At 43.3% G+C, this 142,003-nt stretch overlaps 39 non-coding genes across 39 annotated transcripts; all 39 read right to left on the bottom strand.

The window, feature by feature from the left end:
* Window positions 1-35,431: 35,431 nt before the first annotated feature.
* Window positions 35,432-35,502, bottom strand: TRNAG-CCC (transfer RNA glycine (anticodon CCC)). The gene has a single exon. It is a non-coding gene; the product is annotated as a tRNA-Gly (tRNA).
* A 13,570-nt stretch (window positions 35,503-49,072) lies between these two features.
* Window positions 49,073-49,143, bottom strand: TRNAG-CCC (transfer RNA glycine (anticodon CCC)). Its single transcript has one exon. It is a non-coding gene; the product is annotated as a tRNA-Gly (tRNA).
* A 1,220-nt stretch (window positions 49,144-50,363) lies between these two features.
* Window positions 50,364-50,434, bottom strand: TRNAG-CCC (transfer RNA glycine (anticodon CCC)). Its single transcript has one exon. It is a non-coding gene; the product is annotated as a tRNA-Gly (tRNA).
* Window positions 50,435-51,610: 1,176 nt separating this feature from the next.
* On the bottom strand, window positions 51,611-51,681 carry TRNAG-CCC (transfer RNA glycine (anticodon CCC)). Its single transcript has one exon. It is a non-coding gene; the product is annotated as a tRNA-Gly (tRNA).
* Window positions 51,682-52,860: 1,179 nt separating this feature from the next.
* On the bottom strand, window positions 52,861-52,931 carry TRNAG-CCC (transfer RNA glycine (anticodon CCC)). Its single transcript has one exon. It is a non-coding gene; the product is annotated as a tRNA-Gly (tRNA).
* A 1,088-nt stretch (window positions 52,932-54,019) lies between these two features.
* On the bottom strand, window positions 54,020-54,090 carry TRNAG-CCC (transfer RNA glycine (anticodon CCC)). The gene has a single exon. It is a non-coding gene; the product is annotated as a tRNA-Gly (tRNA).
* A 1,220-nt stretch (window positions 54,091-55,310) lies between these two features.
* Window positions 55,311-55,381, bottom strand: TRNAG-CCC (transfer RNA glycine (anticodon CCC)). The gene has a single exon. It is a non-coding gene; the product is annotated as a tRNA-Gly (tRNA).
* A 1,221-nt stretch (window positions 55,382-56,602) lies between these two features.
* TRNAG-CCC (transfer RNA glycine (anticodon CCC)) lies at window positions 56,603-56,673 on the bottom strand. The gene has a single exon. It is a non-coding gene; the product is annotated as a tRNA-Gly (tRNA).
* Window positions 56,674-57,893: 1,220 nt separating this feature from the next.
* Window positions 57,894-57,964, bottom strand: TRNAG-CCC (transfer RNA glycine (anticodon CCC)). Its single transcript has one exon. It is a non-coding gene; the product is annotated as a tRNA-Gly (tRNA).
* Window positions 57,965-59,143: 1,179 nt separating this feature from the next.
* On the bottom strand, window positions 59,144-59,214 carry TRNAG-CCC (transfer RNA glycine (anticodon CCC)). The gene has a single exon. It is a non-coding gene; the product is annotated as a tRNA-Gly (tRNA).
* A 1,548-nt stretch (window positions 59,215-60,762) lies between these two features.
* Window positions 60,763-60,833, bottom strand: TRNAG-CCC (transfer RNA glycine (anticodon CCC)). The gene has a single exon. It is a non-coding gene; the product is annotated as a tRNA-Gly (tRNA).
* A 1,179-nt stretch (window positions 60,834-62,012) lies between these two features.
* Window positions 62,013-62,083, bottom strand: TRNAG-CCC (transfer RNA glycine (anticodon CCC)). The gene has a single exon. It is a non-coding gene; the product is annotated as a tRNA-Gly (tRNA).
* Window positions 62,084-63,883: 1,800 nt separating this feature from the next.
* Window positions 63,884-63,954, bottom strand: TRNAG-CCC (transfer RNA glycine (anticodon CCC)). The gene has a single exon. It is a non-coding gene; the product is annotated as a tRNA-Gly (tRNA).
* Window positions 63,955-65,175: 1,221 nt separating this feature from the next.
* TRNAG-CCC (transfer RNA glycine (anticodon CCC)) lies at window positions 65,176-65,246 on the bottom strand. Its single transcript has one exon. It is a non-coding gene; the product is annotated as a tRNA-Gly (tRNA).
* Window positions 65,247-66,466: 1,220 nt separating this feature from the next.
* On the bottom strand, window positions 66,467-66,537 carry TRNAG-CCC (transfer RNA glycine (anticodon CCC)). Its single transcript has one exon. It is a non-coding gene; the product is annotated as a tRNA-Gly (tRNA).
* A 1,179-nt stretch (window positions 66,538-67,716) lies between these two features.
* TRNAG-CCC (transfer RNA glycine (anticodon CCC)) lies at window positions 67,717-67,787 on the bottom strand. The gene has a single exon. It is a non-coding gene; the product is annotated as a tRNA-Gly (tRNA).
* Window positions 67,788-69,335: 1,548 nt separating this feature from the next.
* Window positions 69,336-69,406, bottom strand: TRNAG-CCC (transfer RNA glycine (anticodon CCC)). The gene has a single exon. It is a non-coding gene; the product is annotated as a tRNA-Gly (tRNA).
* Window positions 69,407-70,585: 1,179 nt separating this feature from the next.
* On the bottom strand, window positions 70,586-70,656 carry TRNAG-CCC (transfer RNA glycine (anticodon CCC)). Its single transcript has one exon. It is a non-coding gene; the product is annotated as a tRNA-Gly (tRNA).
* Window positions 70,657-72,457: 1,801 nt separating this feature from the next.
* TRNAG-CCC (transfer RNA glycine (anticodon CCC)) lies at window positions 72,458-72,528 on the bottom strand. The gene has a single exon. It is a non-coding gene; the product is annotated as a tRNA-Gly (tRNA).
* A 1,220-nt stretch (window positions 72,529-73,748) lies between these two features.
* Window positions 73,749-73,819, bottom strand: TRNAG-CCC (transfer RNA glycine (anticodon CCC)). Its single transcript has one exon. It is a non-coding gene; the product is annotated as a tRNA-Gly (tRNA).
* A 1,179-nt stretch (window positions 73,820-74,998) lies between these two features.
* On the bottom strand, window positions 74,999-75,069 carry TRNAG-CCC (transfer RNA glycine (anticodon CCC)). The gene has a single exon. It is a non-coding gene; the product is annotated as a tRNA-Gly (tRNA).
* Window positions 75,070-76,617: 1,548 nt separating this feature from the next.
* On the bottom strand, window positions 76,618-76,688 carry TRNAG-CCC (transfer RNA glycine (anticodon CCC)). Its single transcript has one exon. It is a non-coding gene; the product is annotated as a tRNA-Gly (tRNA).
* Window positions 76,689-77,909: 1,221 nt separating this feature from the next.
* TRNAG-CCC (transfer RNA glycine (anticodon CCC)) lies at window positions 77,910-77,980 on the bottom strand. Its single transcript has one exon. It is a non-coding gene; the product is annotated as a tRNA-Gly (tRNA).
* A 1,220-nt stretch (window positions 77,981-79,200) lies between these two features.
* On the bottom strand, window positions 79,201-79,271 carry TRNAG-CCC (transfer RNA glycine (anticodon CCC)). Its single transcript has one exon. It is a non-coding gene; the product is annotated as a tRNA-Gly (tRNA).
* Window positions 79,272-80,492: 1,221 nt separating this feature from the next.
* On the bottom strand, window positions 80,493-80,563 carry TRNAG-CCC (transfer RNA glycine (anticodon CCC)). The gene has a single exon. It is a non-coding gene; the product is annotated as a tRNA-Gly (tRNA).
* A 1,220-nt stretch (window positions 80,564-81,783) lies between these two features.
* Window positions 81,784-81,854, bottom strand: TRNAG-CCC (transfer RNA glycine (anticodon CCC)). The gene has a single exon. It is a non-coding gene; the product is annotated as a tRNA-Gly (tRNA).
* Window positions 81,855-83,033: 1,179 nt separating this feature from the next.
* On the bottom strand, window positions 83,034-83,104 carry TRNAG-CCC (transfer RNA glycine (anticodon CCC)). Its single transcript has one exon. It is a non-coding gene; the product is annotated as a tRNA-Gly (tRNA).
* Window positions 83,105-84,652: 1,548 nt separating this feature from the next.
* Window positions 84,653-84,723, bottom strand: TRNAG-CCC (transfer RNA glycine (anticodon CCC)). The gene has a single exon. It is a non-coding gene; the product is annotated as a tRNA-Gly (tRNA).
* A 1,179-nt stretch (window positions 84,724-85,902) lies between these two features.
* TRNAG-CCC (transfer RNA glycine (anticodon CCC)) lies at window positions 85,903-85,973 on the bottom strand. Its single transcript has one exon. It is a non-coding gene; the product is annotated as a tRNA-Gly (tRNA).
* A 1,800-nt stretch (window positions 85,974-87,773) lies between these two features.
* On the bottom strand, window positions 87,774-87,844 carry TRNAG-CCC (transfer RNA glycine (anticodon CCC)). The gene has a single exon. It is a non-coding gene; the product is annotated as a tRNA-Gly (tRNA).
* An 870-nt stretch (window positions 87,845-88,714) lies between these two features.
* Window positions 88,715-88,785, bottom strand: TRNAG-CCC (transfer RNA glycine (anticodon CCC)). Its single transcript has one exon. It is a non-coding gene; the product is annotated as a tRNA-Gly (tRNA).
* Window positions 88,786-90,758: 1,973 nt separating this feature from the next.
* Window positions 90,759-90,829, bottom strand: TRNAG-CCC (transfer RNA glycine (anticodon CCC)). Its single transcript has one exon. It is a non-coding gene; the product is annotated as a tRNA-Gly (tRNA).
* A 3,684-nt stretch (window positions 90,830-94,513) lies between these two features.
* TRNAG-CCC (transfer RNA glycine (anticodon CCC)) lies at window positions 94,514-94,584 on the bottom strand. The gene has a single exon. It is a non-coding gene; the product is annotated as a tRNA-Gly (tRNA).
* Window positions 94,585-95,804: 1,220 nt separating this feature from the next.
* TRNAG-CCC (transfer RNA glycine (anticodon CCC)) lies at window positions 95,805-95,875 on the bottom strand. Its single transcript has one exon. It is a non-coding gene; the product is annotated as a tRNA-Gly (tRNA).
* Window positions 95,876-98,951: 3,076 nt separating this feature from the next.
* On the bottom strand, window positions 98,952-99,022 carry TRNAG-CCC (transfer RNA glycine (anticodon CCC)). The gene has a single exon. It is a non-coding gene; the product is annotated as a tRNA-Gly (tRNA).
* Window positions 99,023-102,641: 3,619 nt separating this feature from the next.
* On the bottom strand, window positions 102,642-102,712 carry TRNAG-CCC (transfer RNA glycine (anticodon CCC)). Its single transcript has one exon. It is a non-coding gene; the product is annotated as a tRNA-Gly (tRNA).
* Window positions 102,713-116,695: 13,983 nt separating this feature from the next.
* Window positions 116,696-116,766, bottom strand: TRNAG-CCC (transfer RNA glycine (anticodon CCC)). Its single transcript has one exon. It is a non-coding gene; the product is annotated as a tRNA-Gly (tRNA).
* Window positions 116,767-118,428: 1,662 nt separating this feature from the next.
* On the bottom strand, window positions 118,429-118,499 carry TRNAG-CCC (transfer RNA glycine (anticodon CCC)). Its single transcript has one exon. It is a non-coding gene; the product is annotated as a tRNA-Gly (tRNA).
* A 1,220-nt stretch (window positions 118,500-119,719) lies between these two features.
* TRNAG-CCC (transfer RNA glycine (anticodon CCC)) lies at window positions 119,720-119,790 on the bottom strand. Its single transcript has one exon. It is a non-coding gene; the product is annotated as a tRNA-Gly (tRNA).
* Window positions 119,791-142,003: the final 22,213 nt, after the last annotated feature.

The following is a 142,003-nucleotide window of genomic DNA, read 5'->3' on the forward strand; positions in this document are numbered from 1 at the left end:
TGGCAGGAATCAGAGAGTCCTAAAGCTCAAGATTGGCTTTTTTATTTTAATGAAATCTATAATATAGAGAGTTTGGACTGCACAGGATTAGACCCAGATGAGGAGGTTAAACGAACAGATAAATGGGCAGGGTGGCGGAGGTTCAAAAATACGTGGAGATATGTCGAGGAGATTATTGGTTAAAGCATTAAGGGTTTAAATATAGGGAACTATTTGAAGAAATCAGGTTTTCTGTATGCACAATAGATTAACTGCAGGATGGAGGTGGGTGGGGGGTGGGATCTTAGTTTAAGAGGGATGCTAGAGAAGTACTCTGTCAAGCTGCATGTCAATGTATGGTTTTAGTCTTCTATTTGTAAAACATAAATAAAGAATTGGAAAAAATAAAAAGAATAAAAGGCCACTTGTGCAGCCGGGACTTAAAACCAAATGACTGGAATGGCACTCTTGCATGACACCTCTAAAGTACTAGTTCCCCTTTGCTGTCTCCACACAAGTGCATTGTCAATAGATTATTATCTCCTGGGAACAATTACACTTTGCAGTTTCCCACGTTTATATCTGGGTAACATTTCAGCCGGAAGATTTTCAGACTTAGAAATCATATACTCGGTCTTTGCAGTGACTCAAGCCGTATCCCCGGAAATGAGATTGTACATTCCTGCAAACACGTTGTCAGGCCTGATGTTAAGTTTAAATAATGAACACCTTTTAAGGACGCAATTGACGTAAGTGTATTTTTTTAAAGCATATGGTTATACTTTTTCCCTTTGTTAAAGTTGTTTACAAATGCAATTGCTTCGTGAACCGATTATTTTTTGGGATAGAGGTAATCCAGAGCTAAGGTTTAGGAACTGGAAATCATAACCAAACACAAGCAAGGCTTTTTAGCTTGCTGTTGAAAGGTTCTTCAAGTTTTGTAATTCGAGCAAGCTATGTTTAAAATAGCATGTATGTGCCAGCCGGGACTCTTGCATGATACCCCTACACTACTGGTGCCCTATGCATTTTGAGGATAAGCTCAAGTCCTGATGCCTCAATATCCAGACCTTTCTCTGCAGTGTTGATTCCCTTAAATGTAAAGTTTTATTGAAATACATATTGTGGTGAAGACATAGGAAATCTCAAGTCATGATGGGTCAATATCCAGACGTTTCTCTATATGGTTGCATTCCCTGAATGCAACTTGTGATGAAAACATTTAATTGAATGCAATTTGTGATGAAAACATAGGAAAGTGTCCCTTTTCAATGCTGTAAACCATGACCAGAAACATGGGCTTTTGCAAACCAGCTAGCGCGTTCCTGGACAGAATTTCAAGGTTTCACAAATGAACACTTTCTAGAGAGAATATTTGTAAATTGGATATCTTGCAGTTTATCTACTCAGCTGTTCTCTGGGTATCATTTACTTTTGCTCTAATGCATGCACTTTGGTCAGTTTTAGATCCTTTAGCTGAGATATTAAACTTAGTGACCTGCCACTAATTCCTGAGTTTAAGAGGCTTGTTTTTTTAGCTAGGCTGAATGCCATCCTATAGAGAAATATCTGGAAACTGGCTTTGGAGATTAAGATGGTTAGGGCGTCTTTGATCTGCCTTTGAAACAACACTCTTCAAAAACTGAAAACAAAAAGTGGGATGTTAAGAATAAAAGGCCACTTGAGAGTGATGCTGATGTGACGTGCCAGAGTGGGGGGAGGGGCCTGATGGCGGCGCTGGTGTGAGGGAGCGGAGGCGGGCTGGACAGATCGAACGGCTCAGATGCATAGCGGGGTGAGAGCCCACTGTTTTACCGACAAAGGAAGCCCGTGGACAACCCACCACTACAGCGGCTGGAGGTAGCTGGTTCTCATCTGGTTTGGGCGGGAACAGCCGGGAGAGGAGCACGGAAGTGAAGACGCTGTTACGCTTAGTGCTACCTGAGGAGCTGCGAAGCTTTGAAGCCTCCCATCGGGTCAGATGAGGCTCGCTGCTGTACAGCTTGATGTGTGGCTTCTCTCCTACATGACCCCCCCCCCATAGCCTTTCTCACCTCTTAACAAGTGACCCGAAGCTGACCCCTGTTTGAAAGGAGATAAGACGAGTGGATGCTGCATACACCGACAGCTAGTGCAACCGGCGGACCAGGAGGTCTCTGGCGCTGTGTAACTACTGGCTGTGCAACTGGTATCCCACAGTATGCAGAAGCATCTGGCAGAGGTATGGAGATACGAGAAGGATTCCCATTCAGGTATGAGATTTAACTATCACTTACCCTGAAGAACTGCAGTGTGAAGCGCTACTAAAGTAGCCTTAAAAACATTTAAAGAGACTTGTTTAACCACTTCAGCCCCGGAAGGATTTACCCCCTTCCTGACCAGAGCACTTTTTACAATTTGGCACTGCGTCATTTTAACTGCTAATTGCGCGGTCATGCAATGCTGTACCCAAACGAAATTTGCGTCCTTTTCTTCCCACAAATAGAGCTTTCTTTTGATGGTATTTGATCACCTCTACCGTTTTTATTTTTTGCGCTATAAACGGAAAAAGACCGAAAATTTTGAAAAAAAATGATATTTTCTACTTTTTGTTATTAAAAAAATCCAATAAACTCAATTTTAGTCATACATTTAGGCCAAAATGTATTTGGCCACATGTCTTTGGTAAAAAAATGTCAATAAGCGTATATTTATTGGTTTGCGCAAAAGTTATAGCGTCTACAAATTAGGGTAAATTTTCTGGAATTTACACAGCTTTTAGTTTATGACTGCCTATTTCATTTCTTGTGGAATTTACACAGCTTTTAGTTTATGACTGCCTATGTCATTTCTTGAGGTACTAAAATGGCAGGGCAGTACAACCCCCCCCCCAAATAACCCCATTTTGGAAAGTAGACACCCCAAGGAAATTGCTGAGAGGCATGTTGAGCCCATTGAATATTTATTTTTTTTGTCCCAAGTGATTGAATAATGACAAAAAAAAAAAATTTACAAAAAGTTGTCACTAAATGATATATTGCTCACACAGGCCATAGGCATATGTGGAATTGCACCCCAAAATACATTCAGCTGCTTCTCCTGAGTACGGGGATACCACATGTGTGGGACTTTTTGGGAGCCTAGCCGCGTACGGGGCCCCGAAAACCAATCACTCCTTTAGGATTTGTAAGGGCGTAAATTTTTGATTTCACTCCTCACTACCTATCACAGTTTTTTAAAGGCCATAAAATGCCCAGATGGCACAACCCCCCCCCCCCCCCAAATGACCCCATTTTGGAAAGTAGACACCCCAAGCTATTTGCTGAGAGGCATGTTGAGTCCATGGAATATTTTATATTTTGACACAAGTTGCGGGAAAGTGACAATTTTTTTTTTTTGCACAAAGTTGTCACTAAATGATATATTGCTCACACAGGCCATGGGCATATGTGGAATTGCACCCCAAAATACATTTAGCTGCTTCTCCTGAGTATGGGGATACCACATGTGTGGGACTTTTTGGGAGCCTAGCCGCGTACGGGGCCCCGAAAACCAAGCACCGCCTTCAGGATTTCTAAGAGCGTAAATTTTTTATTTCACTCCTCACTACCTATCACAGTTTGAAGGCCATACAATGCCCAGATGGCACAACCCCCCCCCCCCCCAAATGACCCCATTTTGGAAAGTAGACACCCCAAGCTATTTGCTGAGAGGCATGTTGAGTCCATGGAATATTTTATATTTTGCCGCAAGTTGCAGGAAAATGACAAACTTTTTTTTTTTTGCACAAAGTTGTCACTAAATGATATATTGCTCACACAGGCCATGGGCATATGTGGAATTACACCCCAAAATACATTCTGCTGCTTCTCCTGAGTACGGGGATACCACATGTGTGGGACTTTTTGGGAGCTTAGCCGCGTACGGGGCCCCGAAACCAAGCACCGCCTTCAGGATTTCTAAGGGCGTAAATTTTTGATTTCACTCCTCACTACCTATTAAAGTTTTGAAGGCAATAAAATGCCAAGATAGCACAACCCCCCCCCCAAAATGACCCCATTTTGGAAAGTAGACACCCCAAGCTATTTGCTGAGAGGTATGGTGAGTATTTGTTTTTGAAAATGAAGAAAGACAAGAAAAAAAAAATTTTTTTCTTTTTTCAATTTTCTACACTTTGTGACAAAAAGTGAGGTCTGCAAAATACTCACTATACCTCTCAGCAAATAGCTTGGGGTGTCTACTTTCCAAAATAGGGTCATTTGGGGGGGTTTGTGCCACCTGGGCATTCCATGGCCTCCAAACTGTGATAGGCAGTGAAGAGTGAAATCAAAAATTTACGCCCTTAGAAAGCCTGAAGGCGGTGCTTGGTTTTCGGGGTCCCGTACGCGGCTAGGCAACAGAATGTATTTTGGGGTGTAATTTTACATATTCCCATGGCATGTTTGAGCAATATATCATTTAGTGACAACTTTGTTAAAAAAAAAAAATGTGTCTTTTTCCCGCAACTTGTGTCACAATATAAAATATTCCATGGACTCGACATGCCTCTCAGCAAATAGCTTGGGGTGTCTACTTTCCAAAATGGGGTCATTTGGGGGGGTTTTGAACTGTCCTGGCATTTTATGCACAACATTTAGAAGCTTATGTCACACATCACCCACTCTTCTAACCACTTGAAGACAAAGCCTTTTCTGACACTTTTTGTTTACATGAAAAATTACTTTGAACCCCCAAACATTATATATTTTTTTAAAGCAAATGCCCTACAGATTAAAATGGTGGGTGTTTCATTTTTTTTTCACACAGTATTTGCGCAGTGATTTTTCAAACGCATTTTTGGGGAAAAAACACACTTTTTTAATTTTTAATGCACTAAAACACACTATATTGCCCAAATGTTTGATGAAATAAAAAAGATAATCTTAGGCCGAGTACATGGATACCAAACATGACATGCTTTAAAATTGCGCACAAATGTGCAGTGGCGACAAACTAAATACATTTTTAAAAGCCTTTACAGGTTACCACTTTAGATTTACAGAGGATGTCTACTGCTAAAATTACTGCCCTTGATCTGACTTTCGCGGTGATACCTCACATGCATGGTGCAATTGCTGTTTACATTTGACGCCAGACAGACACTTTTTTTTTTTTCTTAATTTTTTTTTGCTTTTTTATCTTATTTTTAAACTGTTCCTTTCATTTTTTATTTTTTTTTAATCATTTTTATTGTTATCTCAGGGAATGTAAATATCCCCTATGATAGCAATAAGTAGTGACAGGTACTCTTTTTTGAAAAAACTGGGGTCTATTAGACCCTAGATCTCTCCTCTGCCCTCAAAGCATCTGACCACACCAAGATCGGTGTGATAAAATGCTTTCCCAATTTCCCAATGGCGCTGTTTACATCCGGCGAAATCTAAGTCATGAAATGCTCGTAGCTTCCGGTTTCTTAGGCCATAGAGATGTTTGGAGCCACTCTGGTCTCTGATCAGCTCTATGGTCAGCTGGCTGAATCACCGGCTGCATTCTCAGGTTCCCTGTTGGGACAGGAGAGCCAGAGAAAAACATGGAAGACGGTGTAGGGGATTCCCCCCACTGCTTGTAAAAGCAGTCTAGAGGCTAATTAGCCGCTAGGATTGCTTTTACATGAAAGCCGACCGCTGGCTGAAAAAAATGATACCAAGATGATACCTAAACCTGCAGGCATCATTCTGGTATAACCACTCAAAGTCCAGTAACACACCAGTACGTTGCTGGTCCTTGTTGGGCATATATTGTAAACTTTTTTTCATGCAGCCTGTGGGCTGAACGAAAAAAAGAGATTGATCGGTGGGTATGCCCACCTTTAGAATACCTCCCTTCATCCACCCACTTCTAATGATGGGCATACATGCACCGTATATATATATGCCGCAGCATGGGGGCATCCTCCCGCAAAAGTTAGGAGCAAATCGCTCCTCCGCCCTCTGCTGCCCCCACGCTTCGGCATATATGCTGAAGTATGTAACTGTGGTGGTGAAATCACCTCCGACAGCGCTGGAGTCACGGCTTTATATATTGTGGGAGCAAACGCTGTTGCTGTCAAGATAAATAAATCCGCGTTGCAACTGAATGGCGTACCTGCTAAGCAAATGATGGTTAACAATAAAACAAAGTAACATTACAGTATAACAGTAATGCCCCATACACACGGTCGGATTTTCCGATGGAAAATGTCCGATCGGAGCGTGTTGTCGGAAATTCCGACCGTGTGCGGGCGCCATCGGACATTTTCCATCGGATTTTCCGACACACAAAGTTGGACAGCAGGAGATAAAATTTTCCGACAACAAAATCCGATCGCGTCAATTCCGACCGTGTGTGGCCTGTTCCGACGCACAAAGTGCCACGCATGCTCAGAAGAAATTCCGACACGGGACAGCTCGTTCTGGTAAACTTAGCGTTCGTAATGGATAAAGCACTTTCGTCACGCTGCAATGTAAAAAATGGTTTAATACAGCGCACTCTCTTCTTCTTTATAATGTGACAAGAATTAAGTCGTTTTGATGCTCATATTCACACACACTTCTCACAAACTTTTTTCGTTACTATTTATCGGGATTCCCTCAATATATTTTGATTTCTCACATCTGACAACATATTTTTTTTTTTTTTTTTTTACTTTAATGTAGAATCTTTTTTTGTGTTTCTCTTTTTATTTTTTTTTGGTGATTTTGATTAGTACTCCCGAAAATGTTTGTGTGTTTTTTGTGACAAGTTCCCACAACACCATTGATATGTTGTTCTATTTAATCTGTAGGAGGAGATTGTTTGGTGTTGTTGTCCCTTGTTAATTTCACATTGTACTTTAGAAATGTACCTGAATCGTCACCAACAAACTGTCCTTTTTGGATGAAAACACACATAGGAGAGTAGAATTTCCCTAAAAATATTTTATTAAGGGCTCACAACTATAAACAAAGAGGGATGCAACGCTGGAGAAACTGCAGAAGTGGGTGAAGCCTTGGACCCCCAGGACAGACATCAATTATTTAAAAGCAAAATTGGTGGCCTGAGGAGTCCTTATCTAAGGGAGGGCAGTCTGGTCCAGAAGTCCCAGAGATCCGGAAAGCAGCAGATGACATCTGTGTCCCCAGGCTGTGGTCATACGAGAGACTGCAGCTTTTGTCAGACCAGACTGAACCCAGGTCATCACTCTCAGGTCTTCTTTCCACGCTTCCTTACAGGCTTTGGCTGTGGTGGTGGAGTTGTGGCAGCAGGAGGAGGAGGAGGAGGATGATGGTCCCTCTCCATGACATCCGTCTTGTGTGTCAGTTCCCCACTCTCCCCCTTCCGAAGGACTTTATAAATCAGGTCCTCAGAAATCTTGCGTTGGCCCTCCTGCATGCCCAGCAATTTGGTGGCAGCCATGCAGGCAAAGGCCTCTTCAGGACTGGGGAAGGCTCTGAGGGACGCCGAAGCCTCCTGGATCAGCCTGTACACTGAATCCTGCACAGGACTGGGAGTGGCCTTCCTGGCCCTTTTATATGGCAGGCGGAGGGGAGGAACCTGAGACTCAGTCAGGCTGCGACTTGTCCCAGGCTTCTCTTGGCTGACACTTAGCCCTGCCTCCTCCTGGCTGCCACTAATCCCCGCCTCCTCCTGGCTGCCACTAATCCCCGCCTCCTCCTGGCTGCCACTAATCCCCGCCTCCTCCTGACTGCCACATTCCACAGCCTCCTCCTGGCTGAGGTCTTCCTGTGTATGAAAAAGGGACATAGTTTTAGTATTGTTTTCATCAATCACACACAATTTTCACCTCCTGACTGCTGCAAATTGAATGTTAACAAATATAACAGACTATCCTTCTGAGCCCAGCAGTTTTCATTCTTGTCCCAATTTTGGGTGCCCACTACTGTCTATTGATATGTAAAACACTTTATGAAATCAGCAATTAGTGATCAATAATAACATCTAGTAAACATCATTTATTTATTGCTCAGAAATCAGTAGAACAATGCTATACCTGACTCCAGCTGGGCTCCTCCACTTCTTCCTGGCTGGAAGGCCCAGGCTGGACATCAGAAGCCTCAGCTGCTGTGGAAGAAAGAGTGGAAGGAAGAGTGGAGAGGGATTCCCTGACTTCAGTGTGGTCTGACAGAAATCGCAGTCTCTCATAGTACCACAGCCTGGGGACATAAACGTCATCTGCTGCAGCTCCGGACCTCTGGGAATCTGTGACCTTCTTGCGCTCCCTAAGATAAGTGCTCCTCAGGCCACCAATTTTTGCTTTTAAATAAGGGATGGTTGCTGTGGGGACCACCGGCTTCACCAACTCCAGCAGTTTCTCCAGCGCTGCCTGCCTCTTCTGTTTGTGATTATAGTGGGGGTGTCTCACTTGCCACAGACAGGGCAGCTCCCTGTACTTGTCTATGAACAGGGGCAGGAAATTGTGGTCGTTGAACCCATCCATTTTCTCTGCAAGACACAACACAAGACAAACCCTAATGTCAGGCCAAACTCCCCTAATCTTGTTACAATATAGGCTTCAATTTCGAAGCAGTATAGGCCCAAGTTTAGATCCTACCTTCGTTAGCACGATCGGCGTCTCCGATGCTCCTTCCTCCGCTCACAGATCGTACGTAAGACGCGCGCGTTACGATTTATACACACTGCGCATGCGTATAACTCCGTCCGCCCCTGACGTTCTTTCTATTCTATTCCCCGCCCCTTTTCGTTCGGCGCAGTGGAGGAAGAGCACATGGCGGAGAGACAGCAGGATAGTGCTAAGTACAGCAACGAGGAGGAGGGGGAGGAAAGGCCGGAGCCTGAAACGTCCCGATCCAGAAGGAGATTAAAGGACTCAAATATGTCCTTTGGGGAGATGTTGGAGATGGTGGACATCCTGAAGAAGGCCGACTATGATGGAAAGTATGGGCCTTACCCCAACCACAATGTCCGAAAGGCCAAGATCATGGCGAAAGTGGTCAGGAGTCTGCACCGGAAATTCAGGGTACGACGATCGAAAGATCAGCTCCGGAAGCGGTGGTCGGACCTGAAATTACGAGAACATGAGCAGTACAGAAAGATCCGGAGAGTGCTGCAAAAAAGTAAGTAGTTGTGCTGTGTTCCTATTGTTCTTGTGTTTATTACGTTCGTGCTGCTCCATGTGCTTTTAGGAACTGTTGTACAGTTTAAAATGGCAACTTTCATGTTCATGGGCACATTATTCGTTCGGATCACACATTTTTATTTCGGACGATAAAATACCATTGTTTAGGCCATATGCATTTGGCCACCATTTTGATGCCCTATACTTGTCTTCAAAGAATTGGGTTGTGTAGATGGGTTTGTTACTAGAATGAAATGCAAACTAGATTGTGTGTAAGGAGAGGACACTGAGCAGCTGTTTTCACATCTGGACACTGGAGCACTAGTGTGGGACCCCAGAACACCCTTTTTATTAGGGGGGGCACACAGGTGCTCCAGTGTATACTATAGGGGGGGCTACATCTGTGAAGCTTGTACCAAACAGGTAAAGTATTGCAGCTTGACAAAGGACACTAAAAAAGCTACATCTTGGAACTCGGCTAAAACAGACAATTGTACCCCACTTCCAAGCAATGTTTCCTATTTCTATAGTTCTGCCATCAAATATCTGTGTGCTAAGTATACCATTTTTGTTTTACATAGGGGAGAAAAGACTCGGAGGACACCCCTCATCCGAGGAGACCAGAGCCCCCCCCCCCCCCGGAAGAAGGGGAAATCCCCCCAACACAAGCTGAGCAGGAGGAAGAAGACGTGGTGGAAGTAGTCACCACAACAGGTGAGTGTCTGCAACCACAGGCTCAGATAAGAGATGGATGGCGGCATTTTTTGGCAAACCTAATTTATTTTGGGTTTCCTTTCTTTTTAGGTGATCGTGATGTTGTGGATGAAGATCCTTTCACATCAGAAAGTGCCCAGATTGTGATCGGGGAGATCATGGGGTGTAATTTACAATTGGAAAACATCAAGCAAAACATCAATGATGTTATTCCAAAATATAAAAACATCATTGATGTTTTGGGGCGAGTTTAAAGCCCCTCCAAATCACTTTCTTCTTTTGTCTGCTACAATGTGCGAAATGTTTTTGTGATTTTTCCCAAAGCCAAATTTGGAGGATGCACACAGTGTGTCAACATGTGCTATCTGCCATCACGGGAGATCAATGGACGCGTTTTGGGGGTGCAACCCCTTCCTCAATAATAAAGTAGCGGTGAGGAAGGGCTTTTTTCCCCCAAAACACGTCCCTTGATCCCCCGTGATGGCAGGTCGCACATGTTGACATTGTGAAATTTGTGTGCATCTTCCAAATTTGGCTTTTCCAGGGGTGATTTCCCCCCATCTGAACGCAATATCAAACACAGTTCCTAAATACTCATGTCTGATATTGCCTTCCAGTTCTACCAAATGTGAACTTTGTAAGATCAAGATTTGTGTCTTTCTTGTGGGTTTTACACAGGCCTGTTTTCTATAAAATGCACATTTTGATTTTGGATAATGACACCACAAAAATTGTTATACAACAAACATGTCGGTTTGTCAGAAAAACCTTTGGTAAATGCACATGTGATTGTGCAGGTATTAAAAAGATTGTTCATCAAGAATGTGTGGATTATTGTCTCAACACTACAACACTTTTCGGGTGATGTAATTGTTGTTTGATGAGAAAATGGGGGTAATTTCCTAAGGGGAAATCCACTTTGCACTACAAGTGCAGTTTCAGTGCAGTTGCAAGTGCACTTGTAGTGAAAAGTGTCTTTGCATTTAGTAAATAACAGCCAACAGTGCTTTGCATAAGGTTACACAATCACGACATTTTCTGGACTCCACACATTTCTGTCAGGGTCAGCTAAAACAAACACAAGCAGTAAATGTCCACAAAGAAAAGCCTGGGGGGAGATGCCTGTCGAGAACTTGAGGTCCTGCAGACTTCTCCCTGTGGCCAAATACCGCAAGGTAGCGACCAACCTCTGCTCCGGAGTGATGGCTTGCCTCATGCAGGTATCCTGCCTGCTGATATAGGGGGTCAGCGAAGCCAACAAACGGTGAAACACGGGGTCCGTCATCCTGAGAAAGTTCCTGAAATCATCAGGATTATTCTCACGGATCTCACGGAGCAAAGGCATATGAGAGAACTGGTCACGCTGAAGCAACCAATTCTTGGTCCATGAACTCCTCCCCACCCTGTTCATGGACTGGACTTGTGTCAAGGTCAGGACCCCAACACCAAGCCCCCACACAGCACGAACTCTACGAGGAGTACGCATACGAAACATGGCTAGAAAACGGTCGGCTGCTCAGAACGAAGTAACAGAACGCACTGAAGAACAGCAAGGCCAGTGAAGAGCGACCTGAAAAACAGCAACGAGCGGACAAGATCGCACAGAAAACTCCGATACGAACTGACTGCACGCACTGAAGAGCAGATACAAACCCACAAGCACAAACTGAACGTCAGAAAACAATCTGAAAGCCACGAGTCTGAAAAAGCGCGAATCGTCTCTCACCAAACTTTTACTAACACGAGATTAGCAAAAGGAGCCCAAAGGGTGCCGCGCTTGGTTCTGAACCGGCCTTTTCTAGTCTCGTCGTACGTGCTTGACGTCACCGCGTTCTTGGCGATCGGAAATTCCGACAACTTTGTGCGACCGTGTGTAGGCAAAACAAGTTTGAGCCAACATCCGTAGGAAAAAATCCCAGGATTTTGTTGTCGGAATGTCCGATCAATGTCCGACCGTGTGTACGGGGCATAACACTTACCATACCTGCAAAGCAAATACAAAAAAAAATAGTAAAAAATAAAACATTTAACGTAACCTGTGCCTAAAATATATATATGCCGAAGCATGGGGGCATCCTCCCGCAAAAGGCAGGAGCAAATCGCTCCTCCACCCACTGCTGCCCCCACACTTCGGCATATATGCTGAAGTATGTAACTGTGGTGGTGAAATCACCTCCGACAGCACTGGAGTCACGGCTTTATATATCGTGGGAGCAAACGCTGTTGCTGTCAAGATAAATAAATCCGCACTGCAGCTGAATTGCGTACCTGAAAACAAAAAAAATGGTTAACAATAAAACACAGTAAACAGTAAAGTATAAAAAAATTGCATATCTGAAAAGCAAACATAATAACAATAAAACATTGCAGAATAGAATACAGTAAAAAAGAGCAGAACAATAGAGAGAGAGAGAACAATAAAACAACAACTATTTTTGTTTTTTTTATTTTATTTTTTTTTTTGTGTTTTTATTTATTTATTTATTTATTTATTTTTTACACTTTTTTTAGTAACTTTAACTTTTGTAACTGGTACCAGGTTTGGGTCTCTCAAAATGCGATGGCATCTTGGGATACCCTGTGAAAGTGTGTCCTAGTCTGTGCAGTGCTGTACCCTACGCTAATACTCAACTAGTGTATGGTAGCGTTCAAAACATTCACCAATGCATAGACCAGGATTGTCAGGACAGGAGGGACAATAATACCGTGTGTCACGCCTATATCCGCGCTTGCTGCAGACACAACATCTTTTTTGGGGGGCTCGTTGGGTAGGGGTACTCGGGAGGACATAAGGAAAATGCCTCTCATGCAGCCGGCTTACTGCATTTGGTTGGGGAAGGTGAGGTGGAGTACCGTCTGGAAACAGAAGGGCTCTGATGATCTCTTCCTGGAATTTAAGGAAGGATCCAGTCCGTCCTGAAACTCTGCATAGCACATAAGCATTCAGCAAAGCCAATTGAAATAAATAAACAGACGTCTGGCCTTACAGGCAACTAGGTACGGCGCCAACAACTGGTCGTTGAAGTCCACCCCTCCCATATTTTGGTTATATTCGTGGACACAGAGGGGTTTATCCACAACACCAGTCGCCGTAGTAATTTGGACCGTCATGTCTGCATGAAGGGAGGCAAGAACGAAAACATTCTTATTATCCCTCCACTTCATAGTGAGCAAGTTATTACACTGCAAGCAGGCTCTCTCCCCCAGCCTAAGACGGGAATCTACAAGCCGCTGGGGAAAGCCCCGGCGATTAGATCGCACGGTGCCACATGCTCCAATCTGTTGATCAAAAAGGTGACTAAAAAGTGGCACGCTCGTGTAATAATTGTCCACGTACAAGTGGTACCCCTTTCCGAATAAGGGTGACACCAAGTCCCACACTATCTTGCCAGCGCTTCCTATGTAGTCAGGGCAGTTTGTCGGCTCTACGTGACTATCTTTGCCCTTGTAAACCATAAAACTACATGTATAGCCTGTGGCCCTGTCACAGAGCTTATACATCTTGACCCCGTATCTGGCACGCTTGCTGGGAAGGTACTGTTTAAATGACAAGCGCCCAGAAAATTTAATCAGGGACTCATCAACGCAGACAACTTGATGGGGAGTAAACAAGTCTGCAAAACGCTGGTTGAAGTGGTTTACGAGGGGCCGAATTTTGTAGAGCCGATTGTATTCAGGGTCTCCACGAGGACGACAGAGTTCATTGTTGTTGAAGTGCATGAACCGCAAAATCTGCTCGTATCATGCCCTGGTCATGGAGGCAGAGAACACGGGCATATGGTAAATTTGGTCAGTGGACCAATATGACCGCAACTCACTCTTTTTATTTATGCCCATGTTGAGGGAAAGGCCCAGAAAGATCTTAAATTCGGAGACCGTAATTGGTCTCCAATCTCTGGCAAGGGAGGACTGGGGAATAATGGCGATGTGTTGACCAGCGTATAAATTGCTTTGGTCCACAATAGATCTATAGAGATCTTCGGTGAAAAACAGCGAATAAAAATCCAGTGGCGTAAAATCAACTGTTTCCACCTAAACTCCGGGTTGGCCAGTGAATGGGGAAGTACGGGTGCTGCAGAAGTGGTGGGTTCCCAATTCGGATTGGCGAATGCAGCAGGAAGGGCACTATGGGCACGACGGGCCTGTGTTCGTCTTCTTGGTGGAAGCAGGACACTACTAGTGCTTGCCACCTCGCCAGCTTGAACTGCACTTATGGGACTCGCCACGTCACCACGTGATACTGCAGTGCTGGATGTACGACCAGGGTGTACTAGGCCGCTGGTGCTTGCCAGTTCACCAGAAGGAATAGCGGCGCTAGTACTTCCCTGCTCCATACGAGGGACCTGCGGTTCTTGCACATCAAGGACAGAAGAAGTAATTTGGGGTCTGGTACGCCTGACCTTGGCAGGTACCACAACTCCGTCGTCAGAGCTATCTGTCATGGAGCCGCTGTCCTCTACAGGATCGTATTATGAGCTTGAATCTGACAGATGAGTGACTTCCTCTTCACTATCTGTCATGCTCAGAAATGTGTAGGCCTTTTCACTAGTGTACCTTCGATTTGCCATTTTGGGCTCTAAATTTAGGGGTACACTAGTGAGACTCGCAGGCAAAAAAGCTCCTGACTGTTAGCGACTGATTCAAAACGCTACCAAAAAACTGTTAGCGATCGCAGGGATCATGCCTGACTCTGCGAACGCTGCAGTTTTGTGTGCTTAGTGTTTTGTAAGTGTCAGTGATCGATCGATCCGGCACTTGGGTGGGCTGGGCAGGGCTGGGCCGAGGGGAAAAACGCAGATGCTAGCAGGTATCTGGGCTGATCCCGCTAACATTGTGTTTATGGGAACCCTAAACTGCTGGGGACGCTAGTATAGATCTGATCGGATCAGATATTGATCCGTTCAGATACTATAGCACTAAGGGAGGTGTATGCTGCATACGTGGGTGTTAGCGGTACTGGCGCTAACCTGACGCTGCCTGGGGAGACGCAGACCTTATCTGACCCTAAAAACGTAACTTATATCACCGCCGGGCAATTAGGGGGTTAAACCTTTATTAGGAAATAAACGGCGGGTGCCCTGAAACTATAATAAACTATAAAAAACAAACTAACTAACCAGTGTCACCCGTAACAGTTATACGGTGATCACTGGTGAAAGGGTTAACTAGGGGACAATCAGGGGGTTAAAACCTTTAGTAGGTAGTATATGGGGATCCCTGTCGCTATAAAACACTGATGGCGAACCTATATACTTACCTCCCTAACTAGCGTCACCTGTGTCACTAATACAGTGATCAGAAAAACGATCGCTTAGTGACACTGGTGATGGAGCGGTGATCAAGGGGTTAACCTTTATTAGGGGGGGTTAGGGGGGTACCCTGGACCTAAAGGGGGTTACCCTAGACCTAAAGGGGGCTAACCCTAACTGCCCTAACACTTATAACTGTCACAAACTGACACAAATGCAAAAAAATAACTGCTATTGATGTCACTGTGACAGGGGGTACAGGGGGGTGATCGGGGGGTGATGGGGGGTGAAAAGTTTGCCTAGTGTGTTCTACTGAAAGTGTAGTGTTTGGTGCACTTACTTGATGTCTTCTCTCCTCTGCGCCGCAGCGAAAAGACCGGCTCGAGGAGAGATGACATTTCATTCGCCGGGAGCGATCGCGAGGGGGTGGCCACGAATGGATGGCCTCCCCCTCACCTCTGATTGCCCGGGAACAAATGCCCGCCGCCTCGGGCACCGGGGGGGTCAATAGGACCCCCCGCCCGCGGGAGGCAGATCACGTACAGGTACGTGATTCTGCCTGCCCGTGCCATTCTGCTGACGTATATCAGCGTGAGGCGGTCGGCAAGTGGTTAATAACTTTGCCTATTGACTCTATGGTATATTACAAGCTTTTTTGCTCATCTGTCTCGCTATCTTCTCGAGCCAGCAATCTATACCTAATGCTTAGCGGGATGGATAATTATGCGGTATATTGATAAACATGCTACCATTTTGAGACCATAGTACTGAGTTCACAGGCTCTTGAAGAAAGATCATATTTTTAGTTGTTGCCTAGTCTCTTTCAGACACATCTCGCAAGATCCGTTGGACAGTTTACTTTCCTGTTTCTTCCCTTATCAAGCGAAAAGTACAGCGCACTTTATAGCGGACTCTGACAAAATATAAACTGATAATATTTCCATCAAGATCGAGTGATATTAGGGGACAAATATTAAATCTTTTTTTGCTGCATTCTGCGGGCACCGGGGACTCTTTGAGCGGTGCCAGGGCTGGGGGTGAGTGGGAGGGACCCTTCATTGCAGGTCAGCGGAGGGGGAAGAAGAAAGTTTGGAGTGGTTCTCTTTTCCTTTTCATTTAAAAGAGGGGGAGGGGAGGGGCCTTGCCAGAAGAAAAGGGAAGGAAGGAAAGAGGAAGAAAATAAAAGGGGAAAGAATAGAGCCTAAAGAAAAATAAAAAAGAAGGGGAGAAATAAAGGAGGTAATATGAGAGGCTGATCACAAAGAGCAACAGAACCTAAGACCCCAAGAGAGAGTCTAAATTCCAGTACAATTCAGAAATATCTCAAGGACGTGAGTTTATAAAGTCTTGGACCGGAAAAGAAACAAACAGGAAAAATAGAAAAAAGAAAGACCTGGTGAAACAAAAGGGGGAACAAGGTGAGAGGCCCAGGGAGGAGTTGGAACAGGAAAGAGAGCCTGTTCTCAGTGAAATGGATGAGCAAAGAAATATCGCACTAATTCCAACTAAATCGGCAATGCTGGAAATGTTCTCCAAGTTAGAAAACTCTATAAAGTCAAAGATATTGAACGTATGGACTGACATGGGTCATTTGCTGTGGAGAGTAGAGGTGGCAGAGGAAGTATCAGGAAATCAGGCTAAAGAAATACTAGAATTCAAAACAGAAAAGAGAAAAATGCAGAGCGACTACTGAAATTTGTCATATAAATTGGAAGAGCAAGAAAACCAAAGTCGCCGTCAAAATTTGCGGATTAGATCCCTACCAGAACAACAGAGTGAAGACCTGGTGATTAAAATGAAAAAAATCTTTAATCCTATCCTGGGCAGACGGGAAGATGAGGCCCTAAAGATAGACAGGGTACACAGGATCAGAAAACCTCCAAATCTGAGACAGGATACACCCAGAGATGTAATTATTAAATTCCATTCATATGAAGATAAAGATAAGATTTGGAATAGACTTCGGGGAGCCCCTCCAGTTCGTTTTGAGAGCATGGAATTACAAATATTCTCTGACCTATCAGCAGGAACCCTGGTGCGGAGACGGCAGCTAAGACCATTGCTTGAACAACTGAGAAAGGCCAACATAAAGTACAGTTGGAGGTTTCCTACATCCTTAATAGTACTGAAAGAGGGAAGATCGTTTAGGCTGAGGTTCTTGAAAGACCTCCAAGACTTTTGTGAAAATTTGTGTATTCCCGTACCGGACATTCCTAGATAAGAATTACAAGTTCATTATATCCTAGAGAGGATTTTTTTTTTTCTTTCTTTCTTTCATTGCTTACTTTTAAAGGGTTTATTTGGATCTAAATTATAAACATCTTGAATTTGGGTGGAAAGGGGGGTGGGTGGGGGGGCGGGGGGAATGCTAAATAAATATAGATAAAATGCGATGTTGTGAAGGGGGGTCTCAGGGAAAGGTGCGGCTTGGTTTGGTCCACCCGCTTTCGCCCCTCCCCCCTCCGCAATAAGCGGAGGCACCGATGGCTGTGATCGGAGTCTCACTCTGGGTGAAGAAGTGCGTAGGATGGGATCAGTTTCGGTTTGCATCTGCAGGCTTAGGGCCGGATTGCGGCCGGGGACGGAGGGAGGGGGGCTGGGGCAAGGTGGGTGGGAGGGTGGGGATGTAGCTCTATCCTGCAGGGATGGGTACAAACTTCCCTTAGAAGACTGATTATGTTAGCTATACGAAATCCCTTATTAGACCAAAATAAATGACAGATTTAAATTTTTTATCATATAATGTTAAGGGCCTGAACTCTCCGGTTAAGAGACATAAAGTAGTAAAAGAACTTCAACATTACCGAGCAGATGTGGTATTCCTTCAGGAGACTCATCTAGCTCTGTAAACAAATATTAAATTGTATTCTCCTGCATTGCCGACTTGGTTCTATAGCGACACACCCATAAGGAGAGCTAAGGGGGTAGCAATATGGTTTTCTAGAACGTCTAAGTTCTCTTTGACCAATAGATTGACGGACCCTGAGGGTCGCTATCTCTTTCTGAAGGGTAAGCTGAGGAATAGAATTATCACTCTAGCAAATGTCTACTGTCCAAATAAAAACCCGATCGAATTCCTAAAGCAGGTATTGGATAAGTTGATGGAATTCAAGACAGGGGAAGTTGTCTTGGCGGGGGACTTTCATTTTTGTCTTAATCCTTCCTTGGATAGTACGTCCTGGGCACAGGGGACAAGTAAGGCTCAATTAAAATTGATCGGGTGTAAGCTGCACCAATGCCATATTATGGACGTGTGGAGAGTGCAGCACGCCAAAGCAAATGACTATACCTTCTTCTCTCCTGTGCATGGGACGTACTCAAAACTTGACTATATCATGATTGACCATAGCCTACTGGACCTTGTGGAGGAAACTAGAATAGAAATAACCACGCTATCTGATCACTCTCTGATCTCAATGAGGATTAGGATACCGGGGACCCAAAGACTACCATTCTCATGGAAGCGAAATGAAAATCTATTAAAAGACGATAAAGTTGCAGAAACAATGCAGATGGAAATTTAATTCTTTCTCAAGGTTAATGATACAGGCGAAACACCCATTTCCACACTTTGGGAAGCACACAAAGCCTACATTAGGGGAGTCCTCATATCCATCAGGGCCGGGGGAAAAAAAAGAGAGAATAAAAAGAAGGGAAAAGATCATTGAGGAAATACATTTATTAGAACAAGAACACATAAAATACAAGGGACATCATCAGGAATGCTTTCACCAACTGACTATTAAAAGGGAGGAGCTAAGGGACAGCATGGAGCAGGACTCTAGGAGGTCCCTAAATAAAATAATAAGAGATAGACATCTTTGGGGAAAAAAGTCAAGCAAACATCTAGCGAGGTTACTGAAAAAGAAAAGAGACTTGAATTTTATTGAGAAAATTCAAAATAAAAATGGCGAGGCAGTTTTCACAACTAAAGAGACAGCAGAAGAGTTTAGGAAGTACTTCAAAGCTCTATACACTGTAGGACAAAAGGGCCATCTGGAACAAAGAGAGGACAGGAAGGTGGAAGAATTCTTGAATGGAGCAGGTTTGGTAGGTCTGACTGAGGGAGACAGAACTGACTTGGATAGACCCATAACAGAAGAGGAAATCTATACTGCATTAACCACTTACCAACCGGCCCATAGCCGAATGACGGCTGCAGGGCGGTTGGATAACTCTGGGTGGACGTACTATGACGTCCTCCCAGAATTCCCCTCTCGCGCGCCCCCTGGGGCGCGCACCTGAACACATCCGTGACCGCCGGGTCCAGAGGACCCGGCGCATCACGGATCCCGGTAAATGGCCGCTGATCGCGGCCGTTTACCATGTGATCGCGCCGTCAAATGACGGCGCGATCACATGTAAACAGACCGGCGTCATCTGATGACGCCGGTTCCTCTCCTCCCCTCCTGTGTACCGATCGGTACACAGTGAGCGGGGAGGGGGATGGATGGATGTCTGCAGCGCTGTGGGCTGTATGTGTAGTGCCCACAGCGCTGCACAGAGACATCCATCCATCCATCCATCCATGCTCAGCCATCCCTCACTACTATGCAATGCTGTGCAATACTCTGCAATACCCCCACAATACTCTGCAATGCTGTGCAATACTCTGCAATGCCCCCACAATACTCTGCAATGCTGTGCAATACTCTGCAATACCCCCACAATACTCTGCAATACCCCCACAATACTCTGCAATACCCCCACAATACTCTGCAATGCCCCCACAATACTCTGCAATGCTGTGCAATACTCTGCAATACCCCCATAATACTCTGCAATGCTCTGCAATACTCTGCAATACCCCCACAATACTCTGCAATGCTGTGCAATACTCTGCAATGCCCCCACAATACTCTGCAATGCCCCCACAATACTCTGCAATGCTGTGCAATACTTTGCAATGACCCCACAATACTCTGCAATGCCCCCACAATACTCTGCAATGCCCCCGCCATACTCTGAAATGCCCCCGCCATACTCTGCAATGCCCCCGCCATACTCTGCCATGCCCCCGCCATACTCTGCCATGCCCCCGCCATACTCTGCCATACCCTGCCATACTCTGCCATACCCCGCCATACTCTGTCATACCCCGCCATACTCCGCAATACCCCGCCATACTCCGCCATACCCCGCCATACCCCGCAATACCCCGCCATACTCCGCAATACCCCGCCCCCGCCATACTCCGCAATACCCCGCCATACTCCGCAATACCCCGCCATACTCCGCAATACCCTGCCATACCCTGCCATGCTGAGCCATGCTCAGCTGTACTCGCCCTCTGTATGTGGCCAGGCTGTGGAAGTCTCACACATGTGGTATCGCCGTACTCAGGAGGAGCAGGAGAATCTATTTTGGGGTGTCATTTTTGGTATGTACATGTTATGTGGTAGAAATATTGTATAAATGGACAGCTTTGTGTTAAAAAAAAAAAAGCATTTTAACCAATTCCCGCCCGCCGGCCATCATACAACATCCTTGACTTTGTGCGGGGATATCTGAATGATGGTTGCAGCTACAGGCATCATTCAGATATCAGCTTTTTCAGCCAGCGATTCCCTACACCATAAGAACGATCATAGCAGCTGTTCCACTGCTTGATCGTTCTTACGGGAGGCGAGAGGGGATGTCCCCTCCTCCCGCACTTCTACCGACTCACCGCTACGATCGAAGCCAGGATCGTTTTTTTTTTTTTTTTTTTTTTAATTTCAGGCTTCCCAGCCTAGAGGTGAGATGTGGGGTCTTATTGACCCCATATCTCACTGTAAAGAGGACCTGTCATGCCATATTCCTATTACAAGGATGTTTATATTCCTTGTAATAGGAATAAAAGTGGTCAAAAATTTTTTTTTTTGGAAAAAAGCATCAAACTAAAATAAATAAAGTAAAATGAACAATAAAAAAAAAAAAAAAATTTTTAAAGCGCCCCTGTCCCTGTGTGCTCGCATGCAGAAGCGAACGTATACGTAAGTCCCGCCCACATATGAAAATGGTGTTCAAACCACACATGTGAGGTATCGCTGCGATCGGTAGAGCGAGAGCAATAATTTTGGCCCTAGACCCCCTCTGTAACTCAAAACATGTAACCAGTAAAAAATTTTAAAGCGTCGCCTATGGGGATTTTTGAGTAGCAAAGTTTGGCGCCATTCCACAAGCGCGTACAATTTTGAAAGGTGACATGTTGGGTATCTATTTACTCGGCGTAACTTCATCTTTCACATTATGCAAAAACATTAGGCTAACTTTACTGTTTTGGTTTTTGTAAAGCACAAAACAGTTTTTTTTCCAAAAAAAACGCGTTAAAAAAATTGCTGCACAAATACCGTGCGAGATAAAAAGTTGCAACGACCGCCATTGTATTCTCTAGGGTCTTTGCTAAAAAAAAATATATAATGTTTTGGGGTTCTATGTAATTTTCTAGCTAATAAATGATGATTTTTACATGTAGGAGACAAATGTCAGAATTGGCCTGGGTGCTCCAGAACGCCTGAAGGTGCTCCCCTGCATGTTGGGCCTCTGTATGTGGCCACGCTGTGTAAAAGTCTCACACATGTGGTATCGCCATACTCGGGAGTAATAGCAGAATGTGTTTTGGGGTGTAATCTGTGGTATGCATATGCAGTGTGTGAGAAATAACCTGCTAATATGACAATTTTGTGGGAAAAAAAAAAAAGTAAAAAAAAAACCTTGATTTTGCAAAGAATTGTGCGAAAAAATGCCAACTTCAAAAAACTCACCATGCATCTTTCTAAATACCTTGGAATGTCTTCTTTCCAAAAAGGGGTCATTTGGGGGGTATTTGTACTTTTCTGGCATGTTAGGATCTCAAGAAATTAGATAGGCCGTCAGTACTTCAGGTGTGATCAATTTTCAGATATTCGCACCATAGCTTTTGGACTCTATAACTTTCACAAAGACCAAATAATATCCACCGATTTGGGTTAATTTTACCAAAGATATGTAGCGGTATAAATTTTGGCCAAAATATATGAAGAAAAATTACTAATTTGCAAAATATTATAACAGAAATGAAGAAAAACGTATTTTTTTACAGATTTTTCGGTCTTTTTTCTTTTACGGCGCAAAAAATAAAGAACCCAGCGGTGATTAAATACCACCAAAAGAAAGCTCCATTTGTGTGAAAAAAAGGACAAAAATTTCATATAGATACAGTGTTGCATGACTGAGTAATTGTCATTCAAAATGTGAGAGCACCAAAAGCTGAAAATTGGTCTGGTTAGGAAGGGGGTTTAAGTGCCCAGTTGTCAAGTGGTTAAAGGACTCCCCCTTGGGAAAAAGCCTGGGCCCAGATGGGTTTGCTACTTATTATTTTAAAAAAAATTTTAAAATCTTGGTTCCGAAGCTCTACCATTACTGGAATGAACTGGGTACCAACTGTGAAATGGGGGGAAATGCTTTGTCTGCTACTATTACCCTGATATTAAAAGAGGGCAAAAATAACACGTTGTGCTCTAGTTATAGACCCATTGCCCTACTAAATGCTGACACCAAACTATATGCCAAGGTCCTAGCGGGCAGGTTGAAGGATAAAATGACTACCCTGGTGCACCCAGACCAGGTAGGTTTTATACCTGGAAGAGAGGGCAGGGACAATGGAGTGCGATCATTGCTTCTTCTCGAGTCCATTAAATCTGGTGGGTCCCCAGCTCTATTCCTGTCGATGGATGCTGAAAAAGCTTTAGACAGGGTAGACTGGGGCCTCACGATAAAAACATTGGAACATATGGGAGTCAGACCAAGATCCATTACATGGTTAAGAATATTATACATTCACCCTTTGGCGTCCATTAAAGTGAATGGGGTTCTCTCGAGACCTTTTAAGATGGAGAACAGAACCAGACAGGGGTGCCCATTGTCTCCCCTTTTATTTGTATAACCCTGGAACCTCTGCTGTCTTTTATCTGAAACAATCCAGACTGCAGCGGGGTAAAGATAGGGACAGAGGAACATAAACTCGCGGCATTCGCCGATGATGTCCTTTTTTATATTACTAATCCTAGGATTACGATTCCAAATTTGCTGCAGATTTTAAAAAGATATGGAGATATCTCAAACTTTAAGATAAATCTCAGCAAATCTGAAGTCTTAAACATAAATATAGACTAGCAGGAAGAAGAAAAACGTTCAAGGGAATTTCACTTTCCCTGGAGAAAGGACATAAAATATTTAGGTGTTGAACTATCTAATTCTTTGAACAAAATGGAAACAAACGTCGCCCACGGGACTTTAAATGAGGTGTAAATGGTGATCAAAGGGTAAACAACTATAAAAGTATAAATATTTTATTGAGAACAACATAATCCATAGTAGGACATAAGCATGGTTGAACAGGTTCATAAAACAGCAACATTGCATTGTAATCCTAAAACATAGCCATAATATAATAGTAATACATATGATACAGGTATGCATGGTACATCTCTAACCCGACGCGTTTCGCGACCTTTGAAGAAAATATATCTAATAAACTATATACCCTTATTGGACGAGATTAAGAAAGAAACAAAAAATATGTCATTGCGCCCCCTCTCTTGGATCGGACGCATCAACACAGTAAAAATGGTGCTGACTCCGAAAATCCTTTATAAATTCCAGATGCTTACAATAACCTTTCCCACAGCCATTCATGAGAGCTCTGCGAGGTCTAATTGCGAGGTTTGTCTGTTGTAACAAAAAGCCACGAATTGCATACACGGTACTGAGTAGGGGGAAAAAACAAGGAGGATTAGCTCTACCGGATGTTAATAAGTACTATATTGCAGTAACACTTTCACGGGTTATGGAATGATCAAGGGTAGTTTCAGATAAGAGATGGGTCAATATCGAATATAGTATGAGTAGCACACATCTAGGTCACATAATATGGAACCCTCCAAAATACAGAGCACTTAGCACAAAGACACCGGATTTAACACTTAATACACTAAAATTATGGGATCAGATCCACACACAAAACAAATGGTATTATAACTCTCCTTTGATTTATCTGAAGGACAATACATTTTTTGAACCGGGGATGAGGGAGGTGGAAGGGAAATGGATAAAGAATAGAAACACACAATTAAAAGAAATAATTAAAGAAGGGAAAATTCGCACATATCACGATTTAAGTACTGAGACAGATTTAATGGTGATTGATCCATGGAGGTACATCCAGTTGACGCAGTTTGTCGAGAAACTTCCAAAGTCTATTAGAGGTAAAGAAGACTGTAGGCCGCTTGAGCAGCTTTGTAAGAGAGAAAAATCAAGAAGTAATATTTCCCGACTCTATAAAATTCTAATGTCTAAAGAGGAACTGGATGTGCCTCCCTATATCAAGAAATGGGAAAAGGAATTAGGGATACAATGTAGTAAACATAGTCTAGAAAAAATTTTGAAGATGATACACGGTTCTTCAGTGGGTACCAATATGACTGAAACAAATTTTAAGGGCTTAGCAGGGTGGTATGCGACACCAGACAAGGTTAGCAAATTCCAACTGGAAAAATCTGTGGAATGTTGGAGAGGGTGTAAAAATATTGCAACAATGGCTCATATATGGTGGGAGTGTCCCATCATTAAAGCATATCAGAAGAAAATTATGAAGCTAATAAAGGAAATTACTAATAAAGCTATATCGGAAGACCCATGGACATGCTTTTTCCATGGGACAGACGAGTCAATTAACCACTTCAGCCCCGGAAGGTTTTACCCCCTTCCTGACCAGAGCACTTTTTACAATTCGTCACTGCGTCGCTTTAACTGCTAATTGCGCGGTCATGCAATGCTGTACCCAAACGAAATTTGCGTCCTTTTCTTCCCACAAATAGAGCTTTCTTTTGATGGTATTTGATCACCTCTGCCGTTTTTATTTTTTGCACTATACACGGAAAAAGACCGAAAATTTTGAAAAATGATATTTTCTACTTTTTGTTCTAAAAAAAATCCAATAAACTCAATTTTAGTCATACATTTAGGCCAAAATGTATTCGGCCACATGTCTTTGGTAGAAAAAATGTCAATAAGTGTATATTTATTGGTTTGCGCAAAAGTTATAGCACCTACAAACTAGGGTACATTTTCTGGAATTTACACAGCCTTTAATTTATGACTGCCTATGTCGTTTCTTGAGGTGCTAAAATGGCAGGGCAGTACAAAACCCCCACAAATGACCCCATTTTGGAAAGTAGACACCCCAAGGAATTTGCTGAGAGGCATGTTGAGCCCATTGAATATTCATTTTTTTTTGTCCCAAGTGATTGAATAATGACAAAAAAAAAAAAAAAATTACAAAAAGTTGTCACTAAATGATATATTGCTCACACAGGCCATGGGCATATGTGGAATTGCACCCCAAAATACATTTAGCTGCTTCTCCTGAGTATGGGGATACCACATGTGTGGGGCCCCGAAAACCAATCACTGCCTTCAGGATTTCTAAGGGCGTACATTTTTGATTTTACTCCTCACTACCTATCACAGTTTTGAAGGCCATAAAATGCCCAGATGGCATAAAACCCCCCCAAATGACCCCATTTTGGAAAGTAGACACCCCAAGCTATTTGCTTTGAGGCATGTTGAGTCCATGGAATGTTTTATATTTTGACACAAGTTGCGGGAAAGTGACAAATTTTTTTTTTTTGCACAAAGTTGTCACTAAATGATATATTGCTCACACAGGCCATGGGCATATGTGGAATTGCACCCCAAAATACATTTAGCTGCTTCTCCTGAGTACGGGGATACCACATGTGTGGGACTTTTTGGGAGCCTAGCCGCGTACGGGGCCCCAAAAACCAATCACTGCCTTCAGGATTTCTAAGGGCGTACATTTTTGATTTTACTCCTCACTACCTATCACAGTTTCGGAGGCCATGGAATGCCCAGGTGGCACAAACCCCCCCCAAATGACCCCATTTTGGAAAGTAGACACCCCAAGCTATTTGCTGAGAGGCATGGTGAGTATTTTGCAGCTCTCATTTGTTTTTGAAAATAAAGAAAGACGAGAAAAAAAAATTTTTTTTTTCTTTTTTCAATTTTCAAAACTTTGTGACAAAAAGTGAGGTCTGCAAAATACTCACTATACCTCTCATCAAATAGCTTGGGGTGTCTACTTTCCAAAATGGGGTCATTTGGGGGGGGTTTTTGCCACCTGGGCATTCCATGGCCTCCGAGACTGTGATAGGCAGTGAAGAGTGAAATCAAAAATTTACGGCCTTAGAAAGCCTGAAGGCGGTGCTTGGTTTTCGGGGTCCCGTACGCGGCTAGGCTCCCAAAAAGTCTCATACATGTGGTATCCCCGTACTCAGGAGAAGCAACAGAATGTATTTTGGGGTGTAATTTCACATATTCCCATGGCATGTTTGAGCAATATATCATTTAGTGACAACTTTGCGCAAAAAAAAAAAAAAAAAAAAAAAAATTGTCTCTTTCCCGCAACTTGTGTCACAATATAAAATATTCCATGGACTCGACATGCCTCTCAGCAAATAGCTTGGGGTGTCTACTTTCCAAAATGGGGTCATTTGGGGGGGTTTTGAACTGTCCTGGCATTTTATGCACAACATCTAGAAGCTTATGTCACACATCACCCACTCTTCTAACCACTTGAAGACAAAGCCCTTTCTGACACTTTTTGATTACATAAAAAAATAATTTTTTTTTGCAAGAAAATTACTTTGAACCCCCAAACATTATATATTTTTTTAAAGCAAATGCCCTACAGATTAAAATGGTGGGTGTTTCATTTTTTTTTTTCACACAGTATTTGCGCAGCGATTTTTCAAACGCATTTTTTGGGGAAAAAACACACTTTTTAAAATTTTAATGCACTAAAACACACTATATTGCCCAAATGTTTGATGAAATAAAAAAGATGATCTTAGGCCGAGTACATGGATACCAAACATGACATGCTTTAAAATTGCGCACAAACGTGCAGTGGCGACAAACTAAATACATTTTTAAAAGCCTTTAAAAGCCTTTACAGGTTACCACTTTAGATTTACAGAGGAGGTCTACTGCTAAAATTACTGCCCTCGATCTGACGTTCGCGGTGATACCTCACATGCATGGTGCAATTGCTGTTTACATTTGACGCCAGACTGACGCTTGCGTTCGCCTTAGTGCGAGAGCAGGGGGGACAGGGGTGCTTTTTTTTTTTTTTTTTTTTTTTTTTCTTTATTATTATTATTTTTTTATCTTATTTTTAAACTGTTCCTTTCATTTTTTTTTTTAAATCATTTTTATTGTTATCTCAGGGAATGTAAATATCCCCTATCATAGCAATAGGTAGTGACAGGTACTCTTTTTTGCAAAAATTGGGGTCTATTAGACCCTAGATTTCTCCTCTGCCCTCAAAGCATCTGACCACACCAAGATCGGTGTGATAAAATGCTTTCCCAATTTCCCAATGGCGCTGTTTACATCCGGCAAAATCTAAGTCATAAAATGCTCGTAGCTTCCGGTTTCTTAGGCCATAGAGATGTTTGGAGCCACTCTGGTCTCTGATCAGCTCTATGGTCAGCTGGCTGAATCACCGGCTGCATTCTCAGGTTCCCTGTTGAGACAGGAGAGCCAGAGAAAAACACGGAAGACGTTGGGGGGGGGCATTCCCTCCCACTGCTTGTAAAAGCAGTCTAGAGGCTAATTAGCTGCTAGGATTGCTTTTACATGAAAGCCAATCGCTGGCTGAAAAGAATGATACCAAGATGATACCTAAACCTGCAGGCATCATTCTGGTATAACCACTCAAAGTCGTGAATGGCGTACCTGAAGACAAAAAAATGGTTAACAATAAAGCACAGTAAACGGTAAGGTATAAAAAATTGCATATCTGAAAAGCAAGCATGATAAAACATAACAACAATAAAACATTGCAGAATAGAATACAGTAAAAAAGAGCAGAACAATAGAGAGAGAATAGAGAGAGAGAGAACAATAAAACGACAACTATTTTTTTTTTATTTTATATTTTTGTTTGTGTTTTTTTTTTTTTTTACACTCTTTTTTGTAACTAACTTTTATAACTGTAACCGGTTCCAGGTTCGGGTCTCTCAAAATGCGATGGCATCTTGGGAGACCCTGTGAAAGTGTGCCTAGTCTGTGCAATGCTGTACCCTACGCTAATACTCAACTAGTGAATGGTAGCGTTCAAAACATTCACCAATGCAAAGACCAGGATTTTCAGGACAGGAGGGACAATAATAGCGGGTGTCACGCCTATATCCGCGCTTGCTGCAGACACAACATCTTTTTTGGGGGGGTTCGTTGGGTAGGGGTACTCGGGAGGACATAAAGAAAATGCCTCTCATGCAGCCGACTGCATTTGGTTGGGGATGTGAATGGGGGAAGTACGGGCGCTGCAGAAGCGGTGGGTTCCCAATTAGGATTGGCGAATGCAGCAGGAAGGGCACTATGGACACGACGGGCCTGTGTTTGTCTTCTTGGTGGCAGCGGGACACTACTTGTGCTTGCCACCTGACCAGCTTGAACTGCACTTATGGGACTCGCCACGTCACCAAGTGTTACTGCAGTGCTGGTTTGACTACGACCGGGGTGTACTAGGCTGCTGGTGCTTGCCAGTTCACCAAAACGCTACCAAAAAAACTGTTAGCGATCGCAGGGATCAGGCCTGACTCTGCGAATGCTGCAGTTATGCATTTAGTGTTTTGTAAGTGTCAGTGATCGATCGATACTGCACTTGGGTGGGCTGGGCTGGGCCGGGCGGAGGGGCAAAACGCAGGTGCTAGCAGGTATCTGGGCTGATCCCGCTAACACTGCGTTTGTGGGAACCCTAAACTGCTGGGGACGCTAGTATAGATCTGATCAGATCAGATATTGATCCGATCAGATACTATACCACTAAGGGAGGTGTATGGTGCTAACCTGACGCTGCCTGGGGCTGGTGCTTGCCAGTTCACCAAAACGCTACCAAAAAAACTGTTAGCGATCGCAGGGATCAGGCCTGACTCTGCGAACGCTGCAGTTATGCGTTTAGTGTTTTGTAAGTGTCAGTGATCGATCGATACTGCACTTGGGTGGGCTGGGCTGGGCCGGGCGGAGGGGCAAAACGCAGGTGCTAGCAGGTATCTGGGCTGATCCCGCTAACACTGCGTTTGTGGGAACCCTAAACTGCTGGGGACGCTAGTATAGATCTGATCAGATCAGATATTGATCCGATCAGATACTATACCACTAAGGGAGGTGTATGGTGCGTGCGTGGGTGTTAGCGGTACTGGCGCTAACCTGACGCTGCCTGGGGCTGGTGCTTGCCAGTTCACCAAAACGCTACCAAGAAAACTGTTAGTGATCGCAGGGATCAGGCCTGACTCTGTGAACGCTGCAGTTATGCATTTAGTGTTTTGTAAGTGACAGTGATCGATCGATACTGCACTTGGGCTGGGCCGGGCGGAGGGGAAGAACGCAGGTGCTAGGGGGTATCTGGGCTGATCCCGCTAACACTGCGTTTTTGGGAACCCTAAACTGCTGGGGACACTAGTATAGATCTGATCGGATCAGATATTGATCCGTACAGATACTATACCACTAAGGGAGGCGTATGCTGCGTGCGTGGGTGTTAGCGGTACTGGCGCTAATCTGACGCTGCCTGGGGCGACGCATATCACCGCCGGGCGATCAGGGGCTAAACCTTTATTCGGTAATAAACGGCGGGTCCCCTGACACTATAAAAAATAAACGAACTAACCAGCGTCACCCGTAACGGTTATACGGTGATCAGTGGTGAAAGGGTTAACTAGGGGGCAATCAAGGGGTTAAAACATTTATTAGATAGTATATGGGGGTCCCTGTCACTATAAAACGCTGACGGCGAACCTAAATATTTAACGTTCCTAACTAGCGTCACCAGCGACACTAATACAGCGATCAGAAAAATGATCGCTTAGTGACACTGGTGACAGGGGGTGATCAAGGGGTTAAAACTTTATTAGGGGGGGTTAGGGGGGTATCCTAGACCTAAAGGGGGGTAATACTCACTGCCCTAACACTGTAATTGTCACAAACTGACACCATGCAGTAATCAGAAAAAAAAAAAAAATACTGCTTGCTGTCAGTTTGTGACAGGGGGGGGGGGTGATTGGGGGGGGATCGGGGGGCGATCTGGGGGGGGATCGGGGGTGTAAAGTATGCCTGGCATGTTCTACTGTGTGTGTGTGTGTGTGTTGTGCACTTACATGTCTTCTCTCCTCGGCGCTGGGACGGAAACTGCCAAGCCAAGGAGAGATGACATCACATCCTCTGCCTGTGTGAAACTACACACAGGCAGGGGAGGATTCCGATTGGCTGGGAGCGATCGCGAGGGGGGGGCCACGATCGGATGGTCTCCCCCTCGCCTCCCGACGCTCCCAGTCAAATGCCGACCGCTGCTGGCACCGGGGGGGGTCCGATCGGACCCCCCGCCCGCGGGAGGCAGATCACGTACAGGTACGTGATTCTGCCTGCCCGTGCCATTCTGCCGACGTATATATACGTTAGGCGGTCGGCAAGTGGTTAAACAATATCAAACATCCATTGTCCCTATATTGCTGAATGCTGCTAAGAGTCAGATACCGAAAAAATGTCAGGAATCAGAGAGTCTTAAAGCTCGAGATTGGCTTTTTTGTTTTAATGAAATCTATAATATAGAGAGTTTGGACTGCACAGGAATAGACACAGATGAGGAGGTTAAACGAACAGATAAATGGGCAGGGTGGCGGAGGTTCAAAAATACGTGGAGATATGTCGAGGAGATTATTGGTTAAAGCATTAAGGGTTTAAATATAGGGAACTATTTAATAAAATCAGGTTTTCTATATGCACAATAGATTAACTGCAGGATGGAGGTGGGTGGGGAGTGGGATCTTAGATTAAGAGGGATGTTAGAGAAGTACTCTTTCAAGCTGCATGTCAATGTATGGTTTTAGTCTTGTATTTGTAAAACATAAATAAAGAATTGAAAAAAAAAAAAAAAGAATAAAAGGCCACTTGAGCAGCCGGGACTTAAAACCAAATGACTGGAATGGCACTCTTGCATGACACCTCTAAAGTACTAGTTCCCCTTTGGTGTCTCCACACAAGTGCATTGTCAAAAAATTATTATCTCCTGGGAACAATAAACTTTGCAGTTTCCCACGTTTATCTTTGGGTAACATTTCAGCGGGAAGATTTTCGGACTTAGAAAACATATACTCTGTCTTTGCAGTGACTCAAGCCGTATCCCCGGAAATGAGATTGTACATTCCTGCAAACACGTTGTCAGGCCTGATGTTAAGTTTAAAGCTTTAAAGGACACAATTGAAATTGATGTAAGTGTATTTTTTTAAAGCATATGGATATACTTTTTCCATTTGTGAAATTTGTTTAAAAATGCAATTGCTTCGTGAACCAATAATTTTTTGGGATAGAGGTAATCCAGAGTTTGGTTTAAGAACTGGAAATGGACATCATAATCAAACACAAGCAAGGCTTTTTAGCGTTGCTTTTAAAAGGTTTTTCAAGTTTTGTAATTAGAGCAAGCTATGTTTAAAATAACGCATATGCACCACCCGGGACTCGAACCCGGGTCGCAAGAATGGGATTCTTGCATGATACCCCTACACTACTGGTACCCTGTGTCTTTCCTGGATAAGCTCAAGTCCTGATGCCTCAATATCCAGACCTTTCTCTACAGGGTTGCATTCCCTTAAATGTAAAGTTTTAATGAAATACATATTGTGGTGAAGACATAGGGAAGCTCAAGTCATGATGGGTCAATATCCAGACCTTTCTCTACAGGGTTGCATTCCCTAAATGCAATTCGTGATGAAAACATTTAATTGAATGCAATTTGTGATGAAAACATAGGAAAGTGTCTCTTTTCAATGCTGCAAACCATGACCAGAAACATGGGCTTTTGCAAACCAGCTAGAGCGTTCCTGGACAGAATTTCAAGGTATCACAAATGACCGCTTTCTAGAGAAAATATTTGTAAATTGGATATCTTGCAGTTTATCTATTCAGCTGTTCTCTGGGTATCATTTACTTTTGCTCTAATGCATGCAGCTTTGTTCTGTTTTAGATCCTTCAGCTGAGATATTAAGCTTAGCGACCTGTCACTAATTCCTGAGTTTAAGAGGCTTGGTTTTTGAGGTAGACTGAATGCAATCCTATAGAGAAATATCTGGAAACTGGCATTGGAGATTAAGATGGTTAGGGCGTCTTTGATCTGCCTTTGAAACAACACTCTTCAAAAACTGAAAACATAAAGTGGGATGTTAAGAATAAAAGGTCACTTGAGCAGCCGGGACATGAATCCAAATGACTGGTATGGCACTCTTGTATGACACCTCTAAAGTACTAGTTCCCCTTTGGTGTCTCCACACAAGTGCATTGTCAAAAGATTATTATCTCCTGGGAACAATCACACTTTGCAGTTTCCCACGTTTACCTTTGGGTAACATTTCAACTGAAAGATTTTCGTACTTAGAAATCATATAATCGGTCTTTGCAGTGACTCAAGCTGTATCCCCAGAAATGAGATTGTACATTCCTGCAAACACGTTGTCAGGCTGATGTTAGGTTTAAAGAAAGAACAGCTTTTAAGGACGCAATTGACATAAGTGTATTTTTTTTAAAGCATATGGTTATACTTTTTCTCTTTGTGAAAGTTGTTTACAAATGCAATTGCTTCGTGAAGCAATTATTTTTTGGGATAGAGGTAATCCAGAGCTTTGGTTTAGGAACTGGAAATGGACATCATAACCAAACACAAGTAAGGCTTTTTAGCCTTGCTTTTGTAAGGTTTTTCGAATTTTGTAATTAGAGCAAGCTATGTTTAAAATAACACATATGCACCAGCCGGGCCTCAAACCCGGGTCGCAAGAATGTGAATCTTGCATGATACCCCTACACTTCTTGTGCCCTATGCATTTCTTGGATAAGCTCAAGTCCTGGTGCCTCAATATCCAGACCTTTCTTTAAAGGGTTGCATTCCCTTAAATGTAAAGTTTTAATGAAATACATATTGTGGTGAAGACATAGGGAAGCTCAAGTCATGATGGGTCAATATCCAGACCGTTCTCTACAGGGTTGCATTCCCTAAATGCAACTTGTGATGAAAACATTTAATTGAATGCAATTTGTGATGAAAACATAGGAAAGTGTTTCTTTCCAATGCTGCAAACCATGACCAGAAACATGGGCTTTTGCAAACCAGCTAGAGCGTTCCTGGACAGAATTTCAAGGTATCACAAATGACCGCTTTCTAGAGAAAATATTTGTAAATTGGATATCTTGCAGTTTATCTATTCTGCTGTTCTCTGGGTATCATTTACTTTTGCTCTAATGCATGCGCTTTGTTCTGTTTTAGATCCTTCAGCTGAGATATTAAGCTTAGCGACCTGTCACTAATTCCTGAGTTTAAGAGGCTTGATTTTTTAGCTAGACTGAATGCAATCCTATAGAGAAATATCTGGAAACTGGCATTGGAGATTAAGATGGTTAGGGCGTCTTTGATCTGCCTTTGAAACAACACTCTTCAAAAACTGAAAACATAAAGTGGGATGTTAAGAATAAAAGGTCACTTGAGCAGCCGGGACATAAATCCAAATGACTGGTGTGGCACTCTTGTATGACACCTCTAAAGTACTAGTTCCCCTTTGGTGTCTCCACACAAGTGCATTGTCAAAAGATTATTATCTCCTGGGAACAATCACACTTTGCAGTTTCCCACGTTTACCTTTGGGTAACATTTCAACTGAAAGATTTTCGTACTTAGAAATCATATAATCGGTCTTTGCAGTGACTCAAGCTGTATCCCCAGAAATGAGATTGTACATTCCTGCAAACACGTTGTCAGGCCTGATGTTAGGTTTAAAGAAAGAACAGCTTTTAAGGACGCAATTGACGTAAGTGTATTTTTTTTAAAGCATATGGTTATATTTTTTCTCTTTGTGAAAGTTGTTTACAAATGCAATTGCTTCGTGAACCAATTCTTTTTTGGGATAGAGGTAATCCAGAGCTTTGGTTTAGGAACTGGAAATGGACATCATAACCAAACACAAGCAAGGCTTTTTAGTGTTGCTTTGGTAAGGTTTTTCAAGTTTTGTAATTAGAGCAAGCTATGTTTAAAATAACGCGTATGCGCCAGCCAGGATTGGAACCCGGGTCGCAAGAATGGGAATCTTGCATGATACCCCTACACTACTGGTGCCCTATGCCTTTCCCAGATAAGCTCAAGTCCTGATGCCTCAATATCCAGACCTTTCTCTACAGGGTTGCATTCCCTTAAATGTAAAGTTTTAATGAAATACATATTGTGGTGAAGACATAGGGAAGCTCAAGTCATGATGGGTCAATATCCAGACCTTTCTCTACAGGGTTGCATTCCCTAAATGCAACTTGTGATGAAAATATTTAATTGAATGCAATTTGTGATGAAAACATAGGAAAGTGTTTCTTTTCAATGCTGCAAACCATGACCAGAAACATGGGCTTTTGCAAACCAGCTAGAGCGTTCCTGGACAGAATTTCAAGGTATCACAAATGACCGCTTTCTAGAGAAAATATTTTTAAATTGGATATCTTGCAGTTTATCTATTCAGCTGTTCTTTGGGTATCATTTACTTTTGCTCTAATGCATGCGCTTTGTTCTGTTTTAGATCCTTCAGCTGAGATATTAAGCTTAGCGACCTGTCACTAATTCCTGAGTTTAAGAGGCTTGATTTTTGAGCTAGACTGAATGCAATCCTATAGAGAAATATCTGGAAACTGGCATTGGAGATTAAGATGGTTAGGGCGTCTTTGATCTGCCTTTGAAACAACACTCTTCAAACTGAAAACATAAAGTGGGATGTTAAGAATAAAAGGTCACTTGAGCAGCCGGGACATATATCCAAATGACTGGTATGGCACTCTTGTATGACACCTCTAAAGTACTAGTTCCCCTTTGGGGTCTCCACACAAGTGCATTGTCAAAAGATTATTATCTCCTGGGAACAATCACACTTTGCAGTTTCCCACCTTTACCTTTGGGTAACATTCCAACTGAAAGATTTTCGTACTTAGAAATCATATAATCGGTCTTTGCAGTGACTCAAGCTGTATCCCCAGAAATGAGATTGTACATTCCTGCAAACACGTTGTCAGGCCTGATGTTAGGTTTAAAGAAAGAACAGCTTTTAAGGACGCAATTGACGTAAGTGTATTTTTTTTAAAGCATATGGTTATACTTTTTCTCTTTGTGAAAGTTGTTTACAAATGCAATTGCTTTGTGAACCAATTATTTTTTGGGATAGAGGTAATCCAGAGCTTTGGTTTAGGAACTGGAAATGGACATCATAACCAAACACAAGTAAGGCTTTTTAACGTTGCTTTTGAAAGGTTTTTCAAATTTTGTAATTAGAGCAAGCTATGTTTAAAATAACGCATATGCACCAGCCGGGACTCGAACCCAGGTCACAAGAATGGGAATCTTGCATGATACCCCTACACTACTTGTGCCCTATGCATTTTCTGGATAAGCTCAAGTCCTGATGCCTCAATATCCAGACCTTTCTTTACAGGGTTGCATTCCCTTAAATGTAAAGTTTTAATGAAATACATATTGTGGCGAAGACATAGGGAAGCTCAAGTCATGATGGGTCAATATCCAGACCTTTCTCTACAGGGTTGCATTCCCTAAATGCAACTTGTGATGAAAACATTTAATTGAATGCAATTTGTGATGAAAACATAGGAAAGTGTTTCTTTTCAATGCTGCAAACCATGACCAGAAACGTGGGCTTTTGCAAACCAGCTAGAGCGTTCCTGGACAGAATTTCAAGGTATCACAAATGACCGCTTTCTAGAGAAAATATTTGTAAATTGGATATCTTGCAGTTTATCTATTCAGCTGTTCTTTGGGTATCATTTACTTTTGCTCTAATGCATGCGCTTTGTTCTGTTTTAGATCCTTCAGCTGAGATATTAAGCTTAGCGACCTGTCACTAATTCCTGAGTTTAAGAGGCTTGATTTTTTAGCTAGACTGAATGCAATCCTATAGAGAAATATCTGGAAACTGGCATTGGAGATTAAGATGGTTAGGGCGTCTTTGATCTGCCTTTGAAACAACACTCTTCAAAAACTGTAAACATAAAGTGGGATGTTAAGAATAAAAGGTCACTTGAGCAGCCGGGACATAAATCCAAATGACTGGTGTGGCACTCTTGTATGACACCTCTAAAGTACTAGTTCCCCTTTGGTGTCTCCACACAAGTGCATTGTCAAAATATTATTATCTCCTGGGAACAATCACACTTTGCAGTTTCCCACGTTTACCTTTGGGTAACATTTCAACTGAAAGATTTTCGTACTTAGAAATCATATGGGGGGCGTGGCTTGGCGAGCAACAGGGATGGCAGCACATTGAAGGAGCTCCTCGACACACACGGCGGTTCACAGCTCTTAACCCGATCAGCCGCCTCCAGATGCCGGGCAGAAAGCTCCACTTAACTCCCCGCACAAGATCGTGCCGCAATTCGGCACCGTCAGCTAACAATACCATCGTTGACATCTTCAGAAACAAGTCGGCGGCCCGTAGCGGAACAACAAGGCCTAAGATGGCGCCGCCGTCTCATAAGGAAGAGGGCAGTGAGGACTCTCTCTCAGCCGTGGAAGACACAGGCAGGGGTAAGTCCAGGCCGGACCATCCCCTAACATTTGCTGACATGTCAGTGTTTGCTGCAGACATCAAAGCGACCTTTTCAGCAGCCATCACAGACTTAAAAACGAGCATGCTGGTGATTAATGAGAAGATGGCTGCTGCTGAAAACGCTGGCAGACACAGAGATAGGGCGATACACAAACTAGAGATGACTGCATCAGCACATGTACAGCATCTCATAGACATGTACCGCCATATCGAGGACCTTGACAACAGGGGCAGAAGATGCAACATCAGGGTGAGAGGGATACCTGAATCGGTGGAACAGGATCAAATTGTTCCAGCCCTCAGGAGAGTCTTTAACACACTATTGGAGAGACAGGAAGACACAGAGATTGACTTTGTGAGAGCCCATAGAGCCTTAAGACCCAGAGGGTCAGAATCAGCACCACCCCGAGACATAATATGCTGCCTACAAAACTTCGGCATAAAAGAAGATATTATGCGCAAAGCTAGGCGAAATGACCAGATCATCTTTAATGGAGCTACAATCATGCTCTTTCAGGATCTATCACAGATCACTCTGAGGAACCGTCGCGCCTTACGCCCCCTGCTGGAGAAATTGAGAGCTAGAGACTTAAAATACACATGGCGATTCCCGTTCGCCCTCACAGTATCTCATAAGGGGCACCAATGCATACTGCGCACCCCAGCAGATCTCCCAGAATTCTGCGAGATGTTGGACATAGATCAACTGGACCTTCCGGAATGGTACGCTGAATTCCTACAACCTCCAGTGATGAGGAGCCCACCTACCTCACCCTTCTCGTCTCCAGACAAAAGACAGCCGAAAAAACGTAAACAAAATCGAGGGGGTAATTCTGTATCAGACACCCCGAGAAGTCTGGCTAGCACCTCTAGAGAACAAGAAGAGGATTGAAATGCCATCTCAGGACTCCCCTGTTTCAACTTTTCGTTTTGAATTTCGACACAACCCCAGACAGACAGGTAAAGAATTTGTATGAACTTCTTTCCTCACTACAGCTCAATCCAGATGACATCATCATGTCACAGTAACACCCTCTGATGAGTTCTACCTTAAACTCCCACAGAATAGCCCTAGCAAATATGAGATCTCGGTTCACACTACCTGTGAGCACAGACTGACAATAAGAATATTAGCAGACTCTACAATGCCCAAACAGGACCCACACACCATCTTGTCCTGGCTCACTATCTGTAAAAAGATCACTACTTGCAAGTACTGTTTTTCGCTCTGACCAAAGTTGATAACGTTGAGGCAACAGAACTGATGAATGCAGCAGGAGAAGAGGACTTACACAGAGGGAAAGAAGAGGAGTAACGACGCTACTACTACACATCGTATAATCCCTCTCGCATATATCTACCACCCTAATGCCCCGTACACACGGTCGGACTTTGTTCGGACATTCCAACAACAAAATCCTAGGATTTTTTCCGACGGATGTTGGCTCAAACTTGTTTTGCCTACACACGGTCGCACAAAGTTGTCGGAATTTCCGATCGCCAACAACGCGGTGACGTACACCACGTACGACGAGACTAGAAAAGGCCAGTTCAGAACCAAGCGCGGCACCCTTTGGGCTCCTTTTGCTAATCTCGTGTTAGTAAAAGTTTGGTGAGAGACGATTCGCGCTTTTTCAGACTCGTGGCTTTCAGATCGTTTTCTGCCGTTCAGTTTGTGCTTGTGGGTTTGTATCTGCTCTTCAGTGCGTGCAGCAAGTTCCGCGTGACTTTAAGTAGTCATTGTATTCTTGTTCGTTTGTTACTGGTTTTCAGGTCGCTCTTCACAGGCCTTGCTGTTCTTCAGTGCGTTCTGTTACTTCGTTCTGAGCAGCCGACCGTTTTCTAGCCATGTTTCGTATGCGTACTCCTCGTAGAGTTCGTGCTGTGCGGGGGCTTGGTGTTGGGGTCCTGACCTTGACACAAGTCCAGTCCATGAAGAGGGTGGGGAGGAGTTCATGGACCAAGAATTGGTTGCTTCAGCGTGACCAGTTCTGTCATATGCCTTTGCTCCGTGAGATCCGTGAGAATAATCCTGATGATTTCAGGAACTTTCTCAGGATGACGGACCCCGTATTTCACCGTTTGTTGGCTTCGCTGACCCCTTATATTAGCAGGCAGGATACCTGCATGAGGCACGCCATCACTCCGGAGCAGAGGCTGGTCGCTACCTTGTGGTATTTGGCCACAGGGAGAAGCCTGCAGGACCTCAAGTTCTCGACAGGCATCTCCCCCCAGGCTCTTCTTTGTGGACATTTACTGCTTGTGTTTGTTTGAGCTGACCCTGACAGAAATGTGTGGAGTGCAGAAAATGTTGTGATTGTGTAACCTTATACAAAGCACTGTTGGCTGTTATTTACTAAATGCAAAGACACTTTTCACTACAAGTGCACTTGCAACTGCACTGAAACTGCACTTGTAGTGCAAAGAGGATTTGCCCTTAGGAAATTACCCCCATTTTCTCATAAAACAACAATTACATCACCCCAAAAGTGTTGTAGCGTTGAGACAATAATCCACACATTCTTGATGAACAATCTTTTTAATACCTGCACAATCACATGTGCATTTACCAAAGGTTTTTCTGACAAACCAACATGTTTGTTGTATAACAATTTTTGTGGTGCCATTATCCAAAATCAAAATGTGCATTTTATAGAAAACAGGCCTGTGTAAAACCAACAAGAAAGACACAAATCTTGATCTTACAAAGTTCACATTTGGTAGAACTGGAAGGCAATATCAGACATGAGTATTTAGGAACTGTGTTTGATATAGCGTTCAGATGGGGGGAAATCACCCCTGGCAAAGCCAAATTTGGAAGATGCACACAAATTTCACAATGTCAACATGTGCGACCTGCCATCATGGGGGATCAAGGGATGTGTTTTGGGGGAGAAAGCCTTTCCTCACCGCTACTTTATTATTGAGGAAGGGGTTGCACCCCCAAAACGCGTCCATTGATCTCCCGTGATGGCAGATAGCACATGTTGACACATTGTGTGCATCCTCCAAATTTGGCTTTGGGAAAAATCACAAAAACATTTAGCACATTGTAGCAGACAAAAGAAGAAAGTGATTTGGAGGGGCTTTAAACTCGCCCCAAAACATCAATGATGTTTTTATATTTTGGAATAACATCATTGATGTTTTGCTTGATGTTTTCCAATTGTAAATTACACCCCATGATCTCCCCGATCACGATCTGGGCACTTTCGGATGTGAAAGGATCTTCATCCACAACCTCACGATCACCTAAAAAGAGAGGAACCCAAAATAAATTAGGTCTAAAAAATATGCCGCCATCCATCTCTTATCTGAGCCTGTGGTCGCAGACACTCACCTGTTGTGGTGACTACTTCCACCACGTCTTCTTCCTCCTGCTCATCTTGTGTTGGGTGGATTTTCCCTTCTTCCAGGGGGGGGGGCTCTGGTCTCCTCAGATGAGGGATGTCCTCCGAGTCTTTTCTCCCCTATGTAAAACAAAAATGGTATACTTAGCACACAGATATTTGATGGCAGAACCATAAAGATGAAACATTGCTTGGAAGTGGGGTACAATTATCTATTTTAGCAGAGTTCCAAGATGTAGCTTTTTTAGTGTCCTTTGTCAAGCTTCAATACTTTACCTGTTTAGTACAAGCTTCACAGATGTATCCCCCCCTATAGTATACACTGGAGCACCTGTGTGGCCCCCCTAATAAAAATGGTGTTCTGGGGTCCCACACTAGTGCTCCAGCGTCCAGATGTGAAAACAACTGCTCAGTGTCCTCTCCTTACACACAATCTAGTTTGCATTTCATTCTAGTAACAAAGCCATCTACACAACCAAATTCTTTGAAGACAAGTATAGGGCCCCAAAATGGTGGCCAAATGCATATGGCCTAAACAATGGTATTTTATAGTCCGCAAAAAAAATGTGTGATCCGAACGAATAATGTGCCCATGAACATGAAAGTTGCCATTTTAAACTGTACAACAGTTCCTAAAAGCACATGGAGCAGCACGAACGTAATAAACACAAAAAAAAATAGGAACACAGCACAACTACTTACTTTTTTGCAGCACTCTCCGGATCTTTCTGTACTGCTCATGTTCTCGTAATTTCAGGTCCGACCACCGCTTCCTGAGCTGATCTTTCGATCGTCGTACCCCGAATTTCCGGTGCAGACTCCTGACCACTTTCGCCATGATCTTGGCCTTTCGGACATTGGGGTTGGGGTAAGGCCCATACTTTCCATCATAGTCGGCCTTCTTCAGGATGTCCACCATCTCCAACATCTCCCCAAAGGACATATTTGAGTCCTTTAATCTCCTTCTGGATCGGGACGTTTCAGGCTCCGGCCTTTCCTCCTCCTCCTCGTTGCTCCAATTATCAGGATCCTGCTGTCTATCCGCCATGTGCTCTTCCTCCACTGCGCCGAACGAAAAGGGGCGGGGAATAGATTAGAAAGAACGTCAGGGGCGGGCGGAGTTATACGCATGCGCAGTGTGTATAAATCGTAACGCGCGCGTCTTACGTACGATCTGTGAGCGGAGGAAGGAGCATCGGAGACGCCGATCGTGCTAATGAAGGTAGGATCTAAACTTGGCCCTATACTGCTTCAAAATTGAAGCCTATATTGTAACAAGATTAGGGGAGTTTGGCCTGACATTAGGGTTTGTCTTGTGTTGTGTCTTGCAGAGAAAATGGATGGGTTCAACGACCACAATTTCCTGCCCCTGTTTATTGACAAGTACAGAGAGCTGCCCTGTCTGTGGCAGGTGAGACACCCCCACTATAACCACAAACAGAAGAGGCAGGCAGCGCTGGAGAAACTGCTGGAGTTGGTGAAGCCGGTGGTCCCCACAGCAACCATCCCTTATTTAAAAGCTAAAATTGGTGGCCTGAGGAGCACTTATCTTAGGGAGCGCAAGAAGGTCACAGATTCCCAGAGGTCCGGAGCTGCAGCAGATGACGTTTATGTCCCCAGGCTGTGGTACTATGAGAGACTGCGATTTCTGTCAGACCACACTGAAGTCAGGGAATCCCTCTCCACTCTTCCTTCCACTCTTCCTTCCACCCCAGCTGAGGCTTCCGATGTCCAACCTGGGCCTTCCAGCCAGGAAGAAGTGGAGGAGCCCAGCTTGAGTCAGGTATAGCATTCTTCTACAGATTTCTGGTCAATAAATAAATGATGTTTATTAGATGTTATTATTGATCACTAATTGCTGATTGAAAAAAGTGTTTTACATATCAATAGACAGTAGTGGGCACCCAAAATTGGGACAAGAATGCAAAATGCTGGGCTCAGAAGGATAGTCTGTTATATTTGTTAACATTCAATTTGCAGCAGTCAGGAGGTGAAAATTGTGTGTGATTGATGAATAAAAAACTAAAACTATGTCCCTTTTTCATACACAGGAAGACCTCAGCCAGGAGGAGGCTGTGGAATGTGGCAGTCAGGAGGAGGCAGGGATTATTAGTGTCAGCCAGGAGGAGGCGGGGATTAGTGGCAGCCAGGAGGAGGCGGGGCTAAGTGTCAGCCAAGAGAAGCCTGGGACCAGTCGCAGCCTGACTGAGTCTCAGGTTCCTCCCCTCCGCCTGCCATACAAAAGGGCCAGGAAGGCCACTCCCAGTCCTGTGCAGGATTCAGCGTACAGGCTGATCCAGGAGGCTTCTGCGTCCCTCCGAGCCTTCCCCAGTCCTGAAGAGGCCTTTGCCTGCATGGCTGCCACAAAATTGCAGGGCATGCAGGAGGGTCAACGCAAGATCTCTGAGGACCTGATTTATAAAGTCCTACGTAAGGGGGAGAGTGGGGAACTGACACACAAGACAGATGTCATGGAGAGGGACGATCCTCCTCCTCCTCCTCCTCCTGCTGCCACAACTCCACCACCACAGCCAAAGGCTGGAAGGAAGCGTGGAAGGAAAACCAAAGAGTGATTGCCCTGGGTTCAGTCTGGTCTGACAGAAGATGCAGTCTCTCGTATGACCACAGCCTGGGGACACAGATGTCATCTGCTGCTTTCTGGATCTCTGGGACTTCTGGACCAGACTGCCCTCCCTTAGATAAGGACTCCTCAGGCCACCAATTTTACTTTTAAATAATTGATGTCTGCCCTTGGAGTCCAAGGCTTCGCCCACTTCTGCAGTTTCTCCAGCGTTGCCTCCCTCTTTGTTTATAGTTGTGAGCCCTTAATAAAATAGTTTTAGGTAAATTCTACTCTCCTGTGTGTGTTTTCATCAAAAAAGGACAGTTTGTTGGTGACGATTCAGGTACATTTCTAAAGTACAATGTGAAATTAATAAGGGACAACAACACCAAACAATCTCCTACAGATTAAATAGAACAACATATTAGTGGTGTTGTGGGAACTTGTCACCAAAAACACACACAAACATTTTCGGGAATACAAATCCAAATCACCAAAAAAAAACAAATAAAAAGAGAAACACAAAAAAAGATTCTACATTAAATTAAAAAAAAAATATGTTGTCAGATGTGAGAAATCAAAATATATTGAGGGAATCCCGATAAATAGTAACGAAAAAAGTTTGTGAGAAGTGTGTGTGAATATGAGCATCAAAACGACTTAATTCTTGTCACATTATAAAGAAGAAGAGAGTGCGCTGTATTAAACCATTTTGAACATTGCAGCGTGACGAAAGTGCTTTATCCATTACGAACGCTAAGTTTACCAGAACGAGCTGTCCCGTGTCGGAATTTCTTCTGAGCATGCGTGGCATTTTGTGCGTCGGAACAGGCCACACACGGTCGGAATTGACGCGATCGGATTTTGTTGTCGGAAAATTTTATCTCCTGCTGTCCAACTTTGTGTGTCGGAAAATCCGATGGAAAATGTCCGATGGCGCCCACACACGATCGGAATTTCCGACAACACGCTCCGATCGGACATTGTCCATCGGAAAATCCGACCGTGTGTACGGGGCATTAGTCCTATTAACCAACAAAGTTAGAAATAACGATACTTATATGTATTAGCCACCATCAGTTGAGATGGTTCTCATTTAATAGTTATGATGGCGAATACATGTTATGCTACTTATAACGACACACTGTGCCAACTAGATCTTATACATTATACTACATTATATTATGTTATACTTTAAAAAAAAAAAAAATGCCCATTTACTTCCATACGCTACACCATGATCGGGTGTAAATAAATAAAGGATAATTTCCTACCTTAAACTATAATTGAACTGACCGTGTGTGCCTCACTGAGGCTAGCCCCATTTACAGTTATCTGCTCAATCTACATTTTTGCGGATTGACGGGTAGACTGTCCCCTGATTGTTATTGCCTCCCAGCGATCCCACAAAGCTTCCCCGACCTCCTGATTGAGCGAAGGGAATAGCTACAGTACAACAGGTGGCACCTCTACTCTGGGGGAGTAGGTGACCCCTCAGGAGAGAGGACTACCATAGTAATACTCTCCCAATCCTTTCAACAAGTGTTTCCTTTTCTCTGTCCTTCCCCCTCTTCCCTTCTCTTGACCTGTCCTTTTTCTCTTCCCTCTACTTATTTTGTTTTTAAAATATAGAAGGTACCAGAAAAGTTTGCCATAAGAGTACTGTTTTTGAAAAAGGTCGTGGGTATTAACCTCCATAAAACAGTTTTGTATCCCCAGTGAGGACCTCCGACCGTCTCCTCCTACCGCTCCGCCATGGTCTACTCATCCATGGGCACCGCCCTCTGCTAGTATCACATAACATCAGAGGCCTAAACATTCCTGAACGCTGCTCCACCCTCATGAGGGAACTTAAAAAAGGTAAGCCACAATTCGTTTTTTTGCAAGAGACCCACTTTAAGACACACCATGTACCAAGACTCACAAATTTACACTTCCCAAGAGCTTTTCATGCCACTACTGCTGATTCTAAGTCCAAGGGTGTATCTATCCTTATAGGTAGGGATGTACCCTTTGAACTAGCAGAACAAATGTGTGATCCGGAAGGAAGATTTGTATTCCTGAAGGGCTCATACAGAGGCACTCCCATAACCTTGGCTAACGTCTATTTTCCGAACAAAGCCCACATTACATTCTGTCAACATATTGTGGGAAAGCTCCAGGAGTTTGCAAGAGGATGCCTGATACTGGGGGGGGACTTCAATGTTCCCTTGAACCCCCTCCTTGATACCTCTAATGGCAAGACCTGTATCACTTACAAAATACTTAAAAAACTCTAATCACTCTTACAGACGCTACAACTGGTGGACTCCTGGCGCTTTCTTAACCCAGAAGGAAGAGACTATACCCACTTCTCAATCCCACATAATAGATACGCACGACTAGACTATTTATTCATCTCACAAAGGGATCTTTCAAAACTAACTGACGCCCGCATAGGTATACAGACGATTTCAGACCACTCCCCGATTTCTATCTCCATGGACTTACAAATCTCCACACAAAAGCAACCGACTTGGAGACTGAATACTTCACTACTGACGGACCAAATACTCCTGCCCACGATCACTAAAAACTTGACAGAATTCTTCACTCACAATGTTGCACCTGAGGCAGACCCACTGATGGTATGGGAAGCACACAAATGTACAATACGTGGAACACTAATAGAACTGGGTTCCAGGCGAAAAAAAGAAAGAGACACCAAAATAAAGAAACTGATTGACCAAATTGAAACTTTGGAACGATTGCACAAACAGTCCCTCTCTGTAGCTTCAGCCGGGAGCCTATTAGAAGCCAGGAAAGAGCTACAACAGATGCTTGACTCTAGAGCCAAACGGATGCTATTTTTCAAAAAACGAATTTATTATGAGTCAGGAGACAAGGCCGGTAGGTTCCTGGCGAGAGCTCTAAGAGAACAAAATTCAACCAACAATATTGCGGGCATTAGAAACAAGCAAGGGAAACTAGATATTGCATCAGAGGCTATAGCCAATCACTTCCATGATTTCTACACAAAGTTATACAACCTACCTCCACAGCACAGGCAGCCACATATGACCGGAGACCGAACACAAATCATGCTGGACTACATAATCAACAGTGGACTCCCAACTCTAGCGAAATCTGACATAGATCTACTAGAAACCCCAATCTCTTCATTTGAAATCAAACAAGCCATTAAACAACTCAAATCAGGTAAAAGTCCGGGCCCAGATGGGTTCTCAGCCACCTACTATAAGACCTTTATAGACATTCTCACTAATCCTTTAAAAGACGCCTTGAACACACTTTCTAACTCGAGAGCAGTAACCCCAGATTTATTAGCAGCGCACATCACGGTTATACCAAAAATGGGTAAAGACCCCAGAGAATGCGCTAGTTATCGACCCATCTCTCTATTGAATTTAGATGTCAAATTGTTTGCTAAGGTGCTTGCTTTGAGGATGGGCCCACTATTGCCGAATCTGATAGGTATGGAACAGGTGGGTTTCATGCCGGGCAGAGAGGCCAAGGATAATGTAACCAAAGCACTGCTGCTCACTCATGCAGTGAAATTGCGAAAGATCGAGGGTTTTCTCCTATCAACTGACGCGGAGAAGGCCTTCGATCGAGTAGCATGGGATTTCATGCTGACTGTATGTAGACGAGTTGGTTTGGGTCCGCATATGATGGCTTGGATCTCCGCTCTTTATCAAAACCCTTCAGCGGAACTGAAAATAAATGGCATACTCTCTAAAAAGGTCCACATTACTAACGGGACCAGACAAGGATGTCCCCTTTCGCCCCTATTATTTATCCTATCCCTGGAACCCTTCATTAGATCAGTCCAACGCAACACAGCAATTCATGGATTTCAGATCAAAGACAGAGAATATAAGGTGGCAGCCTATGCTGACGACCTCTTATTCTTCCTCACCAACCCGACAATAACCCTCCCCAACCTCTTACAAGAATTCGCTAATTATGGGTATATATCCAACTTAAAAATAAATTACACAAAATCTGAAGCTTTAAACATTTCCCTTACAGAAAGACTGCTTACACAGACCAAGACCAACTCCCAATTTCGATGGGATCCGAATACATTGAAATACCTAGGGACTTGGCTCATGCCACAGATAAGCTCCATTTTTGAGAGAAACTTCATGCCCCTCCTTCAGGGATACAGGACAGATCTCGTGAGGTGGAATGAGGGGTTCTTCTCATGGTTTGGCAGAGCAGCAATAGTGAAAATGGTGATACTGCCCAAATTCCTCTACCTAACACGCACCCTACCGATCGAGATCCCCCAAAAATTCTTCAGAGCCCTAAACTCTTTAATTTCGAAGTTCCTATGGCACCACAAAAAAACAAGAGTCAAACTAACCACACTAACAAAACCTAAAGATCTAGGAGGCATCAACCTACCAAACTTTCAGCACTGCTATTATGCATCACACATAGCGGGAGTCATTGATTGGCACTGCCATGACCACACGAAAGATTGGGTTGCCTTAGAAGCGGAGTTATCCACATACCCATTGAAGTTTTCGCCATGGGTTACCCTAAATAGTTACCCGCATGTACTACGCAAAAACCCAATCACCGGCACGACCTTGCGAATCATTAATACCATAGCAAAACAAAAAGAGCTTACTACACTACCAAGCCCCCTGACACCGCTGTTGGACAACCCTGACTTTTTGCCAGGCATGCACAACCAGACACTCCAACCGCCGATGCAGAACGTTCCTCTGCTGGCCGGTGACTGCTACACAGACAATAAATTTAGAGAATGGTCACTACTTAAATCAGAAAAAAACCTACCCCGTATGAGACAATGGACTTACTTTCAAATAAGGAGCTATTTAGGTAAATTTAAAAACGACCAACAACTATGTAGACCCCTGACAGCTCTAGAATCGGCTTGCAGAGAAGGGAAGCCACTCGACAGGACTACTTCGGTAGCATATTCCTGGCTGAGATATGCGGGAGCAACAGGTGGGAGTGGACACAGGAGGAGATGGTCAGAGGAACTAAAAGAAGAAATAACGGATCAACAATGGAGGTATGCCTGCATATTAACACACAAATGTTCCATCAGCACAAAACTTCAAGAAACAAGTTACAAACTGCTGACACGTTGGTATAACACACCCGACAAATTACACAAATGGGATAAACAGAAATCCGATTTGTGCTGGAGATGCCTATCGGAAAGGGGGTCTCTAGCGCACATCTGGTGGCATTGTCCCAAGATTGAGCCCTTCTGGAATGAAGTATGTAGACTAATCAAAAAAATCACTGAAACAAGGATAACACTGAATGCAGCCTGCTGCTTGCTACATATAACCAAATTTTCCCTTAAACTCTATAAACACTCCCTAACAAAGCACCTGCTAAACGCAGCCAAATCACTGATCCCCTTACATTGGAACTCTACCCGAGCTCCATCTATTGACGAATGGGTGAAAAAAATAAACAAAATCTATGAGATGGAAGACACTTTGGCGCAAGATACAGGCAACATTGAAAGGTTCCACAAAACCTGGCAACCATGGTTGATCTTCAAATATGCACAAAGTGCTGACTCACACGGGGATGATACACCTGGAATTGATACCTGAAATTGTCCTCTGAAAGATCCTTATATGATTTAAGTAATTCACTATGATACCATATGTACGTTACCTCCTATTACCTAACTTGACCTCTCTTCTCTAAATCTTTACCTTCTTTAATCTTCCTACAATGAGCACATCCTTTATACCAATTAAGAAGACAGATGTTTATACCAGCTCAAGCTGAATTTGAAGCTATTAATAATTTTCAACTAATGATTCAGGCTATAATTGTTCTTGCGAAATGACCAAGTGTGTTCCACGTCAGCTCACTACAGTAATGTTTAATTCAACTGAAAGGTTTAACCATACTTGAAATGTTTTGCGAATTCAGTTCCTAAACTAGAACTAATTATTTCATAAATGTTAGCAACCTTATGCGTACATGTTATATATGAAAAACAATATACGCAGTTGCATCTGCGATGGAAGCACTGTGCACTATGTTTTATTTTTATTTTTCCTGTACCTATCTCAATAAAACTTTGAATGAAAAAAAGAAATCATATAATCGGTCTTTGCAGTGACTCAAGCTGTATCCCCAGAAATGAGATTGTACATTCCTGCAAACACGTTGTCAGGCCTGATGTTAGGTTTAAAGAAAGAACAGCTTTTAAGGACGCAATTGACGTAAGTGTATTTTTTTTAAAGCATATGGTTATACTTTTTCTCTTTGTGAAAGTTGTTTACAAATGCAATTGCTTCGTGAAGCAATTATTTTTTGGGATAGAGGTAATCCAGAGCTTTGGTTTAGGAACTGGAAATGGACATCATAACCAAACACAAGTAAGGCTTTTTAGCGTTGCTTTTGAAAGGTTTTTCAAGTTTTGTAATTAGAGCAAGCTATGTTTAAAATAACGCATATGCACCAGCCGGGACTCAAACCCGGGTCGCAAGAATGGGAATCTTGCATGATACTCCTACACTACTGGTGCCCTATGCCTTTTCTGGATAAGCTCAAGTCCTGATGCCTCAATATCCAGACCTTTCTTTACAGGGTTGCATTCCCTTAAATGTAAAGTTTTAATGAAATACATATTGTGGTGAAGACATAGGGAAGCTCAAGTCATGATGGGTCAATATCCAGACCTTTCTCTACAGGGTTGCATTCCCTAAATGCAACTTGTGAAGAAAACATTTAATTGAATGCAATTTGTGATGAAAACATAGGAAAGTGTTTCTTTTCAATGCTGCAAACCATGACCAGAAACATGGGCTTTTGCAAACCAGCTAGAGCGTTCCTGGATAGAATTTCAAGGTATCACAAATGACCACTTTCTAGAGAGAATATTTGTAAATTGGATATCTTGCAGTTTATCTACTCAGCTGTTCTCTGGGTATCATTTACTTTTGCTCTAATGCATGCGCTTTGTTCAGTTTTAGATCCTTCAGCTGAGATATTAAGCTTAGCGACCTATCACTAATTCCTGAGTTTAAGAGGCTTGATTTTTGAGCTAGACTGAATGTAATCCTATAGAGAAATATCTGGAAAGTGGCATTGGAGATTAAGATGGTTAGGGCGTCTTTGATCTGCCTTTGAAACAACACTCTTCAAAAACTGAGAACATAAAGTGGGATGTTAAGAATAAAAGGTCACTTGAGCAGCCAGGACATAAATCCAAATGACTGGTGTGGCACTCTTGTATGAAACCTCTAAAGTACTAGTTCCCCTTTGGTGTCTCCACACAAGTGCATTGTCAAAAGATTATTATCTCCTGGGAACAATCACACTTTGCAGTTTCCCACGTTTACCTTTGGGTAACATTTCAACTGAAAGATTTTCGTACTTAGAAATCATATAATCGGTCTTTGCAGTGACTCAAGCTGTATCCCCAGAAATGAGATTGTACATTCCTGCAAACACGTTGTCAGGCCTGATGTTAGGTTTAAAGAAAGAACAGCTTTTAAGGACGCAATTGACGTAAGTGTATTTTTTTTAAAGCATATGGTTATACTTTTTCTCTTTGTGAAAGTTGTTTACAAATGCAATTGCTTCGTGAAGCAATTATTTTTTGGGATAGAGGTAATCCAGAGCTTTGGTTTAGGAACTGGAAATGGACATCATAACCAAACACAAGTAAGGCTTTTTAGCGTTGCTTTTGAAAGGTTTTTCAAGTTTTGTAATTAGAGCAAGCTATGTTTAAAATAACGCATATGCACCAGCCAGGACTCGAACCCGGGTCGCAAGAATGGGAATCTTGCATGATACCCCTACACTACTGGTGCCCTATGCCTTTTCTGGATAAGCTCAAGTCCTGATGCCTCAATATCCAGACCTTTCTTTACAGGGTTGCATTCCCTTAAATGTAAAGTTTTAATGAAATACATATTGTGGTGAAGACATAGGGAAGCTCAAGTCATGATGGGTCAATATCCAGACCTTTCTCTACAGGGTTGCATTCCCTAAATGCAACTTGTGAAGAAAACATTTAATTGAATGCAATTTGTGATGAAAACATTGGAAAGTGTTTTTTTTCAATGCTGCAAACCATGACCAGAAACATGGGCTTTTGCAAACCAGCTAGAGCGTTCCTGGATAGAATTTCAAGGTATCACAAATGACCACTTTCTAGAGAGAATATTTGTAAATTGGATATCTTGCAGTTTATCTACTCAGCTGTTCTCTGGGTATCATTTACTTTTGCTCTAATGCATGCGCTTTGTTCAGTTTTAGATCCTTCAGCTGAGATATTAAGCTTAGCGACCTATCACTAATTCCTGAGTTTAAGAGGCTTGATTTTTGAGCTAGACTGAATGTAATCCTATAGAGAAATATCTGGAAAGTGGCATTGGAGATTAAGATGGTTAGGGCGTCTTTGATCTGCCTTTGAAACAACACTCTTCAAAAACTGAAAACATAAAGTGGGATGTTAAGAATAAAAGGTCACTTGAGCAGCCGGGACATAAATCCAAATGACTGGTGTGGCACTCTTGTATGAAACCTCTAAAGTACTAGTTCCCCTTTGGTGTCTCCACACAAGTGCATTGTCAAAAGATTATTATCTCCTGGGAACAATCACACTTTGCAGTTTCCCACGTTTACCTTTGGGTAACATTTCAACTGAAAGATTTTCGTACTTAGAAATCATATAATCGGTCTTTGCAGTGACTCAAACTGTATTCCCAGAAATGAGATTGTACATTCCTGCAAACACGTTGTCAGGCCTGATGTTAGGTTTAAAGAAAGAACAGCTTTTAAGGACGCAATTGACGTAAGTGAAAGTTGTTTACAAATGCAATTGCTTCGTGAAACAATTATTTTTTGGGATAGAGGTAATCCAGAGCTTTGGTTTAGGAACTGGAAATGGACATCATAACCAAACACAAGTAAGGCTTAGCGTTGCTTTTGAAAGGTTTTTCAAGTTTTGTAATTAGAGCAAGCTATGTTTAAAATAACGCATATGCACCAGCCGGGACTCGAACCCGGGTCGCAAGAATGGGAATCTTGCATGATACCCCTACACTACTGGTGCCCTATGCCTTTTCTGGATAAGCTCAAGTCCTGATGCCTCAATATCCAGACCTTTCTTTACAGGGTTGCATTCCCTTAAATGTAAAGTTTTAATGAAATACATATTGTGGTGAAGACATAGGGAAGCTCAAGTCATGATGGGTCAATATCCAGACCTTTCTCTACAGGGTTGCATTCCCTAAATGCAACTTGTGAAGAAAACATTTAATTGAATGCAATTTGTGATGAAAACATAGGAAAGTGTTTTTTTTCAATGCTGCAAACCATGACCAGAAACATGGGCTTTTGCAAACCAGCTAGAGCGTTCCTGGATAGAATTTCAAGGTATCACAAATGACCACTTTCTAGAGAGAATATTTGTAAATTGGATATCTTGCAGTTTATCTACTCAGCTGTTCTCTGGGTATCATTTACTTTTGCTCTAATGCATGCGCTTTGTTCAGTTTTAGATCCTTCAGCTGAGATATTAAGCTTAGCGACCTATCACTAATTCCTGAGTTTAAGAGGCTTGATTTTTGAGCTAGACTGAATGTAATCCTATAGAGAAATATCTGGAAAGTGGCATTGGAGATTAAGATGGTTAGGGCGTCTTTGATCTGCCTTTGAAACAACACTCTTCAAAAACTGAAAACATAAAGTGGGATGTTAAGAATAAAAGGTCACTTGAGCAGCCGGGACATAAATCCAAATGACTGGTGTGGCACTCTTGTATGAAACCTCTAAAGTACTAGTTCCCCTTTGGTGTCTCCACACAAGTGCATTGTCAAAAGATTATTATCTCCTGGGAACAATCACACTTTGCAGTTTCCCACGTTTACCTTTGGGTAACATTTCAACTGAAAGATTTTCGTACTTAGAAATCATATAATCGGTCTTTGCAGTGACTCAAACTGTATTCCCAGAAATGAGATTGTACATTCCTGCAAACACGTTGTCAGGCCTGATGTTAGGTTTAAAGAAAGAACAGCTTTTAAGGACGCAATTGACGTAAGTGAAAGTTGTTTACAAATGCAATTGCTTCGTGAAACAATTATTTTTTGGGATAGAGGTAATCCAGAGCTTTGGTTTAGGAACTGGAAATGGACATCATAACCAAACACAAGTAAGGCTTTTTAGCGTTGCTTTTGAAAGGTTTTTCAAGTTTTGTAATTAGAGCAAGCTATGTTTAAAATAACGCATATGCACCAGCCGGGACTCGAACCCAGGTCGCAAGAATGGGAATCTTGCATGATACCCCTACACTACTGGTGCCCTATGCCTTTTCTGGATAAGCTCAAGTCCTGATGCCTCAATATCCAGACCTTTCTTTACAGGGTTGCATTCCCTTAAATGTAAAGTTTTAATGAAATACATATTGTGGTGAAGACATAGGGAAGCTCAAGTCATGACCAGAAAATGGGCTTTTGCAAACCAGCTAGAGCGTTCCTGGATAGAATTTCAAGGTATCACAAATGACCACTTTCTAGAGAGAATATTTGTAAATTGGATATCTTGCAGTTTATCTACTCAGCTGTTCTCTGGGTATCATTTACTTTTGCTCTAATGCATGCGCTTTGTTCAGTTTTAGATCCTTCAGCTGAGATATTAAGCTTAGCGACCTATCACTAATTCCTGAGTTTAAGAGGCTTGATTTTTGAGCTAGACTGAATGTAATCCTATAGAGAAATATCTGGAAAGTGGCATTGGAGATTAAGATGGTTAGGGCGTCTTTGATCTGCCTTTGAAACAACACTCTTCAAAAACTGAAAACATAAAGTGGGATGTTAAGAATAAAAGGTCACTTGAGCAGCCGGGACATAAATCCAAATGACTGGTGTGGCACTCTTGTATGAAACCTCTAAAGTACTAGTTCCCCTTTGGTGTCTCCACACAAGTGCATTGTCAAAAGATTATTATCTCCTGGGAACAATCACACTTTGCAGTTTCCCACGTTTACCTTTGGGTAACATTTCAACTGAAAGATTTTCGTACTTAGAAATCATATAATCGGTCTTTGCAGTGACTCAAACTGTATTCCCAGAAATGAGATGGTACATTCCTGCAAACACGTTGTCAGGCCTGATGTTAGGTTTAAAGAAAGAACAGCTTTTAAGGATGCAATTGACGTAAGTGTATTTTTTTTAAAGCATATGGTTATACTTTTTCTCTTTGTGAAAGTTGTTTACAAATGCAATTGCTTCGTGAAGCAATTATTTTTTGGGATAGAGGTAATCCAGAGCTTTGGTTTAGGAACTGGAAATGGACATCATAACCAAACACAAGTAAGGCTTTTTAGCGTTGCTTTTGAAAGGTTTTTCAAGTTTTGTAATTAGAGCAAGCTATGTTTAAAATAACGCATATGCACCAGCCGGGACTCGAACCCGGGTCGCAAGAATGGGAATCTTGCATGATACCCCTACACTACTGGTGCCCTATGCCTTTTCTAGATAAGCTCAAGTCCTGATGCCTCAATATCCAGACCTTTCTTTACAGGGTTGCATTCCCTTAAATGTAAAGTTTTAATGAAATACATATTGTGGTGAAGACATAGGGAAGCTCAAGTCATGATGGGTCAATATCCAGACCTTTCTCTACAGGGTTGCATTCCCTAAATGCAACTTGTGAAGAAAACATTTAATTGAATGCAATTTGTGATGAAAACATAGGAAAGTGTTTTTTTTCAATGCTGCAAACCATGACCAGAAACATGGGCTTTTGCAAACCAGCTAGAGCGTTCCTGGATAGAATTTCAAGGTATCACAAATGACCACTTTCTAGAGAGAATATTTGTAAATTGGATATCTTGCAGTTTATCTACTCAGCTGTTCTCTGGGTATCATTTACTTTTGCTCTAATGCATGCGCTTTGTTCAGTTTTAGATCCTTCAGCTGAGATATTAAGCTTAGCGACCTATCACTAATTCCTGAGTTTAAGAGGCTTGATTTTTGAGCTAGACTGAATGTAATCCTATAGAGAAATATCTGGAAAGTGGCATTGGAGATTAAGATGGTTAGGGCGTCTTTGATCTGCCTTTGAAACAACACTCTTCAAAAACTGAAAACATAAAGTGGGATGTTAAGAATAAAAGGTCACTTGAGCAGCCGGGACATAAATCCAAATGACTGGTGTGGCACTCTTGTATGAAACCTCTAAAGTACTAGTTCCCCTTTGGTGTCTCCACACAAGTGCATTGTCAAAAGATTATTATCTCCTGGGAACAATCACACTTTGCAGTTTCCCACGTTTACCTTTGGGTAACATTTCAACTGAAAGATTTTCATACTTAGAAATCATATAATCGGTCTTTGCAGTGACTCAAACTGTATTCCCAGAAATGAGATTGTACATTCCTGCAAACACGTTGTCAGGCCTGATGTTAGGTTTAAAGAAAGAACAGCTTTTAAGGATGCAATTGACGTAAGTGTATTTTTTTTAAAGCATATGGTTATACTTTTTCTCTTTGTGAAAGTTGTTTACAAATGCAATTGCTTCGTGAAGCAATTATTTTTTGGGATAGAGGTAATCCAGAGCTTTGGTTTAGGAACTGGAAATGGACATCATAACCAAACACAAGTAAGGCTTTTTAGCGTTGCTTTTGAAAGGTTTTTCAAGTTTTGTAATTAGAGCAAGCTATGTTTAAAATAACGCATATGCACCAGCCGGGACTCGAACCCGGGTCGCAAGAATGGGAATCTTGCATGATACCCCTACACTACTGGTGCCCTATGCCTTTTCTGGATAAGCTCAAGTCCTGATGCCTCAATATCCAGACCTTTCTTTACAGGGTTGCATTCCCTTAAATGTAAAGTTTTAATGAAATACATATTGTGGTGAAGACATAGGGAAGCTCAAGTCATGATGGGTCAATATCCAGACCTTTCTCTACAGGGTTGCATTCCCTAAATGCAACTTGTGAAGAAAACATTTAATTGAATGCAATTTGTGATGAAAACATAGGAAAGTGTTTTTTTTCAATGCTGCAAACCATGACCAGAAACATGGGCTTTTGCAAACCAGCTAGAGCGTTCCTGGATAGAATTTCAAGGTATCACAAATGACCACTTTCTAGAGAGAATATTTGTAAATTGGATATCTTGCAGTTTATCTACTCAGCTGTTCTCTGGGTATCATTTACTTTTGCTCTAATGCATGCGCTTTGTTCAGTTTTAGATCCTTCAGCTGAGATATTAAGCTTAGCGACCTATCACTAATTCCTGAGTTTAAGAGGCTTGATTTTTGAGCTAGACTGAATGTAATCCTATAGAGAAATATCTGGAAAGTGGCATTGGAGATTAAGATGGTTAGGGCGTCTTTGATCTGCCTTTGAAACAACACTCTTCAAAAACTGAAAACATAAAGTGGGATGTTAAGAATAAAAGGTCACTTGAGCAGCCGGGACATAAATCCAAATGACTGGTGTGGCACTCTTGTATGAAACCTCTAAAGTACTAGTTCCCCTTTGGTGTCTCCACACAAGTGCATTGTCAAAAGATTATTATCTCCTGGGAACAATCACACTTTGCAGTTTCCCACGTTTACCTTTGGGTAACATTTCAACTGAAAGATTTTCGTACTTAGAAATCATATAATCGGTCTTTGCAGTGACTCAAACTGTATTCCCAGAAATGAGATGGTACATTCCTGCAAACACGTTGTCAGGCCTGATGTTAGGTTTAAAGAAAGAACAGCTTTTAAGGATGCAATTGACGTAAGTGTATTTTTTTTTAAAGCATATGGTTATACTTTTTCTCTTTGTGAAAGTTGTTTACAAATGCAATTGCTTCGTGAAGCAATTATTTTTTGGGATAGAGGTAATCCAGAGCTTTGGTTTAGGAACTGGAAATGGACATCATAACCAAACACAAGTAAGGCTTTTTAGCGTTGCTTTTGAAAGGTTTTTCAAGTTTTGTAATTAGAGCAAGCTATGTTTAAAATAACGCATATGCACCAGCCGGGACTCGAACCCGGGTCGCAAGAATGGGAATCTTGCATGATACCCCTACACTACTGGTGCCCTATGCCTTTTCTGGATAAGCTCAAGTCCTGATGCCTCAATATCCAGACCTTTCTTTACAGGGTTGCATTCCCTTAAATGTAAAGTTTTAATGAAATACATATTGTGGTGAAGACATAGGGAAGCTCAAGTCATGATGGGTCAATATCCAGACCTTTCTCTACAGGGTTGCATTCCCTAAATGCAACTTGTGAAGAAAACATTTAATTGAATGCAATTTGTGATGAAAACATAGGAAAGTGTTTTTTTTCAATGCTGCAAACCATGACCAGAAACATGGGCTTTTGCAAACCAGCTAGAGCGTTCCTGGATAGAATTTCAAGGTATCACAAATGACCACTTTCTAGAGAGAATATTTGTAAATTGGATATCTTGCAGTTTATCTACTCAGCTGTTCTCTGGGTATCATTTACTTTTGCTCTAATGCATGCGCTTTGTTCAGTTTTAGATCCTTCAGCTGAGATATTAAGCTTAGCGACCTATCACTAATTCCTGAGTTTAAGAGGCTTGATTTTTGAGCTAGACTGAATGTAATCCTATAGAGAAATATCTGGAAAGTGGCATTGGAGATTAAGATGGTTAGGGCGTCTTTGATCTGCCTTTGAAACAACACTCTTCAAAAACTGAAAACATAAAGTGGGATGTTAAGAATAAAAGGTCACTTGAGCAGCCGGGACATAAATCCAAATGACTGGTGTGGCACTCTTGTATGAAACCTCTAAAGTACTAGTTCCCCTTTGGTGTCTCCACACAAGTGCATTGTCAAAAGATTATTATCTCCTGGGAACAATCACACTTTGCAGTTTCCCACGTTTACCTTTGGGTAACATTTCAACTGAAAGATTTTCGTACTTAGAAATCATATAATCGGTCTTTGCAGTGACTCAAACTGTATTCCCAGAAATGAGATGGTACATTCCTGCAAACACGTTGTCAGGCCTGATGTTAGGTTTAAAGAAAGAACAGCTTTTAAGGATGCAATTGACGTAAGTGTATTTTTTTTAAAGCATATGGTTATACTTTTTCTCTTTGTGAAAGTTGTTTACAAATGCAATTGCTTCGTGAAGCAATTATTTTTTGGGATAGAGGTAATCCAGAGCTTTGGTTTAGGAACTGGAAATGGACATCATAACCAAACACAAGTAAGGCTTTTTAGCGTTGCTTTTGAAAGGTTTTTCAAGTTTTGTAATTAGAGCAAGCTATGTTTAAAATAACGCATATGCACCAGCCGGGACTCGAACCCGGGTCGCAAGAATGGGAATCTTGCATGATACCCCTACACTACTGGTGCCCTATGCCTTTTCTGGATAAGCTCAAGTCCTGATGCCTCAATATCCAGACCTTTCTTTACAGGGTTGCATTCCCTTAAATGTAAAGTTTTAATGAAATACATATTGTGGTGAAGACATAGGGAAGCTCAAGTCATGATGGGTCAATATCCAGACCTTTCTCTACAGGGTTGCATTCCCTAAATGCAACTTGTGAAGAAAACATTTAATTGAATGCAATTTGTGATGAAAACATAGGAAAGTGTTTTTTTTCAATGCTGCAAACCATGACCAGAAACATGGGCTTTTGCAAACCAGCTAGAGCGTTCCTGGATAGAATTTCAAGGTATCACAAATGACCACTTTCTAGAGAGAATATTTGTAAATTGGATATCTTGCAGTTTATCTACTCAGCTGTTCTCTGGGTATCATTTACTTTTGCTCTAATGCATGCGCTTTGTTCAGTTTTAGATCCTTCAGCTGAGATATTAAGCTTAGCGACCTATCACTAATTCCTGAGTTTAAGAGGCTTGATTTTTGAGCTAGACTGAATGTAATCCTATAGAGAAATATCTGGAAAGTGGCATTGGAGATTAAGATGGTTAGGGCGTCTTTGATCTGCCTTTGAAACAACACTCTTCAAAAACTGAAAACATAAAGTGGGATGTTAAGAATAAAAGGTCACTTGAGCAGCCGGGACATAAATCCAAATGACTGGTGTGGCACTCTTGTATGAAACCTCTAAAGTACTAGTTCCCCTTTGGTGTCTCCACACAAGTGCATTGTCAAAAGATTATTATCTCCTGGGAACAATCACACTTTGCAGTTTCCCACGTTTACCTTTGGGTAACATTTCAACTGAAAGATTTTCGTACTTAGAAATCATATAATCGGTCTTTGCAGTGACTCAAACTGTATTCCCAGAAATGAGATTGTACATTCCTGCAAACACGTTGTCAGGCCTGATGTTAGGTTTAAAGAAAGAACAGCTTTTAAGGACGCAATTGACGTAAGTGAAAGTTGTTTACAAATGCAATTGCTTCGTGAAACAATTATTTTTTGGGATAGAGGTAATCCAGAGCTTTGGTTTAGGAACTGGAAATGGACATCATAACCAAACACAAGTAAGGCTTTTTAGCGTTGCTTTTGAAAGGTTTTTCAAGTTTTGTAATTAGAGCAAGCTATGTTTAAAATAACGCATATGCACCAGCCGGGACTCGAACCCGGGTCGCAAGAATGGGAATCTTGCATGATACCCCTACACTACTGGTGCCCTATGCCTTTTCTGGATAAGCTCAAGTCCTGATGCCTCAATATCCAGACCTTTCTTTACAGGGTTGCATTCCCTTAAATGTAAAGTTTTAATGAAATACATATTGTGGTGAAGACATAGGGAAGCTCAAGTCATGATGGGTCAATATCCAGACCTTTCTCTACAGGGTTGCATTCCCTAAATGCAACTTGTGAAGAAAACATTTAATTGAATGCAATTTGTGATGAAAACATTGGAAAGTGTTTTTTTTCAATGCTGCAAACCATGACCAGAAACATGGGCTTTTGCAAACCAGCTAGAGCGTTCCTGGATAGAATTTCAAGGTATCACAAATGACCACTTTCTAGAGAGAATATTTGTAAATTGGATATCTTGCAGTTTATCTACTCAGCTGTTCTCTGGGTATCATTTACTTTTGCTCTAATGCATGCGCTTTGTTCAGTTTTAGATCCTTCAGCTGAGATATTAAGCTTAGCGACCTATCACTAATTCCTGAGTTTAAGAGGCTTGATTTTTGAGCTAGACTGAATGTAATCCTATAGAGAAATATCTGGAAAGTGGCATTGGAGATTAAGATGGTTAGGGCGTCTTTGATCTGCCTTTGAAACAACACTCTTCAAAAACTGAAAACATAAAGTGGGATGTTAAGAATAAAAGGTCACTTGAGCAGCCGGGACATAAATCCAAATGACTGGTGTGGCACTCTTGTATGAAACCTCTAAAGTACTAGTTCCCCTTTGGTGTCTCCACACAAGTGCATTGTCAAAAGATTATTATCTCCTGGGAACAATCACACTTTGCAGTTTCCCACGTTTACCTTTGGGTAACATTTCAACTGAAAGATTTTCGTACTTAGAAATCATATAATCGGTCTTTGCAGTGACTCAAACTGTATTCCCAGAAATGAGATTGTACATTCCTGCAAACACGTTGTCAGGCCTGATGTTAGGTTTAAAGAAAGAACAGCTTTTAAGGACGCAATTGACGTAAGTGAAAGTTGTTTACAAATGCAATTGCTTCGTGAAACAATTATTTTTTGGGATAGAGGTAATCCAGAGCTTTGGTTTAGGAACTGGAAATGGACATCATAACCAAACACAAGTAAAGCCCCATACACACGATCCGAATATCGGACGAATGATCGTCCGTTTTTGTTTGCCTGCTAATCTCACATCGAATCTGATGAGTTTACTAAAGTCCCGAAAATTCCCGTACGACAGAATAAAAATTCGGAAACGATGTCATGTGTTGCAATGCATTTGTATTGCATTTTCGAACGATAGCTGTACCGATTAAACGAAAATCGTACGATCGGGCATCGTACGGAAAAAATTTCCGTGCATGTCCGATAGAATAATATCGGATGAACTGTCCTGATCGGCTCTCGAAAGCTCTGTACTAACGATCCGATTATCGTACGATCGTTTCGAATGCGGCATTTTTCGTACGATTTTCGGATCGTGTGTACGGGGCATAAGGCTTAGCGTTGCTTTTGAAAGGTTTTTCAAGTTTTGTAATTAGAGCAAGCTATGTTTAAAATAACGCATATGCACCAGCCGGGACTCGAACCCGGGTCGCAAGAATGGGAATCTTGCATGATACCCCTACACTACTGGTGCCCTATGCCTTTTCTGGATAAGCTCAAGTCCTGATGCCTCAATATCCAGACCTTTCTTTACAGGGTTGCATTCCCTTAAATGTAAAGTTTTAATGAAATACATATTGTGGTGAAGACATAGGGAAGCTCAAGTCATGATGGGTCAATATCCAGACCTTTCTCTACAGGGTTGCATTCCCTAAATGCAACTTGTGAAGAAAACATTTAATTGAATGCAATTTGTGATGAAAACATAGGAAAGTGTTTTTTTTCAATGCTGCAAACCATGACCAGAAACATGGGCTTTTGCAAACCAGCTAGAGCGTTCCTGGATAGAATTTCAAGGTATCACAAATGACCACTTTCTAGAGAGAATATTTGTAAATTGGATATCTTGCAGTTTATCTACTCAGCTGTTCTCTGGGTATCATTTACTTTTGCTCTAATGCATGCGCTTTGTTCAGTTTTAGATCCTTCAGCTGAGATATTAAGCTTAGCGACCTATCACTAATTCCTGAGTTTAAGAGGCTTGATTTTTGAGCTAGACTGAATGTAATCCTATAGAGAAATATCTGGAAAGTGGCATTGGAGATTAAGATGGTTAGGGCGTCTTTGATCTGCCTTTGAAACAACACTCTTCAAAAACTGAAAACATAAAGTGGGATGTTAAGAATAAAAGGTCACTTGAGCAGCCGGGACATAAATCCAAATGACTGGTGTGGCACTCTTGTATGAAACCTCTAAAGTACTAGTTCCCCTTTGGTGTCTCCACACAAGTGCATTGTCAAAAGATTATTATCTCCTGGGAACAATCACACTTTGCAGTTTCCCACGTTTACCTTTGGGTAACATTTCAACTGAAAGATTTTCGTACTTAGAAATCATATAATCGGTCTTTGCAGTGACTCAAACTGTATTCCCAGAAATGAGATTGTACATTCCTGCAAACACGTTGTCAGGCCTGATGTTAGGTTTAAAGAAAGAACAGCTTTTAAGGACGCAATTGACGTAAGTGAAAGTTGTTTACAAATGCAATTGCTTCGTGAAACAATTATTTTTTGGGATAGAGGTAATCCAGAGCTTTGGTTTAGGAACTGGAAATGGACATCATAACCAAACACAAGTAAGGCTTTTTAGCGTTGCTTTTGAAAGGTTTTTCAAGTTTTGTAATTAGAGCAAGCTATGTTTAAAATAACGCATATGCACCAGCCGGGACTCGAACCCAGGTCGCAAGAATGGGAATCTTGCATGATACCCCTACACTACTGGTGCCCTATGCCTTTTCTGGATAAGCTCAAGTCCTGATGCCTCAATATCCAGACCTTTCTTTACAGGGTTGCATTCCCTTAAATGTAAAGTTTTAATGAAATACATATTGTGGTGAAGACATAGGGAAGCTCAAGTCATGACCAGAAAATGGGCTTTTGCAAACCAGCTAGAGCGTTCCTGGATAGAATTTCAAGGTATCACAAATGACCACTTTCTAGAGAGAATATTTGTAAATTGGATATCTTGCAGTTTATCTACTCAGCTGTTCTCTGGGTATCATTTACTTTTGCTCTAATGCATGCGCTTTGTTCAGTTTTAGATCCTTCAGCTGAGATATTAAGCTTAGCGACCTATCACTAATTCCTGAGTTTAAGAGGCTTGATTTTTGAGCTAGACTGAATGTAATCCTATAGAGAAATATCTGGAAAGTGGCATTGGAGATTAAGATGGTTAGGGCGTCTTTGATCTGCCTTTGAAACAACACTCTTCAAAAACTGAAAACATAAAGTGGGATGTTAAGAATAAAAGGTCACTTGAGCAGCCGGGACATAAATCCAAATGACTGGTGTGGCACTCTTGTATGAAACCTCTAAAGTACTAGTTCCCCTTTGGTGTCTCCACACAAGTGCATTGTCAAAAGATTATTATCTCCTGGGAACAATCACACTTTGCAGTTTCCCACGTTTACCTTTGGGTAACATTTCAACTGAAAGATTTTCATACTTAGAAATCATATAATCGGTCTTTGCAGTGACTCAAACTGTATTCCCAGAAATGAGATTGTACATTCCTGCAAACACGTTGTCAGGCCTGATGTTAGGTTTAAAGAAAGAACAGCTTTTAAGGACGCAATTGACGTAAGTGAAAGTTGTTTACAAATGCAATTGCTTCGTGAAGCAATTATTTTTTGGGATAGAGGTAATCCAGAGCTTTGGTTTAGGAACTGGAAATGGACATCATAACCAAACACAAGTAAGGCTTTTTAGCGTTGCTTTTGAAAGGTTTTTCAAGTTTTGTAATTAGAGCAAGCTATGTTTAAAATAACGCATATGCACCAGCCGGGACTCACTAATTCCTGAGTTTAAGAGGCTTGATTTTTGAGCTAGACTGAATGTAATCCTATAGAGAAATATCTGGAAAGTGGCATTGGAGATTAAGATGGTTAGGGCGTCTTTGATCTGCCTTTGAAACAACACTCTTCAAAAACTGAAAACATAAAGTGGGATGTTAAGAATAAAAGGTCACTTGAGCAGCCGGGACATAAATCCAAATGACTGGTGTGGCACTCTTGTATGAAACCTCTAAAGTACTAGTTCCCCTTTGGTGTCTCCACACAAGTGCATTGTCAAAAGATTATTATCTCCTGGGAACAATCACACTTTGCAGTTTCCCACGTTTACCTTTGGGTAACATTTCAACTGAAAGATTTTCGTACTTAGAAATCATATAATCGGTCTTTGCAGTGACTCAAACTGTATTCCCAGAAATGAGATTGTACATTCCTGCAAACACGTTGTCAGGCCTGATGTTAGGTTTAAAGAAAGAACAGCTTTTAAGGACGCAATTGACGTAAGTGTATTTTTTTTAAAGCATATGGTTATACTTTTTCTCTTTGTGAAAGTTGTTTACAAATGCAATTGCTTCGTGAACCAATTATTTTTTGGGATAGAGGTAATCCAGAGATTTGGTTTAGGAACTGGAAATGGACATCATAACCAAACACAAGTAAGGCTTTTTAACGTTGCTTTTGAAAGGTTTTTCAAATTTTGTAATTAGAGCAAGCTATGTTTAAAATAACGCATATGCACCAGCCGGGACTCGAACCCGGGTCGCAAGAATGGGAATCTTGCATGATACCCCTACACTACTGGTGCCCTATGCCTTTTCTGGATAAGCTCAAGTCCTGATGCCTCAATATCCAGACCTTTCTTTACAGGGTTGCATTCCCTTAAATGTAAAGTTTTAATGAAATACATATTGTGGTGAAGACATAGGGAAGCTCAAGTCATGATGGGTCAATATCCAGACCTTTCTCTACAGGGTTGCATTCCCTAAATGCAACTTGTGAAGAAAACATTTAATTGAATGCAATTTGTGATGAAAACATAGGAAAGTGTTTCTTTTCAATGCTGCAAACCATGACCAGAAACATGGGCTTTTGCAAACCAGCTAGAGTGTTCCTGGATAGAATTTCAAGGTATCACAAATGACCACTTTCTAGAGAGAATATTTGTAATTTGGATATCTTGCAGTTTATCTACTCAGCTGTTCTCTGGGTATCATTTACTTTTGCTCTAATGCATGCGCTTTGTTCAGTTTTAGATCCTTCAGCTGAGATATTAAGCTTAGCGACCTATCACTAATTCCTGAGTTTAAGAGGCTTGATTTTTGAGCTAGACTGAATGTAATCCTATAGAGAAATATCTGGAAAGTGGCATTGGAGATTAAGATGGTTAGGGCGTCTTTGATCTGCCTTTGAAACAACACTCTTCAAAAACTGAAAACATAAAGTGGGATGTTAAGAATAAAAGGTCACTTGAGCAGCCGGGACATAAATCCAAATGACTGGTGTGGCACTCTTGTATGAAACCTCTAAAGTACTAGTTCCCCTTTGGTGTCTCCACACAAGTGCATTGTCAAAAGATTATTATCTCCTGGGAACAATCACACTTTGCAGTTTCCCACGTTTACCTTTGGGTAACATTTCAACTGAAAGATTTTCGTACTTAGAAATCATATAATCGGTCTTTGCAGTGACTCAAACTGTATTCCCAGAAATGAGATGGTACATTCCTGCAAACACGTTGTCAGGCCTGATGTTAGGTTTAAAGAAAGAACAGCTTTTAAGGATGCAATTGACGTAAGTGTATTTTTTTTTAAAGCATATGGTTATACTTTTTCTCTTTGTGAAAGTTGTTTACAAATGCAATTGCTTCGTGAAGCAATTATTTTTTGGGATAGAGGTAATCCAGAGCTTTGGTTTAGGAACTGGAAATGGACATCATAACCAAACACAAGTAAGGCTTTTTAGCGTTGCTTTTGAAAGGTTTTTCAAGTTTTGTAATTAGAGCAAGCTATGTTTAAAATAACGCATATGCACCAGCCGGGACTCGAACCCGGGTCGCAAGAATGGGAATCTTGCATGATACCCCTACACTACTGGTGCCCTATGCCTTTTCTGGATAAGCTCAAGTCCTGATGCCTCAATATCCAGACCTTTCTTTACAGGGTTGCATTCCCTTAAATGTAAAGTTTTAATGAAATACATATTGTGGTGAAGACATAGGGAAGCTCAAGTCATGATGGGTCAATATCCAGACCTTTCTCTACAGGGTTGCATTCCCTAAATGCAACTTGTGAAGAAAACATTTAATTGAATGCAATTTGTGATGAAAACATAGGAAAGTGTTTTTTTTCAATGCTGCAAACCATGACCAGAAACATGGGCTTTTGCAAACCAGCTAGAGCGTTCCTGGATAGAATTTCAAGGTATCACAAATGACCACTTTCTAGAGAGAATATTTGTAAATTGGATATCTTGCAGTTTATCTACTCAGCTGTTCTCTGGGTATCATTTACTTTTGCTCTAATGCATGCGCTTTGTTCAGTTTTAGATCCTTCAGCTGAGATATTAAGCTTAGCGACCTATCACTAATTCCTGAGTTTAAGAGGCTTGATTTTTGAGCTAGACTGAATGTAATCCTATAGAGAAATATCTGGAAAGTGGCATTGGAGATTAAGATGGTTAGGGCGTCTTTGATCTGCCTTTGAAACAACACTCTTCAAAAACTGAAAACATAAAGTGGGATGTTAAGAATAAAAGGTCACTTGAGCAGCCGGGACATAAATCCAAATGACTGGTGTGGCACTCTTGTATGAAACCTCTAAAGTACTAGTTCCCCTTTGGTGTCTCCACACAAGTGCATTGTCAAAAGATTATTATCTCCTGGGAACAATCACACTTTGCAGTTTCCCACGTTTACCTTTGGGTAACATTTCAACTGAAAGATTTTCGTACTTAGAAATCATATAATCGGTCTTTGCAGTGACTCAAACTGTATTCCCAGAAATGAGATGGTACATTCCTGCAAACACGTTGTCAGGCCTGATGTTAGGTTTAAAGAAAGAACAGCTTTTAAGGATGCAATTGACGTAAGTGTATTTTTTTTAAAGCATATGGTTATACTTTTTCTCTTTGTGAAAGTTGTTTACAAATGCAATTGCTTCGTGAAGCAATTATTTTTTGGGATAGAGGTAATCCAGAGCTTTGGTTTAGGAACTGGAAATGGACATCATAACCAAACACAAGTAAGGCTTTTTAGCGTTGCTTTTGAAAGGTTTTTCAAGTTTTGTAATTAGAGCAAGCTATGTTTAAAATAACGCATATGCACCAGCCGGGACTCGAACCCGGGTCGCAAGAATGGGAATCTTGCATGATACCCCTACACTACTGGTGCCCTATGCCTTTTCTGGATAAGCTCAAGTCCTGATGCCTCAATATCCAGACCTTTCTTTACAGGGTTGCATTCCCTTAAATGTAAAGTTTTAATGAAATACATATTGTGGTGAAGACATAGGGAAGCTCAAGTCATGATGGGTCAATATCCAGACCTTTCTCTACAGGGTTGCATTCCCTAAATGCAACTTGTGAAGAAAACATTTAATTGAATGCAATTTGTGATGAAAACATAGGAAAGTGTTTTTTTTCAATGCTGCAAACCATGACCAGAAACATGGGCTTTTGCAAACCAGCTAGAGCGTTCCTGGATAGAATTTCAAGGTATCACAAATGACCACTTTCTAGAGAGAATATTTGTAAATTGGATATCTTGCAGTTTATCTACTCAGCTGTTCTCTGGGTATCATTTACTTTTGCTCTAATGCATGCGCTTTGTTCAGTTTTAGATCCTTCAGCTGAGATATTAAGCTTAGCGACCTATCACTAATTCCTGAGTTTAAGAGGCTTGATTTTTGAGCTAGACTGAATGTAATCCTATAGAGAAATATCTGGAAAGTGGCATTGGAGATTAAGATGGTTAGGGCGTCTTTGATCTGCCTTTGAAACAACACTCTTCAAAAACTGAAAACATAAAGTGGGATGTTAAGAATAAAAGGTCACTTGAGCAGCCGGGACATAAATCCAAATGACTGGTGTGGCACTCTTGTATGAAACCTCTAAAGTACTAGTTCCCCTTTGGTGTCTCCACACAAGTGCATTGTCAAAAGATTATTATCTCCTGGGAACAATCACACTTTGCAGTTTCCCACGTTTACCTTTGGGTAACATTTCAACTGAAAGATTTTCGTACTTAGAAATCATATAATCGGTCTTTGCAGTGACTCAAACTGTATTCCCAGAAATGAGATTGTACATTCCTGCAAACACGTTGTCAGGCCTGATGTTAGGTTTAAAGAAAGAACAGCTTTTAAGGACGCAATTGACGTAAGTGAAAGTTGTTTACAAATGCAATTGCTTCGTGAAACAATTATTTTTTGGGATAGAGGTAATCCAGAGCTTTGGTTTAGGAACTGGAAATGGACATCATAACCAAACACAAGTAAGGCTTTTTAGCGTTGCTTTTGAAAGGTTTTTCAAGTTTTGTAATTAGAGCAAGCTATGTTTAAAATAACGCATATGCACCAGCCGGGACTCGAACCCGGGTCGCAAGAATGGGAATCTTGCATGATACCCCTACACTACTGGTGCCCTATGCCTTTTCTGGATAAGCTCAAGTCCTGATGCCTCAATATCCAGACCTTTCTTTACAGGGTTGCATTCCCTTAAATGTAAAGTTTTAATGAAATACATATTGTGGTGAAGACATAGGGAAGCTCAAGTCATGATGGGTCAATATCCAGACCTTTCTCTACAGGGTTGCATTCCCTAAATGCAACTTGTGAAGAAAACATTTAATTGAATGCAATTTGTGATGAAAACATTGGAAAGTGTTTTTTTTCAATGCTGCAAACCATGACCAGAAACATGGGCTTTTGCAAACCAGCTAGAGCGTTCCTGGATAGAATTTCAAGGTATCACAAATGACCACTTTCTAGAGAGAATATTTGTAAATTGGATATCTTGCAGTTTATCTACTCAGCTGTTCTCTGGGTATCATTTACTTTTGCTCTAATGCATGCGCTTTGTTCAGTTTTAGATCCTTCAGCTGAGATATTAAGCTTAGCGACCTATCACTAATTCCTGAGTTTAAGAGGCTTGATTTTTGAGCTAGACTGAATGTAATCCTATAGAGAAATATCTGGAAAGTGGCATTGGAGATTAAGATGGTTAGGGCGTCTTTGATCTGCCTTTGAAACAACACTCTTCAAAAACTGAAAACATAAAGTGGGATGTTAAGAATAAAAGGTCACTTGAGCAGCCGGGACATAAATCCAAATGACTGGTGTGGCACTCTTGTATGAAACCTCTAAAGTACTAGTTCCCCTTTGGTGTCTCCACACAAGTGCATTGTCAAAAGATTATTATCTCCTGGGAACAATCACACTTTGCAGTTTCCCACGTTTACCTTTGGGTAACATTTCAACTGAAAGATTTTCGTACTTAGAAATCATATAATCGGTCTTTGCAGTGACTCAAACTGTATTCCCAGAAATGAGATTGTACATTCCTGCAAACACGTTGTCAGGCCTGATGTTAGGTTTAAAGAAAGAACAGCTTTTAAGGACGCAATTGACGTAAGTGAAAGTTGTTTACAAATGCAATTGCTTCGTGAAACAATTATTTTTTGGGATAGAGGTAATCCAGAGCTTTGGTTTAGGAACTGGAAATGGACATCATAACCAAACACAAGTAAAGCCCCATACACACGATCCGAATATCGGACGAATGATCGTCCGTTTTTGTTTGCCTGCTAATCTCACATCGAATCTGATGAGTTTACTAAAGTCCCGAAAATTCCCGTACGACAGAATAAAAATTCGGAAACGATGTCATGTGTTGCAATGCATTTGTATTGCATTTTCGAACGATAGCTGTACCGATTAAACGAAAATCGTACGATCGGGCATCGTACGGAAAAAATTTCCGTGCATGTCCGATAGAATAATATCGGATGAACTGTCCTGATCGGCTCTCGAAAGCTCTGTACTAACGATCCGATTATCGTACGATCGTTTCGAATGCGGCATTTTTCGTACGATTTTCGGATCGTGTGTACGGGGCATAAGGCTTAGCGTTGCTTTTGAAAGGTTTTTCAAGTTTTGTAATTAGAGCAAGCTATGTTTAAAATAACGCATATGCACCAGCCGGGACTCGAACCCGGGTCGCAAGAATGGGAATCTTGCATGATACCCCTACACTACTGGTGCCCTATGCCTTTTCTGGATAAGCTCAAGTCCTGATGCCTCAATATCCAGACCTTTCTTTACAGGGTTGCATTCCCTTAAATGTAAAGTTTTAATGAAATACATATTGTGGTGAAGACATAGGGAAGCTCAAGTCATGATGGGTCAATATCCAGACCTTTCTCTACAGGGTTGCATTCCCTAAATGCAACTTGTGAAGAAAACATTTAATTGAATGCAATTTGTGATGAAAACATAGGAAAGTGTTTTTTTTCAATGCTGCAAACCATGACCAGAAACATGGGCTTTTGCAAACCAGCTAGAGCGTTCCTGGATAGAATTTCAAGGTATCACAAATGACCACTTTCTAGAGAGAATATTTGTAAATTGGATATCTTGCAGTTTATCTACTCAGCTGTTCTCTGGGTATCATTTACTTTTGCTCTAATGCATGCGCTTTGTTCAGTTTTAGATCCTTCAGCTGAGATATTAAGCTTAGCGACCTATCACTAATTCCTGAGTTTAAGAGGCTTGATTTTTGAGCTAGACTGAATGTAATCCTATAGAGAAATATCTGGAAAGTGGCATTGGAGATTAAGATGGTTAGGGCGTCTTTGATCTGCCTTTGAAACAACACTCTTCAAAAACTGAAAACATAAAGTGGGATGTTAAGAATAAAAGGTCACTTGAGCAGCCGGGACATAAATCCAAATGACTGGTGTGGCACTCTTGTATGAAACCTCTAAAGTACTAGTTCCCCTTTGGTGTCTCCACACAAGTGCATTGTCAAAAGATTATTATCTCCTGGGAACAATCACACTTTGGAGTTTCCCACGTTTACCTTTGGGTAACATTTCAACTGAAAGATTTTCGTACTTAGAAATCATATAATCGGTCTTTGCAGTGACTCAAACTGTATTCCCAGAAATGAGATTGTACATTCCTGCAAACACGTTGTCAGGCCTGATGTTAGGTTTAAAGAAAGAACAGCTTTTAAGGACGCAATTGACGTAAGTGAAAGTTGTTTACAAATGCAATTGCTTCGTGAAACAATTATTTTTTGGGATAGAGGTAATCCAGAGCTTTGGTTTAGGAACTGGAAATGGACATCATAACCAAACACAAGTAAGGCTTTTTAGCGTTGCTTTTGAAAGGTTTTTCAAGTTTTGTAATTAGAGCAAGCTATGTTTAAAATAACGCATATGCACCAGCCGGGACTCGAACCCAGGTCGCAAGAATGGGAATCTTGCATGATACCCCTACACTACTGGTGCCCTATGCCTTTTCTGGATAAGCTCAAGTCCTGATGCCTCAATATCCAGACCTTTCTTTACAGGGTTGCATTCCCTTAAATGTAAAGTTTTAATGAAATACATATTGTGGTGAAGACATAGGGAAGCTCAAGTCATGACCAGAAAATGGGCTTTTGCAAACCAGCTAGAGCGTTCCTGGATAGAATTTCAAGGTATCACAAATGACCACTTTCTAGAGAGAATATTTGTAAATTGGATATCTTGCAGTTTATCTACTCAGCTGTTCTCTGGGTATCATTTACTTTTGCTCTAATGCATGCGCTTTGTTCAGTTTTAGATCCTTCAGCTGAGATATTAAGCTTAGCGACCTATCACTAATTCCTGAGTTTAAGAGGCTTGATTTTTGAGCTAGACTGAATGTAATCCTATAGAGAAATATCTGGAAAGTGGCATTGGAGATTAAGATGGTTAGGGCGTCTTTGATCTGCCTTTGAAACAACACTCTTCAAAAACTGAAAACATAAAGTGGGATGTTAAGAATAAAAGGTCACTTGAGCAGCCGGGACATAAATCCAAATGACTGGTGTGGCACTCTTGTATGAAACCTCTAAAGTACTAGTTCCCCTTTGGTGTCTCCACACAAGTGCATTGTCAAAAGATTATTATCTCCTGGGAACAATCACACTTTGCAGTTTCCCACGTTTACCTTTGGGTAACATTTCAACTGAAAGATTTTCATACTTAGAAATCATATAATCGGTCTTTGCAGTGACTCAAACTGTATTCCCAGAAATGAGATTGTACATTCCTGCAAACACGTTGTCAGGCCTGATGTTAGGTTTAAAGAAAGAACAGCTTTTAAGGACGCAATTGACGTAAGTGAAAGTTGTTTACAAATGCAATTGCTTCGTGAAGCAATTATTTTTTGGGATAGAGGTAATCCAGAGCTTTGGTTTAGGAACTGGAAATGGACATCATAACCAAACACAAGTAAGGCTTTTTAGCGTTGCTTTTGAAAGGTTTTTCAAGTTTTGTAATTAGAGCAAGCTATGTTTAAAATAACGCATATGCACCAGCCGGGACTCACTAATTCCTGAGTTTAAGAGGCTTGATTTTTGAGCTAGACTGAATGTAATCCTATAGAGAAATATCTGGAAAGTGGCATTGGAGATTAAGATGGTTAGGGCGTCTTTGATCTGCCTTTGAAACAACACTCTTCAAAAACTGAAAACATAAAGTGGGATGTTAAGAATAAAAGGTCACTTGAGCAGCCGGGACATAAATCCAAATGACTGGTGTGGCACTCTTGTATGAAACCTCTAAAGTACTAGTTCCCCTTTGGTGTCTCCACACAAGTGCATTGTCAAAAGATTATTATCTCCTGGGAACAATCACACTTTGCAGTTTCCCACGTTTACCTTTGGGTAACATTTCAACTGAAAGATTTTCGTACTTAGAAATCATATAATCGGTCTTTGCAGTGACTCAAACTGTATTCCCAGAAATGAGATGGTACATTCCTGCAAACACGTTGTCAGGCCTGATGTTAGGTTTAAAGAAAGAACAGCTTTTAAGGATGCAATTGACGTAAGTGTATTTTTTTTTAAAGCATATGGTTATACTTTTTCTCTTTGTGAAAGTTGTTTACAAATGCAATTGCTTCGTGAACCAATTATTTTTTGGGATAGAGGTAATCCAGAGCTTTGGTTTAGGAACTGGAAATGGACATCATAACCAAACACAAGTAAGGCTTTTTAGCGTTGCTTTTGAAAGGTTTTTCAAGTTTTGTAATTAGAGCAAGCTATGTTTAAAATAACGCATATGCACCAGCCGGGACTCGAACCCGGGTCGCAAGAATGGGAATCTTGCATGATACCCCTACACTACTGGTGCCCTATGCCTTTTCTGGATAAGCTCAAGTCCTGATGCCTCAATATCCAGACCTTTCTTTACAGGGTTGCATTCCCTTAAATGTAAAGTTTTAATGAAATACATATTGTGGTGAAGACATAGGGAAGCTCAAGTCATGATGGGTCAATATCCAGACCTTTCTCTACAGGGTTGCATTCCCTAAATGCAACTTGTGAAGAAAACATTTAATTGAATGCAATTTGTGATGAAAACATAGGAAAGTGTTTTTTTTCAATGCTGCAAACCATGACCAGAAACATGGGCTTTTGCAAACCAGCTAGAGCGTTCCTGGATAGAATTTCAAGGTATCACAAATGACCACTTTCTAGAGAGAATATTTGTAAATTGGATATCTTGCAGTTTATCTACTCAGCTGTTCTCTGGGTATCATTTACTTTTGCTCTAATGCATGCGCTTTGTTCAGTTTTAGATCCTTCAGCTGAGATATTAAGCTTAGCGACCTATCACTAATTCCTGAGTTTAAGAGGCTTGATTTTTGAGCTAGACTGAATGTAATCCTATAGAGAAATATCTGGAAAGTGGCATTGGAGATTAAGATGGTTAGGGCGTCTTTGATCTGCCTTTGAAACAACACTCTTCAAAAACTGAAAACATAAAGTGGGATGTTAAGAATAAAAGGTCACTTGAGCAGCCGGGACATAAATCCAAATGACTGGTGTGGCACTCTTGTATGAAACCTCTAAAGTACTAGTTCCCCTTTGGTGTCTCCACACAAGTGCATTGTCAAAAGATTATTATCTCCTGGGAACAATCACACTTTGCAGTTTCCCACGTTTACCTTTGGGTAACATTTCAACTGAAAGATTTTCGTACTTAGAAATCATATAATCGGTCTTTGCAGTGACTCAAACTGTATTCCCAGAAATGAGATGGTACATTCCTGCAAACACGTTGTCAGGCCTGATGTTAGGTTTAAAGAAAGAACAGCTTTTAAGGATGCAATTGACGTAAGTGTATTTTTTTTAAAGCATATGGTTATACTTTTTCTCTTTGTGAAAGTTGTTTACAAATGCAATTGCTTCGTGAAGCAATTATTTTTTGGGATAGAGGTAATCCAGAGCTTTGGTTTAGGAACTGGAAATGGACATCATAACCAAACACAAGTAAGGCTTTTTAGCGTTGCTTTTGAAAGGTTTTTCAAGTTTTGTAATTAGAGCAAGCTATGTTTAAAATAACGCATATGCACCAGCCGGGACTCGAACCCGGGTCGCAAGAATGGGAATCTTGCATGATACCCCTACACTACTGGTGCCCTATGCCTTTTCTGGATAAGCTCAAGTCCTGATGCCTCAATATCCAGACCTTTCTTTACAGGGTTGCATTCCCTTAAATGTAAAGTTTTAATGAAATACATATTGTGGTGAAGACATAGGGAAGCTCAAGTCATGATGGGTCAATATCCAGACCTTTCTCTACAGGGTTGCATTCCCTAAATGCAACTTGTGAAGAAAACATTTAATTGAATGCAATTTGTGATGAAAACATAGGAAAGTGTTTTTTTTCAATGCTGCAAACCATGACCAGAAACATGGGCTTTTGCAAACCAGCTAGAGCGTTCCTGGATAGAATTTCAAGGTATCACAAATGACCACTTTCTAGAGAGAATATTTGTAAATTGGATATCTTGCAGTTTATCTACTCAGCTGTTCTCTGGGTATCATTTACTTTTGCTCTAATGCATGCGCTTTGTTCAGTTTTAGATCCTTCAGCTGAGATATTAAGCTTAGCGACCTATCACTAATTCCTGAGTTTAAGAGGCTTGATTTTTGAGCTAGACTGAATGTAATCCTATAGAGAAATATCTGGAAAGTGGCATTGGAGATTAAGATGGTTAGGGCGTCTTTGATCTGCCTTTGAAACAACACTCTTCAAAAACTGAAAACATAAAGTGGGATGTTAAGAATAAAAGGTCACTTGAGCAGCCGGGACATAAATCCAAATGACTGGTGTGGCACTCTTGTATGAAACCTCTAAAGTACTAGTTCCCCTTTGGTGTCTCCACACAAGTGCATTGTCAAAAGATTATTATCTCCTGGGAACAATCACACTTTGCAGTTTCCCACGTTTACCTTTGGGTAACATTTCAACTGAAAGATTTTCGTACTTAGAAATCATATAATCGGTCTTTGCAGTGACTCAAACTGTATTCCCAGAAATGAGATTGTACATTCCTGCAAACACGTTGTCAGGCCTGATGTTAGGTTTAAAGAAAGAACAGCTTTTAAGGACGCAATTGACGTAAGTGAAAGTTGTTTACAAATGCAATTGCTTCGTGAAACAATTATTTTTTGGGATAGAGGTAATCCAGAGCTTTGGTTTAGGAACTGGAAATGGACATCATAACCAAACACAAGTAAGGCTTTTTAGCGTTGCTTTTGAAAGGTTTTTCAAGTTTTGTAATTAGAGCAAGCTATGTTTAAAATAACGCATATGCACCAGCCGGGACTCGAACCCGGGTCGCAAGAATGGGAATCTTGCATGATACCCCTACACTACTGGTGCCCTATGCCTTTTCTGGATAAGCTCAAGTCCTGATGCCTCAATATCCAGACCTTTCTTTACAGGGTTGCATTCCCTTAAATGTAAAGTTTTAATGAAATACATATTGTGGTGAAGACATAGGGAAGCTCAAGTCATGATGGGTCAATATCCAGACCTTTCTCTACAGGGTTGCATTCCCTAAATGCAACTTGTGAAGAAAACATTTAATTGAATGCAATTTGTGATGAAAACATTGGAAAGTGTTTTTTTTCAATGCTGCAAACCATGACCAGAAACATGGGCTTTTGCAAACCAGCTAGAGCGTTCCTGGATAGAATTTCAAGGTATCACAAATGACCACTTTCTAGAGAGAATATTTGTAAATTGGATATCTTGCAGTTTATCTACTCAGCTGTTCTCTGGGTATCATTTACTTTTGCTCTAATGCATGCGCTTTGTTCAGTTTTAGATCCTTCAGCTGAGATATTAAGCTTAGCGACCTATCACTAATTCCTGAGTTTAAGAGGCTTGATTTTTGAGCTAGACTGAATGTAATCCTATAGAGAAATATCTGGAAAGTGGCATTGGAGATTAAGATGGTTAGGGCGTCTTTGATCTGCCTTTGAAACAACACTCTTCAAAAACTGAAAACATAAAGTGGGATGTTAAGAATAAAAGGTCACTTGAGCAGCCGGGACATAAATCCAAATGACTGGTGTGGCACTCTTGTATGAAACCTCTAAAGTACTAGTTCCCCTTTGGTGTCTCCACACAAGTGCATTGTCAAAAGATTATTATCTCCTGGGAACAATCACACTTTGCAGTTTCCCACGTTTACCTTTGGGTAACATTTCAACTGAAAGATTTTCGTACTTAGAAATCATATAATCGGTCTTTGCAGTGACTCAAACTGTATTCCCAGAAATGAGATTGTACATTCCTGCAAACACGTTGTCAGGCCTGATGTTAGGTTTAAAGAAAGAACAGCTTTTAAGGACGCAATTGACGTAAGTGAAAGTTGTTTACAAATGCAATTGCTTCGTGAAACAATTATTTTTTGGGATAGAGGTAATCCAGAGCTTTGGTTTAGGAACTGGAAATGGACATCATAACCAAACACAAGTAAAGCCCCATACACACGATCCGAATATCGGACGAATGATCGTCCGTTTTTGTTTGCCTGCTAATCTCACATCGAATCTGATGAGTTTACTAAAGTCCCGAAAATTCCCGTACGACAGAATAAAAATTCGGAAACGATGTCATGTGTTGCAATGCATTTGTATTGCATTTTCGAACGATAGCTGTACCGATTAAACGAAAATCGTACGATCGGGCATCGTACGGAAAAAATTTCCGTGCATGTCCGATAGAATAATATCGGATGAACTGTCCTGATCGGCTCTCGAAAGCTCTGTACTAACGATCCGATTATCGTACGATCGTTTCGAATGCGGCATTTTTCGTACGATTTTCGGATCGTGTGTACGGGGCATAAGGCTTAGCGTTGCTTTTGAAAGGTTTTTCAAGTTTTGTAATTAGAGCAAGCTATGTTTAAAATAACGCATATGCACCAGCCGGGACTCGAACCCGGGTCGCAAGAATGGGAATCTTGCATGATACCCCTACACTACTGGTGCCCTATGCCTTTTCTGGATAAGCTCAAGTCCTGATGCCTCAATATCCAGACCTTTCTTTACAGGGTTGCATTCCCTTAAATGTAAAGTTTTAATGAAATACATATTGTGGTGAAGACATAGGGAAGCTCAAGTCATGATGGGTCAATATCCAGACCTTTCTCTACAGGGTTGCATTCCCTAAATGCAACTTGTGAAGAAAACATTTAATTGAATGCAATTTGTGATGAAAACATAGGAAAGTGTTTTTTTTCAATGCTGCAAACCATGACCAGAAACATGGGCTTTTGCAAACCAGCTAGAGCGTTCCTGGATAGAATTTCAAGGTATCACAAATGACCACTTTCTAGAGAGAATATTTGTAAATTGGATATCTTGCAGTTTATCTACTCAGCTGTTCTCTGGGTATCATTTACTTTTGCTCTAATGCATGCGCTTTGTTCAGTTTTAGATCCTTCAGCTGAGATATTAAGCTTAGCGACCTATCACTAATTCCTGAGTTTAAGAGGCTTGATTTTTGAGCTAGACTGAATGTAATCCTATAGAGAAATATCTGGAAAGTGGCATTGGAGATTAAGATGGTTAGGGCGTCTTTGATCTGCCTTTGAAACAACACTCTTCAAAAACTGAAAACATAAAGTGGGATGTTAAGAATAAAAGGTCACTTGAGCAGCCGGGACATAAATCCAAATGACTGGTGTGGCACTCTTGTATGAAACCTCTAAAGTACTAGTTCCCCTTTGGTGTCTCCACACAAGTGCATTGTCAAAAGATTATTATCTCCTGGGAACAATCACACTTTGGAGTTTCCCACGTTTACCTTTGGGTAACATTTCAACTGAAAGATTTTCGTACTTAGAAATCATATAATCGGTCTTTGCAGTGACTCAAACTGTATTCCCAGAAATGAGATGGTACATTCCTGCAAACACGTTGTCAGGCCTGATGTTAGGTTTAAAGAAAGAACAGCTTTTAAGGATGCAATTGACGTAAGTGTATTTTTTTTAAAGCATATGGTTATACTTTTTCTCTTTGTGAAAGTTGTTTACAAATGCAATTGCTTCGTGAAGCAATTATTTTTTGGGATAGAGGTAATCCAGAGCTTTAGGTTTAGGAACTGGAAATGGACATCATAACCAAACACAAGTAAGGCTTTTTAGCGTTGCTTTTGAAAGGTTTTTCAAGTTTTGTAATTAGAGCAAGCTATGTTTAAAATAACGCATATGCACCAGCCGGGACTCGAACCCGGGTCGCAAGAATGGGAATCTTGCATGATACCCCTACACTACTGGTGCCCTATGCCTTTTCTAGATAAGCTCAAGTCCTGATGCCTCAATATCCAGACCTTTCTTTACAGGGTTGCATTCCCTTAAATGTAAAGTTTTAATGAAATACATATTGTGGTGAAGACATAGGGAAGCTCAAGTCATGATGGGTCAATATCCAGACCTTTCTCTACAGGGTTGCATTCCCTAAATGCAACTTGTGAAGAAAACATTTAATTGAATGCAATTTGTGATGAAAACATAGGAAAGTGTTTTTTTTCAATGCTGCAAACCATGACCAGAAACATGGGCTTTTGCAAACCAGCTAGAGCGTTCCTGGATAGAATTTCAAGGTATCACAAATGACCACTTTCTAGAGAGAATATTTGTAAATTGGATATCTTGCAGTTTATCTACTCAGCTGTTCTCTGGGTATCATTTACTTTTGCTCTAATGCATGCGCTTTGTTCAGTTTTAGATCCTTCAGCTGAGATATTAAGCTTAGCGACCTATCACTAATTCCTGAGTTTAAGAGGCTTGATTTTTGAGCTAGACTGAATGTAATCCTATAGAGAAATATCTGGAAAGTGGCATTGGAGATTAAGATGGTTAGGGCGTCTTTGATCTGCCTTTGAAACAACACTCTTCAAAAACTGAAAACATAAAGTGGGATGTTAAGAATAAAAGGTCACTTGAGCAGCCGGGACATAAATCCAAATGACTGGTGTGGCACTCTTGTATGAAACCTCTAAAGTACTAGTTCCCCTTTGGTGTCTCCACACAAGTGCATTGTCAAAAGATTATTATCTCCTGGGAACAATCACACTTTGCAGTTTCCCACGTTTACCTTTGGGTAACATTTCAACTGAAAGATTTTCATACTTAGAAATCATATAATCGGTCTTTGCAGTGACTCAAACTGTATTCCCAGAAATGAGATTGTACATTCCTGCAAACACGTTGTCAGGCCTGATGTTAGGTTTAAAGAAAGAACAGCTTTTAAGGATGCAATTGACGTAAGTGTATTTTTTTTAAAGCATATGGTTATACTTTTTCTCTTTGTGAAAGTTGTTTACAAATGCAATTGCTTCGTGAAGCAATTATTTTTTGGGATAGAGGTAATCCAGAGCTTTGGTTTAGGAACTGGAAATGGACATCATAACCAAACACAAGTAAGGCTTTTTAGCGTTGCTTTTGAAAGGTTTTTCAAGTTTTGTAATTAGAGCAAGCTATGTTTAAAATAACGCATATGCACCAGCCGGGACTCGAACCCGGGTCGCAAGAATGGGAATCTTGCATGATACCCCTACACTACTGGTGCCCTATGCCTTTTCTGGATAAGCTCAAGTCCTGATGCCTCAATATCCAGACCTTTCTTTACAGGGTTGCATTCCCTTAAATGTAAAGTTTTAATGAAATACATATTGTGGTGAAGACATAGGGAAGCTCAAGTCATGATGGGTCAATATCCAGACCTTTCTCTACAGGGTTGCATTCCCTAAATGCAACTTGTGAAGAAAACATTTAATTGAATGCAATTTGTGATGAAAACATAGGAAAGTGTTTTTTTTCAATGCTGCAAACCATGACCAGAAACATGGGCTTTTGCAAACCAGCTAGAGCGTTCCTGGATAGAATTTCAAGGTATCACAAATGACCACTTTCTAGAGAGAATATTTGTAAATTGGATATCTTGCAGTTTATCTACTCAGCTGTTCTCTGGGTATCATTTACTTTTGCTCTAATGCATGCGCTTTGTTCAGTTTTAGATCCTTCAGCTGAGATATTAAGCTTAGCGACCTATCACTAATTCCTGAGTTTAAGAGGCTTGATTTTTGAGCTAGACTGAATGTAATCCTATAGAGAAATATCTGGAAAGTGGCATTGGAGATTAAGATGGTTAGGGCGTCTTTGATCTGCCTTTGAAACAACACTCTTCAAAAACTGAAAACATAAAGTGGGATGTTAAGAATAAAAGGTCACTTGAGCAGCCGGGACATAAATCCAAATGACTGGTGTGGCACTCTTGTATGAAACCTCTAAAGTACTAGTTCCCCTTTGGTGTCTCCACACAAGTGCATTGTCAAAAGATTATTATCTCCTGGGAACAATCACACTTTGCAGTTTCCCACGTTTACCTTTGGGTAACATTTCAACTGAAAGATTTTCGTACTTAGAAATCATATAATCGGTCTTTGCAGTGACTCAAACTGTATTCCCAGAAATGAGATGGTACATTCCTGCAAACACGTTGTCAGGCCTGATGTTAGGTTTAAAGAAAGAACAGCTTTTAAGGATGCAATTGACGTAAGTGTATTTTTTTTTAAAGCATATGGTTATACTTTTTCTCTTTGTGAAAGTTGTTTACAAATGCAATTGCTTCGTGAAGCAATTATTTTTTGGGATAGAGGTAATCCAGAGCTTTGGTTTAGGAACTGGAAATGGACATCATAACCAAACACAAGTAAGGCTTTTTAGCGTTGCTTTTGAAAGGTTTTTCAAGTTTTGTAATTAGAGCAAGCTATGTTTAAAATAACGCATATGCACCAGCCGGGACTCGAACCCGGGTCGCAAGAATGGGAATCTTGCATGATACCCCTACACTACTGGTGCCCTATGCCTTTTCTGGATAAGCTCAAGTCCTGATGCCTCAATATCCAGACCTTTCTTTACAGGGTTGCATTCCCTTAAATGTAAAGTTTTAATGAAATACATATTGTGGTGAAGACATAGGGAAGCTCAAGTCATGATGGGTCAATATCCAGACCTTTCTCTACAGGGTTGCATTCCCTAAATGCAACTTGTGAAGAAAACATTTAATTGAATGCAATTTGTGATGAAAACATAGGAAAGTGTTTTTTTTCAATGCTGCAAACCATGACCAGAAACATGGGCTTTTGCAAACCAGCTAGAGCGTTCCTGGATAGAATTTCAAGGTATCACAAATGACCACTTTCTAGAGAGAATATTTGTAAATTGGATATCTTGCAGTTTATCTACTCAGCTGTTCTCTGGGTATCATTTACTTTTGCTCTAATGCATGCGCTTTGTTCAGTTTTAGATCCTTCAGCTGAGATATTAAGCTTAGCGACCTATCACTAATTCCTGAGTTTAAGAGGCTTGATTTTTGAGCTAGACTGAATGTAATCCTATAGAGAAATATCTGGAAAGTGGCATTGGAGATTAAGATGGTTAGGGCGTCTTTGATCTGCCTTTGAAACAACACTCTTCAAAAACTGAAAACATAAAGTGGGATGTTAAGAATAAAAGGTCACTTGAGCAGCCGGGACATAAATCCAAATGACTGGTGTGGCACTCTTGTATGAAACCTCTAAAGTACTAGTTCCCCTTTGGTGTCTCCACACAAGTGCATTGTCAAAAGATTATTATCTCCTGGGAACAATCACACTTTGCAGTTTCCCACGTTTACCTTTGGGTAACATTTCAACTGAAAGATTTTCGTACTTAGAAATCATATAATCGGTCTTTGCAGTGACTCAAACTGTATTCCCAGAAATGAGATGGTACATTCCTGCAAACACGTTGTCAGGCCTGATGTTAGGTTTAAAGAAAGAACAGCTTTTAAGGATGCAATTGACGTAAGTGTATTTTTTTTAAAGCATATGGTTATACTTTTTCTCTTTGTGAAAGTTGTTTACAAATGCAATTGCTTCGTGAAGCAATTATTTTTTGGGATAGAGGTAATCCAGAGCTTTGGTTTAGGAACTGGAAATGGACATCATAACCAAACACAAGTAAGGCTTTTTAGCGTTGCTTTTGAAAGGTTTTTCAAGTTTTGTAATTAGAGCAAGCTATGTTTAAAATAACGCATATGCACCAGCCGGGACTCGAACCCGGGTCGCAAGAATGGGAATCTTGCATGATACCCCTACACTACTGGTGCCCTATGCCTTTTCTGGATAAGCTCAAGTCCTGATGCCTCAATATCCAGACCTTTCTTTACAGGGTTGCATTCCCTTAAATGTAAAGTTTTAATGAAATACATATTGTGGTGAAGACATAGGGAAGCTCAAGTCATGATGGGTCAATATCCAGACCTTTCTCTACAGGGTTGCATTCCCTAAATGCAACTTGTGAAGAAAACATTTAATTGAATGCAATTTGTGATGAAAACATAGGAAAGTGTTTTTTTTCAATGCTGCAAACCATGACCAGAAACATGGGCTTTTGCAAACCAGCTAGAGCGTTCCTGGATAGAATTTCAAGGTATCACAAATGACCACTTTCTAGAGAGAATATTTGTAAATTGGATATCTTGCAGTTTATCTACTCAGCTGTTCTCTGGGTATCATTTACTTTTGCTCTAATGCATGCGCTTTGTTCAGTTTTAGATCCTTCAGCTGAGATATTAAGCTTAGCGACCTATCACTAATTCCTGAGTTTAAGAGGCTTGATTTTTGAGCTAGACTGAATGTAATCCTATAGAGAAATATCTGGAAAGTGGCATTGGAGATTAAGATGGTTAGGGCGTCTTTGATCTGCCTTTGAAACAACACTCTTCAAAAACTGAAAACATAAAGTGGGATGTTAAGAATAAAAGGTCACTTGAGCAGCCGGGACATAAATCCAAATGACTGGTGTGGCACTCTTGTATGAAACCTCTAAAGTACTAGTTCCCCTTTGGTGTCTCCACACAAGTGCATTGTCAAAAGATTATTATCTCCTGGGAACAATCACACTTTGCAGTTTCCCACGTTTACCTTTGGGTAACATTTCAACTGAAAGATTTTCGTACTTAGAAATCATATAATCGGTCTTTGCAGTGACTCAAACTGTATTCCCAGAAATGAGATTGTACATTCCTGCAAACACGTTGTCAGGCCTGATGTTAGGTTTAAAGAAAGAACAGCTTTTAAGGACGCAATTGACGTAAGTGAAAGTTGTTTACAAATGCAATTGCTTCGTGAAGCAATTATTTTTTGGGATAGAGGTAATCCAGAGCTTTGGTTTAGGAACTGGAAATGGACATCATAACCAAACACAAGTAAGGCTTTTTAGCGTTGCTTTTGAAAGGTTTTTCAAGTTTTGTAATTAGAGCAAGCTATGTTTAAAATAACGCATATGCACCAGCCGGGACTCGAACCCGGGTCGCAAGAATGGGAATCTTGCATGATACCCCTACACTACTGGTGCCCTATGCCTTTTCTGGATAAGCTCAAGTCCTGATGCCTCAATATCCAGACCTTTCTTTACAGGGTTGCATTCCCTTAAATGTAAAGTTTTAATGAAATACATATTGTGGTGAAGACATAGGGAAGCTCAAGTCATGATGGGTCAATATCCAGACCTTTCTCTACAGGGTTGCATTCCCTAAATGCAACTTGTGAAGAAAACATTTAATTGAATGCAATTTGTGATGAAAACATTGGAAAGTGTTTTTTTTCAATGCTGCAAACCATGACCAGAAACATGGGCTTTTGCAAACCAGCTAGAGCGTTCCTGGATAGAATTTCAAGGTATCACAAATGACCACTTTCTAGAGAGAATATTTGTAAATTGGATATCTTGCAGTTTATCTACTCAGCTGTTCTCTGGGTATCATTTACTTTTGCTCTAATGCATGCGCTTTGTTCAGTTTTAGATCCTTCAGCTGAGATATTAAGCTTAGCGACCTATCACTAATTCCTGAGTTTAAGAGGCTTGATTTTTGAGCTAGACTGAATGTAATCCTATAGAGAAATATCTGGAAAGTGGCATTGGAGATTAAGATGGTTAGGGCGTCTTTGATCTGCCTTTGAAACAACACTCTTCAAAAACTGAAAACATAAAGTGGGATGTTAAGAATAAAAGGTCACTTGAGCAGCCGGGACATAAATCCAAATGACTGGTGTGGCACTCTTGTATGAAACCTCTAAAGTACTAGTTCCCCTTTGGTGTCTCCACACAAGTGCATTGTCAAAAGATTATTATCTCCTGGGAACAATCACACTTTGCAGTTTCCCACGTTTACCTTTGGGTAACATTTCAACTGAAAGATTTTCGTACTTAGAAATCATATAATCGGTCTTTGCAGTGACTCAAACTGTATTCCCAGAAATGAGATTGTACATTCCTGCAAACACGTTGTCAGGCCTGATGTTAGGTTTAAAGAAAGAACAGCTTTTAAGGACGCAATTGACGTAAGTGAAAGTTGTTTACAAATGCAATTGCTTCGTGAAACAATTATTTTTTGGGATAGAGGTAATCCAGAGCTTTGGTTTAGGAACTGGAAATGGACATCATAACCAAACACAAGTAAAGCCCCATACACACGATCCGAATATCGGACGAATGATCGTCCGTTTTTGTTTGCCTGCTAATCTCACATCGAATCTGATGAGTTTACTAAAGTCCCGAAAATTCCCGTACGACAGAATAAAAATTCGGAAACGATGTCATGTGTTGCAATGCATTTGTATTGCATTTTCGAACGATAGCTGTACCGATTAAACGAAAATCGTACGATCGGGCATCGTACGGAAAAAATTTCCGTGCATGTCCGATAGAATAATATCGGATGAACTGTCCTGATCGGCTCTCGAAAGCTCTGTACTAACGATCCGATTATCGTACGATCGTTTCGAATGCGGCATTTTTCGTACGATTTTCGGATCGTGTGTACGGGGCATAAGGCTTAGCGTTGCTTTTGAAAGGTTTTTCAAGTTTTGTAATTAGAGCAAGCTATGTTTAAAATAACGCATATGCACCAGCCGGGACTCGAACCCGGGTCGCAAGAATGGGAATCTTGCATGATACCCCTACACTACTGGTGCCCTATGCCTTTTCTGGATAAGCTCAAGTCCTGATGCCTCAATATCCAGACCTTTCTTTACAGGGTTGCATTCCCTTAAATGTAAAGTTTTAATGAAATACATATTGTGGTGAAGACATAGGGAAGCTCAAGTCATGATGGGTCAATATCCAGACCTTTCTCTACAGGGTTGCATTCCCTAAATGCAACTTGTGAAGAAAACATTTAATTGAATGCAATTTGTGATGAAAACATAGGAAAGTGTTTTTTTTCAATGCTGCAAACCATGACCAGAAACATGGGCTTTTGCAAACCAGCTAGAGCGTTCCTGGATAGAATTTCAAGGTATCACAAATGACCACTTTCTAGAGAGAATATTTGTAAATTGGATATCTTGCAGTTTATCTACTCAGCTGTTCTCTGGGTATCATTTACTTTTGCTCTAATGCATGCGCTTTGTTCAGTTTTAGATCCTTCAGCTGAGATATTAAGCTTAGCGACCTATCACTAATTCCTGAGTTTAAGAGGCTTGATTTTTGAGCTAGACTGAATGTAATCCTATAGAGAAATATCTGGAAAGTGGCATTGGAGATTAAGATGGTTAGGGCGTCTTTGATCTGCCTTTGAAACAACACTCTTCAAAAACTGAAAACATAAAGTGGGATGTTAAGAATAAAAGGTCACTTGAGCAGCCGGGACATAAATCCAAATGACTGGTGTGGCACTCTTGTATGAAACCTCTAAAGTACTAGTTCCCCTTTGGTGTCTCCACACAAGTGCATTGTCAAAAGATTATTATCTCCTGGGAACAATCACACTTTGGAGTTTCCCACGTTTACCTTTGGGTAACATTTCAACTGAAAGATTTTCGTACTTAGAAATCATATAATCGGTCTTTGCAGTGACTCAAACTGTATTCCCAGAAATGAGATTGTACATTCCTGCAAACACGTTGTCAGGCCTGATGTTAGGTTTAAAGAAAGAACAGCTTTTAAGGACGCAATTGACGTAAGTGAAAGTTGTTTACAAATGCAATTGCTTCGTGAAACAATTATTTTTTGGGATAGAGGTAATCCAGAGCTTTGGTTTAGGAACTGGAAATGGACATCATAACCAAACACAAGTAAGGCTTTTTAGCGTTGCTTTTGAAAGGTTTTTCAAGTTTTGTAATTAGAGCAAGCTATGTTTAAAATAACGCATATGCACCAGCCGGGACTCGAACCCAGGTCGCAAGAATGGGAATCTTGCATGATACCCCTACACTACTGGTGCCCTATGCCTTTTCTGGATAAGCTCAAGTCCTGATGCCTCAATATCCAGACCTTTCTTTACAGGGTTGCATTCCCTTAAATGTAAAGTTTTAATGAAATACATATTGTGGTGAAGACATAGGGAAGCTCAAGTCATGACCAGAAAATGGGCTTTTGCAAACCAGCTAGAGCGTTCCTGGATAGAATTTCAAGGTATCACAAATGACCACTTTCTAGAGAGAATATTTGTAAATTGGATATCTTGCAGTTTATCTACTCAGCTGTTCTCTGGGTATCATTTACTTTTGCTCTAATGCATGCGCTTTGTTCAGTTTTAGATCCTTCAGCTGAGATATTAAGCTTAGCGACCTATCACTAATTCCTGAGTTTAAGAGGCTTGATTTTTGAGCTAGACTGAATGTAATCCTATAGAGAAATATCTGGAAAGTGGCATTGGAGATTAAGATGGTTAGGGCGTCTTTGATCTGCCTTTGAAACAACACTCTTCAAAAACTGAAAACATAAAGTGGGATGTTAAGAATAAAAGGTCACTTGAGCAGCCGGGACATAAATCCAAATGACTGGTGTGGCACTCTTGTATGAAACCTCTAAAGTACTAGTTCCCCTTTGGTGTCTCCACACAAGTGCATTGTCAAAAGATTATTATCTCCTGGGAACAATCACACTTTGCAGTTTCCCACGTTTACCTTTGGGTAACATTTCAACTGAAAGATTTTCATACTTAGAAATCATATAATCGGTCTTTGCAGTGACTCAAACTGTATTCCCAGAAATGAGATTGTACATTCCTGCAAACACGTTGTCAGGCCTGATGTTAGGTTTAAAGAAAGAACAGCTTTTAAGGACGCAATTGACGTAAGTGAAAGTTGTTTACAAATGCAATTGCTTCGTGAAGCAATTATTTTTTGGGATAGAGGTAATCCAGAGCTTTGGTTTAGGAACTGGAAATGGACATCATAACCAAACACAAGTAAGGCTTTTTAGCGTTGCTTTTGAAAGGTTTTTCAAGTTTTGTAATTAGAGCAAGCTATGTTTAAAATAACGCATATGCACCAGCCGGGACTCACTAATTCCTGAGTTTAAGAGGCTTGATTTTTGAGCTAGACTGAATGTAATCCTATAGAGAAATATCTGGAAAGTGGCATTGGAGATTAAGATGGTTAGGGCGTCTTTGATCTGCCTTTGAAACAACACTCTTCAAAAACTGAAAACATAAAGTGGGATGTTAAGAATAAAAGGTCACTTGAGCAGCCGGGACATAAATCCAAATGACTGGTGTGGCACTCTTGTATGAAACCTCTAAAGTACTAGTTCCCCTTTGGTGTCTCCACACAAGTGCATTGTCAAAAGATTATTATCTCCTGGGAACAATCACACTTTGCAGTTTCCCACGTTTACCTTTGGGTAACATTTCAACTGAAAGATTTTCGTACTTAGAAATCATATAATCGGTCTTTGCAGTGACTCAAACTGTATTCCCAGAAATGAGATTGTACATTCCTGCAAACACGTTGTCAGGCCTGATGTTAGGTTTAAAGAAAGAACAGCTTTTAAGGACGCAATTGACGTAAGTGTATTTTTTTTAAAGCATATGGTTATACTTTTTCTCTTTGTGAAAGTTGTTTACAAATGCAATTGCTTCGTGAACCAATTATTTTTTGGGATAGAGGTAATCCAGAGATTTGGTTTAGGAACTGGAAATGGACATCATAACCAAACACAAGTAAGGCTTTTTAACGTTGCTTTTGAAAGGTTTTTCAAATTTTGTAATTAGAGCAAGCTATGTTTAAAATAACGCATATGCACCAGCCGGGACTCGAACCCGGGTCGCAAGAATGGGAATCTTGCATGATACCCCTACACTACTGGTGCCCTATGCCTTTTCTGGATAAGCTCAAGTCCTGATGCCTCAATATCCAGACCTTTCTTTACAGGGTTGCATTCCCTTAAATGTAAAGTTTTAATGAAATACATATTGTGGTGAAGACATAGGGAAGCTCAAGTCATGATGGGTCAATATCCAGACCTTTCTCTACAGGGTTGCATTCCCTAAATGCAACTTGTGAAGAAAACATTTAATTGAATGCAATTTGTGATGAAAACATAGGAAAGTGTTTCTTTTCAATGCTGCAAACCATGACCAGAAACATGGGCTTTTGCAAACCAGCTAGAGTGTTCCTGGATAGAATTTCAAGGTATCACAAATGACCACTTTCTAGAGAGAATATTTGTAATTTGGATATCTTGCAGTTTATCTACTCAGCTGTTCTCTGGGTATCATTTACTTTTGCTCTAATGCATGCGCTTTGTTCAGTTTTAGATCCTTCAGCTGAGATATTAAGCTTAGCGACCTATCACTAATTCCTGAGTTTAAGAGGCTTGATTTTTGAGCTAGACTGAATGTAATCCTATAGAGAAATATCTGGAAAGTGGCATTGGAGATTAAGATGGTTAGGGCGTCTTTGATCTGCCTTTGAAACAACACTCTTCAAAAACTGAAAACATAAAGTGGGATGTTAAGAATAAAAGGTCACTTGAGCAGCCGGGACATAAATCCAAATGACTGGTGTGGCACTCTTGTATGAAACCTCTAAAGTACTAGTTCCCCACTGGTGTCTCCACACAAGTTTAGGAACTGGAAATGGACATCATAACCAAACACAAGTAAGGCTTTTTAGCGTTGCTTTTGAAAGGTTTTTCAAGTTTTGTAATTAGAGCAAGCTATGTTTAAAATAACGCATATGCACCAGCCGGGACTCGAACCCGGGTCGCAAGAATGGGAATCTTGCATGATACCCCTACACTACTGGTGCCCTATGCCTTTTCTGGATAAGCTCAAGTCCTGATGCCTCAATATCCAGACCTTTCTTTACAGGGTTGCATTCCCTTAAATGTAAAGTTTTAATGAAATACATATTGTGGTGAAGACATAGGGAAGCTCAAGTCATGATGGGTCAATATCCAGACCTTTCTCTACAGGGTTGCATTCCCTAAATGCAACTTGTGAAGAAAACATTTAATTGAATGCAATTTGTGATGAAAACATAGGAAAGTGTTTCTTTTCAATGCTGCAAACCATGACCAGAAACATAGGCTTTTGCAAACCAGCTAGAGCGTTCCTGGATAGAATTTCAAGGTATCACAAATGAACACTTTCTAGAGAGAATATTTGTAATTTGGATATCTTGCAGTTTATCTACTCAGCTGTTCTCTGGGTATCATTTACTTTTGCTCTAATGCATGCGCTTTGTTCAGTTTTAGATCCTTCAGCTGAGATATTAAGCTTAGCGACCTATCACTAATTCCTGAGTTTAAGAGGCTTGATTTTTGAGCTAGACTGAATGTAATCCTATAGAGAAATATCTGGAAAGTGGCATTGGAGATTAAGATGGTTAGGGCGTCTTTGATCTGCCTTTGAAACAACACTCTTCAAAAACTGAAAACATAAAGTGGGATGTTAAGAATAAAAGGTCACTTGAGCAGCCGGGACATAAATCCAAATGACTGGTGTGGCACTCTTGTATGAAACCTCTAAAGTACTAGTTCCCCTTTGGTGTCTCCACACAAGTGCATTGTCAAAAGATTATTATCTCCTGGGAACAATCACACTTTGCAGTTTCCCACGTTTACCTTTGGGTAACATTTCAACTGAAAGATTTTCGTACTTAGAAATCATATAATCGGTCTTTGCAGTGACTCAAACTGTATTCCCAGAAATGAGATTGTACATTCCTGCAAACATGTTGTCAGGCCTGATGTTAGGTTTAAAGAAAGAACAGCTTTTAAGGACGCAATTGACGTAAGTGTATTTTTTTTAAAGCATATGGTTATACTTTTTCTCTTTGTGAAAGTTGTTTACAAATGCAATTGCTTCGTGAAGCAATTATTTTTTGGGATAGAGGTAATCCAGAGCTTTGGTTTAGGAACTGGAAATGGACATCATAACCAAACACAAGTAAGGCTTTTTAGCGTTGCTTTTGAAAGGTTTTTCAAGTTTTGTAATTAGAGCAAGCTATGTTTAAAATAACGCATATGCACCAGCCGGGACTCACTAATTCCTGAGTTTAAGAGGCTTGATTTTTGAGCTAGACTGAATGTAATCCTATAGAGAAATATCTGGAAAGTGGCATTGGAGATTAAGATGGTTAGGGCGTCTTTGATCTGCCTTTGAAACAACACTCTTCAAAAACTGAAAACATAAAGTGGGATGTTAAGAATAAAAGGTCACTTGAGCAGCCGGGACATAAATCCAAATGACTGGTGTGGCACTCTTGTATGAAACCTCTAAAGTACTAGTTCCCCTTTGGTGTCTCCACACAAGTGCATTGTCAAAAGATTATTATCTCCTGGGAACAATCACACTTTGCAGTTTCCCACGTTTACCTTTGGGTAACATTTCAACTGAAAGATTTTCGTACTTAGAAATCATATAATCGGTCTTTGCAGTGACTCAAGCTGTATCCCCAGAAATGAGATTGTACATTCCTGCAAACACGTTGTCAGGCCTGATGTTAGGTTTAAAGAAAGAACAGCTTTTAAGGACGCAATTGACGTAAGTGTATTTTTTTTAAAGCATATGGTTATACTTTTTCTCTTTGTGAAAGTTGTTTACAAATGCAATTGCTTCGTGAAGCAATTATTTTTTGGGATAGAGGTAATCCAGAGCTTTGGTTTAGGAACTGGAAATGGACATCATAACCAAACACAAGTAAGGCTTTTTAGCGTTGCTTTTGAAAGGTTTTTCAAATTTTGTAATTAGAGCAAGCTATGTTTAAAATAATGCATATGCACCAGCCGGGACTCGAACCCGGGTCGCAAGAATGGGAATCTTGCATGATACCCCTACACTACTGGTGCCCTATGCCTTTTCTGGATAAGCTCAAGTCCTGATGCCTCAATATCCAGACCTTTCTTTACAGGGTTGCATTCCCTTAAATGTAAAGTTTTAATGAAATACATATTGTGGTGAAGACATAGGGAAGCTCAAGTCATGATGGGTCAATATCCAGACCTTTCTCTACAGGGTTGCATTCCCTAAATGCAACTTGTGAAGAAAACATTTAATTGAATGCAATTTGTGATGAAAACATAGGAAAGTGTTTCTTTTCAATGCTGCAAACCATGACCAGAAACATGGGCTTTTGCAAACCAGCTAGAGTGTTCCTGGATAGAATTTCAAGGTATCACAAATGACCACTTTCTAGAGAGAATATTTGTAATTTGGATATCTTGCAGTTTATCTACTCAGCTGTTCTCTGGGTATCATTTACTTTTGCTCTAATGCATGCGCTTTGTTCAGTTTTAGATCCTTCAGCTGAGATATTAAGCTTAGCGACCTATCACTAATTCCTGAGTTTAAGAGGCTTGATTTTTGAGCTAGACTGAATGTAATCCTATAGAGAAATATCTGGAAAGTGGCGTTGGAGTTTAAGATGGTTAGGGCGTCTTTGATCTGCCTTTGAAACAACACTCTTCAAAAACTGAAAACATAAAGTGGGATGTTAAGAATAAAAGGTCACTTGAGCAGCCGGGACATAAATCCAAATGACTGGTGTGGCACTCTTGTATGAAACCTCTAAAGTACTAGTTCCCCTTTGGTGTCTCCACACAAGTGCATTGTCAAAAGATTATTATCTCCTGGGAACAATCACACTTTGCAGTTTCCCACGTTTACCTTTGGGTAACATTTCAACTGAAAGATTTTCGTACTTAGAAATCATATAATCGGTCTTTGCAGTGACTCAAGCTGTATCCCCAGAAATGAGATTGTACATTCCTGCAAACACGTTGTCAGGCCTGATGTTAGGTTTAAAGAAAGAATGGGGGATTTTAATTATCCAGACATAGACTGGGCGGAGGGAACCGCACATTCATTTAAGGCTCGCCAGTTCCTTAATGTCTTGCAGGACAATTTTATGGGTCAGATGGTAGACGCACCAACTAGAAATAAAACATTACTGGATCTACTGATTACCAACAATACAGACCTGATCACGGATGTGGAAATGCGGGGCAATTTAGGTAACAGTGATCACAGGTCAATTAGTTTCAGTATAAATCACACAAATAGGAAACATAAAGGGAATACAAAGACACTGAATTTCAAAAGAGCCAACTTCCCTAAACTACAAACCTTGCCAAAAGGCATAAACTGGGATAAAATATTAGAAACAAAGAATACGGAGGAGAGATGGGTTTGCTTTAAGAGCATATTAAATAAGGGCATTAGCCAATGTATCCCATTGGGTAATAAATTTAAAAGAGCGAACAAAAGTCCTGGATGGCTTAACTCCAATGTAAAAATGCATATAAAAGCAAAGGAGAAGGCCTTCAAAAAATACAAGGTTGAGGGATCATCCTCAGCATTCAGACTTTATAAAGAATGCAATAAGAAATGTAAGCGTGCAATTAGGACAGCTAAGATAGAACATGAAAGACACATAGCGGAGGAGAGCAAAAAAAATCCCAAGAAATTCTTTAAGTATGTAAACAGTAAAAAAGGGAGGACAGACCATATTGGCCCCATAAAGAATGAGGAAGGACATCTGGTTACAAAGGATGGGGAGATGGCGAAGGTATTGAATTTATTCTTCTCCTCAGTCTTCACGAGTGAATCGGGGGGCTTCAGTAACCAAAACTGCAGTGTTTATCCTCATGACACAACACAGGAAGCACCTACATGGTTAACAGAGGACGGAATTAAAATTAGACTTGAGAAACTTAACATTAATAAATCACCGGGACCAGATGGCTTGCATCCGAGGGTACTTAGGAAACTCAGTCAAGTGATTGCCAGACCGTTGTTCCTAATTTTTACAGATAGTCTACTGACTGGAATGGTACCAGCTGATTGGAGAAAAGCCAATGTAGCACCTATATATTATAAAAGGGCCCAAAATACATCCCTGGGAATTACAGACCAGTTAGCCTAACATCGATAGTATGTAAACTCTTGGAGGGGATGATAAGGGACTATATACAGGATTTTAGTAATACGTACGATATCATTAGCAGTAATCAGCATGGATTCATGAAGAATTGTTCTTGCCAAACCAATCTATTAACCTTCTATGAGGAGGTGAGTTGCCATCTAGATAAAGGAAGGCCTGTAGACGTGGTGTATCTGGATTTTGCAAAAGCATTTGACACAGTTCCCCATAAACGTTTACTGTACAAAATAAGGTCTGTTGGCATGGACCATAGGGTGAGTACATGGATTGAAAACTGGCTACAAGGGCGAGTTCAGAGGGTGGTGATAAATGGGGAGTACTCAGAATGGTCAGGGGTGGGTAGTGGGGTGCCCCAGGGTTCTGTGCTGGGACCAATCCTATTTAATTTGTTCATAAACGATCTGGAGGATGGGATAAACAGTTCAATCTCTGTATTTGCAGACGATACTAAGCTAAGCAGGGCAATAACTTCTCCGCAGGACGTGGAAACCTTGCAAAAAGACCTGAACAAATTAATGGGGTGGGCGACTACATGGCAAATGAGGTTCAATGTAGAAAAATGTAAAATAATGCATTTGGGTGGCAAAAATATGAATGCATTCTATACGCTGGGGGGAGAACCTCTGGGGGAATCTAGGATGGAAAAGGACCTGGGGGTCCTAGTGGATGATAGGCTCAGCAATGGCAGGCAATGCCAAGCTGCTGCTAACAAAGCAAACAGAATATTGGCATGCATTAAAAGGGGGATCAACTCCAGAGATAAAACGATAATTCTCCCGCTCTACAAGACTCTGGTCCGGCCGCACCTAGGGTATGCGGTCCAGTTCTGGGCACCAGTCCTCAGGAAGGATGTACTGGAAATGGAGCGAGTTCAAAGAAGGGCAACAAAGCTAATAAAGGGTCTGGAAGATCTTAGTTATGAGGAAAGGTTGCGAGCACTGAACTTATTCTCTCTGGAGAGGAGACGCTTGAGAGGGGATATGATTTCAATTTACAAATACCGGACTGGTGACCCCTCAATAGGGATAAAACTTTTTCGCAGAAGAGAGTTTACCAAGACTCGTGGCCACTCATTAAAATTAGAAGAAAAGAGGTTTAATCTTAAACTACGTAGAGGGTTCTTTACTGTAAGAGCGGCAAGGATGTGGAATTCCCTTCCACAGGCGGTGGTCTCAGCGGGGAGCATTGATAGCTTCAAGAAACTATTAGATAAGCACCTGAATGACCACAACATACAGGGATATACAATGCAATACTGACACATAATCACACACATAGGTTGGACTTGATGGACTTGTGTCTTTTTTCAACCTCACCTACTATGTAACTATGTAACAGCTTTTAAGGACGCAATTGACGTAAGTGTATTTTTTTAAAGCATATGGTTATACTTTTTCTCTTTGTGAAAGTTGTTTACAAATGCAATTGCTTCGTGAAGCAATTATTTTTTGGGATAGAGGTAATCCAGAGCTTTGGTTTAGGAACTGGAAATGGACATCATAACCAAACACAAGTAAGGCTTTTTAGTGTTGCTTTTGAAAGGTTTTTCAAGTTTTGTAATTAGAGCAAGCTATGTTTAAAATAACGCATATGCACCAGCCGGGACTCGAAACCGGGTCGCAAGAATGGGAATCTTGCATGATACCCCTACACTACTGGTGCCCTATGCCTTTTCTGGATAAGCTCAAGTCCTGATGCCTCAATATCCAGACCTTTCTTTACAGGGTTGCATTCCCTTAAATGTAAAGTTTTAATGAAATACATATTGTGGTGAAGACATAGGGAAGCTCAAGTCATGATGGGTCAATATCCAGACCTTTCTCTACAGGGTTGCATTCCCTAAATGCAACTTGTGAAGAAAACATTTAATTGAATGCAATTTGTGATGAAAACATAGGAAAGTGTTTCTTTTCAATGCTGCAAACCATGACCAGAAACATGGGCTTTTGCAAACCAGCTAGAGCGTTCCTGGATAGAATTTCAAGGTATCACAAATGACCACTTTCTAGAGAGAATATTTGTAATTTGGATATCTTGCAGTTTATCTACTCAGCTGTTCTCTGGGTATCATTTACTTTTGCTCTAATGCATGCGCTTTGTTCAGTTTTAGATCCTTCAGCTGAGATATTAAGCTTAGCGACCTATCACTAATTCCTGAGTTTAAGAGGCTTGATTTTTGAGTTAGACTGAATGTAATCCTATAGAGAAATATCTGGAAAGTGGCATTGGAGATTAAGATGGTTAGGGCGTCTTTGATCTGCCTTTGAAACAACACTCTTCAAAAACTGAAAACATAAAGTGGGATGTTAGGAATAAAAGGTCACTTGAGCAGCCGGGACATAAATCCAAATGACTGGTGTGGCACTCTTGTATGAAACCTCTAAAGTACTAGTTCCCCTTTGGTGTCTCCACACAAGTGCATTGTCAAAAGATTATTATCTCCTGGGAACATTCACACTTTGCAGTTTCCCACGTTTACCTTTGGGTAACATTTCAACTGAAAGATTTTCGTACTTAGAAATCATATAATCGGTCTTTGCAGTGACTCAAGCTGTATCCCCAGAAATGAGATTGTACATTCCTGCAAACACGTTGTCAGGCCTGATGTTAGGTTTAAAGAAAGAACAGCTTTTAAGGACGCAATTGACGTAAGTGTATTTTTTTTAAAGCATATGGTTATACTTTTTCTCTTTGTGAAAGTTGTTTACAAATGCAATTGCTTCGTGAAGCAATTATTTTTTGGGATAGAGGTAATCCAGAGCTTTGGTTTAGGAACTGGAAATGGACATCATAACCAAACACAAGTAAGGCTTTTTAGCGTTGCTTTTGAAAGGTTTTTCAAGTTTTGTAATTAGAGCAAGCTATGTTTAAAATAACGCATATGCACCAGCCGGGACTCGAAACCGGGTCGCAAGAATGGGAATCTTGCATGATACCCCTACACTACTGGTGCCCTATGCCTTTTCTGGATAAGCTCAAGTCCTGATGCCTCAATATCCAGACCTTTCTTTACAGGGTTGCATTCCTTTAAATGTAAAGTTTTAATGAAATACATATTGTGGTGAAGACATAGGGAAGCTCAAGTCATGATGGGTCAATATCCAGACCTTTCTCTACAGGGTTGCATTCCCTAAATGCAACTTGTGAAGAAAACATTTAATTGAATGCAATTTGTGATGAAAACATAGGAAAGTGTTTCTTTTCAATGCTGCAAACCATGACCAGAAACATGGGCTTTTGCAAACCAGCTAGAGCGTTCCTGGATAGAATTTCAAGGTATCACAAATGACCACTTTCTAGAGAGAATATTTGTAATTTGGATATCTTGCAGTTTATCTACTCAGCTGTTCTCTGGGTATCATTTACTTTTGCTCTAATGCAAGCGCTTTGTTCAGTTTTAGATCCTTCAGCTGAGATATTAAGCTTAGCGACCTATCACTAATTCCTGAGTTTAAGAGGCTTGATTTTTGAGTTAGACTGAATGTAATCCTATAGAGAAATATCTGGAAAGTGGCATTGGAGATTAAGATGGTTAGGGCGTCTTTGATCTGCCTTTGAAACAACACTCTTCAAAAACTGAAAACATAAAGTGGGATGTTAAGAATAAAAGGTCACTTGAGCAGCCGGGACATAAATCCAAATGACTGGTGTGGCACTCTTGTATGAAACCTCTAAAGTACTAGTTCCCCTTTGGTGTCTCCACACAAGTGCATTGTCAAAAGATTATTATCTCCTGGGAACAATCACACTTTGCAGTTTCCCACGTTTACCTTTGGGTAACATTTCAACTGAAAGATTTTCGTACTTAGAAATCATATAATCGGTCTTTGCAGTGACTCAAACTGTATTCCCAGAAATGAGATTGTACATTCCTGCAAACACGTTGTCAGGCCTGACGTTAGGTTTAAAGAAAGAACAGCTTTTAAGGACGCAATTGACGTAAGTGTATTTTTTTTAAAGCATATGGTTATACTTTTTCTCTTTGTGAAAGTTGTTTACAAATGCAATTGCTTCGTGAAGCAATTATTTTTTGGGATAGAGGTAATCCGGGTCGCAAGAATGGGAATCTTGCATGATACCCCTACACTACTGGTGCCCTATGCCTTTTCTGGATAAGCTCAAATCCTGATGCCTCAATATCCAGACCTTTCTTTACAGGGTTGCATTCCCTTAAATGTAAAGTTTTAATGAAATACATATTGTGGTGAAGACATAGGGAAGCTCAAGTCATGATGGGTCAATATCCAGACCTTTCTCTACAGGGTTGCATTCCCTAAATGCAACTTGTGAAGAAAACATTTAATTGAATGCAATTTGTGATGAAAACATAGGAAAGTGTTTCTTTTCAATGCTGCAAACCATGACCAGAAACATGGGCTTTTGCAAACCAGCTAGAGCGTTCCTGGATAGAATTTCAAGGTATCACAAATGACCACTTTCTAGAGAGAATATTTGTAATTTGGATATCTTGCAGTTTATCTACTCAGCTGTTCTCTGGGTATCATTTACTTTTGCTCTAATGCATGCGCTTTGTTCAGTTTTAGATCCTTCAGCTGAGATATTAAGCTTAGCGACCAATTATTTTTTGGGATAGAGGTAATCCAGAGCTTTGGTTTAGGAACTGGAAATAGACATCATAACCAAACACAAGCAAGGATTTTTAGCGTTGCTTTTGAAAGGTTTTTCAAGTTTTGTAATTAGAGCAAGCTATGTTTAAAATAACACGTATGCGCCAGCCGGGACTGGAACCCTGGTCACAAGCAAGGCTTTTTAGCGTTGCTTTTGAAAGGTTTTTCAAGTTTTGTAATTAGAGCAAGCTATGTTTAAAATAACACGTATGCGCCAGCCGGGACTGTAACCCGGGTCGCAAGAATGGGAATCTTGCATGATACCCCTACACTACTGGTGCCCTATGCTTTTCCTGGATAAGCTCAAGTCCTGATGCCTCAATATCCAGACCTTTCTCTACAGGGTTGCATTCCCTTAAATGTAAAGTTTTAATGAAATACATATTGTGAAAACATAAAGTGGGATGTTAAGAATAAAAGGTCACTTGAGGTCGATTTTTGAGTTAGACTGAATGCAATCCTATAGAGAAATATCTGGAAACTGGCATTGGAGATTAAGATGGTTAGGGCGTCTTTGATCTGTCTTTGAAACAACACTCTTCAAAAACTGAAAACATAAAGTGGGATGTTAGGAGTAAAAGGTCACTTGAGCAGCCGGGACATAAATCCAAATGACTGGTATGGCACTCTTGTATGACACTTCTAAAGTACTAGTTCCCCTTTGGTGTCTCCGCACAAGTGCATTGTCAAAAGATTATTATCTTTTGCAGTTTCCCACGTTTACCTTTGGGTAACATTTCAACTGAAAGATTTTCGTACTTAGAAATCATATAATCGGTCTTTGCAGTGACTCAAGCTGTATCCCCAGAAATGAGATTGTACATTCCTGCAAACACGTTGTCAGGCCTGATGTTAGGTTTAAAGAAAGAACAGCTTTTAAGGACGCAATTGACGTAAGTGTATTTTTTTTAAAGCATATGGTTATACTTTTTCTCTTTGTGAAAGTTGTTTACAAATGCAATTGCTTCGTGAAGCAATTATTTTTTGGGATAGAGGTAATCCAGAGCTTTGGTTTAGGAACTGGAAATGGACATCATAACCAAACACAAGTAAGGCTATGTTTCCACTAGTGCGTCCCCAAAGTCGCGCGATTTTGCCGCGATTTTACCGCGACTTTTTACCGCGATTTGAAGCAATGCCTGTATCTATGGACCTCAAGTCGCATCAAAGTGGGACCAAAGTAGTGCAGGGACTACTTTGAAGTCGCTGCGACTTGAAGTCGCACAGATATGAACGGTACTCATTGGAAATCATGGGAAACAATTTGTCATGCGACTTTTCAGTCCCAAGTCGCATGAAAAGTTGCACTAGTGGAAACAGAGCCTAAGGCTTTTTAGCGTTGCTTTTGAAAGGTGTTTCAAGTTTTGTAATTAGAGCAAGCTATGTTTAAAATAACACATATGCACCAGCCGGGACTCGAACCCGGGTCGCAAGAATGGGAATCTTGCATGATACCCCTACACTACTGGTGCCCTATGCCTTTCCTGGATAAGCTCAAGTCCTGATGCCTCAATATCCAGACCTTTCTCTACAGGGTTGCATTCCCTTAAATGTAAAGTTTTAATGAAATACATATTGTGGTGAAGACATAGGGAAGCTCAGGTCATGATGGGTCAATATCCAGACCTTTCTCTACAGGGTTGCATTCCCTAAATGCAACTTGTGAAGAAAACATTTAATTGAATGCAATTTGTGATGAAAACATAGGAAAGTGTTTCTTTTCAATGCTGCAAACCATGACCAGAAACATGGGCTTTTGCAAACCAGCTAGAGCGTTCCTGGATAGAATTTCAAGGTATCACAAATGACCACTTTCTAGAGAGAATATTTGTAAATTGGATATCTTGCAGTTTATCTATTCAGCTGTTCTTTGGGTATCATTTACTTTTGCTCTAATGCATGCGCTTTGTTCTGTTGTAGATCCTTCAGCTGAGATATTAAGCTTAGCGACCTGCCACTAATTCCTGAGTTTAAGAGGCTTGATTTTTGAGCTAGACTGAATGCAATCCTATAGAGAAATATCTGGAAACTGGCATTGGAGATTAAGATGGTTAGGGCGTCTTTGATCTGCCTTTGAAACAACACTCTTCAAAAACTGAAAACATAAAGTGGGATGTTAAGAATAAAAGGTCACTTGAGCAGCCGGGACATAAATCCAAATGACTGGTATGGCACTCTTGTATGACACCTCTAAAGTACTAGTTCCCCTTTGGTGTCTCCACACAAGTGCATTGTCAAAAGATTATTATCTCCTGGGAACAATCACACTTTGCAGTTTCCCACGTTTACCTTTGGGTAACATTTCAACTGAAAGATTTTCATACTTAGAAATCATATAATCGGTCTTTGCAGTGACTCAAGCTGTATCCCCAGAAATGAGATTGTACATTCCTGCAAACACGTTGTCAGGCCTGATGTTAGGTTTAAAGAAAGAACAGCTTTTAAGGATGCAATTGATGTAAGTGTATTTTTTTAAAGCATATGGTTATACTTTTTCTCTTTGTGAAAGTTGTTTACAAATGCAATTGCTTCGTGAACCAATTATTTTTTGGGATAGAGGTAATCCAGAGCTTTGGTTTAGGAACTGGAAATAGACATCATAACCAAACACAAGCAAGGCTTTTTAACGTTGCTTTTGAAAGGTTTTTCAAGTTTTGTAATTAGAGCAAGCTATGTTTAAAATAACACGTATGCGCCAGCCGGGACTGGAGCCCGGGTCGCAAGAATGGGAATCTTGCATGATACCCCTACACTACTGGTGCCCTATGCCTTTCATGGATAAGCTCAAGTCCTGATGCCTCAATATCCAGACCTTTCTCTACAGGGTTGCATTCCCTTAAATGTAAAGTTTTAATGAAATACATATTGTGGTGAAGACATAGGGAAGCTCAGGTCATGATGGGTCAATATCCAGACCTTTCTCTACAGGGTTGCATTCCCTAAATGCAACTTGTGAAGAAAACATTTAATTGAATGCAATTTGTGATGAAAACATAGGAAAGTGTTTCTTTTCAATGCTGCAAACCATGACCAGAAACATGGGCTTTTGCAAACCAGCTAGAGCGTTCCTGGATAGAATTTCAAGGTATCACAAATGACCACTTTCTAGAGAGAATATTTGTAAATTGGATATCTTGCAGTTTATCTACTCAGCTGTTCTCTGGGTATCATTTACTTTTGCTCTAATGCATGCGCTTTGTTCAGTTTTAGATCCTTCAGCTGAGATATTAAAGCGTTTGTAAAGGTGTTTTTTTTTTTTTTTTAAAATAACAAACATGTTATACTTACCTTCACTGTGCAGCTCGTTCTGCACAGAGTGGCCCCGAACCTCGTCTTCTGGGGTCCCTCGGCGGCTGTTTCAGCTCCTCCCCGCAAGCATTCACCACCTTAATGCGAGCTCCCTCGCACGGTGGTGAGTGCTTGCGGGCGCGCTCCCGTGATACAGCCGGCGGCTATAGCCGCTCGCTGTATCACTCGGCCCCGCCCCCCGGCGCGCCGCGTCATCGGATGTGATTGACAGCAGCGCGAGCCAATGGCTGCGCTGCTTTCAATCCATCCACTGCAGCCAATCAGCGGCCAGGGTGAGCGGAGGAACAGATGTCGGGAACGCGAAGCTGACTTTCGAGGCGTCAGGTAAGTAAAACGGGGGGGCTGGGGGCGGCGGTTCTGTCAGAAGTTTTTTCACCTTAATGCATAGAATGCATTAAGGTGAAAAAATTTTTACCTTTACAACCCCTTTAAGCTTAGCGACCTATCACTAATTCCTGAGTTTAAGACCTTTCTTTACAGGGTTGCATTCCCTTAAATGTAAAGTTTTAATGAAATACATATTGTGGTGAAGACATAGGGAAGCTCAAGTCATGATGGGTCAATATCCATACCTTTCTCTACAGGGTTGCATTCCCTAAATGCAACTTGTGAAGAAAACATTTAATTGAATGCAATTTGTGATGAAAACATAGGAAAGTGTTTCTTTTCAATGCTGCAAACCATGACCAGAAACATGGGCTTTTGCAAACCAGCTAGAGCGTTCCTGGACAGAATTTCAAGGTATCACAAATGACCACTTTCTAGAGAAAATATTTGTAAATTGGATATCTTGCAGTTTATCTATTCAGCTGTTCTTTGGGTATCATTTACTTTTGCTCTAATGCATGCGCTTTGTTCTGTTTTAGATCCTTCAGCTGAGATATTAAGCTTAGCGACCTGTCACTAATTCCTGAGTTTAAGAGGCTTGATTTTTGAGCTAGACTGAATGCAATCCTATAGAGAAATATCTGGAAAGTGGCATTGGAGATTAAGATGGTTAGGGCGTCTTTGATCTGCCTTTGAAACAACACTCTTCAAAAACTGAAAACATAAAGTGGGATGTTAAGAATAAAAGGTCACTTGAGGTCGATTTTTGAGCTAGACTGAATGCAATCCTATAGAGAAATATCTGGAAACTGGCATTGGAGATTAAGATGGTTAGGGCGTCTTTGATCTGTCTTTGAAACAACACTCTTCAAAAACTGAAAACATAAAGTGGGATGTTAAGAGTAAAAGGTCACTTGAGCAGCCGGGACATAAATCCAAATGACTGGTATGGCACTCTTGTATGACACTTCTAAAGTACTAGTTCCCCTTTGGTGTCTCCGCACAAGTGCATTTTCAAAAGATTATTATCTTTTGCAGTTTCCCACGTTTACCTTTGGGTAACATTTCAACTGAAAGATTTTCGTACTTAGAAATCATATAATCGGTCTTTGCAGTGACTCAAGCTGTATCCCCAGAAATGAGATTGTACATTCCTGCAAACACGTTGTCAGGCCTGATGTTAGATTTAAAGAAAGAACAGCTTTTAAGGACGCAATTGACGTAAGTGTATTTTTTTTAAAGCATATGGTTATACTTTTTCTCTTTGTGAAAGTTGTTTACAAATGCAATTGCTTCGTGAAGCAATTATTTTTTGGGATAGAGGTAATCCAGAGCTTTGGTTTAGGAACTGGAAATGGACATCATAACCAAACACAAGTAAGGCTTTTTAGCGTTGCTTTTGAAAGGTGTTTCAAGTTTTGTAATTAGAGCAAGCTATGTTTAAAATAATGCATATGCACCAGCCGGGACTCGAACCCGGGTCGCAAGAATGGGAATCTTGCATGATACCCCTACACTACTGGTGCCCTATGCCAGTCCTCACCCCCCGCTCAACATTCAAGATCTGCATTCAATTGCCGACAACATCAAAGGCACCCTCTCCGCGGCCATCTCAGAGCATAGGCTAGAGCTCCATGCCCTGAATGATCGTGTTCAGAACGTGGAAAAGGTGACCGACCGACATGAGGCTGCCATAGCCTCTACCACAGATCGCTTGGATTATCACACACTGCAGATGAGGGACATGCAAAGACACCTCGAGGACCTCGACAACAGGGGTCGGAGGCACAATTTGAGAATCAGAGGTCTCCCGGAATCAGTTGAAGGAGACCGTATCTCCCAGGAAGTAGTGGGCATCTTTAACGGTCTCCTCCACCGACCTGCACAAACCCCGATTGCTATGGAGAGGATCCACCGCGCACACCGTCCCAAAGGACAGGAGAGTGACCCACCGCGCGATATAATCTGCTGCATAGTGGACTACAAGGTGAAAGAAGAAATCATGCAGCGTGCACGAGGCAAACAGCAAATCTTTCATGGAGACTCCCTCATCCAGATATACCAGGATCTCTCGGGCATCACTTTACAACATAGGCGAGACCTGAAACCTCTCCTAGACACCCTGAGAGGGAAGAACATCCAGTACAAATGGAAGTTCCCCTTTTGCCTCTCGGCCTCTGCACACGGCCGCACCGCTCTTCTCAAGGTGCCGGAGGATCTGCCTCACTTCTGTGACACGCTTGGAATCCCATTGATCCCGGTTCCAAACTGGTATGCAGCCTTCCGCCCCGCTCAATCACATTGTGACATGCCCTGGGAAGAACCTATGGATGCTCAACCATCCAGATATCGTAGGAGACGTTCACCATCCACCACCAGAGATCCCTCCAGATACCGCAGCGGTCGCAGAGATAATACCCCTCCATCCTCACCGAGGCATAGGAGACCTCGCAGGGGCCGCTAAAACGGATTACAAGGGTCTGCACCATCCATCAGTGCCTCCTAGGTCCCGGCACCCACTCGTGAGTTATACGTTTTCTGTTTGTACTGTTGTTCTTTGAGACCACCATTTTGGTTGATTTTTGTACTGCCTGCCTTACACACTACTGACCCATAATATTCTACCTCTATCAAATACCCTTACTGAAGAACCCTCTGTGTACTGTTTCTACATTTACTCTTCCCGCGGTTCATAATCTGACACCTCCTGTGTTCTTAAGTCTGCATCTCCTCACACACCACGGTGTATTCTAGAGGCTGACTGCTCTCAATGACTCCCACACAGTTAAGCCAGATACTACACCCCCCAGGACGCTCTGCGGTATTGGACCCCGCCCTACTTCTTTCACTACGACACCATTGGTACATCTACTCATGTGATCGCTCCAGACTCGCCCTTCATCCAAGCCCGTCTCAGGATCCCCTCGACTTCAGTATCACTCCTCATCTCCACCCACCCGTCCGACGGTCTGCCTAAATATCAACTCATCTGGACGCGCAATGCTCATCATCTTACCTGGACTCTCAGAAGACCCGGCTCACACGAACCTCTCATCCGGACTACCTCCTGACCCGACGCTCAGGTGTTCCGCAAGCTAAACTCCTGCAACCTTCTGTCACAGCTGGAACTGTCAGGTATCGCTCACACACCTCTCAGGTTCACATGTCTTGTGCATTTTTACTGTTAATTGTATAATTTCATTGGCAAACCGCAATATGGGTTTCTACACATGCATGGCCTACCATAGTGGGAATGTAACGCATATAAGTCTGACTTACCAATCAACAGGGTGGCGGTACGTGCGGCCCTCCCCCAACATCTGGGCCGCATCTTCCGACCCAACCCTCCCATATCCCACTCTCCATAACTGCAACGACCCACAGGCCGAATCCCCCCTCCCCTTCTTACTGGCAACCACATCTGTCCAGGCAGAGGGAGCGGGGCTCAATTTCAACCCTCCCCTACAGACAGAGACAAGTGCTTCGTCCCTAGGCTTGCTGCTCTCTCACCCACACACGACACATTAGCAACCGAACCAATGATTCTAGTTCCCACCGCACATAACCTGCACATAATAGTCCACCAAACATACCAGAGCCCTATGATCCCCACCAAGGACCGTATAAGGTCCAGATGGGCTACAGTGGCAACCATCGCCTCCACCCTGTCGCTAGCAACCAATCCTATGGCGGCAGCTCATGTCCACACTCCTCTTCCTTACCAATATCGTTCTCTCCCTGCCCTGGTATAGGTCAACCCCCTCACGGGGCTGTGTCGGTGCGCTACTCCCCTAATTGGGATTTGCGCGCCGCACTCGTCCCATACTACTCCGATCCTGTACCCTCGAGGCTGTTGGAAACTTTGTTCCACGCCTCTTCGGATAGTTACCCACAGCTCAGATCCGCGCTCGAATCGGCTCCTGTTCCGCTTCCCGCGACCCCCCTACCCTTCCCTTTATCCTAACCTCCGCACACCCTTCCAATGGCGAATCCACAAGTCATGGACCCACCTCGGGCGGACGGACAACCTCAACACCAAACTCTCAAATTATACTCTCTGAATATCAGGGGCCTCAACACACCTGAAAAATGATCTAAACTTCTGTACTCTCTGAAACAATCTAAAACACACATTGCACTTCTACAAGAAACCCACTTCCGAACGGACTCCATCCCCAAACTCGGAAACCGACACTTCCCCACTGCCTTCCACTCCTCTAATGTAGATGCTAAATCGAAAGGGGTGACCATCCTCATCTCGAAAAATTGCCCCTTCCAAGTGACGGACGTCCAGAGAGATCCGTTAGGCCGCTTCCTCTTTATTAAGGGCACCTTATATCACACGCCACTGACTATTGCCAACATCTACGCCCCCAACTCAGGCCAAGTCTCTTTCTTTCGCAACACCATCCAACTACTATCCAGCTTCCAGTCCGGTACACTCGTTCTCGGTGGCGATTTTAACATGCCACTGACCCCAGTGATGGACACATCGAACGGCACATCCTCTTTACCTTACAAGGCTCTACGGGCAATCAAACAACAGCTTAACACCTTACTACTTCATGACACGTGGCGTACGTTACACCCAAAAGATAAAGATTACACTTTCTTTTCAGCTCCACATAACAAATACTCTAGACTTGATCACTTCTTTCTCTCCCAACCAGACCTATCGAACCTTACCAAAGCTACCATTGAGCCAGCCACACTTTCGGACCACAGTCCCATCTCCATAACCCTACAACTGACCTCACCATGTCGGAAGACACGAATCTGGCGCCTTGACAACTCACTGCTCAATGACGAGACTAATATTCAAGCACTAACCACATGTATATCAAACTTCTTTAAGGAGAACTCTTCACCTGACGTAACACCGACTGTCACCTGGGCCGCACACAAATGTGTCATTCGCGGTGAATTGTTCGCACTGGCATCTCACCGAAATAAACTCCACACCGCCCGCATTGCTGAATTAACCGCGCTCATTCGCTCACTCGAACAAAAACACAAGGCCTCCCTAGCCACGGCTACCCTCTCCGAACTGTCCAAAGCGCGGGAAGACCTGTTAGAAGTACTAAACGCCAAATTGAAGCGTAACTTCGCAATGACACAAAAATTATACTATGAGTTTGGCAACAAAGCCGGCAAACTCCTAGCGCGGGCCCTCCAATCCAAAAAGGCTTCACACACCATCCACAAAATTAACAACACCAGGGGCGAGGCAGTGGTTACTAACGAAGGCATCTCGTCACAATTTGCGCAATATTTCTCCAACCTCTACAACCTTCCATCGTCCCAACCCTCTACATCAAAAGTTGACCGACTAAAAACCATTAATGACTTCCTAATGCAATTCGGCCCGACCCCTCTCTCCCCGGAAGATTCCCAGACTCTGGACGTTCCAATTTCTACTGACGAACTCTCCCTCGCACTAAAACAAATGAAAACGGGTAAAAGCCCAGGCCCAGACGGCTTTTCAGTGAGCTACTACAATTCATTCCCATCCCTGCTTCTACCACACCTGGCCAAAGCTCTCAACAACCTCTCACAACACTCGCCCACACATACGGACTTACTTGAAGCTCATATCACCCTCATCCCTAAACATGGCAAAGACCCCACACTGGTCACCAACTACCGCCCCATTTCATAACTAAATGTGGATCTAAAGCTTTATGCCAAAGTATTAGCCAATCGAATTCTCCCTTTCATCCCAAATTTGATCTCGCTTGAACAGGTTGGTTTCGTACGGGGCCGGGAGGCGAGAGACAACACCACAAAAGCCCTTAACATCCATCACTGGCTCTCTAAATCTTCCACACGTGGTTTCTTCCTCTCGTTGGATGCAGAGAAGGCGTTCGATAGGGTGGCCTGGGATTACATGGAGGCTACGTTACGTGCAATAGGACTACCACCCCGCATGCTTCAAATGATCTTAGCCCTTTACGCCTCCCCGAAGGCCAGACTCCGGATTAACGGGGGACTGTCGGACGCCTTCTCTGTATCCAACGGAACGTGCCAGGGTTGCCCCCTATCCCCTCTAATATTTATACTGACCATGGAACCCATGCTACGCAAGCTAAGACTTAATCCCAATATCAAAGGCATAGACATCCATCATAAACAATACAAGCTGGCTGCCTATGCCGATGATATCCTACTTTTTCTCGCGGACCCTATCACAACTCTCCCCAACCTTCTGGCTGACTTTGGCCTTTTCAAATCCCTATCCAACCTACAAATCAATTTCGAAAAATCTAAAGCCCTCAATATCAATCTACTACCCGAATCTGTCAACTTATGCAAGCTCAACTTCCCATTTGCTTGGGAAAACTCCGAAATATCCTATCTGGGCATTAAAATCACTAGCAACTTAAAAGATCTATACGCCAAAAATTTCTTGCCGTTACTTAAGTCCGTCCAAAATGATCTCCAGAAATGGCACCTAGGCTCTTTCTCTTGGATGGGCAGAATAGCGGTAATAAAAATGAACGTTTTACCCAGAATCCTCTACCTCCTCCAAGCCATACCGATCAAGCTTCCATCCTCTTTCTTCGCTTCCTACAAAACTATATGCAGATCCTTTGTATGGTCCGCCAAGCGCCCGCGACTTAGCTGGGAAAGACTAGTTTTACCCAAACAACTGGGAGGCCTAGGTCTCCCGGACCTTCAAAAATACCAGTGGGCTTGCCACTTGACCAGACTGGTGGATTGGCACGTCCATTGCTCTTCCAAAGACTGGATTCGGATCGAAGACTCCTTTACACACTCCCACATAGCTGACCTACCCTGGATCACCCACACTCGCATGACTACAGAACTCTTAGCACACCCGTTCATTGGCGCTACCCTTTCGATATTCAAATTGGCATGCAAATCGCTTGCACTTATCCCCGCGCCAGGCCCAATGACCCCTTTAGTTGACAACCCAGACTTTCCCCCGGGCTTGAAACTGAAAGACCCAACTACTGAAAACACCCCCTCACGTACCAGAGCACATGAATTCTTCGTGAACGGGACCCTCCTACCCTACCCCACCCTAACTGCACACTTACCGAACCACGACATACCTTTCTACAAGTATCTACAATTGAGACACTTCTTCCAATCTCATCACCGCAACCCTTCTTGGCACAGGGAACTCTCACAGCTTGAAACTCTCTGTTCTACCACAGAACCCAAAAGTCACCTAATTTCAACTATCTACTCTCTCCTTTTCACCGGACACAAAGTCAAAGAGGACAAAATAGTGAGACATTGGGAACACGACTTATCCATAGACCTCACACCATTAGAATGGGACCGAATTTTTACCATCATGCACAAGGGTTCCATCAACGTCTCCACCCAAGAGAATAGATATAAACTGTTTTCGAAATGGTATAGGACGCCAGACAAAGTCCATCACTATCACCCCACCATAACCCCGATGTGCTGGAGATGCAAGGCGTCTCGCGGTACCCTACTTCACATCTGGTGGGAGTGCACCCTTATACAACCATTCTGGTCAGAAATTCACCGACTCATTTCCCACATCACCACGTACACCCCAACCTTCTCACCTGCCAACTATTTACTTCACCATAACTCTATATCGTGCAGTTCCTATAAAAAGTCCCTGACTCTGCACCTAATCAATGCAGCCAATCTATGCATTCCCGCCTTATGGAGGAATTCCACGCCTCCAATGGTACAGGATTGGATCCGTAGGGTAGACAAAATAGCCAACATGGAACAACTTATATGCCAAGCCCATGACAACCCCACCAAATACAATATTACATGGGCGTGCTGGTTACACTATCGGCAATCCCTCACGCAGAACGTTCTGCCTACACCATCAACACCGGCACCCTGAAAGCGCCTAACTGTCTTCCAACTCAGGTCCCCTCCACCTATTCAACCGCCATCGCCCCCCCCCCTTTCCAGCCCACACCCTCCTCCCCACATTAATCCGATTCTGTCCCAACCTACGAAGCCCCATATCCCTGCTCAAACCCTTCATCTTTCTGTAGGCTCTGACGAATTTGACCTTAACCCCCGACTCCACATTTATTATATACACACTTCTCTTACTACCTTGCCCCTCCCACCCTCCTGCGGGAGCCAGGACTATAGCTTGCCACATCATCACCCCTCTCGATACAATTGCTAACTCTTCGTGCACCCCCCCCGTTCACAGTGATGAGCCCGTTCGGGGTGAACGGAGAGGGGGCAAAAAACAAAAAAAAAAAAACTCCACGGTGTGGACATATCTTCCTTACTCTCCCCACCACACACAATGCCAAACTCAATGTACAAGGGGGCAATGTATATCAGCACTTCCGATCGACTGATTGTTTCTTTTGTTCCTGTTTATCTCTGTTTTTACGCCACAGGCAACTCATCCTGACTTCCCACTTACGTTGATCGCCTACGGCCTAGAAACATTCAACCCGCCTTTCATGTTTTTTTTTTTTATATATATTATATGTCGTTTATTGACTTCATTGTTACCTTCATACGGTTTGTCAACCTATTGCAAAAGTATGTTTATACGCAACAATCACCTGTATCTCTACTTACTGCAACTGTATGCTTTGTATTACTGGTGAACTTGTAATATGCAATAAATTCAATAAAAAGTTTTGAAAAAAAAAAAAAAAAAAAGAATAAAAGGTCACTTGAGCAGCCAGGACATAAATCCAAATGACTGGTATGGCACTCTTGTGTGACACTTCTAAAGTACTAGTTCCCCTTTGGTGTCTCCGCACAAGTGCATTGTCAAAAGATTATTATCTTTTGCAGTTTCCCACGTTTACCTTTGGGTAACATTTCAACTGAAAGATTTTCGTACTTAGAAATCATATAATCGGTCTTTGCAGTGACTCAAGCTGTATCCCCAGAAATGAGATTGTACATTCCTGCAAACACGTTGTCAGGCCTGATGTTAGGTTTAAAGAAAGAACAGCTTTTAAGGACGCAATTGACGTAAGTGTATTTTTTTTAAAGCATATGGTTATACTTTTTCTCTTTGTGAAAGTTGTTTAGAAATGCAATTGCTTCGTGAACCAATTATTTTTTGGGATAGAGGTAATCCAGAGATTTGGTTTAGGAACTGGAAATGGACATCATAACCAAACACAAGTAAGGCTTTTCAGCGTTGCTTTTGAAAGGTGTTTCAAGTTTTGTAATTAGAGCAAGCTATGTTTAAAATAAGGCATATGCAGCAGCCGGGACTCGTACCCGGGTCGCAAGAATGGGAATCTTGCATGATACCCCTACACTACTGGTGCCCTATGCCTTTTCTGGATAAGCTCAAGTCCTGATGCCTCAATATCCAGACCTTTCTTTACAGGGTTGCATTCCCTTAAATGTAAAATTTTAATGAAATACATATTGTGGTGAAGACATAGGGAAGCTCAAGTCATGATGGGTCAATATCCAGACCTTTCTCTACAGGGTTGCATTCCCTAAATGCAACTTGTGATGAAAACATTTAATTGAATGCAATTTGTGATGAAAACATAGGAAAGTGTCTCTTTTCAATGCTGCAAACCATGACCAGAAACATGGGCTTTTGCAAACCAGCTAGAGCGTTCCGGGATAGAATTTCAAGGTATCACAAATGACCACTTTCTAGAGAAAATATTTGTAAATTGGATATTTTGCAGTTTATCTATTCAGCTGTTCTCTGGGTATCATTTACTTTTGCTCTAATGCATGCACTTTGTTCTGTTTTAGATCCTTCAGCTGAGATATTAAGCTTAGCGACCTGTCACTAATTCCTGAGTTTAAGAGGCTTGATTTTTGAGCTAGACTGAATGCAATCCTATAGAGAAATATCTGGAAACTGGCATTGGAGATTAAGATGGTTAGGGCGTCTTTGATCTGCCTTTGAAACAACACTCTTCAAAAACTGAAAACATAAAGTGGGATGTTAAGAATAAAAGGTCACTTGAGCAGCCGGGACATAAATCCAAATGACTGGTATAGCACTCTTGTATGACACCTCTAAAGTACTAGTTCCCCTTTGGTGTCTCCACACAAGTGCATTGTCAAAAGATTATTATCTCCTGGGAACAATCACACTTTGCAGTTTCCCACGTTTACCTTTGGGTAACATTTCAACTGAAAGATTTTCGTACTTAGAAATCATATAATCGGTCTTTGCAGTGACTCAAGCTGTATCCCCAGAAATGAGATTGTACATTCCTGCAAACACGTTGTCAGGCCAGATGTTAGGTTTAAAGAAAGAACAGCTTTTAAGGACGCAATTGACGTAAGTGTATTTTTTTTAAAGCATATGGTTATACTTTTTCTCTTTGTGAAAGTTGTTTACAAATGCAATTGCTTCGTGAACCAATTATTTTTTGGGATAGAGGTAATCCAGAGATTTGGTTTAGGAACTGGAAATGGACATCATAACCAAACACAAGTAAGGCTTTTTAACGTTGCTTTTGAAAGGTTTTTCAAATTTTGTTATTAGAGCAAGCTATGTTTAAAATAATGCATATGCACCAGCCGGGACTCGTACCTAGGTCGCAAAAATGGGAATCTTGCATGATACCCCTACACTACTGGTGCCCTATGCCTTTTCTGGATAAGCTCAAGTCCTGATGCCTCAATATCCAGACCTTTCTTTACAGGGTTGCATTCCCTTAAATGTAAAATTTTAATGAAATACATATTGTGGTGAAGACATAGGGAAGCTCAAGTCATGATGGGTCAATATCCAGACCTTTCTCTACAGGGTTGCATTCCCTAAATGCAACTTGTGATGAAAACATTTAATTGAATGCAATTTGTGATGAAAACATAGGAAAGTGTCTCTTTTCAATGCTGCAAACCATGACCAGAAACATGGGCTTTTGCAAACCAGCTAGAGCGTTCCGGGATAGAATTTCAAGGTATCACAAATGACCACTTTCTAGAGAAAATATTTGTAAATTGGATATGTTGCAGTTTATCTATTCAGCTGTTCTCTGGGTATCATTTACTTTTGCTCTAATGCATGCACTTTGTTCTGTTTTAGATCCTTCAGCTGAGATATTAAGCTTAGCGACCTGTCACTAATTCCTGAGTTTAAGAGGCTTGATTTTTGAGCTAGACTGAATGCAATCCTATAGAGAAATATCTGGAAACTGGCATTGGAGATTAAGATGGTTAGGGCGTCTTTGATCTGCCTTTGAAACAACACTCTTCAAAAACTGAAAACATAAAGTGGGATGTTAAGAATAGAAGGTCACTTGAGCAGCCGGGACATAAATCCAAATGACTGGTATAGTACTCTTGTATGACACCTCTAAAGTACTAGTTCCCCTTTGGTGTCTCTACACAAGTGCATTGTCAAAAGATTATTATCTTTTGCAGTTTCCCACGTTTACCTTTGGGTAACATTTCAACTGAAAGATTTTCGTACTTAGAAATCATATAATCGGTCTTTGCAGTGACTCAAGCTGTATCCCCAGAAATGAGATTGTACATTCCTGCAAACACGTTGTCAGGCCTGATGTTAGGTTTAAAGAAAGAACAGCTTTTAAGGACGCAATTGACGTAAGTGTATTTTTTTTAAAGCATATGGTTATACTTTTTCTCTTTGTGAAAGTTGTTTACAAATGCAATTGCTTCGTGAACCAATTATTTTTTGGGATAGAGGTAATCCAGAGCTTTGGTTTAGGAACTGGAAATGGACATCATAACCAAACACAAGTAAGGCTTTTTAACGTTGCTTTTGAAAGGTTTTTCAAATTTTGTTATTAGAGCAAGCTATGTTTAAAATAACACATACGCACCAGACGGGACTCGTACCCGGGTCGCAAGAATGGGAATCTTGCATGATACCCCTACACTACTGGTGCCCTATGCCTTTTCTGGATAAGCTCAAGTCCTGATGCCTCAATATCCAGACCTTTCTTTACAGGGTTGCATTCCCTTAAATGTAAAGTTTTAATGAAATACATATTGTGGTGAAGACATAGGGAAGCTCAAGTCATGATGGGTCAATATCCAGACCTTTCTCTACAGGGTTGCATTCCCTAAATGCAACTTGTGAAGAAAACATTTAATTGAATGCAATTTGTGATGAAAACATAGGAAAGTTTTTCTTTTCAATGCTGCAAACCATGACCAGAAACATGGGCTTTTGCAACCAGCTAGAGCGTTCCTGGACAGAATTTCAAGGTATCACAAATGACCGCTTTCTAGAGAAAATATTTGTAAATTGGATATCTTGCATTTTATCTATTCAGCTGTTCTTTGGGTATCATTTACTTTTGCTCTAATGCATGCGCTTTGTTCTGTTTTAGATCCTTCAGCTGAGATATTAAGCTTAGCGACCTGTCACTAATTCCTGAGTTTAAGAGGCTTGATTTTTGAGCTAGACTGAATGCAATCCTATAGAGAAATATCTGGAAACTGGCATTGGAGATTAAGATGGTTAGGGCGTCTTTGATCTGTCTTTGAAACAACACTCTTCAAAAACTGAAAACATAAAGTGGGATGTTAAGAATAAAAGGTCACTTGAGCAGCCGGGACATAAATCCAAATGACTGGTATGGCACTCTTGTATGACACTTCTAAAGTACTAGTTCCCCTTTGGTGTCTCCGCACAAGTGCATTGTCAAAAGATTATTATCTTTTGCAGTTTCCCACGTTTACCTTTGGGTAACATTTCAACTGAAAGATTTTCGTACTTAGAAATCATATAATCGGTCTTTGCAGTGACTCAAGCTGTATCCCCAGAAATGAGATTGTACATTCCTGCAAACACGTTGTCAGGCCTGATGTTAGGTTTAAAGAAAGAACAGCTTTTAAGGACGCAATTGATGTAAGTGTATTTTTTTTAAAGCATATGGTTATACTTTTTCTCTTTGTGAAAGTTGTTTACAAATGCAATTGCTTCGTGAAGCAATTCTTTTTTGGGATAGAGGTAATCCAGAGCTTTGGTTTAGGAACTGGAAATGGACATCATAAGCAAACACAAGTAAGGCTTTTTAGCGTTGCTTTTGAAAGGTGTTTCAAGTTTTGTAATTAGAGCAAGCTATGTTTAAAATAACGCATATGCACCAGCCGGGACTGGAACCCGGGTCGAAAGAATGGGAATCTTGCATGATACCCCTACACTACTGGTGCCCTATGCCTTTCCTGGATAAGTTCAAGTCATGATGCCTCAATATCCAGACCTTTCTCTACAGGGTTGCTTTCCCTTAAATGTAAAGTTTTAATGAAATACATATTGTGGTGAAGACATAGGGAACCTCAAGTCATGATGGGTCAATATCCAGACCTTTCTCTACAGGGTTGCATTCCCTAAATGCAACTTGTGAAGAAAACATTTAATTGAATGTAATTTGTGATGAAAACATAGGAAAGTGTTTCTTTTCAATGCTGCAAACCATGACCAGAAACATGGGCTTTTGCAAACCAGCTAGAGCGTTCCTGGATAGAATTTCAAGGTATCACAAATGACCACTTTCTAGAGAGAATATTTGTAAATTGGATATCTTGCAGTTTATCTACTCAGCTGTTCTCTGGGTAGCATTTACTTTTGCTCTAATGCATGCGCTTTGTTCAGTTTTAGATCCTTCAGCTGAGATATTAAGCTTAGCGACCTATCACTAATTGCTGAGTTTAAGAGGCTTGATTTTTGAGCTAGACTGAATGTAATCCTATAGAGAAATATCTGGAAAGTGGCATTGGAGATTAAGATGGTTAGGGCGTCTTTGATCTGCCTTTGAAACAACACTCTTCAAAAACTGAAAACATAAAGTGGGATATTAAGAATAAAAGGTCACTTGAGCAGCCGGGACATAAATCCAAATGACTGGTATGGCACTCTTGTATGACACCTCTAAAGTTCTAGTTCCCCTTTGGTGTCTCCACACAAGTGCATTGTCAAAAGATTATTATCTCCTGGGAACAATCACACTTTGCAGTTTCCCACGTTTACCTTTGGGTAACATTTCAACTGAAAGATTTTCGTACTTAGAAATCATATAATCGGTCTTTGCAGTGACTCAAGCTGTATCCCCAGAAATGAGATTGTACATTCCTGCAAACACGTTGTCAGGCCTGATGTTAGATTTAATGAAAGAACAGCTTTTAAGGACGCAATTGACGTAAGTGTATTTTTTTTAAAGCATATGGTTATACTTTTTCTCTTTGTAAAAGTTGTTTACAAATGCAATTGCTTCGTGAAGCAATTATTTTTTGGGATAGAGGTAATCCAGAGCTTTGGTTTAGGAACTGGAAATGGACATCATAACCAAACACAAGTAAGGCTTTTTAGCGTTGCTTTTGAAAGGTGTTTCAAGTTTTGTAATTAGAGCAAGCTATGTTTAAAATAACGCATATGCACCAGCCGGGGTTGCATTCCCTTAAATGTAAAGTTTTAATGAAATACATATTGTGGTGAAGACATAGGGAAGCTCAAGTCATGATGGGTCAATATCCAGACCTTTCTCTACAGGGTTGCATTCCCTAAATGCAACTTGTGATGAAAACATTTAATTGAATGCAATTTGTGATGAAAACATAGGAAAGTGTCTCTTTTCAATGCTGCAAACCATGACCAGAAACATGGGCTTTTGCAAACCAGCTAGAGCGTTCCGGGATAGAATTTCAAGGTATCACAAATGACCACTTTCTAGAGAAAATATTTGTAAATTGGATATCTTGCAGTTTATCTATTCAGCTGTTCTCTGGGTATCATTTACTTTTGCTCTAATGCATGCGCTTTGTTCTGTTTTAGATCCTTCAGCTGAGATATTAAGCTTAGCGACCTGTCACTAATTCCTGAGTTTAAGAGGCTTGATTTTTGAGCTAGACCGAATGCAATCCTATAGAGAAACATCTGGAAACTGGCATTGGAGATTAAGATGGTTAGGGCGTCTTTGATCTGCCTTTGAAACAACACTCTTCTAAAACTGAAAACATAAAGTGGGATGTTAAGAATAAAAGGTCACTTGAGCAGCCGGGACATAAATCCAAATGACTGGTATAGCACTCTTGTATGACACCTCTAAAGTACTAGTTCCCCTTTGGTGTCTCCACACAAGTGCATTGTCAAAAGATTATTATCTCCTGGGAACAATCACACTTTGCAGTTTCCCACGTTTACCTTTGGGTAACATTTCAACTGAAAGATTTTCGTACTTAGAAATCATATAATCGGTCTTTGCAGTGACTCAAGCTGTATCCCCAGAAATTAGATTGTACATTCCTGCAAACACGTTGTCAGGCCTGATGTTAGGTTTAAAGAAAGAACAGCTTTTAAGGACGCAATTGACGTAAGTGTATTTTTTTTAAAGCATATGGTTATACTTTTTCTCTTTGTGAAAGTTGTTTACAAATGCAATTGCTTCGTGAAGCAATTATTTTTTGGGATAGAGGTAATCCAGAGCTTTGGTTTAGGAACTGGAAATGGACTTCAAAACCAAACACAAGTAAGGCTTTTTAACGTTGCTTTTGAAAGGTTTTTCAAATTTTGTTATTAGAGCAAGCTATGTTTAAAATAATGCACATGCACCAACCGGGACTTGTACCCGGGTCGCAAGAATGGGAATCTTGCATGATACCCCTACACTACTGGTGCCCTATGATTTTTCTGGATAAGCTCAAGTCCTTATGCCTCAATATCCAGACCTTTCTTTACAGGGTTGCATTCCCTTAAATGTAAAGTTTTAATGAAATACATATTGTGGTGAAGACATAGGGAAGCTCAAGTCATGATGGGTCAATATCCAGACCTTTCTCTACAGGGTTGCATTCCCTAAATGCAACTTGTGAAGAAAACATTTAATTGAATGCAATTTGTGATGAAAACATAGGAAAGTGTTTCTTTTCAATGCTGCAAACCATGACCAGAAACATGGGCTTTTGCAAACCAGCTAGAGTGTTCCTGGACAGAATTTCAAGGTATCACAAATGACCGCTTTCTAGAGAAAATATTTGTAAATTGGATATCTTGCATTTTATCTATTCAGCTGTTCTTTGGGTATCATTTACTTTTGCTCTAATGCATGCGCTTTGTTCTGTTTTAGATCCTTCAGCTGAGATATTAAGCTTAGCGACCTATCACTAATTGCTGAGTTTAAGAGGCTTGATTTTTGAGCTAGACTGAATGCAATCCTATAGAGAAATATCTGGAAAGTGGCATTGGAGATTAAGATGGTTAGGGCGTCTTTGATCTGCCTTTGAAACAACACTCTTCAAAAACTGAAAACATAAAGTGGGATGTTAAGAATAAAAGGTCACTTGAGCAGCCGGGACATAAATCCAAATGACTGGTATGGCACTCTTGTATGACACCTCTAAAGTTCTAGTTCCCCTTTGGTGTCTCCACACAAGTGCATTGTCAAAAGATTATTATCTCCTGTGAACAATCACACTTTTCAGTTTCCCACGTTTACCTTTGGGTAACATTTCAACTGAAAGATTTTCGTACTTAGAAATCATATAATCGGTCTTTGCAGTGACTCAAGCTGTATCCCCAGAAATGAGATTGTACATTCCTGCAAACACGTTGTCAGGCCTGATGTTAGGTTTAAAGAAAGAACAGCTTTTAAGGACGCAATTGACGTAAGTGTATTTTTTTTAAAGCATATGGTTATGGCATTGGAGATTAAGATGGTTAGGGCGTCTTTGATCTGTCTTTGAAACAACACTCTTCAAAAACTGAAAACATAAAGTGGGATGTTAAAAATAAAAGGTCACTTAAGCAGCCGGGACATAAATCCAAATGACTGGTATGGCACTCTTGTATGACACTTCTAAAGTACTAATTCCCCTTTGGTGTCTCCGCACAACTGCATTGTCAAAAGATTATTATCTTTTGCAGTTTCCCACGTTTACCTTTGGGTAACATTTCAACTGAAAGATTTTCATACTTAGAAATCATATAATCGGTCTTTGCAGTGACTCAAGCTGTATCCCCAGAAATGAGATTGTACATTCCTGCAAACACGTTGTCAGGCCTGATGTTAGGTTTAAAGAAAGAACAGCTTTTAAGGACGCAATTGACGTAAGTGTATTTTTTTTAAAGCATATGGTTATACTTTTTCTCTTTGTGAAAGTTGTTTACAAATGCAATTGCTTCGTGAAGCAATTATTTTTTGGGATAGAGGTAATCCAGAGCTTTGGTTTAGGAACTGGAAATGGACTTCATAACCAAACACAAGTAAGGCTTTTTAACGTTGCTTTTGAAAGGTTTTTCAAATTTTGTTATTAGAGCAAGCTACGTTTAAAATAACACATATGCACCAGCCGGGACTCATACCCGGGTCGCAAGAATGGGAATCTTGCATGATACCCCTACACTACTGGTGCCCTATGCCTTTTCTGGATAAGCTCAAGTCCTGATGCCTCAATATCCAGACCTTTCTTTACAGGGTTGCATTTCCTTAAATGTAAAGTTTTAATGAAATACATATTGTGGTGAAGACATAGGGAAGCTCAAGTCATGATGGGTCAATATCCAGACCTTTCTCTACAGGGTTGCATTCCCTAAATGCAACTTGGGATGAAAACATTTAATTGAATGCAATTTGTGATGAAAACATAGGAAAGTGTCTCTTTTCAATGCTGCAAACCATGACCAGAAACATGGGCTTTTGCAAACCAGCTAGAGCGTTCCTGGATAGAATTTCAAGGTATCACAAATAACCACTTTCTAGAGAAAATATTTGTAAATTGGATATCTTGCAGTTTATCTATTCAGCTGTTCTCTGGGTATCATTTACTTTTGCTCTAATGCATGCGCTTTGTTCTGTTTTAGATCCTTCAGCTGAGATATTAAGCTTAGCGACCTGTCACTAATTCCTGAGTTTAAGAGGCTTGATTTTTGAGCTAGACTGAATGCAATCCTATAGAGAAATATCTGGAAACTGGCATTGGAGATTAAGATGGTTAGGGCGTCTTTGATCTGCCTTTGAAACAACACTCTTCAAAAACTGAAAACATAAAGTGGGATGTTAAGAATAAAAGGTCACTTGAGCAGCCGGGACATAAATCCAAATGACTGGTATAGCACTCTTGTAAGACACCTCTAAAGTACTAGTTCCCCTTTGGTGTCTCCACACAAGTGCATTGTCAAAAGATTATTATCTCCTGGGAACAATCACACTTTGCAGTTTCCCACGTTTACCTTTGGGTAACATTTCAACTGAAAGATTTTCGTACTTAGAAATCATATAATCGGTCTTTGCAGTGACTCAAGCTGTATCCCCAGAAATGAGATTGTACATTCCTGCAAACACGTTGTCAGGCCTGATGTTAGGTTTAAAGAAAGAACAGCTTTTAAGGACGCAATTGACGTAAGTGTATTTTTTTTAAAGCATATGGTTATACTTTTTTTCTTTGTGAAAGTTGTTTACAAATGCAATTGCTTCGTGAAGCAATTATTTTTTGGGATAGAGGTAATCCAGAGCTTTGGTTTAAGAACTGGAAATGGACATCATAACCAAACACAAGTAAGGCTTTTTAACGTTGCTTTTGAAAGGTTTTTAAAATTTTGTTATTAGAGCAAGCTATGTTTAAAATAACGCATATGCACCAGCTGGGAATCGAACCCGGGTCGCAAGAATGGGAATCTTGCATGATACCCCTACACTACTGGTGCCCTATGCCTTTTCTGGATAAGCTCAAGTCCTGATGCCTCAATATCCAGACCTTTCTTTACAAGGTTGCATTCCCTTAAATGTAAAGTTTTAATGAAATACATATTGTGGTGAAGACATAGGGAAGCTCAAGTCATGATGGGTCAATATCCAGACCTTTCTCTACAGGGTTGCATTCCCTAAATGCAACTTGTGATGAAAACATAGGAAAGTGTTTCTTTTCAATGCTGCAAACCATGACCAGAAACATGGGCTTTTGCAAACCAGCTAGAGCGTTCCTGGACAGAATTTCAAGGTATCACAAATGACCGCTTTCTAGAGAAAATATTTGTAAATTGGATATCTTGCAGTTTATCTATTCAGCTGTTCTCTGGGTATCATTTACTTTTGCTCTAATGCATGCGCTTTGTTCAGTTTTAGATCCTTCAGCTGAGATATTAAGCTTAGCGACCTGTCACTAATTCCCGAGTTTAAGAGGCTTGATTTTTGAGCTAGACTGAATGCAATCCTATAGAGAAATATCTGGAAACTGGCATTGGAGATTAAGATGGTTAGGGCGTCTTTGATCTGCCTTTGAAACAACACTCTTCAAAAACTGAAAACATAAAGTGGGATGTTAAGAATAAAAGGTCACTTGAGCAGCCGGGACATAAATCCAAATGACTGGTATGGCACTCTTGTATGACACCTCTAAAATACTAGTTCCCCTTTGGTGTCTCCACACAAGTGCATTGTCAAAAGATTATTATCTCCTGGGAACAATCACACTTTGCAGTTTCCCACGTTTACCATTGGGTAACATTTCAACTGAAAGATTTTCGTACTTAGAAATCATATAATCGGTCTTTGCAGTGACTCAAGCTGTATCCCCAGAAATGAGATTGTACATTCCTGCAAACACATTGTCAGGCCTGATGTTAGGTTTAAAGTAAGAACAGCTTTTAAGGACGCAATTGATGTAAGTGTATTTTTTTAAAGCATATGGTTATACTTTTTCTCTTTGTGAAAGTTGTTTACAAATGCAATTGCTTCGTGAACCAATAATTTTTTGGGATAGAGGTAATCCAGAGCTTTGGTTTAGGAACTGGAAATAGATATCATAACCAAACACAAGCAAGGCTTTTTAGCGTTGCTTTTGAAAGGTTTTTCAAATTTTGTAATTAGAGCAAGCTATGTTTAAAATAACACATATGCACCAGCCGGGACTTGAACCCGGGTCGCAAGAATGGGAATCTTGCATGAAACCCCTACAGTACTGTTGCCCTATGCCTTTTCTGGATAAGCTCAAGTCCTGATGCCTCAATATCCAGACCTTTCTTTACAAGGTTGCATTCCCTTAAATGTAAAGTTTTAATGAAATACATATTGTGGTGAAGACATAGGGAAGCTCAAGTCATGATGGGTCAATATCCAGACCTTTCTCTACAGGGTTGCATTCCCTAAATGCAACTTGTGATGAAAACATTTAATTGAATGCAATTTGTGATGAAAACATAGGAAAGTGTTTCTTTTTAATGCTGCAAACCATGACCAGAATCATGGGCTTTTGCAAACCAGCTAGAGCGTTCCTGGACAGAATTTCAAGGTATCACAAATGACCGCTTTCTAGAGAAAATTTTTGTAAATTAGATATCTTGCAGTTTATCTATTCAGCTGTTCTCTGGGTATCATTTACTTTTGCTCTAATGCATGCGCTTTGTTCTGTTTTAGATCCTTCAGCTGAGATATTAAGCTTAGCGACCTGTCACTAATTCATGAGTTTAAGAGGCTTGATTTTTGAGCTAGACTGAATACAATCCTATAGAGAAATATCTGGAAACTGGCTTTGGAGATTAAGATGGTTAGGGCGTCTTTGATCTGCCTTTGAAACAACACTCTTCAAAAACTGAAAACATAAAGTGGGATGTTAAGAATAAAAGGTCACTTGAGCAGCCGGAACATAAATCCAAATGACTGGAATGGCACTCTTGTATGACACCTCTAAAGTACTAGTTCCCCTTTGGTGTCTCCACACAAGTGCATTGTCAAAAGATTATTATCTCCTGGGAACAATCACACTTTGCAGTTTCCCACGTTTACCTTTGGGTAACATTTCAACTGAAAGATTTTCGGACTTAGAAATCATATACTCGGTCTTTGCAGTGACTCAAACCGTATCCCCGGAAATGAGATTGTACATTCCTGCAAACACGTTGTTAGGCCTGATGTTAAGTTTAAAAAATGAACAGCTTTTAAGGACGCAATTGATGTAAGTGTATTTTTTTAAAGCATATGGTTATACTTTTTCTCTTAGCGAAAACGGAAAATTGAATACTTACCTTTCCGTAATTTTCCTTTCCTGGTGCCTGCCCATGGCAGCATACCCATGGTTGGTTGCTCCGCCCTCTACCAATCCACAGGACCATTTTAACTCTATATAAAAAAAGAGTTCCTCCCCTTAGTCAGTATTCTTGTAACTAGACCTCATAACGCTAAGGATCATTGAAGGGAGAGTGTATGCTGCCATGGGCAGACACCTGGAAAGGAAAATTACGGAAAGGTAAGTATTCAATTTTCCGTTTTCCTGGTGCCTCCCATGTCAGCATACCCATGGTAAATAACTCGCTTAAAGGAAGGGTACTGCAATAAAGCAATTTAATTAAACAAAAAAGCTACAGTACAGATGACTGCAAAGTCCTTTCCCCAAACTCTCGGGAAGTAAGGACTGCTGGGTCCACACTATAGTGGGACATGAACGTGCTGAAGGACGACCAGCTGGCCGCTCGACAAATTGTCTCAGGGGAGACCCGTGCCAAATCTGCCCAGGAGGAGGCTATTCCATGCGTTGAGTGCGCATTGACTGCATCTGGAACTGGGAGACCACTAGCCCGATATGCTCTTTGGATTAACCTTACAATCCAGCTTGCCAAGGTCGTCTTAGATGCTGCCATTCCCTGTCTGGCACCCTTGGGGATGACAAATAGCCGTTGATCTTTCCTGAACTGCTGCGTCAAATTTAGGTAGTGACTTAGGGATCTGGCTGTATCCAACTCATGCAGTTTTGAGGAGGCTGGATCCTCCCCGAATGCTGGAAGAACCAACTCTTGGTTCAGATGGAAGACTGAAGGTACTTTAGGGATGAACTGATGAATAGGTTGCAACACCACCCTGTCCGGGAAGAAGGTAATGTAGGGTTCTTGTGACCCTAATGCTTGGATCTCTGATACCCTGCGACCCGAAGTAATGGCTACTAGAAAGACTGCCTTCAGAGAAATATCCTCCAAGGTGCTTTCTTCTGTGGGAGCAAACGGAGGTTTTGAAAGGATATTAAGCACGATAGTCAAATCCCATTTGGGGTATAGCGTCTTTCTAGGCGGTCTCAATCTTAGAACTGCTTTCAAGAAACCTTCCACCAGAGGATCTAGCGCCCACCGGGTGTCTGTTAGAGCTGAAAGGGCTGAAACCTGGACCTTAAGCGTATTCAGGCCCAAACCTAAGTCCAATCCACTCTGTAAAAAGAGGAGTATGTTCTGGATTCCGGGATTTTGAGGATCGAAATGGTTAGTTTCTGCCAATTCCGTAAACTTTCTCCAAACTCTATAGTATGTGGAATTCGTAGATGCTTTTCTGGCCTGTAGTAGTATTTGAATGACATTATGCGAACATCCTAACTAGCCCAACCTTTTCCGTTCAACTTTGAAACCCTCAAGTCTAGAATCTCCGGGTGCGGGTGACAGAACTTGCCTTGAGACAGAAGGTTGTCTATGCGTGGAAGGTGAAGCGGTTTGCACAAGGTCATCTTGATTAGCAACGTCAACCACGGTCTCTTGGGCCAGTATGGAATCATTGCTAAAACTGTGATCGCTTCTGTGGTTAGACGTTGGAGAAACCTCAGTATCAGTGGAGTTGGTGGGTATGCGTATGCCATCTGAAAGTTCCATGGCTGGGATAGGGCATCCACCCCTGCTGATTTCGAAGATGGGAACTTTGAAAAGAAAAGCGGTGTCTTCGCATTGAGCTGGGAGGCAAACAGTTCTATTTGGGGAGTGCCCCATTGTTGGCATATCCAGGAGAAGACCCTCGGAACATATCCAGGAGAAGACCCTCGGAACTTCCCCTCCAAAGTTCCCCTCCTCCTTTCTCAGCACGGACTTGGGACCAGCCACGGTGGAGTTACCAACAACTTGGTCGAGTGAGAACTGTTCCCTTCCCTTGGCCCTTCCCCTCCAAAGTTCCCCTCCTCCTTTCTCAGCACAGACTTGGGACCAGCCACGGTGGAGTTACCAACAACTTGGTCGAGTGAGAATGGTTCCCTCCCCTTCCCTAGGCCCTTCCCCTCCAAAGTTCCCCTCCTCCTTTCCCAGCACGGACTTGGGACCGGCCACGGGGGAGTTACCAACAACTTGGTCGAGAGAGAACGGTTCCCTCCTTTTCCCTTCCCCTCCAAACTTCCCTTCCTCCTTTCTCAGCACGGACTTGGAACCGGCCACGGTGGAGTTACCAACAACTTGGTCGAGTGAGAACAGTTCCATCCCTTCCCTTGGCCCTTCCCCTCCAAAGTTCCCCTCCTCCTTTCTCAGCACAGACTTGGGACCGGCCACGGGGGAGCTACCAACAACTTGGTCGAGTAAGAACGGTTCCCTCCCCTTCCCTTGGCCCTTCCCCTCCAAAGTTCCCCTCCTCTTTTCTCAGCACGGACTTGGGACCGGCCACGGTGGAGTTACCAACAACTTGGTTGAGTGAGAACGGTTCCCTCCCCTTCCCTTGGCCCTTCCCCTTCAAAGTTCCCCTCCTCCTTTCTCAGCACAGACTTGGGACCGGCCACGGTGGAGTTACCAACAACTTGGTTGAGTGAGAACGGCTCCCTCCCCTTCCCTTGGCCCTTCCCCTTCAAAGTTCCCCTCCTCCTTTCTCAGCACAGACTTGGGACCGGCCACGGTGGAGCTACCAACAACTTGGTCGAGTAAGAACAGTTCCCTCCCCTTCCCTTGGTCCTTCCCCTCCAAAGTTCCCCTCCTCCTTTCTCAGCACAGACTTGGGACCAGCCACGGTGGAGTTACCAACAACTTGGTCGAGTGAGAACGGTTCCCTCCCCTTCCCTTGGCCCTTCCCCTCCAAATTTCCCCTCCTCCTTTCTCATCACGGACTTAGGACCAGCCATGGTGGAGTTGCCAACAACTGGGTTGAGTGAGAACGGTTCCCTCCCCTTCCCTTGGCCCTTCCCCTTTCAAAGTTCCCCTCCTCCTTTCTCAGCACAGACTTGGGACTGGCCATGGTGGAGTTGCCAACAACTTGGTGGAGTGAGAACAGTTCCCTCCCCTTCCCTTGGCCCTTCCCCTCCAAAGTTCCCCTCCTCCTTTCTCAGCAAGGACTTGGGACCGGCCATGGTGGAGTTGCCAACAACTTGGTCGAGTGAGAACGGTTCCCTCCCCTTTCCTGGGCCCTTCCCCTCCAAAGTTCCCCTCCTCCTTTCTCAGCATGGTCTTGGGACTGGCCACGGTGGAGTTACCAACAAATTGGTCGAGAGAAATTGGTTCCCTCCCCTTCCCTTGGCCCTTCCCCTCCAAAGTTCCCCTCCTCCTTTCTTAGCACGGACTTGGGACCGGCAACGGTGGAGTTACCAACAACTTGGTTGAGTGAGAACGGTTCCCTCCCCTTCCCTTGGCCCTTCCCCTCCAAAGTTCCCCTCCTCTTTTCTCAGCACGTACTTGGGACCAGTCACAGTGGAGTTACCAACAACTTGGTCGAGTGAGAGCAATTCCCTTCCCTTCCCTTGGCCCTTCCCCTCCAAAATTCCCCTCCTCCTTTCTCAGCACAGACTTGGGACCAGCCACGGTGGAGTTACCAACAACTTGGTCGAGTGAGAACGTTTCCCTCCCCTTCACTTGGCCCTTCCCCTCCAAAGTTCCCCACCTCCTTTCTCAGCATGGACTTGGGACTGGCCACAGTGGAGTTACCAACAACTTGGTCAAGTGAGAATGGTTCCCTCCCCTTCCCTTGGCCCTTCCCCTTCAAAGTTCCCCTCCTCCTTTCTCAGCACGGACTTGGGACTGGGCACGGTGGAGTTACCAACAAATTTGTCGAGTGAGAACGGTTCCCTCCCCTTTCCTTTGGCCCTTCCCTTGGCCCTTCCCCTCCAAAGCTCCCCTCCCCCTTTCTCAGCACGGACTTGGGACCGGCCACAGTAGAGTTACCAACAACTTGATCGAGTGAGAACGGTTCCCTCCCCTTCCCTTGGCCCTTCCCCTTAAAAGTTCCCCTCCTCCTTTCTCAGCACGGACTTGGGACCGGCCATGGTGGAGTTATCAACAACTTGGTCGAGTGAGAACGGTTCCCTCCCCTTCCCTTGGCCCTTCCCCTTAAAAGTTCCCCTCTTCCTTTCCCAGTACGGACTTGGGACCGGCCACGGTGGAGTTAACAACAACTTGGTCGAGAGAGAACGGTTCCCTCCTTTTCCCTTGGCCCTTCCCCTCCAAAGTTCCCCTCCTCCTTTCTCAGCATGGACTTGGGACCGGCCACTGTGGAGTTACCGAGAACTTGGTCGAGTGAGAACGGTTCCCTCCCCTTCCCTTGGCCCTTCCCCTCCAAACTTCCCCTCCTCCTTTCTCAGCACGGACTTGAGACCGGGCACGGTGGAGTTGACAACAACTTGGTGGAGTGAGAACGTTTCCCTCCCCTTCCCTTGGCCCTTCCCCTCCAAAGTTCCCCTCCTCCTTTCTCAGCACAGACTTGAGACGGGCATGGTGGAGTTACCAACAACTTGGTTGAGTGAGAACGGTTCCCTCCCCTTCCCTTGGCCCTTCCTCTCCAAAGTTCCCCTCCTCCTTTCTCAGCACGGACTTGGGACCGGCCACGGTGGAGTTACCAACAACTTGGTCGAGTGAGAACGGTTCCCTCCCCTTCCCTTGGCCCTTCCCCTCCAAAGTTCCCCTCCACCTTTCTTAGCACGGACTTGGGACCGGCCACGGTGGAGTTTCCAACAACTTGGTCGAGTGAGAACGGTTCCCTCCCCTTCCCTTTTCCCTTCCCCTCCAAAGTTCCCCTCCTCCTTTCTCAGCACGGACTGGGGACTGGCCACGGTGGAGTTACCAACAAATTGGTCGAGTGAGAACGGTTCCCTTCCCTTCCCTATGCCCTTCCCCTCCAAAGTTCATCTCCTCCTTTCTCAGAACAGACTTGGGACCAGCTACGGTGGAGTAACCAACAACATGGTCAAGTGAGAACGTTTCCCTCCCTTTCCCCTGGCCCTTCCTCTCCAAAGTTCCCCTCCTCCTTTCTCAGCATGGACTTGGGACTGGCCACGGTGGAGTTACCAACAACTTGGTCGAGTGAGAATGGTTCCCTCCCCTTCCCTTGGCCCTTCCCCTCCAAAGTTCCCCTCCTCCTTTCCCAGCACGGACTTGGGACCGGCCACGGTGGAGTTACCAACAACTTGGTCGAGAGAGAGCGGTTCCCTCCTTTTCCCTTGGCCCTTCCCCTCCAAAGTTCCCCTCCTCCTTTCTCAGCACGGACTTGGGACCGTCCACGGTGGAGTTGCCAACAACTTGGTCGAGTGAGAACGGCTCCCTCCCCTTCCCTTGGCCCTTCCCCTCCAAAGTTCCCCTCCTCCTTTCTCAGCACGGACTTGGGACTGGCCACGGTGGAGTTACCAACAAATTGGTCGAGTGAGAACGGTTCCCTTCCCTTCACTTGGCCCTTCCCCTCCAAAGTTCCCCTCCTCCTTTCTCAGAACAGACTTGGGACCATCCACGGTGGAGTAAACAACAACATGGTCGAGTGAGAATGGTTCCCTCCCCTTCCCTTGGCCCTTCCCCTCCAAAGTTCCCCTCCCCCTTTCTCAGCACGGAATTGGGACCGGCCACAGTAGAGTTACCAACACCTTGGTCGAGTGAGAACGGTTCCCTCCCCTTCCCTTGGCCCTTCCCCTCCAAAGTTCCCCTCCTCCTTTCTCAGCACGGACTTGGGACCAGCCACAGTGGAGTTACCAACAACTTGGTGGAGTGAGAACGGTTCCCTCCCCTTCCCTTGGCCCTTCCCCTCCAAAGTTCCCCTCCTCCTTTTTTCAGCATGGACTTGGACCGGTCATGGTGGAGTTACCAACAACTTGGTCAAGTGAGAACGGTTCCCTCCCCTTCCCTTGGTCCTTCCCCTCCAAAGTTCCCCTCCTCCTTTCTCAGCACAGACTTGGGACCGGCCATGGTGGAGTTACCAACAACTTGGTTGAGTGAGAACGGTTCCCTCCCCTTCCCTTGGCCCTTCCCCTCCAAAGTTCCCCTCCTCCTTTCTCAGCACAGACTTGGGACTGGCCATGGTGGAGTTGCCAACAACTTGGTTGAGTGAGAACGGTTCCCTTCCCTTCCCTTGGCCCTTCCCCTCAAAAGTTCCCCTTCTCCTTTCTCAGCACAGACTTGGGACTAGCCACGGTGGAGTTACCAACAACTTGGTCGAGTGAGAACGTTTCCCTCCCCTTCACTTGGCCCTTCCCCTCCAAAGTTCCCCTCCTCCTTTCTCAGCATGGACTTGGGACCGGCCACGGTGGAGTTACCAACAACTTGGTCAAGTGAGAACGGTTCCCTCCCCTTCCCTTGGCCCTTCCCCTCCAAAGTTCCCCTCCTCCTTTCTCAGTACGGACTTGGGACCGGGCACGGTGGAGTTACCAACAACTTGGTCGAGTGAGAACGGTTCCCTCCCCTTCCCTTTGCCCTTCCCCTCCAAAGTTCCCCTCCTCCTTTCTCAGCACGGACTTGGGACCGGCCACGGTGGAGTTTCCAACAACTGGGTCGAGTGAGAACGGTTCCCTCCCCTTCCCTTGGCCCTTCCCTTGGCCCTTCCCCTCCAAAGCTCACCTCCCCCTTTCTCAGCACGGACTTGGACCGGCCACAGTAGAGTTACCAACAACTTGGTCGAGTGAGAACGGTTCCCTCCCCTTCCCTTGGCCCTTCCGCTCCAAAGTTCCCCTCCTCCTTTCTCAGCACAGACTTGAGACGGGCATGGTGGAATTACCAACAACTTGGTTGAGTGAGAACGTTTCCCTCCCTTTCCCCTGGCCCTTCCTCTCCAAAGTTCCCCTCCTCCTTTCTCAGCATGGACTTGGGACTGGCCACGGTGGAGTTACCAACAACTTGGTCGAGTGAGAATGGTTCCCTCCCCTTCCCTTGGCCCTTCCCCTCCAAAGTTCCCCTCCTCCTTTCCCAGCACGGACTTGGGACCGGCCACGGTGGAGTTACCAACAACTTGGTCGAGAGAGAACGGTTCCCTCCTTTTCCCTTCCCCTCCAAACTTCCCTTCCTCCTTTCTCAGCACGGACTTGGAACCGGCCACGGTGGAGTTACCAACAACTTGGTCGAGTGAGAACAGTTCCATCCCTTCCCTTGGCCCTTCCCCTCCAAAGTTCCCCTCCTCCTTTCTCAGCACAGACTTGGGACCGGCCACGGGGGAGCTACCAACAGCTTGGTCGAGTAAGAACGGTTCCCTCCCCTTCCCTTGGCCCTTCCCCTCCAAAGTTCCCCTCCTCTTTTCTCAGCACGGACTTGGGACCGGCCACGGTGGAGTTACCAACAACTTGGTTGAGTGAGAACGGTTCCCTCCCCTTCCCTTGGCCCTTCCCCTTCAAAGTTCCCCTCCTCCTTTCTCAGCACAGACTTGGGACCGGCCACGGTGGAGTTACCAACAACTTGGTTGAGTGAGAACGGCTCCCTCCCCTTCCCTTGGCCCTTCCCCTTCAAAGTTCCCCTCCTCCTTTCTCAGCACAGACTTGGGACCGGCCACGGTGGAGCTACCAACAACTTGGTCGAGTAAGAACAGTTCCCTCCCCTTCCCTTGGTCCTTCCCCTCCAAAGTTCCCCTCCTCCTTTCTCAGCACAGACTTGGGACCAGCCACGGTGGAGTTACCAACAACTTGGTCGAGTGAGAACGGTTCCCTCCCCTTCCCTTGGCCCTTCCCCTCCAAATTTCCCCTCCTCCTTTCTCATCACGGACTTAGGACCAGCCATGGTGGAGTTGCCAACAACTGGGTTGAGTGAGAACGGTTCCCTCCCCTTCCCTTGGCCCTTCCCCTTTCAAAGTTCCCCTCCTCCTTTCTCAGCACAGACTTGGGACTGGCCATGGTGGAGTTGCCAACAACTTGGTGGAGTGAGAACAGTTCCCTCCCCTTCCCTTGGCCCTTCCCCTCCAAAGTTCCCCTCCTCCTTTCTCAGCAAGGACTTGGGACCGGCCATGGTGGAGTTGCCAACAACTTGGTCGAGTGAGAACGGTTCCCTCCCCTTTCCTGGGCCCTTCCCCTCCAAAGTTCCCCTCCTCCTTTCTCAGCATGGTCTTGGGACTGGCCACGGTGGAGTTACCAACAAATTGGTCGAGAGAAATTGGTTCCCTCCCCATCCCTTGGCCCTTCCCCTCCAAAGTTCCCCTCCTCCTTTCTTAGCACGGACTTGGGACCGGCAACGGTGGAGTTACCAACAACTTGGTTGAGTGAGAACGGTTCCCTCCCCTTCCCTTGGCCCTTCCCCTCCAAAGTTCCCCTCCTCTTTTCTCAGCACGTACTTGGGACCAGTCACAGTGGAGTTACCAACAACTTGGTCGAGTGAGAGCAATTCCCTTCCCTTCCCTTGGCCCTTCCCCTCCAAAATTCCCCTCCTCCTTTCTCAGCACAGACTTGGGACCAGCCACGGTGGAGTTACCAACAACTTGGTCGAGTGAGAACGTTTCCCTCCCCTTCACTTGGCCCTTCCCCTCCAAAGTTCCCCACCTCCTTTCTCAGCATGGACTTGGGACTGGCCACAGTGGAGTTACCAACAACTTGGTCAAGTGAGAATGGTTCCCTCCCCTTCCCTTGGCCCTTCCCCTTCAAAGTTCCCCTCCTCCTTTCTCAGCACGGACTTGGGACTGGGCACGGTGGAGTTACCAACAAATTTGTCGAGTGAGAACGGTTCCCTCCCCTTTCCTTTGGCCCTTCCCCTCCAAAGCTCCCCTCCCCCTTTCTCAGCACGGACTTGGGACCGGCCACAGTAGAGTTACCAACAACTTGATCGAGTGAGAACGGTTCCCTCCCCTTCCCTTGGCCCTTCCCCTTAAAAGTTCCCCTCCTCCTTTCTCAGCACGGACTTGGGACCGGCCATGGTGGAGTTATCAACAACTTGGTCGAGTGAGAACGGTTCCCTCCCCTTCCCTTGGCCCTTCCCCTTAAAAGTTCCCCTCTTCCTTTCCCAGTACGGACTTGGGACCGGCCACGGTGGAGTTAACAACAACTTGGTCGAGAGAGAACGGTTCCCTCCTTTTCCCTTGGCCCTTCCCCTCCAAAGTTCCCCTCCTCCTTTCTCAGCATGGACTTGGGACCGGCCACTGTGGAGTTACCGAGAACTTGGTCGAGTGAGAACGGTTCCCTCCCCTTCCCTTGGCCCTTCCCCTCCAAACTTCCCCTCCTCCTTTCTCAGCACGGACTTGGGACCGGGCACGGTGGAGTTGACAACAACTTGGTGGAGTGAGAACGTTTCCCTCCCCTTCCCTTGGCCCTTCCCCTCCAAAGTTCCCCTCCTCCTTTCTCAGCACAGACTTGAGACGGGCATGGTGGAGTTACCAACAACTTGGTTGAGTGAGAACGGTTCCCTCCCCTTCCCTTGGCCCTTCCTCTCCAAAGTTCCCCTCCTCCTTTCTCAGCACGGACTTGGGACCGGCCACGGTGGAGTTACCAACAACTTGGTCGAGTGAGAACGGTTCCCTCCCCTTCCCTTGGCCCTTCCCCTCCAAAGTTCCCCTCCACCTTTCTTAGCACGGACTTGGGACCGGCCACGGTGGAGTTTCCAACAACTTGGTCGAGTGAGAACGGTTCCCTCCCCTTCCCTTTTCCCTTCCCCTCCAAAGTTCCCCTCCTCCTTTCTCAGCACGGACTGGGGACTGGCCACGGTGGAGTTACCAACAAATTGGTCGAGTGAGAACGGTTCCCTTCCCTTCCCTATGCCCTTCCCCTCCAAAGTTCATCTCCTCCTTTCTCAGAACAGACTTGGGACCAGCTACGGTGGAGTAACCAACAACATGGTCAAGTGAGAACGTTTCCCTCCCTTTCCCCTGGCCCTTCCTCTCCAAAGTTCCCCTCCTCCTTTCTCAGCATGGACTTGGGACTGGCCACGGTGGAGTTACCAACAACTTGGTCGAGTGAGAATGGTTCCCTCCCCTTCCCTTGGCCCTTCCCCTCCAAAGTTCCCCTCCTCCTTTCCCAGCACGGACTTGGGACCGGCCACGGTGGAGTTACCAACAACTTGGTCGAGAGAGAGCGGTTCCCTCCTTTTCCCTTGGCCCTTCCCCTCCAAAGTTCCCCTCCTCCTTTCTCAGCACGGACTTGGGACCGTCCACGGTGGAGTTGCCAACAACTTGGTCGAGTGAGAACGGCTCCCTCCCCTTCCCTTGGCCCTTCCCCTCCAAAGTTCCCCTCCTCCTTTCTCAGCACGGACTTGGGACTGGCCACGGTGGAGTTACCAACAAATTGGTCGAGTGAGAACGGTTCCCTTCCCTTCACTTGGCCCTTCCCCTCCAAAGTTCCCCTCCTCCTTTCTCAGAACAGACTTGGGACCATCCACGGTGGAGTAAACAACAACATGGTCGAGTGAGAATGGTTCCCTCCCCTTCCCTTGGCCCTTCCCCTCCAAAGTTCCCCTTCCCCTTTCTCAGCACGGAATTGGGACCGGCCACAGTAGAGTTACCAACACCTTGGTCGAGTGAGAACGGTTCCCTCCCCTTCCCTTGGCCCTTCCCCTCCAAAGTTCCCCTCCTCCTTTCTCAGCACGGACTTGGGACCAGCCACAGTGGAGTTACCAACAACTTGGTGGAGTGAGAACGGTTCCCTCCCCTTCCCTTGGCCCTTCCCCTCCAAAGTTCCCCTCCTCCTTTTTTCAGCATGGACTTGGACCGGTCATGGTGGAGTTACCAACAACTTGGTCAAGTGAGAACGGTTCCCTCCCCTTCCCTTGGTCCTTCCCCTCCAAAGTTCCCCTCCTCCTTTCTCAGCACAGACTTGGGACCGGCCATGGTGGAGTTACCAACAACTTGGTTGAGTGAGAACGGTTCCCTCCCCTTCCCTTGGCCCTTCCCCTCCAAAGTTCCCCTCCTCCTTTCTCAGCACAGACTTGGGACTGGCCATGGTGGAGTTGCCAACAACTTGGTTGAGTGAGAACGGTTCCCTTCCCTTCCCTTGGCCCTTCCCCTCAAAAGTTCCCCTTCTCCTTTCTCAGCACAGACTTGGGACTAGCCACGGTGGAGTTACCAACAACTTGGTCGAGTGAGAACGTTTCCCTCCCCTTCACTTGGCCCTTCCCCTCCAAAGTTCCCCTCCTCCTTTCTCAGCATGGACTTGGGACCGGCCACGGTGGAGTTACCAACAACTTGGTCAAGTGAGAACGGTTCCCTCCCCTTCCCTTGGCCCTTCCCCTCCAAAGTTCCCCTCCTCCTTTCTCAGTACGGACTTGGGACCGGGCACGGTGGAGTTACCAACAACTTGGTCGAGTGAGAACGGTTCCCTCCCCTTCCCTTTGCCCTTCCCCTCCAAAGTTCCCCTCCTCCTTTCTCAGCACGGACTTGGGACCGGCCACGGTGGAGTTTCCAACAACTGGGTCGAGTGAGAACGGTTCCCTCCCCTTCCCTTGGCCCTTCCCTTGGCCCTTCCCCTCCAAAGCTCACCTCCCCCTTTCTCAGCACGGACTTGGACCGGCCACAGTAGAGTTACCAACAACTTGGTCGAGTGAGAACGGTTCCCTCCCCTTCCCTTGGCCCTTCCGCTCCAAAGTTCCCCTCCTCCTTTCTCAGCACAGACTTGAGACGGGCATGGTGGAGTTACCAACAACTTGGTTGAGTGAGAACGTTTCCCTCCCTTTCCCCTGGCCCTTCCTCTCCAAAGTTCCCCTCCTCCTTTCTCAGCATGGACTTGGGACTGGCCACGGTGGAGTTACCAACAACTTGGTCGAGTGAGAATGGTTCCCTCCCCTTCCCTTGGCCCTTCCCCTCCAAAGCTCCCCTCCTCCTTTCCCAGCACGGACTTGGGACCGGCCACGGTGGAGTTACCAACAACTTGGTCGAGAGAGAGCGGTTCCCTCCTTTTCCCTTGGCCCTTCCCCTCCAAAGTTCCCCTCCTCCTTTCTCAGCACGGACTTGGGACCGTCCACGGTGGAGTTGCCAACAACTTGGTCGAGTGAGAACGGCTCCCTCCCCTTCCCTTGGCCCTTCCCCTCCAAAGTTCCCCTCCTCCTTTCTCAGCACGGACTTGGGACCGGCCATGGTGGAGTTGACAACAACTTGGTGAAGTGAGAACGGTTACCTCCCCTTCCCTTGGCCCTTCCCCTCCAAAGTTCCCCTCCTCCTTTCTCAGCACAGTCTTGAGACGGGCATGGTGGAGTTACCAACAACTTGGTTGAGTGAGAACGGTTCCCTCCCCTTCCCTTGGCCCTTCCCTTCCAAAGTTCCCCTCCTCCTTTCTCAGCATGGACTTGGGACTGGCCACGGTGGAGTTTCCAACAACTTGGTCGAGTGAGAATGGTTCTCTCCCCTTCCCTTGGCCCTTCCCCTCCAAAGTTCCCCTCCCCCTTTCTCAGCACGGAATTGGGACCGGCCACAGTAGAGTTACCAACACCTTGGTCGAGTGAGAACGGTTCCCTCCCCTTCCCTTGGCCCTTCCCCTCCAAAGTTCCCCTCCTCCTTTCTCAGCACGGACTTGGGACCGGCCACGGTGGAGTTACCAACAACTTGGTGGAGTGAGAACGGCTCCCTCCCCTTCCCTTGGCCCTTCCCCTCCAAAGTTCCCTCCTCCTTTTTTCAGCATGGACTTGGACTGGTCATGGTGGAGTTTCCAACAACTGAGTCGAGTGAGAACGGTTCCCTCCCCTTCCCTTGGCCCTTCCCCTCCAAAGTTCCCCTCCTCCTTTCTCAGCACAGACTTGGGACTGGCCATGGTGGAGTTACCAACAAATTGGTCGAGTGAGAACGGTTCCCTTCCCTTCCCTTGGCCCTTCCCCTCCAAAGTTCCCCTCCTCCTTTCTCAGCACGGACTTGGGACCGGGCACGGTGGAGTTACCAACAACTTGGTCAAGTGAGAACGGTTCCCTCCCCTTCCCTTGGCCCTTCCCTTGGCCCTTCCCCTCCAAAGCTCCCCTCCCCCTTTCTCAGCACCGACTTGGGACCGGCCACAGTAGAGTTACCAACAACTTGGTCGAGTGAGAACGGTTCCCTCCCCTTCTCTTGGCCCTTCCCCTTCAAAGTTCCCCTCCTTTCTCAGCACGGACTTGGGAACGGTCATGGTGGAGTTGACAACAACTTGGTGGAGTGAGAACGGTTCCCTCCCCTTCCCTTGGCCCTTCCCCTCCAAAGTTCCCCTCCTCCTTTCTCAGCACAGACATGGGACCAGCCACGGTGGAGTTACCAACAACTTGGTCAAGTGAGAACGGTTCCCTCCCCTTCCCTTGGCCCTTCCCCTCCAAAGTTCCCCTCCTCCTTTCTCAGCACAGACTTGAGATGGGCATGGTGGAGTTACCAACAACTTGCTTGAGTGAGAACGGTTCCCTCCCCTTCCCTTGGCCCTTCCCCTCCAAAGTTCCCCTCCTCCTTTCTCAGCACGGACTTGGGACCGGCCACGGTGGAGTTACCAACAACTTGGTCGAGTGAGAACGTTTCCCTCCCCTTCACTTGGCCCTTCCCCTCCAAAGTTCCCCTCCTCCTTTCTCAGCATGGACTTGGGACCGTCCACGGTGGAGTTACCAACAACTTGGTCGAGAGAGAACGGTTCCCTCCTTTTCCCTTGGCCCTTCCCCTCCAAAGTTCCCCTCCTTCTTTCTCAGCACGGACCTGGGACCGTCCACGGTGGAGTTGCCAACAACTTGGTCGAGTGAGAACGGCTCCCTCCCCTTCCCTTGGCCCTTCCCCTCCAAAGTTCCCCTCCTCCTTTCTCAGCACGGACTTGGGACTGGCCACGGTGGAGTTACCAACAAATTGGTCAAGTGAGAACAGTTCCCTTCCCTTCACTTGGCCCTTCCCCTCCAAAGTTCCCCTCCTCCTTTCTCAGAACAGACTTGGGACCATCCACGGTGGAGTAAACAACAACATGGTCGAGTGAGAACGTTTCCCTCCCCTTCCCTTGGCCCTTCCCTTCCAAAGTTCCCCTCCTCCTTTCTCAGCATGGACTTGGGACTGGCCACGGTGGAGTTACCAACAACTTGGTCGAGTGAGAATGGTTCCCTCCCCTTCCCTTGGCCCTTCCCCTCCAAAGTTCCCCTCCCCCTTTCTCAGCACGGAATTGGGACCGGCCACAGTAGAGTTACCAACACCTTGGTCGAGTGAGAACGGTTCCCTCCCCTTCCCTTGGCCCTTCCCCTCCAAAGTTCCCCTCCTCCTTTCCCAGCACGGACTTGGGACCGGCCACGGTGGAGTTACCAACAACTTGGTGGAGTGAGAACGGTTCCCTCCCCTTCCCTTGGCCCTTCCCCTCCAAAGTTCCCCTCCTCCTTTTTTCAGCATGGACTTGGAGTGGTCATGGTGGAGTTTCCAACAACTGAGTCGAGTGAGAACGGTTCCCTCCCCTTCCCTTGGCCCTTCCCGTCCAAAGTTCCCCTCCTCCTTTCTCAGCACGGACTTGGGACTGGCCACGGTGGAGTTACCAACAAATTGGTCGAGTGAGAACGGTTCCCTTCCCTTCCCTTGGCCCTTCCCCTCCAAAGTTCCCCTCCTCCTTTCTCAGCACGGACTTGGGACTGGGCACGGTGGAGTTACCAACAACTTGGTCAAGTGAGAACGGTTCCCTCCCCTTCCCTTGGCCCTTCCCTTGGCCCTTCCCCTCCAAAGCTCCCCTCCCCCTTTCTCAGCACCGACTTGGGACCGGCCACAGTAGAGTTACCAACAACTTGGTCGAGTGAGAACGGTTCCCTCCCCTTCTCTTGGCCCTTCCCCTCCAAAGTTCCCCTCCTTTCTCAGCACGGACTTGGGAACGGTCATGGTGGAGTTGACAACGACTTGTTGGAGTGAGAACGGTTCCCTCCCCTTCCCTTGGCCCTTCCCCTCCAAAGTTCCCCTCCTCCTTTCTCAGCACAGACATGGGACCAGCGACGGTGGAGTTACCAACAACTTGGTCAAGTGAGAACGGTTCCCTCCCCTTCCCTTGGCCCTTCCCCTCCAAAGTTCCCCTCCTCCTTTCTCAGCACAGACTTGAGATGGGCATGGTGGAGTTACCAACAACTTGCTTGAGTGAGAACGGTTCCCTCCCCTTCCCTTGGCCCTTCCCCTCCAAAGTTCCCCTCCTCCTTTCTCAGCACGGACTTGGGACCAGCCACGGTGGAGTTTCCAACAACTGGGTCGAGTGAGAACGGTTCCCTCCCCTTCCCTTGGCCCTTCCCTTGGCGCTTCCCCTCCAAAGCTCACCTCCCCCTTTCTCAGCACGGACTTGGACCGGCCACAGTAGAGTTACCAACAACTTGGTCGAGTGAGAACGGTTCCCTCCCCTTCCCTTGGCCCTTCCGCTCCAAAGTTCTCCTCCTTTCTCAGCACGGACTTGGGACCGGCCATAGTGGAGTAGACAACAACTTGGTGAAGTGAGAATGGTTACCTCCCCTTCCCTTGGCCCTTCCCCTCCAAAGTTCCCCTCCTCCTTTCTCAGCACAGACTTGAGACGGGCATGGTGGAGTTACCAACAACTTGGTTGAGTGAGAACGGTTCTCTCCCCTTCCCTTGGCCCTTCCCTTCCAAAGTTCCCCTCCTCCTTTCTCAGCATGGACTTGGGACTGGCCACGGTGGAGTTTCCAACAACTTGGTCGAGTGAGAATGGTTCTCTCCCCTTCCCTTGGCCCTTCCCCTCCAAAGTTCCCCTCCCCCTTTCTCAGCACGGAATTGGGACGGGCCACAGTAGAGTTACCAACACCTTGGTGGAGTGAGAACGGTTCCCTCCCCTTCCCTTGGCCCTTCCCCTCCAAAGTTCCCCTCCTCCTTTCTCAGCACGGACTTGGGACCGGCCACGGTGGAGTTACCAACAACTTGGTGGAGTGAGAGCGGCTCCCTCCCCTTCCCTTGGCCCTTCCCCTCCAAAGTTCCCCTCCTCCTTTTTTCAGCATGGACTTGGACTGGTCATGGTGGAGTTTCCAACAACTGAGTCGAGTGAGAACTGTTCCCTCCCCTTCCCTTGGCCCTTCCCCTCCAAAGTTCCCCTCCTCCTTTCTCAGCACGGACTTGGGACTGGCCACGGTGGAGTTACCAACAAATTGGTCGAGTGAGAACGGTTCTCTTCCCTTCCCTTGGCCCTTCCTCTCCAAAGTTCCCCTCCTCCTTTCTCAGCACGGACTTGGGACCGGGCACGGTGGAGTTACCAACAACTTGGTCAAGTGAGAACGGTTCCCTCCCCTTCCCTTGGCCCTTCCCTTGGCCCTTCCCCTCCAAAGCTCCCCTCCCCCTTTCTCAGCACCGACTTAGGACCGGCCACAGTAGAGTTACCAACAACTTGGTCGAGTGAGAACGGTTCCCTCCCCTTCTCTTGGCCCTTTCCCTCCAAAGTTCCCCTCCTTTCTCAGCACGGACTTGGGAACGGTCATGGTGGAGTTGACAACAACTTGGTGGAGTGAGAACGGTTCCCTCCCCTTCCCTTGGCCCTTCCCCTCCAAAGTTCCCCTCCTCCTTTCTCAGCACAGACATGGGACCAGCCACGGTGGAGTTACCAACAACTTGGTCAAGTGAGAACGGTTCCCTCCCCTTCCCTTGGCCCTTCCCCTCCAAAGTTCCCCTCCTCCTTTCTCAGCACAGACTTGAGATGGGCATGGTGGAGTTACCAACAACTTGCTTGAGTGAGAACGGTTCCCTCCCCTTCCCTTGGCCCTTCCCCTCCAAAGTTCCCCTCCTCCTTTCTCAGCACGGACTTGGGACTGGCCACGGTGGAGTTACCAACAAATTGGTCGAGTGAGAACGGTTCCCTTCCCTTCCCTTGGCCCTTCCCCTCCAAAGTTCCCCTCCTCCTTTCTCAGCACGGACTTGGGACCGGGCACGGTGGAGTTACCAACAACTTGGTCAAGTGAGAACGGTTCCCTCCCCTTCCCTTGGCCCTTCCCTTGGCCCTTCCCCTCCAAAGCTCCCCTCCCCCTTTCTCAGCACCGACTTGGGACCGGCCACAGTAGAGTTACCAACAACTTGGTCGAGTGAGAACGGTTCCCTCCCCTTCTCTTGGCCCTTCCCCTCCAAAGTTCCCCTCCTTTCTCAGCACGGACTTGGGAACTTCATGGTGGAGTTGACAACAACTTGGTGGAGTGAGAACGGTTCCCTCCCCTTCCCTTGGCCCTTCCCCTCCAAAGTTCCCCTCCTCCTTTCTCAGCACAGACATGGGACCAGCCACGGTGGAGTTACCAACAACTTGGTCAAGTGAGAACGGTTCCCTCCCCTTCCCTTGGCCCTTCCCCTCCAAAGTTCCCCTCCTCCTTTCTCAGCACAGACTTGAGATGGGCATGGTGGAGTTACCAACAACTTGCTTGAGTGAGAACGGTTCCCTCCCCTTCCCTTGGCCCTTCCCCTCCAAAGTTCCCCTCCTCCTTTCTCAGCACGGACTTGGGACCGGCCACGGTGGAGTTTCCAAAAACTGGGTCGAGTGAGAACGGTTCCCTCCCCTTCCCTTGGCCCTTCCCTTGGCCCTTCCCCTCCAAAGCTCACCTCCCCCTTTCTCAGCACGGACTTGGACCGGCCACAGTAGAGTTACCAACAACTTGGTCGAGTGAGAACGGTTCCCTCCCCTTCCCTTGGCCCTTCCGCTCCAAAGTTCTCCTCCTTTCTCAGCACGGACTTGGGACCGGCCATGGTGGAGTTGACAACAACTTGGTGAAGTGAGAACGATTACCTCCCCTTCCCTTGGCCCTTCCCCTCCAAAGTTCCCCTCCTCCTTTCTCAGCACAGACTTGAGACGGGCATGGTGGAGCTACCAACAACTTGGTTGAGTGAGAACGGTTCCCTCCCCTTCCCTTGGCCCTTCCCTTCCAAAGTTCCCCTCCTCCTTTCTCAGCATGGACTTGGGACTGGCCACGGTGGAGTTTCCAACAACTTGGTCGAGTGAGAATGGTTCTCTCCCCTTCCCTTGGCCCTTCCCCTCCAAAGTTCCCCTCCCCCTTTCTCAGCACGGAATTGGGACCGGCCACAGTAGAGTTACCAACACCTTGGTCGAGTGAGAACGGTTCCCTCCCCTTCCCTTGGCCCTTTCTCTCCAAAGTTCCCCTCCTCCTTTCTCAGCACAGACATGGGACCAGCCACGGTGGAGTTACCAACAACTTGGTCAAGTGAGAACGGTTCCCTCCCCTTCCCTTGGCCCTTCCCCTCCAAAGTTCCCCTCCTCCTTTCTCAGCACAGACTTGAGATGGGCATGGTGGAGTTACCAACAACTTGCTTGAGTGAGAACGGTTCCCTCCCCTTCCCTTGGCCCTTCCCCTCCAAAGTTCCCCTCCTCCTTTCTCAGCACGGACTTGGGACCGGCCACGGTGGAGTTTCCAAAAACTGGGTCGAGTGAGAACGGTTCCCTCCCCTTCCCTTGGCCCTTCCCTTGGCCCTTCCCCTCCAAAGCTCACCTCCCCCTTTCTCAGCACGGACTTGGACCGGCCACAGTAGAGTTACCAACAACTTGGTCGAGTGAGAACGGTTCCCTCCCCTTCCCTTGGCCCTTCCGCTCCAAAGTTCTCCTCCTTTCTCAGCACGGACTTGGGACCGGCCATGGTGGAGTTGACAACAACTTGGTGAAGTGAGAACGGTTACCTCCCCTTCCCTTGGCCCTTCCCCTCCAAAGTTCCCCTCCTCCTTTCTCAGCACAGACTTGAGACGGGCATGGTGGAGCTACCAACAACTTGGTTGAGTGAGAACGGTTCCCTCCCCTTCCCTTGGCCCTTCCCTTCCAAAGTTCCCCTCCTCCTTTCTCAGCATGGACTTGGGACTGGCCACGGTGGAGTTTCCAACAACTTGGTCGAGTGAGAATGGTTCTCTCCCCTTCCCTTGGCCCTTCCCCTCCAAAGTTCCCCTCCCCCTTTCTCAGCACGGAATTGGGACCGGCCACAGTAGAGTTACCAACACCTTGGTCGAGTGAGAACGGTTCCCTCCCCTTCCCTTGGCCCTTTCTCTCCAAAGTTCCCCTCCTCCTTTCTCAGCACGGACTTGGGACCGGCCATGGTGGAGTTACCAACAACTTGGTGGAGTGAGAACGGCTCCTTCCCCTTCCCTTGGCCCTTCCCCTCCAAAGTTCCCCTCCTCCTTTCTCAGCACGGACTTGGGACTGGCCACGGTGGAGTTACCAACAAATTGGTCGAGTGAGAACGGTTCCCTTCCCTTCCCTTGGCCCTTCCCCTCCAAAGTTCCCCTCCTCCTTTCTCTGCACGGACTTGGGACCGGGCACGGTGGAGTTACCAACAACTTGGTCAAGTGAGAACGGTTCCCTCCCCTTCCCTTGGCCCTTCCCTTGGCCCTTCCCCTCCAAAGCTCCCCTCCCCCTTTCTCAGCACCGACTTGGGACCGGCCACAGTAGAGTTACCAACAACTTGGTCGAGTGAGAACGGTTCCCTCCCCTTCTCTTGGCCCTTCCCCTCCAAAGTTCCCCTCCTTTCTCAGCACGGACTTGGGAACGGTCATGGTGGAGTTGACAACAACTTGGTGGAGTGAGAACGGTTCCCTCCCCTTCCCTTGGCCCTTCCCCTCCAAAGTTCCCCTCCTCCTTTCTCAGCACAGACATGGGACCAGCCACGGTGGAGTTACCAACAACTTGGTCAAGTGAGAACGGTTCCCTCCCCTTCCCTTGGCCCTTCCCCTCCAAAGTTCCCCTCCTCCTTTCTCAGCACAGACTTGAGATGGGCATGGTGGAGTTACCAACAACTTGCTTGAGTGAGAACGGTTCCCTCCCCTTCCCTTGGCCCTTCCCCTCCAAAGTTCCCCTCCTCCTTTCTCAGCACGGACTTGGGACCGGCCACGGTGGAGTTACCAACAACTTGGTCGAGTGAGAACGTTTCCCTCCCCTTCACTTGGCCCTTCCCCTCCAAAGTTCCCCTCCTCCTTTCTCAGCATGGACTTGGGACCATCCACGGTGGAGTTACCAACAACTTGGTCGAGAGAGAACGGTTCCCTCCTTTTCCCTTGGCCCTTCCCCTCCAAAGTTCCCCTCCTCCTTTCTCAGCACGGACTTGGGACCGTCCACGGTGGAGTTGCCAACAACTTGGTCGAGTGAGAACGGCTCCCTCCCCTTCCCTTGGCCCTTCCCCTCCAAAGTTCCCCTCC

Source organism: Aquarana catesbeiana, linkage group LG08 (assembly GCF_042186555.1).
Source record: "Aquarana catesbeiana isolate 2022-GZ linkage group LG08, ASM4218655v1, whole genome shotgun sequence".
NCBI lineage: Eukaryota > Metazoa > Chordata > Amphibia > Anura > Ranidae > Aquarana > Aquarana catesbeiana.